The 144179-nt window shown below is 45.5% G+C and overlaps 1 protein-coding gene across 1 annotated transcript; it reads left to right on the plus strand.

Annotated features, from left to right (window-relative positions):
• Positions 1–43379: 43379 nt before the first annotated feature.
• Positions 43380–118382, plus strand: LOC138670888 (TRAF family member-associated NF-kappa-B activator-like). Its single transcript, XM_069758637.1, has 4 exons — positions 43380–43495; positions 73553–73674; positions 76706–77238; positions 117405–118382. Exons 2-4 carry the CDS (start codon positions 73560–73562, stop codon positions 117618–117620), a joined length of 864 nt encoding a protein of 287 aa, XP_069614738.1. The 5' UTR covers positions 43380–43495; positions 73553–73559; the 3' UTR covers positions 117621–118382.
• The last annotated feature ends 25797 nt before the right edge of the window (positions 118383–144179 follow it).

Consider the following 144179-nt stretch of genomic DNA (forward strand, 5'->3'; position numbering starts at 1 on the left):
TCTGACCAAATACTTATTTTCCACCATAATATGCAAATAAAATGTTAAAAAAACAGACAATGTGATTTTCTGGATTTTTTTTTCTCAGTTTGTCTCCCATAGTTGAGGTCTACCTATGATGTAAATTACAGACGCCTCTCATCTTTTTAAGTGGTGGAACTTGCACTATTGCTGACTGACTAAATACATTTTTGCCCCACTGTATATATATAGAACTTAGTATCGCCCTTCCTCTCGCCCATTTGAGCATAAGTCTCCGTGACTACCCATGTATACCGACACAGCACACTACCTCATCATACGCCTCCACTAGGATGACTACATAGCATGATACCCATCACAGTAAAGGAACATATATATCATACATAACACTGGTGGCATACATCTATCATAATGGAAACTAATTCAAATAAGCATGTGCATATAGGACCACAGTACATAATAACGACCATGTTAAAAAATGTTACGGCCTGTCATAACTACATACATGCCTAATATATTATCACACTACATAATCAATACTACTATCAAAGATTGTGCAACAGTTTACACACATATATAATACATAAACGTTATTACCTAACATAGTTATACACTGTATTCGCCATAACATGACCCGTAACTATATCCAGAAACGCCTAACACTATATGATTAATAACAGTTGTTCTCCTTTAACAGGATTCTTCCAAATAACACGGTAGATGACTCCACTTTTATAGCACCAAGTAGCTTGACCATCATTCATGGATTCGTCATTAATATTTCCATATACATCAAAACGAAAGGTTGAGGTAAGTATATGACCGACATGCCTAGACAGATGAACATGAAATAAAAAATACTGTTAAAAACAACATACACAAAACTAAAATTCGCGCCATACATTAGATGAAGGATTTGAAGCTCACCACCTCATTCAACCCATGAGGTGCTAGGGTATTAAGCAAAATGATCCACTTGGTCTCCCTTTTCAGCAATTCTTTCTGATAGTTTCCTCCCCTTATTCCCAACTGTACCCTATCTATTCCTCTTATTCTGAATCCCCTTGGGTCACTATTATGATGGACTAGAAAATGTCTGGGGATAGTCTTCAATGTTGTGATGTCCTGAGTGGGATCCACATTTCTGATGTCCCTCACGTGCTCTAATACCCTTACTCTCAGCTGCTGTTACTATTTATAACATTAGTCTTTGTATTTAAATATATACATGTGCACTGTCATTGTTGTATGTATCTTTTTATATATTAATAAAGATTTGTTATTTCTATTTACTATTGATCGTGTTTACTTCACCATCTCTATTGGTTGTAGTTGTTCAGTTGTGGAGAGGATCGTTTTACCTAGAATTAGAGGAATGGTTTTTGGTGGTATGTATAATATTGTCTGTGTTTACAGATGCCTCTAGTACCGACTATATGGACTATAGAAAACGTGATAAGAATTGGATTTCCCAATTGGGGTCTTTATTTGGTGAACAAAGTGCAACAGAGACAGACAATAGAGATGTTAAGGATTTGAAGCTCAGCATCAAAGATTTACTCCACAAACGCACTAAGGTGTGGTGGAATAAGGCAGCACTAGAGAACTATTTACAAAGGGATATTATCCCTTAACCCCTTACCGGCATCGGACGTACTATACCGTCCGATGCCGGCTCCCCTGCTTTGATGCAGGGCTCCGCGGTGAGCCCGCACCAAAGCCGGGACATGTCAGCTGTTTTGAACAGCTGACATGTGCCCGTAATAGGCGCGGGCAGAATCGCGATCTGCCCGCACCTATTAACTAGTTAAATGCCGCTGTCAAACGCAGACAGCGGCATTTAACTACCGCTTCCGGCCGGGCGGCCGGAAATGACGTCATCGCCGACCCCCGTCACATGATCGGGGGTCGGCGATGCTTGTGAATGGTAACCATAGAGGTCCTTGAGACCTCTATGGTTACTGATTGCCCGTCGCTGTGAGCGCCACCCTGTGGTCGGCGCTCACAGCACACGTGCAATTCTGCTACATAGCAGCGATCAGCAGATCGCTGCTATGTAGCAGAGCCGATCGTGCTATGCCTGCTTCTAGCCTCTCATGGAGGCTATTGAAGCATGGCAAAAGTTTAAAAAAAAAGTTTAAAAAAATGTTAAAAAAAAATAAAAAAAACATAAAAGTTTAAATCACCCCCCTTTCGCCCCAATCAAAATAAATCAATAAAAAAAATATCAAAGCTACGCATATTTGGTATCGCCGCGCTCAGAATCGCCCGATCTATCAATTAAAAAAAAGTATTAACCTGATCGCTAAACAGCGTAGCGGGAAAAAAATTAGAAACGCCAGAATTACGTTTTTTTGGTCGCCGCGACATTGCATTAAAATGCAATAACGGGCAATCAAAAGAACGTATCTGCACCGAAATGCTATCATTAAAAACGTCATCTCGGCACGCAAAAAATAAGCCCTCAACCGACCCCAGATGATGAAAAATGGAGACGCTACGAGTATCGGAAAATGGCGCAATTTGTTTTTTGTTTTGTTTTTTAGCAAAGTTTGGAATTTTTTTCACCACTTAGATAAAAAATAACCTAGTCATGTTTGGTGTCTATGAACTCGTAATGACCTGGAGAATCATAATGGCAGGTCAGTTTTAGCATTTAGTGAACCTAGCAAAAAAGCCAAACAAAAAAACAATGTGGGATTGCACTTTTTTTGCAATTTCACCGCACTTGGAATTTTTTTCCTGTTTTCTAGTACACAACATGCTAAAACCAATGATGTCGTTCAAAAGTACAACTCGTCCCGCAAAAAATAAGCCCTCACATGGCCAAATTGACAGAAAAATAAAAAAGTTATGGCTCTGGGAAGGAGGGGAGCGAAAAACGAACACGGAAAAACGAAAAATCCCCCGGTCATGAAGGGGTTAATACCCTAGCACCTCATGGGTTGAATGAGGTGGTGAGCTTCAAATCCTTCATCTAATGTATGGCGCGAATTTTAGTTTTGTGTATGTTGTTTTTAACAGTATTTTTTATTTCATGTTCATCTGTCTAGGCATGTCGGTCATATACTTACCTCAACCTTTCGTTTTGATGTATATGGAAATATTAATGACGAATCCATGAATGATGGTCAAGCTACTTGGTGCTATAAAAGTGGAGTCATCTACCGTGTTATTTGGAAGAATCCTGTTGAAGGAGAACAACTGTTATTAATCATATAGTGTTAGGCGTTTCTGGATATAGTTACGGGTTATGTTATGGCGAATACAGTGTATAACTATGTTAGGTAATAACGTTTATGTATTATATATGTTTGTAAACTGTTGCACCATCTTTGATAGTAGTATTGATTATGTAGTGTGATAATATATTAGGCATGTATGTAGTTATGACAGGCCGTAACATTTTTTAACATGGTCGTTATTATGTACTGTGGTCCTATATGCACATGCTTATTTGAGTTAGTTTCCATTATGATAGATGTATGCCACCAGTGTTATGTATGATATATCTGTTCCTTTACTGTGATGGGTATCATGCTATGTAGTCATCCTAGTGGAGGTGTATGATGAGGTAGTGTGCTGTGTCGGTATACATGGGTAGTCACGGAGACTTATGCTCAAATGGGCGAGAGGAAGAGCGATACTAAGTTCTATATATATATATATATACCTTTTATCTATGGGTGCATATAGACCATGCCACTGTACATATTAGCTATGGTAGTCAGTTAGGTTGAGGCATGTTATCGGTTAATACCTGGCAGACGTCTTTGTGTTTACATGCAGACTAGAGCGCGACCCGCGCATGCGCTGCTGTTCGGTGAGGGTAGCGGTGCTCTGTATGGGCGTCGCGCTGCCCTGGTAACAGGCGCGGTCATATGACCGGGCTTTGTTGCCGGGTGACGCGATCCTTGAGCGCCGCGCTCGTCATCGGGCGGCAACATGCCGGGTACGCGCCGCAGCAGCTGCACACAATTGGGTCATCTTAGTTTGTATATAATAGACGCCATGCATACAGCTAGTTACCTCCTGACGAAGCTGCAGGACAGCGAAACGCGCGTCGGGGTCATCTGGGCACCGCGTATTCACCTTTCCTATGGCTGCAGGTAATGGGTATTATAGATGGTAGATGGGTCATGGGTTCGTTTTGGTACTGCCACTTTTACATACGATTTACAGGTACTAGCCTAGTGGTTGTGGTACCATATTGATTATCATTCATCTATATATTTATGGCCTATCTTTAGGAGTGTATATTAGGTCACAGTCTACCGCAGCACTATAACCATTTTGGTATCTCTTTGGATATTATGCTCTATATACATAGGTGTTTATGGGTGTTTCCAGTTTTGTATGTCTCTGTTGTTGTAGTACATAGTCCATTGACAGCAGAGTTTTAGGATTCCCATCTCTGCTGTTACTATTTATAACATTAGTCTTTGTATTTAAATATATACATGTGCACTGTCATTGTTGTATGTATCTTTTTATATGTTAATAAAGATTTGTTATTTCTGTTTACTGTTCACCATCTCTATTGGTTGTAGTTGTTCAGTTGTGGAGAGGATCGTTTTACCTAGAATTAGAGGAATGGTTTTTGGTGGGATCCTGATCAAGTGGGGGGCCCACTTGCGGGCACCGCCACTGGTACAAGCAATGGGCCCCTGGAGTGCCCCATCAGGGCAAGGGGGTACTTGGTACCAGGTCCTGCAGTTCACAGGGGGATGTCACGGTGGCTGACCCGGTCTGTGGCCCTCGGACGTCCGTATAAAATGGAAAGGTCTTTAAAGGGATAAAGTTTATGTTCGTGATGCCACCTGTGGTATTCGGTCAGGGTGCCGACGCTGCTTTAAGGGGTCCACTGGGGTGATGTTATGGCAGCTAGATGGTATACCTTCCCACAGGTGAAGTGTATCCCCAGGGCTTCCCAGTGTGTAGATGGTAGAATGGTGAGAGGTGCAGTGAAGAACGAGGACACAGGTTTGCAGTCTCTTTACCTCGTTTACTGAAGTCTTCAGCAGCCACAATCCAGGACACCAGATCACAGAGCAGGTAGAGACCGGTTGGTTTGGAGGTAAGTCCAGAGTCCCCTTGTCCAGGTGGAAATCAATAGCCTTCCATTGCGCAGTAGTGGTGTAGTCCCTTACTGAATAAGCTTCAAATAAGGTCCTCACAGATGTGGTGTCTCTCTCTCTGTCCCCCATAGTCAGATAGAACAAAACCCGTATGACTGGTGGCTTGAGGCTGTTTATAGGGGCTCTAGCACGCCCCGGCCTCTGAGGGGTGCCACCGTGCCTCCTGGGTGTAGGTGCGGACAGATAACGTGCAATTAGCTGTCCTGCCGGTCTCTGAAGTAAGGCATAGAGGTCCTTACTACCTATATTTAAGTCCTGACTAGGGGTGTCCTTCAGGCTTCAAAAACGTTAAAAGTTGCACATTGTTTCAGTAGCTTTGCGTAAACATATTGGGACTTTTCAAAGAGTTTTACGCAAGAAGCAATAGGCATGATGGTTTCAACATTCATACATGAGGGAACTACTTGGCATCAGCATAGGAAGGTAATTGAGCTTTCACCTGTGACAATTTGCTCAGCATGCTGGCAATCTGTTCAGCTGCTCCTCGTTTATTTTGGCACAGTCTATCTGGGCCATTCCCAGTGCCGCTGACACTGTTCCACACCTCAGTGTGTCTGGGATGATCTCTCACGTCTCTACTACAACAACTACCAGTGCTACATCAAGATTTCATTACTTCACAATTTTGCTAATTTAGGTCCAATGCTAAAATCTGCTGCATCACTGTGGCTTCTCTACTGCAGCTCACTACATCTTCAATACCGCTGCATACAAGATTCATCTGCCCTGTTGCACCTATGCCACTTAAGAACTGCTTATCTGGACTAGTGATGAGCAAATTTGTTCGGAAAACGATAGCCAAACATAATTTCAGCACGAATATGGCACATTCGGATTCATGATCGGAAATACAAGCAAAATTTTCTAAAATCGGAAAAAAGGTAACATTTTGTAAAAAGTGCATGAAAATATTTGCGTTGCCACAAAAGTATTTTCAGCACTTTAGCAACTATAATGGTGTTGTATCATGAGCGTTTGGCACGTTTGATGAGGGGAGGGGGTTTGCAGAGCTCAGAGATGCAGCGTTTTTGTGAACAGTAATTTGTTTTTTCCCCTGACTTTATGTGTGCACATTGCGGCTAGCCAATCAGGGCGCAGGAAACATCCACAATGTGCTGACACAACGGCTTGTGTCATTGGCTGTTGTGCACTGTTTCTATTGCGCTCCATACACGAGTATAGCATTCTAAATAATATTTTTTCACTAGCTTAATGTGAAGCAGCTGTATCCCGCTTTATCATTTAGTGCAGTGGTGGCATGAAACTGTCTGCAGACCCAAGGCACATTAAAAATTATAATTTTTCAGTTGCAAAAAGTTAGACACTTTGCCATTTTGTTGGGTTAAAATAAAGCTGTAGAGGCCTGTTCCAAAGGCCACCCAAAAATTCTTGCGTTCTTAATGTCATACAGTAGGTGACCTGATTTTAAAATAGTTTGCAGCATCTAGTGTGTTATAGAGGCCTGATCCAGAGGCCACAATTATTTTTTCTGTTCCTAGTGTCATACAGTAGGGGACCTGACTTTTAAATAGTTTGCAGCATCTAGTGTGTTATAGAGGCCTGATCCAGAGGCCACAAACATTCTTCTGTTTCCATTGTCATACAGAAAGAGACCCCATTTTCAAATAGTTTGTAGCATCTAGTGTGTTATAGAGGCCTGATCCAGAAGCCACAAAAAAATCTTCTGTTCCTAGTGTCATACAGTAGGAGTACAGTTAGGAGACCTGATTTTCAAATTGTTTGCAACATCTAGTGTGTTCTAGAGGCCTTATCCAGAGGCCACTAAAAATTAGTGTTCCTAATGTCATACAGGCCTCATTCACACTCAAACAACTCTTTCTTCTGTGACTGACATGATACAGCATGCCATAGTTCACCTTGGAATTTACTGTTGCTGAAATTCAACTGTTTGCAGAGGTGGTGCAGAGTTAAAATCTATTTTATTGTTGCAATTACTATACACATACCTGAGCAACATGACTGGCAGCTTCAAATGGCCTCTCCTCTTCCTCCACCTCAATATCACACCTAGTACAGTCCACAGAGGAGGCATCCAAATTCCCCTTTCTTCCCCCCGCATCCGAACTCTCCAACCAAAAATTGATATAGAAGGGTTAATAGTTTGCCTTTAAGTGCCTTTTGCCTTTAATTGCTAGAATTACTAGAATCTGTTGATGCAGTAGTCTTAGTGTCTCCGCTTCAAGGAGACTACACTTCTTATCATGTATGTTCTCAATAGTCACAACATGTCATTTGGTACGTGAGAGAGTAAAGGTCAGTATGACCCTGGGTGATGGTGGGGGCTACATGAATTGCATTAAGAGTTACATTTATTGTAAATGGTATAAAATATTGCTTCTTGCTCTATTACTTCAGATAAAAGTGACTTGCTTACAGAATGTGTGAGGTGTCTTTTTGTCTCCAAGCGCGCTTGTAAAATGACGGGCGTAATTCCACAATTTGGCCCTCACTGGTGATCTGTCAGCTGACATTGGGTCAGAACGAATACAGCTGCGACAGTACCACTGACTGTAAGGAACCACATACTGATGACTCTGAAGCGCTGTTCACACATTCTATGAAATGGTGATCAGAAGTGTTCTAAAAAGCTTCACAGAGTCAAGAGAAAGAAATCTGCACCAATGGCCAAAATTTTTTTAGCTTGGATCCAGGGCAGGATGAAGTAGGGTCCGAACAGCATCCTGACCCTCATCAACAGATGTTAACCCCTGGGGGGAGGTGATCCTGATGAGATTCAGATATCTGAGGATCATGCAGACTGTACTGTTCTGTCAGGGCAGAAAGAGGAGGAGGGTGACTCCAAGGGTGAGGAATGTAATAACACAGAGGATGATGACATGTTAGATCCCAGTTGGCGTGAACATAGAGGCACACAGCTGAGTAGGAAATGTGAGGAGGAAGACGAGGAGGATACTTTGTGCCATACATTGCAGAGACGTAGTGATGCAGCCACCACGAGCAATGCATCCATAGCCACAACTGTGGCTGTGACCAGCACCATCCACAGGTCTGCAGCTTGCAAGGGTGGCAAGGGTTGCCTACATGGGCCTTTTTTGACACTGCAAAGTGTAATGGCTGCAACCGAAGACGTGGCACAGCCGACGCCTCCACGTTGCCAGAGCACGATGACATGGGGCGAACGTCCCAGGTGGGAACGGAATGTGCACCCACTGGACCACAGAAGGGAAACTGGGCCTACCCAGACTAGTGAAGGGCAGCGAGCAGGGTCTGTGGCAGCTGAGCTTGTGGACAAGATGGTGGCATGCAGAACTAGATAACAATGCACAACTTCAGTCATGAAGAAACAAAGTTTACTTAAACGAAATCACAGTACATAAACAGAACATAACTATGCCAGGCTCCTGATTCCGCACATCAAGAAAGGGTACACGTCTCTGAGAAACAGACGAAAGCAGGAGGACATCACGGGTTGATTGTTGTGAATTCTGCTCTTGGGTTCCCTCCAGTGGTTGTAGGTGGGAATGCAGTTGTCTCTGAGTCACAGCACTGGCCAGGTGTATCAGCTAATTTGTCACGCCCGCGCCCAGACTGGTTGGCGCGGGCATACGGGGGTGTGGCCCCACTGGACCACAGACCAAACTTCCCTGGAAGGGGCGTAACTAAGTAGCTTCCTAGGTGTTCGCTGGAGCCTCTGATGGTGAGGTCAGACTTGTGCAATAGGAAGCTACCAGGTGCCACTCCAGGGTGATGTCTGGCTGTGGCTGCTGATCCCACTAAGGAATGGAGCGGGCACGGCTGGCACTCTGGCTGACAGGCGGGCACGGCTGGGACACAGGCAGGCAGACGGGTACAACAGAGACACTGGCGGGCAGGCGGACACGGCTGGCTCTCTGGTAGGCAGGCAGGTACGGCTGGAACATAGGAAGAACCGGTAGGGACCGGTCTGCAGGCAGGTATGAGAAACAGGTTGGAACCTGTTCAGACAGGAGGACCAAGTAACAAGTAGAAGGTGGAACTAAGAGAAGAGAAGGAAGAGCCAAGGGCAGAGCCGCAAGAGGCGGGGCCAAGGGTGGAGACGCTGGAGGCGGAGCCAATAGCGGAGATGCTGGAGGCGGAGCCAAGTGTTAGGGGTCGAGTTCCCACTTCTGCACAGGGGGAATCTCGAGTCACCTCCGCTGCGGTCTCCCATTCTTGTCCAGCCGCAGTGGAGTCTGCTCAGCAAAGACGTTGGTCCCAGCATCTTGCTCATTCTCACTCTGTTCTGAGAGTTACTGCTGCTTCTCCAGTCTCTGCCATTAAAGTCAGTGCTGGTCAGCAGCGAGCGGACTTCTCTGGGACTAAGTCCTTGTCTGCACGTACTGAGCATGCCCAGGGTAAGATCTCCCGTTGGAGATCGAGGGTCATGTGCTCAGGCTCTGCAGCACATTCCATTGGTCCTCTTGGCAGGTCTTGGAAGGGCAAAGGTGCTGTAGCCACTTCCTGTGCTGCAACTATATAAACTGCGCATGACCGCACGGCCATGCGCTAGTATTGTCTTACAATTGTTATGTGTGTATGTTGTGAGTGCAAGTCGTCCTTGGATACCCCTACCCTATTGAATGTCTGTTCGCGGAAGGTGTATGGTTGCTATCTAGCGCCCGACTTATCCTACAGCACTAATCACACATTACAGCGTCCAGTTGCTGTGACCGCCAGTACGGCGCCGTGCACTTCCACTGTGCTTTCCTTACCCAAGCCTGGGTGGTTAGTGGCGTTCGTCAGTGCGGCACCGCATGCACTCTTGTGCCTAAATACTGTTATTCAGTTTCCTTACACACCCAGTTGTGGTGTTGTGCCAGCAAGGGTCTAATCGGACTTCAATCCCAGTTGGGGTTGAGTTCGCTGACTACTTGCTCGCACTTTAGGTGCGGTACCGCGGTCCTGTGACTTAACAGGATTGCTTCTTTCACGCTGGGTGAGGTTAACCCACGCGTGTATACTTTAGTGTACCGCCATATAGTCTGCAATTGCTAGCAGCAGGTTTTCACCTGCACAGTGGACCCCGAACTGCGAACGCATCTATATCATCTGTCTTGGTGCGTTCCGCCAGTCCTAACATAATACTAGCGCCAGGGTCTGGCTAGTAAAATGGCGGACGACCAGCGTTTACAGAGGCACATCCAGCAGCTGGAGGGAAGGTTGGCGGCTCTTGAGCGTACAACCTCAGCTGTGGATGTCACTGCTGTAGCTGTGCAGGCTGCAAGTGTAGCCACAGCCAGTTTGTCCGCTGCCACCCCTGCTCCGACTTTATCCCGTCTCCCGCTTCCTGACAAGTTTGCTGGCGACAGTAAACATTGTCGCGGATTCGTGAGCCAGTGCTCTATACATCTTGAGCTCCTGGCGTCACGTTTTGCTACGGAGCGGGCGAGAGTGGGATTTATCCTATCTCACTTGTCGGGCAGGGCGTTGGAGTGGGCAACGCCACTCTGGGAGCGAGATGATCGTGTGGTACAGAGTGCTCCTCTCTTCTTGGACACTCTGAAGCAGGTCTTTTTAGGGCCTCGGGTTAACCACGACACCGCACTCCAATTGTTGTCTATTACACAGGGTACGTCCGTGGTCAGCCAGTTTGCCATCCAGTTCTGGACTCTAGCTTCAGAGTTAGAGTGGCCAGACAAAGTTCTTATTCCGGTGTTCTGGAAGGGACTGGCAGACCATGTGAAGGACGCCTTGGCCACTAGGGAGATACCGGCCACACTGGAGGAACTTATTTCTGTGTCTACCCGCATCGACCTCCGTTTTCACGAGCGGAGGTTGGAGCGGACCCAGTGTAGGCAGAGGTTTCGGCTGGCTCCAACTTTCGCCAGACCTCTGGAATCCCCTGTCTTGGCGTCAGATTCCCATGAGGCCATGGAGGTTTCTCGAGCGGGACCTAAATCTCTAGTCGCTCGAGTACCCGAGGTTTGTAATAACTGTCAACAACATGGACATTACGCCAATAAATGTCCGCGGCGGTCGGGAAATGATCGCGTCTAGTAACCATTGGGGGAGGTTCACTAGACACAGCAGCATTCTCCTCCAAACTGTCCTTTAAAGGGACAATCCTGTTAGGCTCCTCCACTCTAACAGTCGAGCTTTGTGTGGATTCAGGAGCAGAGGGAAACTTCATGTCCTCTGCTTTTGCTACACGTCATGCTATACCACTAGTCATGCTCGCCAAACCAATAACGGTTAGAGTTGTGAATGGGGCGACACTCCCACTGCAAATCACACACCAGACAGTTCCGTTCTCGCTGTCCATATCTCCTTCCCACCAGGAGATTATTTCCCTTCTTGTCCTTCCTGAGGGAATGGATGAGATTTTGCTGGGAATACCCTGGCTCCGTTTCCACTCCCCACATATTGAGTGGTCCTCAGGGAGAATATTGGGTTGGAGTAAGTCTTGTTTGGGCAGGTGTGTGAGTGAGTGTGTACAGGTCTCTACTACCGAGGTACCCGCAGATCTTTCATCACTTCCCAGGTATTATTGGTGTTATGCAGACGTGTTCTCTAAAAAGGCTGCTGAGACTCTACCGCCCCATCGCCCTTACGACTGTCCTATCGACCTCTTGCCTGGAGCCGAACCTCCTCGGGGAAGGGTATATCCCCTCTCTCTCCCTGAGATGGAGGCTATGTCTCAATACATTCAGGAGAATTTGGCAAGAGGGTTTATAAGGAAGTCAGTGTCTCCGGCAGGGGCGGGATTCTTCTTCGTGCAAAAGAAGAACGGGGAGTTACGTCCTTGCATCGATTACAGGGGTCTCAATGCTATCACTATTAAGAACAAATACCCGTTGCCCCTGATATCTGAGCTCTTTGACAGATTAAGGGGAGCTAAAATATTCACCAAATTAGATCTGCGGGGTGCCTACAATCTGATTTGCATCCGTGAGGGGGACGAGTGGAAAACGGCTTTCAATACCAGGGATGGGCACTATGAGTACCTGGTGATGCCTTTCGGGCTCTGTAATGCCCCAGCCGTTTTTCAGGACTTTGTCAACGATATCTTCCGGGATATGCTTTCTACCTCGGTCGTAGTCTATCTGGATGATATTCTCATCTTCTCTCCAGATATTGACTCCCACCGGAGAGATGTTGGCAGAGTCTTCGAACTCTTACGGGCGAATTCCTTATATGCAAAGTTGGAGAAGTGTGTGTTTGAGCAGGAGTCCTTGCCTTTCCTGGGCTATATCATCTCGGCCCAGGGATTGGCTATGGATCCTGCCAAACTACAAGCAGTGATGGACTGGCAGGAACCCCATTCTCTTAAAGCGGTGCAGCGCTTTATGGGGTTCATAAATTACTATCGCCAGTTCTTTCCCAACTTCTCAACTTTGGTAGCTCCCTTGGTATCCCTCACCAAGAAGGGAGCGAATCCCAAATCGTGGTCCGAAGGGGTCTCCAAGGCCTTCACTTCTATAAAGTCCCATTTTGCTAGCGCTCCCATCTTACATCGTCCCGATGTGGGTAAGCCATTCCTTTTGGAGGTGGATGCCTCATCCGTTGGTGCTGGAGCAGTCCTCTATCACAAGGATGCTCAGGGTCGGAAGCACCCATGCTTCTTTTCTCAAAGACCTTCACACCAGCGGAGAGAAATTACTCCATCGGAGATAGGGAGTTGCTGGCAATGAAGTTGGCCTTTTCGGAGGGGAGACATCTCTTGGAGGGTGCTTGGTTCCCATTCCAAGTTTTCACGGATCACAAGAATTTGGTCTATTTACAAACAGCCCAGCGGCTGAATTCTCGTCAGGCCAGATGGTCCTTGTTTTTCTCCCGGTTCCACTTTACCCTACATTATCTCGCCGGGGAGAAGAACATTCGTGCTGACGCTCTCTCTCGCTCCTTCGTGTCAGCTGAGGAGGAGGAGGACGAGTCTCGGCTCATTGTCCCTTCGGAGAGTCTGAGAACTGTAGCTCCGGTTTCGCTAGAGTCTGTGCCCCCGGGCAAGACTTTTGTTCCCATCAATTTGCGTCCGGAGGTTCTCTCTTGGGCTCATTCGTCCAGAGTGGGTGGACACTTTGGGGCAAAAAGGACATCTGAGTTACTGGCGAGAATGTACTGGTGGCCACATATGGTTCGTGACGTCGGAGACTACGTTCAGGCATGTGTCTCTTGTGCCAAGAATAAGTCTTCCCGACAACGGCCAGCTGGTTTGTTATACCCTCTGCCGGTGGCAGACAGGCCCTGGGAGATGGTCGGGATGGATTTTGTTGTGGGTCTGCCCAAGTCTCGTGGCTGTACCATTATTTGGGTAATCACCGACCATTTTTCTAAAATGGTGCATTTGGTGCCGCTTCCCCGGTTACCTTCTGCACGGGCCTTGGCAGCGTTGTTTGTCAAACACATCTTTCGTCTTCACGGTATGCCAGACAAAATTGTTTGCGTCTCGGTTCTGGAGAGAGCTTTGTCGTCTTCTCAGTATCGAGTTGAATCTCTCTTCGGCTTATCATCCCGAGACGAATGGGTTGGTAGAGAAAGCCAACCAGACCTTGGTCACATATCTGCGACATTTTGTTTCTGCTAAGCAGGATGACTGGGCATCTTTGCTACCGTGGGCAGAGTTTGCTCTTAATAATGCTGTCGCTGATTCCACTGGACAGACTCCATTCCTCCTTAACTATGGTCAGCATCCGCGGGTACCTGTGCCCATGCCCGTGTCTTCCGCCGATTCCAGGGTGGCAGACTGGGCTGTGGAGGCACGGGACATTTGGGATCGCACTCAGGATGCCATTCAGGCTTCCAAGGAGAGAATGAGGTCCTCCGCCGACGCACATCGGCGCCCCGCTCCAACCTTTGCTCCTGGCGACTTAGTGTGGCTCCCCGCCCGTAACATCAGGCTGCGAGTTGAGTCTACCAAGTTTGCACCTCGCTACTTAGGTCCTTTTAAGGTCTTCGAACAGGTTAATCCTGTGGTTTACCGTCTGGCCCTTCCTCCACGCCTAGGTATCACCGACACCTTTCATGTGTCCCTCCTTAAGCCCGTCTACATGTCCCGGTTTTCTGAGTCATCTACTGGGACGTCGGGTTCGTCTACGGACGATTACGAGGTGAACGCTATCTTGGGGTACAAGGTGGTTCGTGGCAAAAAATTTTATTTGGTGGACTGGAGGGGTTACGGTCCTGAGGATAGATCCTGGGAGCCTGCTGAGCATATTCGGGCTCCGTAGCTCATTGCTGCCTTTGAACGTAGCGAGGCCCAAGAAGGGGGGGTAATGTTAGGGGTCGAGTTCCCGCTTCTGCACAGGGGGAATCTCGAGCCATCTCCGCTGCGGTCTCCCATTCTTGTCCAGCCGCAGTGGAGTCTGCTCAGCAAAGACGTCGGTCCCAGCGTCTTGCTCATTCTCACTCTGTTCTGAGAGTTACTGCTGCTTCTCCAGTCTCTGCCATTAAAGTCAGTGCTGGTCAGCAGCGAGCGGACTTCTCTGGGACTAAGTCCAGTACGGCGCCGTGCACTTCCACTGTGCTTTCCTTACCCAAGCCTGGGTGGTTAGTGGCGTTCGTCAGTGCGGCACCGCATGCACTCTTGTGCCTAAATACTGTTATACAGTTTCCTTACACACCCAGTTGTGGTGTTGTGCCAGCAAGGGTCTAATCGGACTTCAATCCCAGTTGGGGTTGAGTTCGCTGACTACTTGCTCGCACTTTAGGTGCGGTACCGCGGTCCTGTGACTTAACAGGATTGCTTCTTTCACGCTGGGTGAGGTTAACCCACGCGTGTATACTTTAGTGTACCGCCATATAGTCTGCAATTGCTAGCAGCAGGTTTTCACCTGCACGGTGGACCCCGGACTGCGAACGCATATATATAATCATCTGTCTTGGTGCGTTCCGGCAGTCCTAACACCAAGAGCGGAGACGCTGGAGGCGGAGCCAAGAGCGGAGACGCTGGAGGCGGAGCCAAGAGCGGAGACGCTGGAGGCGGGGCCAAGGGCGGAGACGCTGGAGGCGGAGCCAAGAGCGGAGACGCTGGAGGCGGAGACGCTAGAGGCGGAGCCAAGAGCGGAGATGCTGGAGGCGGAGCCAAGAGCGGAGACACTAGAGGCAGAGCCAAGAGCGGAGATGCTGGAGGTGGAGCCAAGAGCGGAGATGCCTCGGAGGCGGAGCCAAGAGCGGAGACGCTGGAGGCGGAGCCAAGAGCGGAGACGCTGGAGGCGGAGCCAAGAGTGGATATGCTGGAGGCGGAGCCAAGAGCGGAGACGCTGGAGGCGGAGCCAAGAGCGGAGACGCTGGAGGTGGAGCCAAGAGCAGAGACAGAGCCAAGTGCAGAAACACAGGAGGCGGAGCCAGATAGTACCGCAAAGAGCGGAGCCAGATAGAACCGCAAAGTGCGGAGCCACAGAGCAAAGCCAGAGAGTGCGAAGCAAGGTCTGAGTGCAGAGCCACAAGAGTGCGGAGTATAAGCAGACAGAAAACACAAGGAAAGAAAGCAGAGAAGGAAGCCACAGACAAGGAGACCGAGAAAAGACAAAGTACAGACAAGGCAATAGAACAAGACACAGGGACAAAGACACAGGGACCAGGATATTCTGCCTCCTGGAGGGCGGACTACAAGATCAAGGCAATAGCACAGAGAAAAGCCTCCAGAGAGGGAGTAACTCAGAGCAAGGCCAGGCAAACTCAGCAGCTAAACACTAACTGAGCTAACACATTGCACAGGCCCAGACCACAGGGTGGAGCTGCACTATATACAGGAGGCCTCTTGGTAATTGGTCAGAAACTGATTAGACAGATGCACCTGATTCCTATAAGAACCAGAGAGTTCAGGCGCCGGCCCCCTATACACATAGCCATGAGGCATGCAGAGAGCAGAGACACAGAACATGGAGCTGGCATTAAAGAGAAAGCACATCATGGCCTGGAGCAGTGGGTAAGATGGTGTGAGAGATGTGAGGCCATGCTGTGATGCCAGCAGAGTTGTTACAGTACCCCCCCCCCTTTACGGCCCCTCTTCTTCAAGCCCGCCAGAATAACTTGTAGAAGAAGGATAGGAGCACACATAGTCCAGGCCAACATGACATCTTCAGGGTAGAATAAGGCAGGCGGGTCACCAGGAATCTCATAAAACAAAGTCTCTTGGTGCTCAACAGGGTTAGCTTCCACAATGAGTTGGACCACCTCCTTCAGGTAGACAGGTAACAGGGAATTGAATGCTGCTGTCTTCACATCTTCACCAGCCGGACACATGGAAACTGGAAGCCTTCTCATAGGATTCAACTTTTGCCCGACAGGTAGCAGAAATGTTCTTAGATATGGAACACAAGAAAAGTCATTAGAGATGAGAGTGGAGAATAACAGCTCCACCGGGTCAGAGAAAAATTGAGGTGAACAAACTTCTGTTTTGAAATCGTCACCAGCCGGCCACAAGGACGCAGAAGGTATCCACATAGGAACCATCTTCTGCCCGTTATCCAGAAGAAATCGTCCAAACGGCGGGGATGTTCCTAGGAACAGATTACAGGAATAGTCGTGGGAGATGTGTGGAGAGATAGTCACCGCCTCCCCATCTTCAGTGACGTTAGCACACCTTGACTCGACGACTAACTGTTTACTGGTATAGTCGCTGGAGATGTGTGGAGACATCGTCACCGTTTCCCCATCTTCAGTGACGTCAGCATACCTTGACTCGACGACTAGCAGACCAGCTGAAGAAGATGACATTGCTGAGTGTCTTTGACGCATGGGAACCAGACACTTCTCAAGACTGGGAAAGTTCAAACGAAGCACTTTACTGGAACTCTTGACCAGAGCGGGTGGTAGAGTCCTTGGCTCAGAATGACCCATGGGCATAACAGACAGCATACTTCTTCGTGTACAAGGCTCCAACTTGGAGCTGTAGTTGTCCTTGCAGGACTAGACTGCTCTTGAGTAGGGCTTGACCAACTTCAGACAACGCCCTTACTGGGTTCTAGAGCTGTATGACAGAGACCACACACCGACTCCGAATGGTTGTCGACTTTACCACACCAAAGCTCCCGGAAAACAGAGACACAGTCTTTGATTTTAATGGAGAGGAAGAACTCTCACCTAGGGCAGCCTCTCCTGCTGGCCCAGGGTTTTGGAGTTTTAGATCTACAGGGCAGAGACCGTCAGGATGTTCCTTGCAACCGCAGCGATACCGCGTTCCCTTCTTGCGGCTGGATTTGGGCTGCTACTTTGCCAGCCCACTTTTATCAGCCTTCTGGGGTTTTGCTTGGGTAGCTGCTGGGACAGGTAGAGGAACAGGTGGGTCTTGGACGGGCTTGGTCAGACGTGACGATTTCTTCACGGGTTTTGCCCGTCTGGACCGCCTCTCAGATCTAGATGGGGAAGACTTCACAGGAGCAGCAGGACGAGGCTTGTCAAAGACTTTACGGAAGGCCACCAGGAAGGCCCCAAGACTCATGACGATAGGATCCCCTGCTTCCCAGAGGGGACAAATCCATAATAAAGCATCTCCTGCTAGGTAGGACATGATATAGCCCACCTTAATCTGGTCAGAGGGAACACAAGCTGCATTCTGCAGGATGTAGCGCAAGCACTGTTCCAGGAAGCTTTGGCATTCCTCTGGATTCCCATAGAACCTAGGTGAGTCTGCTGGGTTGTGCTCTTCCTCATAGGCCCGAAGTTGATTGTAGAGAGCGTTTGAAATTATGATTGGGCCCGAGGTCTCCTCAATTGGAACGACACAGCGCGGAACAAATTCTTCAGCTTGCTCATACTGGTAGAGAGAAAGTTCATCATGCTCAGAGAGCGGTAGGATATGGGATACAGCGGAGGCCATGGCCTGTGCAAACTGTCACGCCCGCGCCCAGACTGGTTGGCGCGGGCATACGGGGGTGTGGCCCCACTGGACCACAGACCAAACTTCCCTGGAAGGGGCGTAACTAAGTAGCTTCCTAGGTGTTCGCTGGAGCCTCTAATGGTGAGGTCAGACTTGTGCAATAGGAAGCTACCAGGTGCCACTCCAGGGTGATGTCTGGCTGTGGCTGCTGATCCCACTAAGGAACGGAGCGGGCACGGCTGGCACTCTAGCTGACAGGCGGGCACGGCTGGGACACAGGCAGGCAGACGGGTACAACAGAGACACTGGCGGGCAGGCGGACACGGCTGGCTCTCTGGTAGGCAGGCAGGTACGGCTGGAACATAGGAAGAACCGGTAGGGACCGGTCTGCAGGCAGGTATGAGAAACAGGTTGGAACCTGTTCAGACAGGAGGACCAAGTAACAAGTAGAAGGTGGAACTAAGAGAAGAGAAGGAGAAGGCAGAGCCAAGGGTGGAGCCGCAAGAGGCGGGGCCAAGGGCGGAGACGCTGGAGGCGGAGCCAAGGGCGGAGATGCTGGAGGCGGAGCCAAGAGCAGAGATGCTGGAGGCGGAGCCAAGAGCGGAGATGCTGGAGGCAGAGCCAAGAGCGGAGACGCTGGAGGCGGAGCCAAGAGCGGAGACACTGGAGGCGGAGCCAAGAGTGGAGACACTAGAGGCGGAGCCAAGAGTGGAGACGCTGGAGGCGGAGCCAAGAGCGGAGACACTAGAGGCGGAGCCAAAAGCGGAGACGCTGGAGGCGGAGCCAAGAGCGGAGACGCCTCAGAGGCGGAGCCAAGAGTGGAGACGCTGGAGGCGGAGCCAAGAGCGGAGATGCTGGAGGCGGAGCCAGGGGCGGAGACGCTGGAGGTGGAGCCAAGAGCTGAGATGCTGGAGGTGGAGCCAAGAGCGGAGACGCTGGAGGCGGAGCCAAGAGCGGAGATGCTGGAGGCGGAACCAAAAGCGGAGACGCTGGAGGTAACGCCAAGAGCGGAGACGCTGGAGGCGGAGCCAAGAGCAGAGACGGAGCCAAGTGCAGAAACACAGGAGGCGGAGCCAGATAGTACCGCAAAGAGCGGAGCCAGATAGAACCGCACAGAGCGGAGCCACAGAGCAAAGCCAGAGAGTGCGAAGCAAGGTCTGAGTGCAGAGCCGCAAGAGTGCGGAGTGTAAGCAGACAGAAAACACAAGGAAAGAAAGCAGGGAAGGAAGCCACAGACAAGGAGACCGAGAAAAGACAAAGTACAGACAAGGCAATAGAACAAGACACAGGGACAAAGACACAGGGACCAGGATATTCTGCCTCCTGGAGGGCGGACTACAAGATCAAGGCAATAGCACAGAGAAAAGCCTCCAGAGAGGGAGTAACTCAGAGCAAGGCCAGGCAAACTCAGCAGCTAAACACTAACTGAGCTAACACATTGCACAGGCCCAGACCACAGGGTGGAGCTGCACTATATACAGGAGGCCTCTTGGTAATTGGTCAGAAACTGATTAGACAGATGCACCTGATTCCTATAAGAACCAGAGAGTTCAGGCGCCGGCCCCCTATACACATAGCCATGAGGCATGCAGAGAGCAGAGACACAGAACATGGAGCTGGCATTAAAGAGAAAGCACATCATGGCCTGGAGCAGTGGGTAAGATTGTGTGAGAGATGTGAGGCCATGCTGTGATGCCAGCAGAGTTGCTACATAATTGCTGTTCTGATTGGGATATTTAAATGTGCTGGATTCTTTAGCCCTTGCCAGTTGTCAATGTTTCTTGGGAAGTATTGGATCTCTGCCTGGCCTCACCTGCTTAGCTGCCAGTTCAGCAAAGATAAGTGTCTGTTTCTTTTTCTGAAGCACACTTGCTGTGTGCTTATTTTCAGTGCTGATCTTTTGTTTCTATTTGTCCAGCTTAGACTGTGTCAGCTGTTTTTCTCAGTCTGGTTGGATTCTCTGGAGTTGCAGTTATACTCTCCACGTCTTTAGTTAGATGGTGGAGTTTTTGTATTTTCTGCTGTGGATATTTTGGAAGGATTTTATTACTGACCGCACAGAACTCTGTCCTGTCCTTTTCTATTTAGCTAGAAGTGGCCTCCTTTGCTAAGCCTGTTTTCTGCCTGCGTGTGTCTTTTCCTCTGCAACTCACAGTCAATATTTGTGGGGGGCTGCCTATCCTTTGGGGGTCTACTCTGAGGCAAGATAGTTTTCCTATTTCCATCTTTAGGGGTATTTAGTCCTCCGGCTGTGTCGAGGTGTCTAGGTTTTGTTAGGTACACCCCACGGCTACTTCTAGTTGCGGTGATAGGATCAGGGTTTGCGGTCAGTATAAGTTACCACCTACTCCGGAGAAGGTTTTCATGCTGCTCCAAGGCCACCTGATCATAACAGTTGATGCAGTCCAGGGTCATCTGGCAAGGGCATACTAGGACGGCCTCTCTCTCAGGCCTCAGGCGTAGCACTGGCTCAGCAGGAGAACATCAGACACTGACCTCAGACAGACTTCAGATGATGGCAGGGGTCATCATGGGTTGAAGCAGTCCAGGGTTATCTGGCATGGGCATACTAGGACGGCCTCTCACTCAGGCTTCAGGTGTAGCATAGGCTCAGAAGGAGAACATCAGACACCGACCCAGGACAGAAGTCATCACAGGGTGGACCCCAGGGAACCAGCGGAACATCGGGACACAGACTGGAAATCAGGACACAGGCTGGCCATAATGCAAAGCTCTGGCAGCGCCCAACAGGAAAGAGGGAGTTTATATAGGAACTTCCCCTCAGCAATTGGCTGGGGAAAGCAACTCAGGTGCACATAACGCGTAACCTAAGCACAAACAGAAACCATTACAGCAAATTCAGCACAGGAACTGAGGCTTATTGCACCTGGCAGCAGCTGTAAGCATGGACACATGTGGAAATTCATGCACCAGCTGCAGGGGATCTTGCCACCAGTGGATAGCTTTCACAGTGGCAGCCAGGGAATGCACATGTGGATGGTCATGCAGCGGAGCAAAGACATAACAACATATGTACAGCTATGCAGTGGAGCAGAGAACTGAGCACAATCCATACAGGTAACAGACAATAGTATCCCTGCTAGTGCGGGGGAGAGGAGCAAAGGGTTAAAGCAGAGACATGCAGAGTAATGCCTGAGAAACAGGGTACAAACCCACCGACGTTACACAAAGGATGATCCAACTCACGTAATCTACCAACTTTGCAAAAAAAACTGAGTAGAGGTAAAAAGTGCAATAATTTGACTACTACATGTATGAACCTTCACATTCGCAATCAACATGTGTTACTGTGGGAATCCCACTGCGAAAAAATGCAGACCAGTGAACCACAACAACCATCAGCCACCCCATCAATCGCATCCGCTGCTTCTTCCTCCTCCTCTGTTACTGTGCCAACTATTGAGACGAAGGTCTTCAATCGCAGAACCTCTGGTTCTTTACCCACTCCAATCACTCTGACTGAGAGCCTGCCGTCAGCTATGACAGAAGAGGGCATGCCTGCTGGTTTTTTACCGATCTCAGAAAACGAGCATACCACAACTTTCTCAATCCACTATTACTTTTCTAAGACAGCAGTGCCTGCGCTACACCAGCATGTCGCAGACAACATCACCCGTTCCATTACTAAATCTCTGTCTGCCAGGGTGCATTTCACCACAAACACTGGGACGAGTAAGCATGGCCAAAGGCATTACATCTTGCTGAATGGGCACTGGATGACTCTAGTGGCTGTGGGGGCAGGCGATGCTCCACAAGTCTTGGAATACCCAAGGCTTGTTGGACAAACCTCTCCATTTAACACTTTCTCCTATGCTTCTGCCTCTTACTCTATTTCCTCTAGGGCCTCCACCTACACCCTCAACCCCTGCCTTATTGAGACACGTGTTCCAACAGTGCAGAGCGAATCCCCACCACCTCCGTACTGCGCAGCTAGGGCTCACCGCAATCAAGCAATATTAAAATTGATATGCCTTGGAGATCGCAGTCATACAACTGAAAAATTGTGGAAAGCTCTCCAGGCAGAGTTTGATCAATGGCTGTCTCCACTAAACCTGTGTCTGATAACTGTGCGAACCTGGTGGCAGCCCTATGGCGAGGTAAGCTCACATACGTGCCTTGCATGGCTCAGGTCCTTAACCTAGTGGTACAGCGTTTTCTCCACCACTATCTTGACCTGGGTGAGCTGCTCCAGAAAGCACGTAAGCTGTGTGCCCATTCACGCCGTTCACACCCCTCAGGTCATCAACTTGCATCGATACAGAGGTCTTTGTCCATGAAAGTTAACAGGTTGATATGTTATGTGCCGACACAGTGGAATTCCACTCTGCATATGTTGCAGCGACTATGGCAGCAGCAAGGAGCCCTGACACAGTGTATCATGTCGTATAGCCTGGGCCAATGCAGTATGTGCCCACTCTGCATATCACATTTGCAGAGTGGGCACAGATTAAGGGCCTCTGCACCCTTCTGCACAGTTTTAAAATGGCTACTAAGATAGTTAGCGCTAATGACGATGCCGTCATCAGCATCATTATTCCGGTCATCTGTATGCTGGAGCAGACTTTGAATAGCCTTTGGGAGGAGATGGTGGTCCCAGAAGAAAAGGAGGAATCAGAAGAGGATGCAGAAGGGATAACATTGTCTCTAAGTTCCAGACTGTCATAACACAGGCGGGTGCCAAGGGAGTGTGGATTACTGCAATCGAGAGGGCTGGTGAAAACAGACCTTCTGTTATTGAAGGTGCAAGATCTGAGGAATAAATGGAGGAGGAAGAGGTAATGGGCGAGCAACTATCAGATGAAGAGGATAATCCTCCCCTCTCTGTTGTTCATGATTGGTGGGAGGGGACGGAGGAAACGAGCCTCATTGTTACCCAGCCACCAACACAGAATGAGCTTGGACCTCATGGTAGAGCCCAACATATGAGTGTCTTCTTGTTGCACTATCGGCAACATGATCCCCGTATAGTTATGATTAGGAATACTGCTGAATACTGGATTGCCACTATGTTAGATCCACATTATAAAACCAAATTGTGCCAGACACTTGCTGCCCCGGAAAGGGACCTGCAAATGCTGGTGTATCGAAACACGCTTTTATACAAACTTAAGGCTATGTGCACACGTTCAGGATTTTTTGTGCTTTTTCGGCCATATTCCCCTGCAAAAAAGCTTAACAACGCTTAAATTAAGCATCCCATCATTTTACTGCATTCCGCAATTTTTGTGCCTATGCTGCGTTTTTTTTTCCGCGAAAAAAAAACGCATCGCAGAAAAAAACGCAGCATGTCGATTAATTTTGCAGAAAATCTGCGGATTTGCCGCTATATTATTGCATTGGAAACTTCTGAAAAAAAGCGAAAAATCAGCGAAAAAAACAGGCAAAAAACGCAAGTGGATTTCCTGCGAAAGGAGTCCGGATTTGCTCAGGAAAATTCTGCATACATTCTTGAACGTGGGCACATAGCCTTAGAGAGGTTTTACCCAAGACAGCAGTGAAGCACACAGTTTGCATCGCAGCTCTAGACTTCCAACCTCCGGCACTTCAATTTGTCGATGCCAAAACATTAGCAGTAGCAGTGGTGTAAGTGGAAGCAGCAATTTATGTGAGTCCTTTGACACTTTTTTAGACCAGCTCGTGTACCAGTACAACAGAGTCCAAGTCTTACACGTGGTGATCGAATGGAGAGGATGGTGCAGGAGTATCTAGAACTGAATATCAATAGCGTCAGGGAGGGTTTGGACCCTTTCACATTTTGGTCTTCCAAAATGGATGAGTCGCCGGAGATTGCCTCACACGCCTTTTAGGTTTTATCATGCCTGGCAGCTAGCGTTCTCTCAGAACTTGTCTTCAGCGCTGCTGCTGGTGTCCTGACTTATAAGCAGAGCAGGCTGTCCCCTGGAAGTGTAGACCACCTAACTTTCATCAAGATGAACAAGTCATGGATCTCCGAGGACTTTTGCCCCCCAATCGCAGACTGTACAGATTAGGTGATATTGCTCTCTGTGATATCTTTAATGTGGCTTCTGTGTCTACTGTAGCTGCTGCTGCTGATGTTAACATAAATTTGTTGAAATGTTAACAGTCATGGTTGCTGGGTTAGCTGTAGTGGAAGACTTGTCAGTCCCAATTATACTTTTTCTATTCTCGTGGCAGTTATTCCACTTCGGTGGTGTGAGGTCCTCATTTTTTAAAATGTGAACACTCCTGGTTGGGTATCCATCTGCTGGATTGTGTGTAGTGGAAGACCTGCCGGTCCCTATTATACTATTTCTACTGTGGTAAAATTGATGCCACTTCTGTAGTGTAAGGCCCTCATTTGTTTAAATGTGAACATTCCTGGTTGGGTGTCCATCTGCTGGATTTGGTGTAGTGGAAGACCTGTCAGTCTCTATTATACTATCTATACTGTGGTGAAATTGATGCCACTGTTGTATTGTATGCCAATAATTTTTGGAAATGTGAACACTCCTGGTTGGATCTCCTTCATGCATTTTGCCTGTAGCAGTAGGCCTCTGAGACCGTCAGGCCTACACTTCCTTCGACCAAACTACCCATGTTACTATTCTTAAACTTTTCTGACAATGGTAGTCTACAAAACTGATATTTGTGCCACTTGAGCGTGGCTCACCATGAAAGCAGGTAGAGGTTGTGGTGTCAAGCTTCCCAGCAAAGGAGGTCTACACTGATCCTTCATCCACCTCGTCTTACTGTGACGTTAAAGCTGTAAATGCTGTCCCAGACCCCGATACCTCATGCCTGGCTGATTGCTGCAATGCCATGCTACAATTTGTACGGTGGGTGAATTGAGGCCACTTTCCTGGTGTCTGTTCCTCATTTGATGTGTTATGGCAGCATTTGGGGCCGTTAAAAGGTGTTGTGCATGCATTTGTTTTTTTCCTTCCATTGGCATGAATGGTGTTCGGTTATGTTCGGCGAATATTTGATGAATTAATCTGCAAATATTGCAAATTCGGCAATTGTAATCTGAACCGAACATTGAAATTTTCACTCACCTCTAGTTAATATGTGTCACCCAGGATGCGGAGTCCTATTAAACCCACTGGAGTGCCTTGTGTTCACAGAAGGATACCTGTGAGTCACGGGGCAAAATAAAAGAAAGTGGATTGGGTCCAAGTAGTGACAGATTTTTAGGAAAACCCATTAAGGGCTTTTATTTTTAGAAGGATTTGCAGGTATGGTAGTGGGGCGAATCCTTCTCTCCACTCCAGTTTTTTTAATTTTACAGTAAATCTGTCAGTTTTGCCTTAGGTGTGCTAGTGTTGGAGTTTGCAAGCTGAAGAGCAGGTGGCTCTGTGCAACCCAGGTCTGTGTGGTGCTAACACAGAGCCAGGGTCCTCCAGGCAGTTGGCGCACCCAAAGGACACGGCAGTGACATTGTCTCCGACAACAGGTTTTGAGTTCTGGACTGTGTTTGTGGAAACCCGACTGCGATCCGAAGGACATCACTCCTATGTGTGAGTTCTGGAAATAAAGACACTGTTTATGTTTAACTTTCTGGGGTCCCTGCCTATCTGTCGTACTGCACCAGCCCTACACCTAGTATTAACCGGAAATGTGTGATTTTTCCTTTCCTCCAAGCCTCCGAACATTATATCCTCCAGAGACTTAGATGTTCTCTGCTCTTTTAGTCCCATTGTTGACCTAACCGCTCTGACCAGCCTATCCATATCCTCAGCAGTAAAGCATGGACTGCCCCCTATATCACTATCCAAGGAGGAGGAGGATGGGGATTTACTATGATATTCTCCCACGGACTGCGGAGAGACATCGGACTCCGTAGAAACCTTCTGAGCTCTCTTACTCCACTTCTTTAACCCCTTTCTGCCACTAGACTACTATTCCATCCATGTCACCCGGACCCTACTTCCCATGGACTGAATAGTACGTCATAGGCGATCGGCCGCGCTCACGGGGGGAGAGCGGTGGATCGCCGCCAGGTGACAGCTGATTATTACAGCTGACATCTGGCACTATGTGCCAGGAGCGCTCATGGACCGCCCCGGTGCATTAACCCCCGGAACACTGCGATCAAACATAATTGCAGCATTCCGGCGGCATAGGGAAGTATCTTGCAGGGAGGGGGCTCCCTGCGTGCTTCCCTGAGACCCTCGGAACAACGTGATGTGATCGCGTTGTTCAGAGGGTCTCCTACCTCCTCCCTGCAGGCCACGGATCCAAAATGGCTGCGAGGCTCCTTCCGGGTCCTGCAAGGAGGTGGCATGGAAGCGCCTGCTCAGAGCAGGTGTCGGCAAGCCAGGAGCGCTGCCTGTCAGATCGCTGTTCTGACACAGTGCTTTGCAAAGTGTCAAATCATCGATCTGACACTATAGTATGATGTCCCACCCTGGGACAAAGTAAAAGAAAACATATTTACATGTGTAAATAAACAAATTCCTAAATAATGAAAAAAAATATATTGTTCCAATAAATACATTTCTTTGTCTAAATAAAAAAAACAATAAAAGTACACATATTTAGTATCGCCGCGTCTGTAATGACCCGACCTATAAAACTGTCCCACTAGTTAACCCCTTCAGTGATCACCGTAAAAAAAAAAACAAGGCAAAAAACACTTTGTTTTCATACCGCCAAACAAAAAGTGGAATAACACGCGATCAAAAAGACGAATATAAATAAACATGGTACCGGTGAAAAAGTCATCTTGATCCGCAAAAAACGAGCCGCCATACAGCATCATCAGCAAAAAATAAAAAAGTTACAGTCCTCAGAATAAAGCGATGCAAAAATAATTATTTTTTATATAAAATATATTTTATCGTATAAAAGCGCCAAAACAGAAAAATGATATAAAAGAGGTATCACTGTAATAGTACTGACCCGAAGAATAAAAGTGCTTTATCAATTTTATCAAACGTGGAACGATATAAACGCCCCCCTCAAAAGAAATTCACGAATTGCTGGTTTTTGTTCATTACGCCTCACAAAAATCGGAATAAAAAGCTATCAAAAAATGTCACGTGCCCGAAAATGGTACCAATAAAAACGTCAACTCACATGACTCTGTGGACCAAAATATGGAAAAATTATAGGTCTCAAAATGTGGAGACCCAAAAGCTATTTTTTGCAATAAAAAGAGTCTTTTAGTGTGTAACAGCTGCCAATCATAAAAATCCGCTAAAAAACCCGCTATAAAAGTTAATCAAACCAAACTTCATCCCCCCCTTAGTTAGGGAAATATAATAAAATAAAAAAATGTATTTATTTCCATTTTCCCATTAGGGTTAGGGTTGGGGCTAAAGTTAGGGCTAGGGTTGGTGCCAAAGTAAGGGTTAGGGTTGGGGCTAAAAATAGGGGTAGGGTTGGGGCTAAAGTTAGGGTTAGGGCTAAAGTTAGGGTTTGGATTACATTTACGGTTGGGATTAGGGTTGGGATTAGGGTTTGGGGTGTGTCAGGGTTAGGGGTGTGGTTAGGGTTATGGTTGGGATTAGGGTTAGGGGTGTGTTGGCGTTAGGGGTATGGTTGGGATTAGGGTTAGGGGCATGATCGGGTTAGGGGTGTGGTTAGGGTTATCGTTAGGGTAGGAATTAGGGTTAGGGGTGTGATTGGGTTAGGCTAGGTTCAGATTGCGTCAGTGCAATCCGTTTAGCGCCTAGCGCTAGCGGATTGCGCTAACGCAATGTGTTGTAAAGGGGTCACGTTAAATGTCCCCACTCTCGCAGATCTCTGATCTGCGAGAGCGGGGAACGGACCACGGGCGCGCCTCGGACGCTGCAAGCAGCATCCGCGGCGCGCCACAAAACACCGGCACATTGCTAGCGCGTGCCGAAAATGGCACACACTAGTGATGCGCGTCCCCATTGCTGTTAATGGGCGCGCTAACAGACGCGTTGCACAGCGTTAATTTCACCGTGCAACGCTGTCCGTTAGCGCGATCCCATTAACGCAATGGGAACCTAGCCTTAGGGTTTCAGTTAGAATTCGGGGCTTTCCACTGTTTAGGCATATCGGGGCTCTCCAAACGCAACATGGCGTCCGAGCTCTGCCATGTGACCAAACAGTGGTTCCCCCCCACATATTTGGTATCAGCATACTCAGGACAAATTGGACAACAACTTTTGGGGTCCAATTTCTCCTGTTACCCTTTGTTAAAATACAAAACTGGGGGCTAAAATATAATTTTTGTGGAAAAAAAATGATTTTTTATTTTCACGGCTCTGCATTATAAACTGTAGAGAAACACTTGGGGGTTGAAAGTTTCCAATATGGGGTCACTTGTGTGGGGTTTCTACTATTTAAGTACATCAGGGGCTCTGCAAATGCAATGTGATGCCTGCAGACTGTTATGAAACGGTAATTCAGAACCACAATGGACCTTGAAGTTCAGAGCACACAAAGTGACCTGACAATAACCAAAAAACATAGGACGAGCTCTGAGACGTGGGAACTCTGCTGACCGCAATCCCTAAACCTATCACACCACAATAGAGGTAGCCGTGGATTGCGCCTAACGCTCCCTATGCAACTCGGCACAGCCTGAGAAACTAGCTAGCCCTGAAAATAGAAAAATAAGCCTACCTTGCCTCAGAGAAATTCCCCAAAGGAAAAGGCAGCCCCCCACATATAATGACTGTGAGTTAAGATGAAAATACAAACACAGAGATGAAATAGATTTAGCAAAGTGAGGCCCGACTTACTGAATAGACCGAGGATAGGAAAGATAGCTTTGCGGTCAACACAAAAACCTACAAACAACCACGCAGAGGGGCAAAAAGACCCTCCGCACCGACTAACGGTACGGAGGTGCTCCCTCTGCGTCTCAGAGCTTCCAGCAAGCAAGAAAAACCAAAATAGCAAGCTGGACAGAAAATATAGCAAACAAAAGTAACACCAGCAGAACTTAGCTTATGCTGGGCAGACAGGCCACAGGAACGATCCAGGAGGAAGCAAGACCAATACTAGAACATTGACTGGAGGCCAGGATCAAAGCACTAGGTGGAGTTAAATAGAGCAGCACCTAACGACTTAACCTCATCACCTGAGGAAGGAAACTCAGAAGCCGCAGTACCACTCACATCCACCAACGGAAGCCCATAGACAGAATCAGCCGAAGTACCACTTGTGACCACAGGAGGGAGCTCGACCACAGAATTCACAACAATACCCCCCCTTTGAGGAGGGGTCACCGAACCCTCACCAGAGCCCCCAGGCCGACCAGGATGAGCCATATGAAAGGCACGAACAAGATCGGCAGCATGGATATCAGAGGCAAAGACCCAGGAATTATCTTCCTGACCATAACCCTTCCACTTAACCAGATACTGGAGTTTCCGTCTCGAAACACGAGAATCCAAAATCTTCTCCACTATATACTCCAACTCCCCCTCCACCAAAACCAGGGCAGGAGGATCAACAGATGGAACCATAGGTGCCACGTATCTCCGCAACAATGACCTATGGAATACGTTATGGATGGAAAAAGAATCTGGAAGGGTCAAACGAAAAGACACAGGATTAAGAACCTCAGAAATCCTATACGGACCAATGAAACGAGGCTTAAACTTAGGAGAGGAAACCTTCATAGGAATATAATGAGATGACAACCAAACCAAATCCCCAACACGAAGTCGGGGACCCACACAGCGTCTGCGATTAGCGAAACGTTGAGCCTTCTCCTGGGACAAGGTCAAATTGTCCACTACATGAGTCCAAATCCGCTGCAACCTGTCCACCACAGTATCCACACCAGGACAGTCCAAAGACTCAACCTGCCCTGAAGAGAAACGAGGATGGAACCCAGAATTGCAGAAAAACGGCGAAACCAAGGTAGCCGAGCTGGCCCGATTGTTAAGGGCGAACTCAGCCAAAGGCAAAAAGGACACCCAATCATCCTGATCAGCAGAAACAAAACATCTCAGATATGTTTCCAAGGTCTGATTGGTTCGTTCAGTCTGGCCATTTGTCTGAGGATGAAAAGCCGAGGAAAAAGACAAATCAATGCCCATCCTAGCACAAAAGGCTCGCCAAAACCTCGAAACAAACTGGGAACCTCTGTCAGAAACGATGTTCTCTGGAATGCCATGTAAACGAACCACATGCTGGAAGAACAATGGCACCAAATCAGAGGAGGAAGGTAATTTAGACAAGGGTACCAAATGGATCATCTTAGAGAAGCGATGACAAACTACCCAAATGACCGACATTTTTTGAGAGACCCGAAATAAAATCCATAGAGATATGTGTCCAAGGCCTCTTCGGGACCGGCAAGGGCAAAAGCAACCCACTGGCACGAGAACAGCAGGGCTTAGCCCGAGCACAAATCCCACAGGACTGCACAAAAGAACGCACATCCCGCGACAGAGACGGCCACCAAAAGGATCTAGCCACTAAATCTCTGGTACCAAAGATTCCAGGATGACCAGCCAACACCGAACAATGAACCTCAGAGATAACTTTATTCGTCCACCTATCAGGCACAAACAGTTTCTCCGCTGGGCAACGATCAGGTTTATTAGCCTGAAATTTTTGCAGCACCCGCCGCAAATCAGGGGAGATGGCAGACACAATTACTCCCTCTTTGAGAATACCTGCCGGCTCAGGCAAACCCGGAGAGTCGGGCACAAAACTCCTAGACAGGGCATCCGCCTTCACATTTTTAGAGCCCGGAAGGTACGAAACCACAAAGTCAAAACGGGAGAAAAACAGCGACCAACGAGCCTGTCTAGGATTCAACCGTTTGGCAGACTCGAGATAAGTCAAGTTCTTGTGATCAGTCAAGACCACCACGCGATGTTTAGCTCCTTCAAGCCAATGACGCCACTCCTCAAATGCCCACTTCATGGCCAGCAACTCTCGATTTCCAACATCATAATTTCGCTCAGCAGGCGAAAACTTCCTGGAAAAGAAGGCGCATGGCTTCATCACCGAGCAATCAGAACCTCTTTGCGACAAAACAGCCCCCGCTCCAATTTCAGAAGCATCAACCTCGACCTGGAACGGAAGCGAAACATCTGGTTGACACAACACAGGGGCAGAAGAAAAACGACGCTTTAACTCTTGAAAAGCTTCCACAGCAGCAGAAGACCAATTGACCACATCAGCACCCTTCTTGGTCAAATCGGTCAACGGTTTAGCAATACTAGAAAAATTACAAATGAAGCGACGATAAAAATTAGCAAAGCCAAGGAACTTTTGCAGACTCTTCAGAGATGTCGGCTGAGTCCAATCATAAATGGCCTGGACCTTAACAGGGTCCATCTCGATAGTAGAAGGGGAAAATATGAACCCCAAAAATGAAACCTTCTGAACACCAAAGAGACACTTTGATCTCTTCACAAACAAAGAATTAGCATGCAGGACCTGGAACACCATTCTGACCTGCTTCACATGAGACTCCCAATCATCCGAGAAGACCAAAATATCATCCAAGCATACAATCAGGAATTTATCCAGGTACTCTCGGAAGATGTCATGCATAAAGGACTGAAATACTGATGGAGCATTGGCAAGTCCGAATGGCATAACCAGGCACTCAAAATGGCCCTCGGGCGTATTAAATGCAGTTTTCCATTCATCGCCCCGTTTAATACGCACAAGATTATATGCACCACGAAGATCTATCTTGGTGAACCAACTAGCCCCCTTAATCCGAGCAAACAAATCAGATAGCAGCGGCAAGGGGTACTGAAATTTGACCGTGATTTTATTTAGAAGGCGGTAATCAATACAAGGTCTCAGCGAACCATCCTTCTTGGCCACAAAAAAGAACCCTGCTCCCAATGGCGATGACGACGGGCGAATATCACCCTTCTCCAAGGATTCTTTTACGTAACTCCGCATAGCGGCGTGCTCAGGTACAGATAAATTAAACAGTCGACCCTTAGGAAACTTACTACCAGGAATCAACTCGATAGCACAATCACAATCCCTATGCGGAGGTAGGGCATTGGACTTGGGCTCATCGAATACATCCCGGTAATCAGACAAGAACTCTGGGACCTCAGAAATCAGACAAGAACTCTGGGACCTCAGAAGGGGTGGATGATGAGATAGACAGAAATGGAACATCACCATGTACCCCCTGACAACCCCAGCTGGACACAGACATAGATTTCCAATCTAATACTGGGTTATGGACTTGTAGCCATGGCAACCCCAACACGACCACATCATGCAGATTATGCAACACCAGAAAGCGAATATCCTCCTGGTGCGCAGGAGCCATGCACATGGTCAGCTGGGTCCAATACTGAGGCTTATTCTTGGCCAAAGGCGTAGCATCAATTCCTCTCAATGGAATAAGACACTGCAAGGGATCCAAGACAAACCCACAGCGCCTAGCAAACTCCAAGTCCATCAAATTCAGGGCAGCACCTGAATCCACAAATGCCATGACAGAATAGGAAGACAAAGAGCAGATCAAAGTAACGGACAAAAGAAATTTCGACTGTACCGTACCAATGGTGGCAGACTTAGCGAACCGCTTAGTGCGCTTAGGACAATCGGAGATAGCATGAGTGGAATCACCACAGTGGAAACACAGCCCATTCTGACGTCTGTGTTCCTGCCTTTCAGCTCTGGTCAAAGTCCTATCGCACTGCATAGGCTCAGGTTTATGCTCAGATAATACCGCCAAATGGTGCACAGATTTACGCTCACGCAAGCGTCGACCGATCCGAATGGCCAAAGACATAGACTCATTCAGACCAGCAGGCATAGGAAATCCCACCATGACATCCTTAAGGGCTTCAGAGAGACCCTTTCTGAAAATTGCTGCCAGCGCACATTCATTCCATTGAGTGAGTACGGACCACTTTCTAAACTTCTGACAATAAATCTCTATCTCATCCTGACCCTGACACAGAGCCAGCAAATTTTTTTCTCTGCCTGATCCACTGAATTAGGTTCATCACTACACCTGTGTCCTGAACCACCCAAATGTCTAGGGGAAAAAAAAGGCAAAACACAGTGCAAAGAAAAAAAAATGGTCTCAGAACTTCTTTTTTCCCTCTATTGAGAAGCATAGTACTTTGGGCCTCCAGTACTGTTATGAAACGGTAATTCAGAACCACAATGGACCTTGAAGTTCAGAGCACACAAAGTGACCTGACAAAAACCAAAAAACATAGGACGAGCTCTGAGACGTGGGAACTCTGCTGACCGCAATCCCTAAACCTATCACACCACACTAGAGGTAGCCGTGGATTGCGCCTAACGCTCCCTATGCAACTCGGCACAGCCTGAGAAACTAGCCAGCCCTGAAAATAGAAAAATAAGCCTACCTTGCCTCAGAGAAATTCCCCAAAGGAAAAGGCAGCCCCCCACATATAATGACTGTGAGTTAAGATGAAAATACAAACACAGAGATGAAATAGATTTAGCAAAGTGAGGCCCGACTTACTGAATAGACCGAGGATAGGAAAGATAGCTTTGCGGTCAACACAAAAACCTACAAACAACCACGCAGAGGGGCAAAAAGACCCTCCGCACCGATTAACGGTACGGAGGTGCTCCCTCTGCGTCTCAGAGCTTCCAGCAAGCAAGAAAAACCAAAATAGCAAGCTGGACAGAAAATATAGCAAACAAAAGTAACACCAGCAGAACTTAGCTTATGCTGGGCAGACAGGCCACAGGAACGATCCAGGAGGAAGCAAGACCAATACTAGAACATTGACTGGAGGCCAGGATCAAAGCACTAGGTGGAGTTAAATAGAGCAGCACCTAACGACTTAACCTCATCACCTGAGTGTTATGTTTGCTAATGACAGGTGTTATGAAGGCAATCCAGAAACACAGTGTGCTTAGCGATCAGAGCGCACACAGTGATCTGACAAATACCCAAAAATACAAGAACGAGCTCTGAGACGTGGAAACTCTGTAGACTGCACACCTGATCCTATCCTAAACACAACTAAAAGCGGCTGTGGATTGCGCCTAACAACTACCTAGGCAACTCGGCACAGCCTAAGAAACTAGCTAGCCTGAAGATAGAAAAATAGGCCTGACTTGCCCCAGAGAAATTCCCCAAAGGAAAAGGCAGCCCCCCACATATAATGACTGTGAGTAAGATGAAAAGACAAAACGTAGGGATGAAATAGATTCAGCAAAGTGGGGCCCGATATTCTAGGACAGAGCGAGGACAGTAAAGTGAACTTTGCAGTCTACAAAAAACCCTAAAGCAAAACCACGCAAAGGGGGCAAAAAAAAAAACCCACCGTGCCGAACTAACGGCACGGCGGTACACCCTTTGCGTCTCAGAGCTTCCAGCAAAACAAAAGACAAGCTGGACAGAAAAAAAAACAACAAAAAAGCAAAAAGCACTTAGCTATACAGAGCAGCAGGTCACAGGAACAATCAGGAGAAGCTCAGATCCAACACTGAAACATTGACAAGGAGCCAGGATAGCAGCATCAGGTGGAGTTAAGTAATGAAGCAGTTAACGAGCTCACCAGAACACCTGAGGGAGGAAGCTCAGAAGCTGCAGTACCACTTGTGACCACAGGAGTGAATTCAGCCACAGAATTCACAACAGTACCCCCCCTTGAGGAGGGGTCACCGAACCCTCACCAGAGCCCCCAGGCCGACCAGGATGAGCCGCATGAAAGGCACGAACAAGATCGGAAGCATGAACATCAGAGGCAAAAACCCAGGAATTATCTTCCTGAGCATAACCCTTCCATTTAACCAGATACTGGAGTTTCCGTCTAGAAACACGAGAATCCAAAATCTTCTCCACAATATACTCCAATTCCCCCTCCACCAAAACCGGGGCAGGAGGCTCAACAGATGGAACCATAGGTGCCACGTATCTCCGCAACAACGACCTATGGAATACATTATGTATGGAAAAGGAGTCTGGGAGGGTCAAACGAAAAGACACAGGATTGAGAACCTCAGAAATCCTATACGGACCAATAAAACGAGGTTTAAATTTAGGAGAGGAAACCTTCATAGGAATATGACGAGAAGATAACCAAACCAGATCCCCAACACGAAGTCGGGGACCCACACGGCGTCTGCGATTAGCGAAAAGTTGAGCTTTCTCCTGGGACAAGATCAAATTGTCCACTACCTGAGTCCAGATCAGCTGCAACCTATCCACCACAGAATCCACACCAGGACAGTCCGAAGACTCAACCTGTCCTGAAGAGAAACGAGGATGGAACCCAGAATTGCAAAAAAATGGAGAAACCAAGGTAGTCGAGCTGGCCCGATTATTAAGGGCGAACTCAGCCAACGGCAAAAAGGACACCCAATCATCCTGGTCTGCAGAAACAAAACATCTCAGATATGTTTCCAAGGTCTGATTGGTTCGTTCGGTCTGGCCATTAGTCTGAGGATGGAAAGCCGAGGAAAAGGATAGGTCAATGCCCATCCTACCACAAAAGGCTCGCCAAAACCTTGAAACAAACTGGGAACCTCTGTCAGAAAAAATATTCTCAGGAATGCCATGCAACCGAACCACATGCTGAAAGAACAAAGGTACCAAATCAGAGGAGGAAGGCAATTTAGCCAAGGGCACCAGATGGACCATTTTAGAAAAGCGATCACAGACCACCCAAATGACTGACATCTTTTGAGAAACGGGAAGGTCAGAAATGAAATCCATCGAAATATGTGTCCAAGGCCTCTTTGGGACCGGCAAGGGCAAAAGCAACCCACTGGCACGAGAACAGCAGGGCTTAGCCCTAGCACAAATCCCACAGGACTGCACAAAAGTACGTACATCCCGTGACAGAGATGGCCACCAGAAGGATCTAGCCACTAACTCTCTGGTACCAAAGATTCCAGGATGACCAGCCAACACCGAACAATGAAGTTCAGAGATAAGTTTATTAGTCCACCTATCAGGGACGAACAGTTTCTCTGCTGGACAACGATCAGGTTTATTCGCCTGAAATTTTTGCAGCACCCGCCGCAAATCAGGGGAGATGGCAGACACAATGACTCCTTCCTTGAGGATACCCGCTGGCTCAGATAAACCCGGAGAGTCGGGCACAAAACTCCTAGACAGAGCATCCGCCTTCACATTTTTAGAGCCCGGAAGGTACGAAATCACAAAGTCGAAGCGGGCAAAAAATAACGACCAACGGGCCTGTCTAGGATTCAAGCGCTTGGCAGACTCGAGATAAGTCAAGTTCTTATGATCAGTCAATACCACCACGCGATGCTTAGCTCCTTCAAGCCAATGACGCCACTCCTCGAATGCCCACTTCATGGCCAGCAACTCTCGATTGCCCACATCATAATTACGCTCAGCGGGCGAAAACTTCCTGGAAAAGAAAGCACATGGTTTCATCACTGAGCAATCAGAACCTCTCTGTGACAAAACCGCCCCTGCTCCAATCTCAGAAGCATCAACCTCGACCTGGAACGGAAGAGAAACATCTGGCTGACACAACACAGGGGCAGAACAAAAACGACGCTTCAACTCCTGAAAAGCTTCCACAGCAGCAGAAGACCAATTAACCAAATCAGCACCCTTCTTGGTCAAATCGGTCAATGGTTTGGCAATGCTAGAAAAATTACAGATGAAGCGACGATAAAAATTAGCAAAGCCCAGGAACTTTTGCAGACTTTTCAGAGATGTCGGCTGAATCCAATCCTGGATGGCTTGGACCTTAACTGGATCCATCTCGATAGTAGAAGGGGTAAAGATGAACCCCAAAAATGAAACTTTCTGCACACCGAAGAGACACTTTGATCCCTTCACAAACAAAGAGTTAGCACGCAGGACCTGAAAAACCATTCTGACCTGCTTCACATGAGACTCCCAATCATCTGAGAAGATCAAAATGTCATCCAAGTAAACAATCAGGAATTTATCCAGATACTCACGGAAGATGTCATGCATAAAAGACTGAAACACAGATGGAGCATTGGCAAGTCCGAACGGCATCACTAGATACTCAAAATGACCCTCGGGCGTATTGAATGCAGTTTTCCATTCATCTCCTTGCCTGATTCTCACCAGATTATACGCACCACGAAGATCTATCTTAGTGAACCAACTAGCCCCCTTAATCCGAGCAAACAAGTCAGATAACAATGGCAAGGGATACTGAAATTTAACAGTGATCTTATTAAGAAGGCGGTAATCAATACACGGTCTCAGCGAACCATCCTTCTTGGCTACAAAGAAGAACCCTGCTCCCAGTGGTGATGACGATGGGCGAATATGTCCCTTCTCCAGGGATTCCTTCACATAACTGCGCATAGCGGCGTGTTCGGGCACGGATAAATTAAATAATCGACCTTTAGGGAATTTACTACCAGGAATCAAATTGATAGCACAATCACAATCCCTATGCGGAGGTAGAGCATCGGACTTGGGCTCTTCAAATACATCCTGATAATCAGACAAGAACTCTGGGACCTCAGAAGGGGTGGATGACGAAATCGACAAAAATGGAACATCACCATGTACCCCCTGACAACCCCAGCTGGATACCGACATGGAATTCCAATCCAATACTTTATTATGGGTTTGTAGCCATGGCAACCCCAACACGACCACATCATGCAGATTATGCAACACCAGAAAGCGAATAACTTCCTGATGTGCAGGAGCCATGCACATGGTCAGCTGGGCCCAGTATTGAGGTTTATTCTTGGCCAAAGGTGTAGCATCAATTCCTCTCAATGGAATAGGACACCGCAAAGGCTCCAAGAAAAACCCACAACGTTTAGCATAATCCAAATCCATCAGATTCAGGGCAGCGCCCGAATCCACAAACGCCATGACAGAAAACGACGACAAAGAGCATATAAAGGTAATGGACAGGAGGAATTTGGACTGTACAGTACCAATGACGGCAGACCTAGCGGACCGCTTAGTGCGCTTAGGACAATCAGAAATAGCATGAGTGGAATCACCACAGTAGAAACACAGACCATTCAGACGTCTGTATTCCTGCCGTTCAACTCTAGTCATAGTCCTATCGCACTGCATAGGCTCAGGTTTAACCTCAGGCAGTACCGCCAAATGGTGCACAGATTTACGCTCGCGCAAGCGTCGACCGATCTGAATGGCCAAAGACAAAGACTCATTCAAACCAGCAGGCATAGGAAATCCCACCATGACATCCTTAAGAGCCTCAGAGAGACCCTTTCTGAACAAAGCTGCCAGCGCAGATTCATTCCACTGAGTGAGTACTGACCATTTCCTAAATTTCTGACAATATACTTCTAGATCATCCTGACCCTGGCACAAAGCCAGCAAATTTTTCTCAGCCTGATCCACTGAATTAGGCTCATTGTACAGCAATCCGAGCGCCAGGAAAAACGCATCGACACTACTCAATGCAGGGTCTCCTGGCGCAAGAGAAAATGCCCAGTCTTGAGGGTCGCCGCGCAAAAAAGAAATAATAATCAAAACCTGTTGAATAGGATTACCAGAAGAATGAGGTTTCAAGGCCAGAAATAGCTTACAATTATTTTTGAAACTTAGAAACTTAGTTCTATCTCCAAAAAACAAATCAGGAATAGGAATTCTTGGTTCTAACATAGATTTCTGATCAATAGTATCTTGAATTTTTTGTACTTTTATAACGAGATTATCCATTGAAGAGCACAGACCCTGAATATCCATGTCCACACCTGTGTCCAGAATCACCCAAATGTCTAGGGGAAAAAAAAAAAAGTGAACACAGAGCAGAAAAAAAAAAAAAAAAATGATGTCAGAACTTTTTTTTTCCCTCTATTGAGAATCATTAGTTTTGGCTCCTTGTACTGTTATGTTTGCTAATGACAGGTGTTATGAAGGCAATCCAGAAACACTGTGCTTAGCGATCAGAGCGCACACAGTGATCTGACAAATACCCAAAAATACAAGAACGAGCTCTGAGACGTGGAAACTCTGTAGACTGCACACCTGATCCTATCCTAAACACAACTAAAAGCGGCTGTGGATTGCGCCTAACAACTACCTAGGCAACTCGGCACAGCCTAAGAAACTAGCTAGCCTGAAGATAGAAAAATAGGCCTGACTTGCCCCAGAGAAATTCCCCAAAGGAAAAGGCAGCCCCCCACATATAATGACTGTGAGTAAGATGAAAAGACAAAACGTAGGGATGAAATAGATTCAGCAAAGTGGGGCCCGATATTCTAGGACAGAGCGAGGACAGTAAAGCGAACTTTGCAGTCTACAAAAAACCCTAAAGCAAAACCACGCAAAGGGGGCAAAAAAAAAAACCCACCGTGCCGAACTAACGGCACGGCGGTACACCCTTTGCGTCTCAGAGCTTCCAGCAAAACAAAAGACAAGCTGGACAGAAAAAAAAACAACAAAAAAGCAAAAAGCACTTAGCTATACAGAGCAGCAGGTCACAGGAACAATCAGGAGAAGCTCAGATCCAACACTGAAACATTGACAAGGAGCCAGGATAGCAGCATCAGGCGGAGTTAAGTAATGAAGCAGTTAACGAGCTCACCAGAACACCTGAGGGAGGAAGCTCAGAAGCTGCAGTACCACTTGTGACCACAGGAGTGAATTCAGCCACAGAATTCACAACACCTGAGGAAGGAAACTCAGAAGCCGCAGTACCACTCACATCCACCAACGGAAGCCCATAGACAGAATCAGCCGAAGTACCACTTGTGACCACAGGAGGGAGCTCGACCACAGAATTCACAACAGCAGACCATTCCATCTAAGTCTGCATTCCAAATGGCGCTCCTTCCCTTCCGAGCTCTCCCATGCGCCCAAACAGTGGTTTACCCCCACATATGGGGTATCAGCGTACTCAGGACAAATTGCACAACTTTTGGGGTCCAATTTCTTCTGTTACCCTTGGGAAAATAAAAAATTGGGGGCGAAAAATCATTTTTGTGAAATGAAAAAACATGATTTTTTATTTTTACAGCTCTACACTATAAACTTCTGTGAAGCACTTGGTGGGTCAAAGTGCTCACCACACATCTAGATAAGTTCCTTAGGGGGTCTACTTTCCAAAATGGTGTCACTTGTGGGGGGTTTCAATGTTTAGGCACATCAAAGGCTCTCCAAACGCAACATGGCGTCCCATCTCAATTCCAGTCAATTTTGCATTGAAAAGTCAAATGGCGCTCCTTCCCTTCCGAGCTCTGTCATGCGCCCAAACAGTGGTTTACCCCCACATATGGGGTATCGGTGTACTCAGGACAAATTGTACAAAAACTTTTTGGGGTCCATTTTCTCCTGTTACCATTGGTAAAATAAAACAAATTGGAGCTGGAGTAAATTTTTTGTGAAAAAAAAGTTAAAAGTTCATTTTTTTTTAAACATTCCAAAAATTCCTGTGAAATACCTGAAGGGTTAATAAACTTCTTGAATGTGGTTTTGAGCACCTTGAGGGGTGCAGTTTTTAGAACGGTGTCTCACTTGGGTATTTTCTATCATATAGACCCCTCAAATTGACTTCAAATGAGATGTGGTCCCTAAAAAAAATGGTGTTGTAAAAATGAGAAATTGCTGGTCAACTTTTAACCCTTATAACTCCCTAACAAAAAAAAAATTTGGTTCCAAAATTGTGCTGATGTAAAGTAGACATGTGGGAAATGTTATTTTTTAAGTATTTGTGTGACATATCTCTGTGATTTAATTGCATAAAAATTCAAAGTTGGAAAATTGCAAAATTTTCTAAATTTTCATCAAATTTCCATTTTTTTCACAAATAAGCGCAGGTAGTATCAAAGAAATTTTACCACTATCATGAAGTACAATATGTCACGAGAAAACATTGTCAGAATCACTGGGATCCGTTGAAGCGTTCCAGAGTTATAACCTCATATAGGGACAGTGTCAGAATTGTAAAAATTGGCCTGGTCATTTATGTGCAAACCACCCTTGGGGTAAAGGGGTTAAAAAAGTTTACATTCACGTAGATCACTCACAACCCGCTGTCACATCAAGGGTACTGGATTCAGAGGCTGATCAGGGGTACATGCGACTTCCCTTCTGGATACCGAGGAGTCCTGTGATCTTCCACTCCTTTTACTGGGTTGGCTGCCACTTCTGCCACTTGAGCGGCTGCTCCCTTTAGCATACCCGTTCTGGTGAATGGGCACCAGTAGTGGTGAATGCTGCTGCTGCTGCAGCTGATGCTCCTGTCTTCTTAAGTTATCCATGATGGAGTGAGCTTTTAGACATAAGCTCCTTCTTGTGGTCATTCCTTCCTTTTATGTGGGATCCACAACGCTTCTCTTCTGATCCGCCTCCTCCGGACCCCAAAAAACCTCCTCCACACTGCCCTCACCAGGACATGCTGAATCTCCACATATCCCGGCGGGCATTCTCGCCCAGGGTGCCACCATCCTGCTTTTGGCTCAGCCACTCTGACAACACCCGGGCATTCCCTTTCCCAGTGTGCCATGCCCGTGACGCCAATGGAGCTCACTAACGGAAGTCTTATTCATTATGGAGACTGCGGCCAGAAGATGGAGGATGGAGCACGGCGGATTCAGACATGCAAAGCATAATGTCTGTGCTGTCCGTACTTACACTAAGGCCCTACCTGGACCAGTGGATGGCGCTCCCATCGCATGAAGGCCAGCCACACGCATACCACCTGCTCTTCCAGTACTGGGACAGGAGTGGATATGTGCAAGAAAATAGCAAACTCTTCAACCCGCCTGGGTTTCAGCATGAGGGTAACTGTTCAGGACAGGAAACCAACTGAAACAGGGGACAGGTACCACAATTTTATCTCAGTAGTTTTCTTGTCCTGGCTGGGCGGATCCCTCTCTCAGGTATGCTGTCATAGGCGAAGGGAAAACAAAGCTTTAAAAGCTGAACGGGACAGTGGGGACAGACCTGTCTGATGATGTCCTCTAATGACTTCCCTCCAAGTTCTCTCCAGTTGATTGATAGGTCTCTACCATGTGTTTACATAGGGTGAGACCTGTCCTGTCAATCAACTGGAGCAGACTAAAAAGAATTCAACAGGACCACATCACACAAGTCTGCTGATACACACAAACCACTCAATGAGACACGGCTGCCTTTTACTACTATTCTCTCTGAAATGCTGCAGTGTTTCAGAGTAAAACAAACACTGTACCTGGCTGCAATTCCTCAGCAATGCTCCAATTGATGTTGCACAAGCTCCCAGCAGCATGAATGTAATGGCAGGATATCTTTATCATTTGAATTAATCTCCGATACATTTGTAATGTTTTCTAGAGCGCTCTACTGTGCCTGAATGTAAACTGAACAAATGTCATTTATGACAGCAAACTGTTATTGAGGTACAGAAATACTCAGGTAAGAATAAAGGATTTCTGCCCCTTGGCAGAGCACTGTCACCAGTTTCGTTTAAGATGATAGGGAAAACCACTGCATTTCATCCTCTGACAGTTTACACTGGCTAGTGGACTTGCCATTCATGTTGTCAACTCTTCCTGGTTCTAATATCTAACATTCTACCTTATCAGAAGAAGGTATGAGAGAATCCAGGGGCATAACGATCGTGGTTACAGAGGGTATAACTGTGACAGTGCACGTGCAGGAGGGGGGCCCACTGACACCATTACCTATTTCAGCACATTCAGATGAAAATTAGTGCAGCACAGAGACCCGGCAGCTCCCTACACTGCAATACAAGCTGCCCGACAATCAGAAACCGGCAGCTGGCTCTGGCTTGCCCGTCACGGTGGTGCATGGCAGTGAATTCATGTGCTGCACATTGTGGGCATGCTTAAGTTAACTGCCGACTATGGAACAAGGCTCCACACATCAAAGCAAAGGACGGTAAGAAGAGCAGCAGGGTACATTATACCAGGAAGAGGCCCAGGATGGGGAACATTTTACCAGGAAGAGGCCCAGGCTAAGGTACATTATATCAGAATAGGTCTCAGGAATGGGGATATTTTTACTGGAAGGGTTGGGAATATTACACCAGAAAGGGGCTCAGGATAGGGGACGTTATTACTGGAAGGGGTCCAGAATTGGAGAGATTATACCAGGAAGGGCCCAGGATGGGGAACATTACATCAGGAAGGGATTCAATATTGTGGAAATTATACAAGGAAGAGGCCCATTATAGGGAACATTATTACAGGAAGGAGCCAAGTATGGGGGAAATTATAACAGCGAGGGGCCAGAATTGGGGACATTATTACAAGGTGGGGGGCATTATTACATGGGGGTGAGTGCAAAACTTGTATGTCTTTATAGGCTCTAGAATCCTATAAGGGCCCATACATCTGATCATCATGCAGCTGGTAGCTCAGGTCCAACATTTTGCACTGGGGCCCATCAGACTCTAGTTATGTCACTAAGTGAATCCATTACAAAAGTCAATGTTATCAAGAAAGTTTTCATGTTTCCTGTTTTTGTGGGGGTTGCAGGTTTCATTTTCAGTGTAATGAAGCTGGGAATTTCCCCTTAGAGAAGCAGACAGCTCTCAAAACAGGTTCTATCGCAACAGCAGATTTACAGCAAGCAAAGGGTGACGTATAGCTGCATTGTAAGGGAGAAACCTAAAATCTCCTCACATTCATTTTACTGCAAGTGTCTTCTTCATTTGGCTGCTCCTGGACACAACTATACATGGAATCTCATCATAATTGCTTCTTGGAGCATTTTTACAGGGTCAGTCAAAACTGAAAAATTAGAAGTTTTGGGATCTTGATGGTAAGTGTGAGAAATCCATATTTTTCTAGATTTGAGGTTCTCCACTTATGTTATCTGTAACACAGTTGTAGTGGTTTAGGGGTCACTTTCAGTGGGAATGGATTGTAGCACGGTGTATGATCTTGATCAAGTATTTCATCTTAGTAGGAGGTTACTTGGCTGATAGGAAAATGCTGATGGTTTACATGAAATAAGTAATGTGTAGTACTCCAGATATGGCCAACTTGCTACCTACATATATATGCTCTATAGTGATACCATTTAGATTGTTCCTTTCAATAAAATTTGTACCCTAGCTACAGTTTGCTATAAAAAGAGAGAAAAAAAAACAAGCCGCAGTGTACTCTCCTTCCCAGGAACACCGATGGGTATCCACTCTTGGTGACTGGCATTGGATGTCGCAATGGATTGTATACGGCACTCATAAAGTCATTGGAATAGGTGCTCAAGTAGGGTATCCAGCCCAATATCAATATAAGTAAAAAACTTGGCACTCAAAATGTATCGTGTTGAAAAAAGGTTCCAATTTATTTTGCATTCAGTGATTAAAATGTTTTGGGTCTAGGTATAGACCTTCATCAGAAACTGTATGCTGCTTGTTTAGGGAACCAGGTATCCTAGCACAGGGAAAGTTACCAGTGCCGTGGGTCTGATAAATAGACCGGGTAAATGTAGTCCGGTGTAGCCGTTAGGGTTAATAGGATAGCCTGTTATATATTCTGATTTCTGCTTTATGAATAAATCATGTGTCCTGGCGCAGGGTCCATGGCATTGGCATGATACATTTTGAGTACCAAGTTTTTTACTTATATTGGCATTGGGTGTGGTTCTGACTCCACCTTGACAGCCAATCAGTAAGCTCAGTGGCTTTAGTGGGGCGCTCCTGTGTAAACAGAATGCCCCACTCAGAGGTGCTGAGTTCATTGATTGGTTGTTATGCATTTGAAGAATTGTAGACCTGGGAAAGGTGAATATAGCATGTTTTTTTCTTTATAGCAAATGGGGAGACATTTAATTGAAAGGTGACAAACATTTTAATACCTGGGCGATTTTTTTATCTTTGCGCTTTTGTTTTTTCCACCCCACTTCCAAAAGCAATAATTTTTTTATTCTTCTTTTTACATAGCTATTAGAGTACTTGATTTTTGTGTGACAATATCCTGAGCCAGCTCCATATTGTGATGGCGATCACCAGTGGATTCACCATTATTGCAAAAATTAATTTCACTGACTGCTGTAGAATGAAATTAGAAAATGTCATGGATTTACAAAATACAAAAATCATCTCTCATTACCTAAAATAAACTTTTAATTATACAACTGTAAGCTCCCATATAGAATTATACGCCATTGTCATAGATAAAAGGGCCATTTTGCTACCTAATTATTCAATTCAGCATTCATTTATTAGCCAGTGGAACAAAGAGCATTTCTGACATGGACGTACAGTATCATGTCCATGAATTAAACAGACAGCCCAAAAATTTCATTGGGAGCTGTGTAATGCCTAATTTCTCCTGTGGGAGCGCACGGATTACACGGACCCATTAAAGTCAATGGGTCCGTGTAAAACACGTACCGCACATGGATGCTGTCCGTGTACCGTGCAAGAGACAGCGCTACAGTAAGCGCTGTCCCCCCCACGTGGTGCTGAAGCCGCCATTCATATCTTCACTCCAGCAGCGTTCGCTGGAGAGAAGATATGAAAAATCCTTTTTTTTTTTTCGTGTTTAAAATAAAGATCCCTGTCTCCACCCCCCTCCCACCCCCTGGTGACTGTATGACTGTAATGGGCGACACCACGTGACCGCTCACACAGGAGAAGGTGCGGCAAGGACAGGACGCTGCGAGGGAGCCGGGTGAGTATTTTATTAACAGCGGGCGGGCGCACAGGGGGTGGGAGGGGGGTGGGGACAGAGATCTTTATTTTAAACGGAAAAAAAAAAGGATTTTTCATATCTTCTCTCCAGCGAACACTGCTGGAGTGAAGATATGAATGGCGGCTTCAGCACCAGATGCAGGGGACAGCGCTTATCTCTAGCGCTGTCTCCTGCATGCTCCGTGTGGCACACTGATGTGCCACATAAATGCACGGACACACGGACAAAGATAATTCCGGTACCGATTTTTCCGGTACCGGAATTATCTGGACATGTGAGACTGGCCTTAGTCATGACATGCACATGAAACGCATAGAAGTTTTAAGCCATGCTTTCTACGTGAAGTTTTAGGCCATGTTCACACAGTGCGTTTTTTACCGCGGAACCGCGGCGGTTTTGCCGCTGCGGTTCCGCAGCTGTTTTCCATGCAGGGTACAGTACACTGTACCCTATGGAAAACAGGACACACTGTGCACATGGTCCGGAAATTGTAAAAAAAAAGACGCGCTGAATAGCTCCCGGAAAAAAGAAGGAGCATGTCAATTCTTTTTCCGGAGCCGCAGCGGTTCTGCACCCATAGACCTCCATTGTGAGGTCCAAACCGCAGTAAAACCCGCAGATCAAAAATATATCTGCGGGTTTTACTGCGGTTTGATGTGCAGAACCGCTGCAGCAGGAAGTGCGGGGAGCGGGCGGAAGTGCGTGGGCGGAGTGTGGCTGCCCCCCCCGTGTTCCGATCCCACCCCCCCGTGCTCCGATGCCTCCCCCCAGTGCTCCGATGCCCCCCCCCAGTGCTCTGATGCCCCCCCCGTGCCCTAATCTCCCCCCCTTATACTCACCCGGCGTCCCGGTGTCCGTCCGGCCGTCTTCTCCCTGGGCGCCGCCATCTTGCAAAATGGCGGGCGCATGCGCAGTGCGCCCGCCGAATCTGCCGGCCGGCAGATTCGTTCCAAAGTGCATTTTGATCACTGAGATATAACCTATCTCAGTGATCAAAATAAAAAAATAGTAAATGACGCCCCCCCCCCCCTTTGTCACCCCCATAGGTAGGGACAATAAAAAAAATAAAGAATTTTTTTTTTTTTTTTTTCACTAAGGTTAGAATAGGGGTAGGGTTAGGGTTAGGGGTAGGGTTAGGGTTAGGGGTAGGGTTAGGGGTAGGGTTAGGGTTAGGGTTAGGGGTAGGGTTAGGGGTAGGGTTAGGGGTAGGGTTAGGGGTAGGGTTAGGGTTAGGGGTAGGGTTAGGGGTAGGGGTAGGGTTAGGGTATTTTCAGCCATTTTAACCCTAAAAAAATTCCTAGAAAACACACAGACTCTGGCTAGAAAACTGCATCAAAAAAACGCATCAAAAAACGCATCAAAAAACGCATCAAAAACGGACCAAAAAAGGACCAAAAAAAGGACCTGCGTTTTCTGCCAAGAGCTGCAGTTTTTTAAAAAACAGTCAGGAAAAAAAAAGGATGGAAATCCTGAACGTGTGAACATACCCTTAATCTTTGTCATCCAATCTACCGAATACTTATTCACTAATAATGTCAGTATTTTACATCAGTATCTGTAAGCCAAAACCAGGAGTGGGTGATAAATACAGAAGTGGTGATGACGTGTTTCTATTATACTTTTCCTCTGATTGTTCCACTCCTGGTTTTGACTTACACATACTGATGTAAAATACTGACCAAATACTGAACATGTGCATGTGGCCTTAGCCAGTATGCAGTGCTCAGGATGAACCATATAAATGGAGAACAATATCCAAAGATGAACCAAAAACGTTTGTGTGGAAAATATTAAACTTTTATGTTGGCCAAGTTTTAAAACTAAATTTCTTCTTTAATAGTATATGAGAATTCATTTTATTTATTTTTTTTAACTTGTTTTTTTTTCGGAATGTTTTTTTGCATTAAAGCTTTTGGAATATTTCAGATTACTTCCTCTTTACCTCCCTACCTGGAAGCTCTTACACATATTTACCATCCCTTATCTGAAGAGGAACTGACACAGCAGCAATAAACAATTCTACAGTAACATAAAATCTGCTGCACTGAGTATATGAAGAAATGAAAAAATTACATAAAGAGAAAACTACCCAAAAATTTCAACCAAGAAGCTTTCTGATTTAGGTCAAATGTAAATCAAACTTGAGCAGTTTTGTGAGTACTTTGCTTTATATCTGTAATGACCCTGGGTTACATGAAATCATGTTATATACTGTTGCCATGGCTGGATGATAGGTAAGTTCACAAGCATCAGATCCAAAAGAATAGCAAAAATTGTATATATAAATCGCGATACTGTTAAATAAATATCGGTAAAGCAACAGATCCACAAGAATTATCGGCAAATTTGCATTTTATGTCCGTGCAGAAGATCGCAGTACTTCAGAGCCTCCCTTGGTGGTTCCCTTGCTGTTCTCTGTGTTATCCAGCCTCCTGCAATGTTGTTTTTTCCATGTGACCTTTGTGGCCTTTGATTTTAAGCATTGTAACATATACTTGCATATTTTTCTAAAATAATCAGCAGCAAAATTTACAATAGTTGAAAACTATTAAACCAAATCCATGCTCAATTGATATACGAAATTACATACTCTTGATTTAAAAATCTGTACCTTAGCATGGAAATCCTGGCACTACATGGATGGAATTTGTTCAAATCTCATCTACTTGGCAGCTATTATATTCTGCTGTGGATTTTCTGGTAAAAAAAAAATCTGGATGGAAAATCTAACAGTGGTTCTGCCAGTTGTGAACAAGCCTTATCATTAGGGCTCCTGTCCCAGGCCTGGTTGTCCCACTGACTAAGGCCGGTTTCACACGTCAGTGTCTCAGGTCAATGGGTCCGTGTAAAACACGTACCGCACACGGACGTTGTCCGTGTGCAGTCCGTGTGCCATGCAGGAGACAGCGCTACAGTAAGCGCTGTCCCCCCCCACTGGTGCTGAAGCCGCGATTCATATCTTCCCTGCAGCAGCGTTTGCTGCAGAGAAGATATGAATAATAGTGTTTAAAATAAAGATCTAAAGACCCATAGGTGTGGAGCCGCATATTCATTACTGTAATCGGCAGCCCCACGTGACCGCATACAGGAGAAGATGCGGCCAGAACAGGAAGCAGCGACAGCCAACGAGGGAGCTTGGTGAGTATTTTCAGAACAGCGGGGGGACGCACAAGGGGTGGGAGGGCGGGGGGCACATAGATCTTTATTTTAAACACTATTATTCATATCTTCTCTGCAGCAAACGCTGCTGCAGGGAAGATATGAATCGCGGCTTCAGCACCAGATGCTGGTACGCATGGTACCCAGCACGGTGCATGTGGTACCCAGTGGGCACAAGGGCGGCACACGTGTGCCGCACGTGTGCCACACTGATGTGCCACAGAAATGTAGGGGCACACGGACACAGATAATTCCGGTACCGATTTTTTCCGGTACTGGAATTATCTGGACGTGTGAAACTGGCCTAAGTAAGGAGGCTAGGTTGTGGCTTTGTTCTTTATCCCTACCCCTCCACAAGCTTAATTTTATCCACATACTTAGGATGAAGTGGAAAGTGATAACCGGTACTAATGGATAAAGGAGACCTCTAAAATTTCTGTCCAAATGTTTTGCCCTTTTCCCATTTTTTATAGCTATATTTTTGAGTAAAATGTAAGTTGTTCTTTTATTCTATAAACTACTGACAACATGTCTCCGAATTTCCGAGCAATAAATTTTGTTTTTTTTTTCTGAAAAGGAGAAGTGGTCAAAATTTAAAAAAATACCCAGTGCTTTCAGACCTCAAATAATGCAAAGAAAACAAGCTCATAATATATATAGTTATTAAGGTTGAAGGAAGACTATATGTCCATCTAGTTCAACCCATAGCCTAACCTAACATGCCCTAACATGTTGATCCAGAGGAAGGCAAAAAAAAACCCATGTGGCAAAGAGTAAGCTCCACATTGGGGAAAAAAATTCCTTCCCGACTCCACATACGGCAATCAGACTAGTTCCCTGGATCAACGCCCTATCAAGGAATCTAGTGTATATACCCTGTAACATTATACTTTTCCAGAAAGGTATCCAGTCCCCTCTTAAATTTAAGTAATGAATCACTCATTACAACATCGTACGGCAGAGAGTTCCATAGTCTCACTGCTCTTACAGTAAAGAATCCGCGTCTGTTATTATGCTTAAACCTTTTTTCCTCCAAACGCAGAGGATGCCCCCTTGTCCCTGTTTCAGGTCTATGATTAAAAAGATCATCAGAAAGGTCTTTGTACTGTCCCCTCATATATTTATACATTAAAATAAGATCACCCCTTAGTCTTCGTTTTTCCAAACTAAATAGCCCCAAGTGTAATAACCTATCTTGGTATTGCAGACCCCCCAGTCCTCTAATAACCTTGGTCGCTCTTCTCTGCACCCGCTCCAGTTCAGCTATGTCTTTCTTAAACACCGGAGACCAGAACTGTGCACAGTATTCTAAGTGTGGTCGAACTAGTAACTTGTATAGAGGTAAAATTATATTCTCCTCATGAGCATCTATGCCTCTTTTAATGCATCCCATTATTTTATTTGCCTTTGTAGCAGCTGCCTGACACTGGCCCCTGAATATGAGTTTGTCATCCACCCATACACCCAGGTCTTTTTCATTGACGGTTTTGCCCAGAGTTTTAGAATTAAGCACATAATTATACATCTTATTACTTCTACCCAAGTGCATGACCTTACATTTATCCCCATTAAAGCTCATTTGCCATTTATCAGCCCAAGCTTCTAGTTTACATAAATCATCCTGTAATATAAAATTGTCCTCCTCTGTATTGATTACCCTGCAGACTTTAGTGTCATCTGCAAATATTGAAATTCTACTCTGAATGCCCCCTACAAGGTCATTAATAAATATGTTAAAAAGAAGAGGGCCCAATACGGACCCCTGTGGTACCCCACTGCTAACCGCTACCCAGTCCGAGTGTGCTCCATTAATAACCACCCTTTGTTTCCTATCCCTGAGCCAGCTCTCAACCCACTTGCACATATTTTCCCCTATTCCCATTATTCTCATTTTATGTATCAACCTTTTGTGTGGCACCGTATCAAAAGCTTTTGAAAAGTCCATATACACTACATCCACTGGGTTCCCTTGGTCCAATCCGGAACTTACCTCTTCATAGAAACTGATCAAATTAGTCTGACATGAACGGTCCCTAGTAAACCCGTGCTGATACTGGGTCATGAGGTTATTCCTCTTCAGATACTCCAGTATAGCATCCCTTAGAATGCCCTCCAGGATTTTACCCACAGTAGAGGTTAAACTTACTGGCCTATAATTTCCGAGTTCAGTTTTTGTTCCCTTTTTGAATATTGGCACCACATTTGCTATACGCCAGTCCTGTGGCACAGACCCTGTTATTATGGAGTCTTTAAAGATTAAAAATAATGGTCTATCAATGACTGTACTTAATTCCTGTAGTACTCGAGGGTGTATCCCATCCGGGCCCGGAGATTTGTCAATTTTAGTGATTTGTAGACGCCGCCGCACTTCCTGCTGGGTTAAGCAGGTGACATTTAATTGGGAATTTTTATCACTAGTCATTTTGTCTGCCATGGGATTTACTTGTGTAAATACTGATGAAAAAAAGTCATTTAGCATATTGGCTTTTTCCTCATCCTCATCCACCATCTCACCCAGACTATTTTTAAGGGGGCCAACACTATCATTTTTTAGTTTCTTACTATTTATGTAGTTAAAGAATATTTTAGGATTATTTTTACTCTCTCTGGCAATGAGTCTCTCTGTCTCAATCTTTGCTGCCTTGATTTGCTTTTTACAGAATTTATTTAATTTTCTGTATTTATTTAATGCCTCCTCACTACCTACTTCCTTTAATTCTCTAAATGCTTTCTTTTTGTCACTTATTGCGCCCCTTACAGCTCTATTTAGCCATATTGGTTTAGAAACAACAATACTAATATTTTAACTCAGGAAGAATTCAGAAATCAACATTTTGTGGAAAAACCATGATTTTTAGTCACAGCTTTCATGCGTCTTGGCATGCTTTCCACCAGTCTTTCACACTGCTTCTGGCACAAAAATTTAAGCAGCTTGTAATGCCCACATGCCGTGATAATGTATAGTGGACTCACTAGACCACTGATGGTGCAGTGGCTGCTGTACAACCGATACTCCAAAGACAGGAGAGTGGATCTCATAAACCAAAAGATATTTATTAACAAGGTTAAACAAAAAGGGAAAAGGTGACAGAGGGAAGGAACCTCTGGATCACGCACTGTAACACATAGTGGAGCACCGAGCAAGGTGTACCCCTATACAGGGATTCCCTCGTCACAATACCAGGTGGCCTGAATGCCGCAAATCCAGGACCAGGGGATGACCCATATTGACAGACTAGAAACACTGTGGAATTCTTGGCTCTGCTGGTGGAATCCCGGAAGCTCCATGAAATCCCAGAAAGGCTGAACCCGCCGGTAGCAGTATCTTCAGGGTTCCATGAGGAGAGGCTAAGTCAGCTTGGAGTGGGAACCGGAGTGACCAGAGGGATCCAGGATAGGAATCACCAGAAGTGGATTCTGTGAAAATAGAGACGTCCGTATAGTGCAGAGCGTGGCCTGAAGCTGAGGCAACAATCCCAGAGAATGAACACGCTGCCCAGGCACCACGCTTAAGGGGAGGATGCCTTTTATGCACAGAGCATCACAGCACAGACAGCCCTATTAGAGAACTGGTGCCTTGCAGTTTTAAGTATGTGCAGGAAGCGAGCATTTCCGGGAGGCCTGCCAAGAGGATGCAGGTTCTTGGCAGAGAAAGGAGCCACTAATCGACTGGAGCCACAGGCAGGGTGAATAGTACCAGTGGAGCTGCGTGATAGGTGCCGGTCTCCCTGCGCAGTAGAGACAGGGCCTGCGGCTGAGGACATGACAGTTCTTCTTTGTTTGATGGCTTGTGACTATCCATCATCCTCTTGATTACATTCAAGAGGTTTTCAATGGGGTTCAGGTCTGGAGATTGGGCTGCCCGTGACAGGGTTTTGATGTGGTGGTCTCTTAATATTTGACAGAGCTGTATATTTTAAAATGGCATTTACTAGAAACTAAGCTTAAAGGAGTTGTCCAGTGAAGATATACTGAATTACCACCTATCTACTGGATGGGTCATAACTTATAGATCATTAGGGGTCTGACTTCAGGGATCCACACTGATCAGGAGAATGGGGCACTTTTTCAACTTATCCTTATTTGAATGGATCAGGAGTGTACATGTCCGAAAATCATTACGTTCATTTTCCATGGGTCTGCTTAGCGCTCCACTCTGCTTTTTTTGGTGGTTGGGCTGTAAAATAGCAGGAAACGCAGGATGCAGTAACGGTCTGAGACAGAGCAAGAGATAATGGATTTATAACGGGCGATACTCCACACAGGGAGATAATGGATTAAGCAAGGGGGTGTTGAAAATGAGGAACAGAAAGGAACAGCAATTAATGAAACAAACTTATCAGTCTTTTGATCTCCTGGCTGTTGAAGCTTGCAATCCCACGGTGGCGCCCGCACACGTGGCATGTGAAGTCTATGGCGTGGTCCTGAAGATGTTAAGGATCCGGCTCCTGACGTAGGCCGCATATCCAGCTTGTCCTAGGCAGGGTCCTGTGTTCACGGTTCATCCTGTGTGAAGTGGCACAGTCTGTGGCACCGCCAGAGTGTGACTCAGTTCGGAATTGTAAGTGGAGAAGAACCTACCTGGCTCTGTATGGATCACCGACTCAGTCTTAGAAGGGGTTACTCATTCAGTCTTAGGCCGCATGCTAGCGGCAATTAGCAGGACGGTGCGGGTCAGCTTCTCAGTCACGGGAAGAAGTGGGCACACAGCCAACTGCTGCTCACAGACCGTCTGCGCAAAGGCTGGGGGAATACCGCGCGAGCCTGCGCAATCACACCTCACACAGAGGAGAGCACCAACCTTCCCCTGCCACGCGCTCTTCCTTCACGCTAAGTGACCCGCTTTCCCGTGCACAGCCCCTTTTATGTCTGATATGCCCCCTGCTGTTAAGGTCAGAGGTCCGTCAGGGCCAGAAAGCTCTCCCCCCGAGAACAATGGTGACAGCCCAGACAGTTCCGGGACCGGCACCAGAGAGGTACCCCCGGTCCAGTCCATCTTCCTACACCCCCCCCCTCTCCTTTTGCATGCCATTTCACGGGCGAGAGTTCTTGTAATACACGTTGACACTATTCTATCCCTTGTATGAGTCGTTGCCAAAAAAATTGGTCCTGATTGTATCGATTATGGGATATTCCGGCTGTTGTTCGTCTGGAGTGCCGTAAGTCAGAAGGAGTAGCCAAGTAGCATTGGGTGGTCGAGTCAGGCTGCATAAGTAAGGGTGGGGATGCACCTGTGTTGTGAATTCTGTGGCTGAATTCACTCCTGTGGTCACAAGTGGTACTGCAGCTTCTGAGCTTCCTCCCTCAGGTGTTCTGGTGAGCTCGTTAACTGCTTCATTACTTAACTCCGCCTGATGCTGCTATCCTTGCTCTTTGTCAATGTTTCAGTGTTGGATCTGAGCTTCTCCTGATTGTTCCTGTGACCTGCTGCTCTGTATAGCTAAGTGCTTTTTGCTTTTTTGTTGCTTTTTTTCTGTCCAGCTTGTCTTTTGTTTTGCTGGAAGCTCTGAGACGCAAAGGGTGTACCGCCGTGCCGTTAGTTCGGCACGGTGGGTTTTTTTTGCCCCCTTTGCGTGGTTTTGCTTTAGGGTTTTTTGTAGACTGCAAAGTTCGCTTTACTGTCCTCGCTCTGTCCTAGAATATCGGGCCCCACTTTGCTGAATCTATTTCATCCCTACGTTTTGTCTTTTCATCTTACTCACAGTCATTATATGTGGGGGGCTGCCTTTTCCTTTGGGGAATTTCTCTGGGGCAAGTCAGGCCTATTTTTCTATCTTCAGGCTAGCTAGTTTCTTAGGCTGTGCCGAGTTGCCTAGGTAGTTGTTAGGCGCAATCCACAGCCGCTTTTAGTTGTGTTTAGGATAGGATCAGGTGTGCAGTCTACAGAGTTTCCACGTCTCAGAGCTCGTTCTTGTATTTTTGGGTATTTGTCAGATCACTGTGTGCGCTCTGATCGCTAAGCACACTGTGTTTCTGGATTGCCTTCATAACACCTGTCATTAGCAAACATAACAGTACAAGGAGCCCAACTAATGATTCTCAATAGAGGGAAAGAAAAAGTTCTGACATCATTTTTTTTTTTTTTTCTGCTCTGTGTTCACTTTTTTTTTTCCCCTAGACATTTGGGTGATTCTGGACACAGGTGTGGACATGGATATTCAGGGTCTGTGCTCTTCAATGGATAATCTCGTTATAAATGTACAAAAAATTCAAGATACTATTGATCAGAAATCTATGTTAGAACCAAGAATTCCTATTCCTGATTTTTTTTGTGGAGATAGAACTAAGTTTCTAAGTTTCAAAAATAATTGTAAGCTATTTCTGGCCTTGAAACCTCATTCTTCTGGTAATCCTATTCAACAGGTTTTGATTATTATTTCTTTTTTGCGCGGCGACCCTCAAGACTGGGCATTTTCTCTTGCGCCAGGAGACCCTGCATTGAGTAGTGTCGATGCGTTTTTCCTGGCGCTCGGATTGCTGTACGATGAGCCTAATTCAGTGGATCAGGCTGAGAAAAATTTGCTGGCTTTGTGCCAGGGTCAGGATGATATAGAAGTATATTGTCAGAAATTTAGGAAATGGTCAGTACTCACTCAGTGGAATGAATCTGCGCTGGCAGCTTTGTTCAGAAAGGGTCTCTCTGAGGCTCTTAAGGATGTCATGGTGGGATTTCCTATGCCTGCTGGTTTGAATGAGTCTTTGTCTTTGGCCATTCAGATCAGTCGACGCTTGCGCGAGCGTAAATCTGTGCACCATTTGGCGGTACTGCCTGAGGTTAAACCTGAGCCTATGCAGTGCGATAGGACTATGACTAGAGTTGAACGGCAGGAATACAGACGTCTGAATGGTCTGTGTTTCTACTGTGGTGATTCCACTCATGCTATTTCTGATTGTCCTAAGCGCACTAAGCGGTCCGCTAGGTCTGCCGTCATTGGTACTGTACAGTCCAAATTCCTTCTGTCCATTACCTTGATATGCTCTTTGTCGTCGTTTTCTGTCATGGCGTTTGTGGATTCGGGCGCTGCCCTGAATCTGATGGATTTGGATTATGCTAAACGTTGTGGGTTATTCTTGGAGCCTTTGCGGTGTCCTATTCCATTGAGAGGAATTGATGCTACACCTTTGGCCAAGAATAAACCTCAATACTGGGCCCAGCTGACCATGTGCATGGCTCCTGCACATCAGGAAGTTATTCGCTTTCTGGTGTTGCATAATCTGCATGATGTGGTCGTGTTGGGGTTGCCATGGCTACAAACCCATAATCCAGTATTGGATTGGAATTCCATGTCGGTATCCAGCTGGGGGTGTCAGGGGGTACATGGTGATGTTCCATTTTTGTCGATTTCGTCATCCACCCCTTCTGAGGTCCCAGAGTTCTTGTCTGATTATCAGGATGTATTTGAAGAGCCCAAGTCCGATGCTCTACCTCCGCATAGGGATTGTGATTGTGCTATCAATTTGATTCCTGGTAGTAAATTCCCTAAAGGTCGATTATTTAATTTATCCGTGCCCGAACACGCCGCTATGCGCAGTTATGTGAAGGAATCCCTGGAGAAGGGACATATTCGCCCATCGTCATCACCACTGGGAGCAGGGTTCTTCTTTGTAGCCAAGAAGGATGGTTCGCTGAGACCGTGTATTGATTACCGCCTTCTTAATAAGATCACTGTTAAATTTCAGTATCCCTTGCCATTGTTATCTGACTTGTTTGCTCGGATTAAGGGGGCTAGTTGGTTCACTAAGATAGATCTTCGTGGTGCGTATAATCTGGTGAGAATCAGGCAAGGAGATGAATGGAAAACTGCATTCAATACGCCCGAGGGTCATTTTGAGTATCTAGTGATGCCGTTCGGACTTGCCAATGCTCCATCTGTGTTTTAGTCTTTTATGCATGACATCTTCCGTGAGTATCTGGATAAATTCCTGATTGTTTACTTGGATGACATTTTGATCTTCTCAGATGATTGGGACTCTCATGTGAAGCAGGTCAGAATGGTTTTTCAGGTCCTGCGTGCTAACTCTTTGTTTGTGAAGGGATCAAAGTGTCTCTTCGGTGTGCAGAAAGTTTCATTTTTGAGGTTCATCTTTACCCCTTCTACTATCGAGATGGATCCAGTTAAGGTCCAAGCCATCCAGGATTGGATTCAGCCGACATCTCTGAAAAGTCTGCAAAAGTTCCTGGGCTTTGCTAATTTTTATCGTCGCTTCATCTGTAATTTTTCTAGCATTGCCAAACCATTGACCGATTTGACCAAGAAGGGTGCTGATTTGGTTAATTGGTCTTCTGCTGCTGTGGAAGCTTTTCAGGAGTTGAAGCGTCGTTTTTGTTCTGCCCCTGTGTTGTGTCAGCCAGATGTTTCTCTTCCGTTCCAGGTCGAGGTTGATGCTTCTGAGATTGGAGCAGGGGCGGTTTTGTCACAGAGAGGTTCTGATTGCTCAGTGATGAAACCATGTGCTTTCTTTTCCAGGAAGTTTTCGCCCGCTGAGCGTAATTATGATGTGGGCAATCGAGAGTTGCTGGCCATGAAGTGGGCATTCGAGGAGTGGCGTCATTGGCTTGAAGGAGCTAAGCATCGCGTGGTGGTATTGACTGATCATAAGAACTTGACTTATCTCGAGTCTGCCAAGCGCTTGAATCCTAGACAGGCCCGTTGGTCGTTATTTTTTGCCCGCTTCGACTTTGTGATTTCGTACCTTCCGGGCTCTAAAAATGTGAAGGCGGATGCTCTGTCTAGGAGTTTTGTGCCCAACTCTCCGGGTTTATCTGAGCCAGCGGGTATCCTCAAGGAAGGAGTCATTGTGTCTGCCATCTCCCCTGATTTGCGGCGGGTGCTGCAAAAATTTCAGGCGAATAAACCTGATCGTTGTCCAGCAGAGTAACTGTTCGTCCCTGATAGGTGGACTAATAAACTTATCTCTGAACTTCATTGTTCGGTGTTGGCTGGTCATCCTGGAATCTTTGGTACCAGAGAGTTAGTGGCTAGATCCTTCTGGTGGCCATCTCTGTCACGGGATGTACGTACTTTTGTGCAGTCCTGTGGGATTTGTGCTAGGGCTAAGCCCTGCTGTTCTCGTGCCAGTGGGTTGCTTTTGCCCTTGCCGGTCCCAAAGAGGCCTTGGACACATATTTCGATGGATTTCATTTCTGACCTTCCCGTTTCTCAAAAGATGTCAGTCATTTGGGTAGTCTGTGATCGCTTTTCTAAAATGGTCCATCTGGTGCCCTTGGCTAAATTGCCTTCCTCCTCTGATTTGGTACCTTTGTTCTTTCAGCATGTGGTTCGGTTGCATGGCATTCCTGAGAATATTGTTTCTGACAGAGGTTCCCAGTTTGTTTCAAGGTTTTGGCGAGCCTTTTGTGGTAGGATGGGCATTGACCTATCCTTTTCCTCGGCTTTCCATCCTCAGACTAATGGCCAGACCGAACGAACCAATCAGACCTTGGAAACATATCTGAGATGTTTTGTTTCTGCAGACCAGGATGATTGGGTGTCCTTTTTGCCGTTGGCTGAGTTCGCCCTTAATAATCGGGCCAGCTCGGCTACCTTGGTTTCTCCATTTTTTTGCAATTCTGGGTTCCATCCTCGTTTCTCTTCAGGACAGGTTGAGTCTTCGGACTGTCCTGGTGTGGATTCTGTGGTGGATAGGTTGCAGCAGATCTGGACTCAGGTAGTGGACAATTTGATCTTGTCCCAGGAGAAAGCTCAACTTTTCGCTAATCGCAGACGCCGTGTGGGTCCCCGACTTCGTGTTGGGGATCTGGTTTGGTTATCTTCTCGTCATATTCCTATGAAGGTTTCCTCTCCTAAATTTAAACCTCGTATTATTGGTCCGTATAGGATTTCTGAGGTTCTCAATCCTGTGTCTTTTCGTTTGACCCTCCCAGACTCCTTTTCCATACATAATGTATTCCATAGGTCGTTGTTGCGGAGATACGTGGCACCTATGGTTCCATCTGTTGAGCCTCCTGCCCCGGTTTTGGTGGAGGGGGAATTGGAGTATATTGTGGAGAAGATTTTGGATTCTCGTGTTTCTAGACGGAAACTCCAGTATCTGGTTAAATGGAAGGGTTATGCTCAGGAAGATAATTCCTGGGTTTTTGCCTCTGATGTTCATGCTTCCGATCTTGTTCGTGCCTTTCATGCGGCTCATCCTGGTCGGCCTGGGGGCTCTGGTGAGGGTTCGGTGACCCCTCCTCAAGGGGGGGGTACTGTTGTGAATTCTGTGGCTGAATTCACTCCTGTGGTCACAAGTGGTACTGCAGCTTCTGAGCTTCCTCCCTCAGGTGTTCTGGTGAGCTCGTTAACTGCTTCATTACTTAACTCCGCCTGATGCTGCTATCCTTGCTCCTTGTCAATGTTTCAGTGTTGGATCTGAGCTTCTCCTGATTGTTCCTGTGACCTGCTGCTCTGTATAGCTAAGTGCTTTTTGCTTTTTTGTTGCTTTTTTTCTGTCCAGCTTGTCTTGTGTTTTGCTGGAAGCTCTGAGACGCAAAGGGTGTACCGCCGTGCCGTTAGTTCGGCACGGTGGGTTTTTTTTGCCCCCTTTGCGTGGTTTTGCTTTAGGGTTTTTTGTAGACTGCAAAGTTCGCTTTACTGTCCTCGCTCTGTCCTAGAATATCGGGCCCCACTTTGCTGAATCTATTTCATCCCTACGTTTTGTCTTTTCATCTTACTCACAGTCATTATATGTGGGGGGCTGCCTTTTCCTTTGGGGAATTTCTCTGGGGCAAGTCAGGCCTATTTTTCTATCTTCAGGCTAGCTAGTTTCTTAGGCTGTGCCGAGTTGCCTAGGTAGTTGTTAGGCGCAATCCACAGCCGCTTTTAGTTGTGTTTAGGATAGGATCAGGTGTGCAGTCTACAGAGTTTCCACGTCTCAGAGCTCGTTCTTGTATTTTTGGGTATTTGTCAGATCACTGTGTGCGCTCTGATCGCTAAGCACACTGTGTTTCTGGATTGCCTTCATAACACCTCTCATTAGCAAACATAACACACCTGCTTCCCTAGGACAGGTATTTCAGGATTTTCAGGCTCTTGTCTCTCCCTCAAATCTTTAGGCGGCTGTACAGGGTATTCTTCCTTTTCATAATCTACTATAATCAGCGGTGGTGCCTCAGGAGCATCTTGCTTCTCCTCCATGTGATCAGGATCTTTTGACAGACAGGGTTGTAGCATATTCCGGTGAACTATTCAAGTGGAAACGTTCTCTTTTCGTTCAGGCTGAATCTTGAAGATGGGCCCTTCGGAGTTAATTCTCTGTTTTACCCGATACAGGTTCTTTTCCCAACGATTTTCCAGTTTATCTCGAGGACGTTTATCTTGAACTAAGACGGTCCCCAGCTTGGAGAGCTGTCCCTCGCAGAGGAGCTATTTCTGAATGTTCCAGTTCTTGCAATCTGGTCCGCACCAGTCGATGTAGCGTAGAGTCTGCAGGCGTTGATGATATTCTGGATCTAGGTGGATACACCTGTCCACAGGTAACATAGTAACATAGTAACATAGTTAGTAAGGCCGAAAAAAGACTTTTGTCCATCCAGTTCAGCCTATATTCCATCATAATAAATCCCCAGATCTACGTCCTTCTACAGAAACTAATAATTGTATGATACAATATTGTTCTGCTCCAGGAAGACATCCAGGCCTCTCTTGAACCCCTCGACTGAGTTCGCCATCACCACCTCCTCAGGCAAGCAATTCCAGATTCTCACTGCCCTAACAGTAAAGAATCCTCTTCTATGTTGGTGGAAAAACCTTCTCTCCTCCAGACGCAAAGAATGCCCCCTTGTGCCCGTCACCTTCCTTGGTATAAACAGATCCTCAGCAAGATATTTGTATTGTCCCCTTATATACTTATACATGGTTATTAGATCGCCCCTCAGTCGTCTTTTTTCTAGACTAAATAATCCTAATTTCGCTAATCTATCTGGGTATTGTAGATCTCCCATCCCCTTTATTAATTTTGTTGCCCTCCTTTGTACTCTCTCTAGTTCCATTATATCCTTCCTGAGCACCGGTGCCCAAAATTGGACACAGTACTCCATGTGCGGTCTAACTAGGGATTTGTACAGAGGCAGTATAATGCTCTCATCATGTGTATCCAGACCTGGGTAGTCCTCCTCTGGATCTAGTTCCAGCTCGGTAATCTCTTTCCCTGGGTGGCAACACAGCAGAGTACCGGACAGGACTCTTTCTGCTCACATGGGTAATTCACTCTTTTGATTGTTCTGTTGTTACATTGGGTGCATGTGTTGATCTTTTGTATACGGATACCACTAGTAGACTTGTAATAAGATCACCACATGCCCTACACAATGCAGCCCATGTATAGCTAGCACTCTATTTCTGATGAGCTGTCATCATATATACCATTCTAATATTACTAACTGGGCCCTGTCCTATATACCTGGTTGACACAAATGTGCCTTAGGATATAGTTACTGTGCACCTGATACCAGTGATTATTATTGATTTATTTGTATTTTTGTTCAAATTTACTTAATAAAATATTACCTTTTTACTATACTTTGTGGCTAGTGTTGACTCATAGTTCTCCATTTCCTGAACAGCAGAGTATATGGAGTATAACCGGTGGTTCGGTGGCTTCGGTTGTTGTATACCCACACTAGCTCAGCTACGAACTCAGTCCATGGGGCCTTTCAGTCTTCCTCCAGTGTTCTCAACATCTGGATTAGGGTACGGTTGAACCATTCACAAGTCCCATTTCCCTGAGGGTGGTAAGGCGTTGTGCGAGATTTATTGATTTGGTACAGACGGTGTAGCTCTTCCATCACTTTTCCAAGAACACAGGCACCCTGATCTGAGTGGATTCACTTCGGACAGCTGTACACTTGAATGAAATTTATACGATGACAAACTTCGCAAAGTGGTCCGTCATTACCAGGCAATGGTCATATCCTTGATAAGCCGGCCTAATAGTCAGATAGTCTATCATCAGCACTTCCAGAGGGGCATAATTCACGATGGTTTGTGTGGGAGCCCTTTGTTCTGGAGGTTTCGCTAACTCGCAACTTTGGCATAGCTTGCAGGTCTCTTTCACTACGGCCTTCAGCCATGGATGATAAACTAATCTTTGCAGCCACTGAAAAGTTTTCTATTGGTCGAAGTGAGCTCCTCCTTCATGTGCCTTTGTGGCCACCTTGAATAACAGCAAATAAGTGGCCACCTTGGATAATTTCTGGAATTACCACTTGCCAGGTGACACCCAGTTCCCGCTGAAGCTGGACCAAGCCAGGTCAAATACTAGACTGTAGCGCAATACAAAAAGAATAAGCAAACTCATGATCAGAGACAAGCCAGGGAGTCAGTAACGGTCAGAAGTGGATAAGCCAAAAGATAAAAGACAGAAGCAGGTCAGGATACAAGCCAAGTCAAAACCAAGAAGTCAGCACAACAAAGGGAAAGATGGAGTCAAGACGGGAACAGGGGAAAACAGAGGCACAGTTTCAGACAGCAAATGCAGCAGGACAAATCAGAGCAATCAGAGTCAGCTACAGCAGCACTAGGCAAAAATTATAACTGACATCGCTTGCAGGAAGCAGCAGCAATAATTAGCCAACCTGAACCAAGACAGAGGCTGGGAAAGGTTAACTCTTGACATGACCAGACCAGGAAAAACGAAAAGCAGGTCTCAAAACCCGGTCTGGATCATGACAGTACCCTCCTTCCAAGGGGGCCCCAAGACCCCCAGGTATCCCAGGATACTGTGCATGAAACACCTGAACCAATCGATCGGCATAAACCCATCATGCTAGGACCCAGGATCAATCCTCAGGACCGTAACCCCTCCAATGGACCAAATACTGCAGCGAACTGCAGACCATGCGCTAATCCACAATCTGTTCCACCTCATACTCCATCTGCCCATCCACACAAACCAGAGGCGGAGGGGATGGAGACCCATCAGAGGAAGGTACAAATGGCTTTAGGAGAGTCTTATGGAACACATTGGGGATCCGAAGCAACGGACTTGGATGTAAGTGAGAGGCAACTGGATTGACAACCTCAATTACCTCATAAGGACCTATAAACCTGGCACCTACCTTAGCGGAAGGATCTTTCAGCTGAATGTTCTTGGTAGGCAACCAAACTTTATCTCTCACTAGGAATATGGGTCCTGTAGATTGTCACTTATCTGCAAACCGTTTATGTTTGCCTTGAGCTTTCCCAATGTTCCTCTGGACTTCTCTTCATACCTCCCTCAGCCGCTGAATGGCCGAATCTGCACCTGGACTCCCTGAGTCCATCCTGTATAACTCACCAAAATGGGGGTGAAAGCCATAATTAAAAAAAGAGCGGAGATGTGCCTATGGACTGATTAATACAACTATTAAAGGCAAACTCAGCCACTGGTAACAAAGAACATCAATCATCCTGCTGGGACGTGGCAAGACACCGCTAAATTTGTTCAAGAAACTGATTGGTCCTCTCCATCTGACCATTGGTTTCAGGATGATAGACTGAGGAGAAGGCCAAAGTATTAACTAACCTTTTAAAAAAAAAAATCCAAAATTTGGACACAAATTGTACCACCCTATCTGAAACCACATTCAAAGGCACACCATGCAATCGCACCACGTGCGCAACATAAAACCTAGAAAGTGTTTCATCATTAGGCAGTCCCGCCAAAAGTACAAAATACGCCTGTTTACGGAATCTATCCACCAACACCCAGAACAGTTTTGTCATTGGAAGGAGGGAGATCAGTGATAAAGTCCATGAACAAATGAGTCCAAGGTCTATCCGGAATTGGCAATAGCACCAATTCCCCAGCAGGTTATGAGAGCTTTTAGCATGGGCACAAGTATCACAGGAAGATATGAACACGGTGACATCAGAAGCTATAGAGGTCCACCAAAACAGTCTAGCAATAGCTCTACGAGTGGCCGAGTTTCCAGGATGCCCACTAAGAGCAGAATCTTGGAACTCCTGGAGCACCCTCAACCGGTACTGAGCAAGGCAAAGAGTTTGCTGTCAGGCAAAGATGGAGGAGCATGAGACGAATCTCCCACTCCAATTCTGAGGACATCACTGTCACGAACACCCCATGCTGAGGAATGGAGGAAGGAGGTTCAGGAGGTGATATCGGATCCAAACTGCCAGATAGGGCATTCGCCTTGACATTCATGGAACCAGACCGAAAGGTGATAGAAAAATTTAAGCATGGAAAAAATGCGACCACCTCGCCTCTCTGGGAGTCAAATGTTTGGCTGACTCATTATAAGGCAGATTCTTGTGGTCCGTAATCACCGTCAACCGATGAACAACCCCCTCCAAAAAGTGCCTTTATTCTTCAAAGGCCAACTTGATAGCTAAAAGCTCCTGATTCCCAACATTGTAATTTCTCTCAGCAGGAGAGAATTTTTTCGAGAAGAAGGCACAGGGCCTCAGGTTAGTCAAAGTGTCAGGTCCTTGGGATAACACCGTCCCCACCCCCACCTCCGAAGCATCCACCTCAATGATGAACGGTTCAGACAGATAAGGCTGGACCAAAACAGGGGCAGACATAAAGCAGTTCTTTAATAAAGCAAACGCCTCCACACCCGGAGCTGACCAGTTTTTGAGATCAGCCCCTTTACGAGTCAGATCAGTGAGGGGCTTGACCACCTGTGAAAACCTCTTAATGAATTTCCTATAATAGCTTGCAAACCCCAGAAAACGTTGAAGACCCTTTAAGTCTCTGGGTTGCATCCAATCCACAATGGCCCATACCTTCCCAGGGGACATACGAAACCCCTTGTCAGACAGAATGAACCCCAGAAAGAACAATTCTTGGACAAAAAAATGTGCATTTTTTAGGTTTGGCAAAGAGCGAGTTTTCCCCGTAACCTCTGGAGAACAGCGCGTAGATGAGCCATGTGAACTTGTTTGCTAGATGAAAACACAAGGATATCATCTAAATATACCACCATAAAGCGCCCAATAAAATCAGAAAATACATGGTTGATAAAATTCTGAAAAACAGCTGGCACATTAGTGAGACCAAAAATTCTCAAATAACCCTTCAGAAGTGAGAAATGCAGTTTTCCACTCATCCCCCTCCTGAATACGGATTAGATTATATGCTCCCCTGAGGTCTGATTTAGAAAACCATTTGGCCCTCGACAACTAAATGTACAAATCAGGGATGAGCTGAAGGGGATAGGTATTTCTCACTGTGATCTTATATAATTCCCAAAAATCGAAGCATGGGGCAGACCACCATCTTTTTTCTTTACAAAAAAGAATCCAGCTGCCAAAGGAGAAACAGAGGGACAGATGTGGCCTTTACGTAGGCTTTCAGAAATACATTACTTCATAGCGGTTCGCTCTGGGCCAGAGAGATTGTACAAATGGGCCTTGGGCAGTTTAGCACCAGGAACCAGATTAATAGTACAGTCAAAAGGACGGTGTGGTGGTAAGACCTGAGCCTCCTTTTCGGAAAAAAACATCTTCAAAATCCTTCAGGTACTCTGGAATACCTTCCAGATTAACGGATGATACAAGTACTGTAGTACGGCAATTTTTGACACAATTAGGACCCCATTTGACAATGTCCAGAGATTCCCAATCTATCACAAGGTTATGTAACTGTAACCAGAGGAACCCCAACACCAGTCCCGTAGGCAGGTTGTCCAGAACAAAACATGACATACATTCCTGGTGCAAGGAACCTACTTTAAGGAGAAACTCCTCCGAGACAAATTTAATGGCATTCTTAGCCAGTGGTGTTTTGTCAATGGCAATAATATGAATAGGAGTCTCCAGCCTAACTGTCCCTAACTTACACTTGGTCACCACAGAGTCAATAAAGTTCATGGATGACCATCAGTCAACGAAGGCAGAAGTGGGCGTGAAGCAACTCCCACAACTAAGTTCCACTTCAAACAATACTTTAGAGAATGAGGAAAAAGGTATCTGGAAGTTTGGGTAACCTCCTTGACAATCACTCATACTCAGCCGCTTGTTATTCAGTGGGCAGGAACACTCCTTTTTCCAATGTCCGGGATCTCAGCAGTAAAAACACAGCTTTCCTTCACATCGCCGTCTCCTCTCTTTCTCCTTGAGGTTGGTGGCCCCCACCTCCATAGGTTCAGACAGTGGCAAAACAATGGGATTAGTGAGGAGCAACGGAATCTCTCGCTGTGTAACACCTCTCTCCAAAAGCCTCTGATCCATAAGGATAGCCAGAGCGTCCTTCAGGTGATCCGACAGTCCTCTTCTGAACTGACATCTCAGCGCACAGTCATCCCAGGACACTTCAGTGGACCATCAACGGAAATCAGAACTATACTATTCAGCCGAGAGCTTACCCTGAAAGAGACTCATGTTTGTGTCCTCTGCGACTCTCGCCCGGTCAGGCTCATCAAAAATAAGTCCTAGAGCCTCAAAGAAACTGTCCACAGACATACATTCATGGTCAGCAGCAGGTAAAGAGAAGCCCACGATTGAGGTCCCTCCCGAAGTAAGGAAATGATTATCACTAGTGTTGAGCATTCCGATACCGCAAGTATTGGGTATCGGCCGATACTTGCGGTATCGGAATTCCGATACCGAGATTCGATACTTTTGTGGTATCGGGTATCGGTATCGGATCAATAGGGATGTGTAAAATAAAGAATTAAAATAAAAAATATTGATATGCTCACCTCTCCGGCGGCCCCTGGACATCACGCTGGTAACCGGCCGGCTTCTTTGTTTAAAATGAGCGCGTTTAGGACCTGCGAATGACGTCGCGGCTTCTGATTGGTCGCGTGCTGCTCATGTGACCGCCACGCGACCAATCAGAAGCCGCGACGTCATTCTCATTCACTAAACTCCTAATTCTAGGAATTAAGGACCTGCGAATGACGTCACGGCTTCTGATTGGTCGCGTGGCGGTCACATGAGCGGCACGTGACCAATCAGAAGCCGCGACGTCATTCGCAGGTCCTTAATTCCTAGAATTAGGAGTTTTGTGAATGAGAATGACGTCGCGGCTTCTGATTGGTCGCGTGCCGGTCACATGGGCGGCACGCGACCAATCAGAAGCCGCGACGTCATTCGCAGGTCCTGAAGGCGCTCATTTTAAACAAAGAAGCTGGCCGGTTACCAGCGTGATGTCCAGGGGCCGCCGGAGAGGTGAATATATCAATATTTTTTATTTTAATTCTTTATTTTACACATCCCTATGGATCCCAGGGCCTGAAGGAGAGTTTCCTCTCCTTCAGACCCTGGGAACCATGAGAATACCTTCCGATACTTGATGTCCCATTGACTTGTATTGGTATCGGATATCGGTATCGGCGATATCCGACATTTTTCGGGTATCGGCCGATACTATCCGATACCGATACTTTCAAGTATCGGACGGTATCGCTCAACACTAATTATCACCACTCGCTGACTCTCATCTCCGGAAGATCAGGCTCTAAGAGAAAACAATAGCTTGCAACTGTCCTTAAACATATGGAATCTCTCCTTTTCCCCGGAGAAGGTATCTGGGAGCCTGACCGTAGGTTCAAGAGAGTGCAATGAGACATCAACAGTGTCAGAGTACTTACAGACAGACTGGGAAGAAGATCTCTGCAAAGATTTTACCATGTCAGAAAGCTCTCTTTGCAGGTGGTTATGAGACGTGGCCAAGGCCCTATGTTCCACAGACAGATCCTGCATCATTTGTGTCAAACTAGTCATTTGATCTGCCAAGGTATGGAGCGGAAACATAGAAAGCAGAGCAGAAAAAAAAACTGTCTATTTCTGGTCAGTTATAATATCATGCTGCTGCAATGCCGGTAGGTGCAGGCTCCACTAGATGGCAGTAGAGTGGAAGCAGGACTGCACCTCTAGAGAACTGGCCTGCAGTGCACTAATGAGGCTACCACAGGTGGCAGCAGATTAGTCAAACAAGCCAGGTAAAATCCTAGGCTTTAGCGCAGTACCAAAGGAATAAGAAAACTCACGGTCAGAGACAAGCCAGGGAGTCAGTAACGATCAGGAGCAGATAAGCCAAAAGACAGAAGCAGGTCAAGATACAAACCAAGTCAAAACCAGGGAGTCAGCACATTAAAGGGAAACACGGAGTTAAGATGGGAATAGGAAAAAATCAGATACACGGGTTCAGACAGCAAAGTGCAGGACAAATCAGAGCAATCAGAGTCAGCTACAGCAACGCTAGGCAAAAACTATAACTGACATTGCCTACAGGAAGCAGCAGTGATAAATAGCCAACCTGAACCCAGACAGAGGCTGAGAAAGGTTAACTCTTGACATGACCAGACCGGGAAAAAGGGAAAACAGGACTCAAAACCTGATCTGGATCATGACAGTTTCTCACCACAAATCTTACTCCAATTTGAGAATGGAGTATGATTTCTGGTGTAAGGTATGCCACAGCTTGTTATGAATTAGATGAGCTGTGACATCACACCCCAGCCCTGCCCCTGCTTCACCCATTTTTGTGAAGCTAGGCGAAACTGTTGTGAAAATGCCAAAAGACTATACATTTTTGTGTAGCTCTGTATGTGTAAAAATTATGGCATAATTGCTTTAATGAATTGGTTCCAATGTATGTAACCTTACTTGCTTTTTATATAATTTTATGGTCAGTTACAGTGGGGGAAATACGTATTTGATCCCTTGCCGATTTTGTAAGTTTATCTACTGACATAGACATGAACAGTTTATAATTTTAAGGATAGGTTAATTTTACCATTGAGAGATAGAATATGAAAAATAAAATCCAGAAAATCACATCTGGGCTGGAGTGGAGGACTTCGGCTGCAACCATTTCTGGACCAAATGCAACAAGTCAAACATGAACCCTTCGGGCTCTGACAGATATAGTGACCCCTGAGGATGCCAATAACTTCATTTTCAACTTGGCATATTCCTGGGCATCCAGTAATGTCAAATCATAATAGGCTTTCTGGGGCTCACCAGTCAAATAGGGGGCTAGTACTTCTGCCCACTGCTCTGGTGGTAACTTCACACTCTCCGCCACCCGCTCGAACACAGTGAAAAATGCCTCTATATCATCCCCTGGGGACATCTTTTGCATGACTTGTCTTACCACTTTCCGGAGGCAGGAGTCATCACCTTGATGTGGGGGAGGAGCGGTTTCTCTGCTGTGGACATCTTCCGCCAGGAGTTCCTTCTGCCTTTGTTGTTGTTGAATTTGCTGTATTAGGAGTTTATTAGTCTCCTGCTGTACCTGGTGCTTCTGGTGTTGGTTCAGGATCAGGTGCTTGAGTAACTCCTCCATTTTGTCCGACCGTTATTCCATCCCTGTAGACATCACCCAGGACATACGGTTTATCCACCGCTGCTACACGTGTTACTGGAATGTTGCCAGCATCCGAAACCACTTGTGGAAGGTCGGCTCACTTAGCTGCTCCTCAAGGTAGACACAGGCACAGGTGTGGTTAAAATCTCTGAGTGGTTTATTGCATCATAAACCAAAAACCCAAACTGGTAACATAAAAACAGCCTGTCTGGCTCAAAAAAAAGTAAATACTTCATGCAACGTCCTGCCCAGTACTTCTGGGACAACACATATGGCAGCTCTCGCAGGAGCTAGCAGTCTGGAGGCTTCCTTCTTCCACACTACACACAGATAGAGAAAAAAAAACTAGCTGGAAATTTATCTTTCTCCAGCCATACCCTGAAGGTGGAGGTATAGTGGATAGGCGTCCTGCCCATCTCTGACCTACCCACAATAAAAGCCATGCCCATAAGGTGACTAGATTGCTCTCAGCGCATATCATGCTGGAGAAACACTTATGACGTTTACATCACACAGGAAAGCAACTTTTGTGACACATATCTCCACCTCATGTACGACACCAGTGACTCTGTCACAATCATTATTGACAGAAATGATGGAGAGGCAAAATTGTCATATGCTATGTAAAAAGAACCAGCAAGACTGTCACCAAATCAGCAAAAGTGCAGTCACAGTTTCACTTGGCGCAAGCAGGCCGGGACTATTTTTCTCCTAGCTTCCAGAGATGGAAAGGGGACTCTGGCAGATCCCTTCCCAGGCCCACTGTCACCTCGCAGCTGGCGTCTGGGGACGCGGCCGGTGCCTTGTCAAGAACCAGGTGGTTACCTCTGCAAGAAACCTTGGGAGTGAAGCACAAAGAGACAAGAGGAAGAACCCTAAGGAAAACACTGAAAAGATAGCTACCAATGTTGCCAGCAACACTCACTTCCACAGCACATACAGTCATGGCCAAAAGTATTGACACCCCTGCAATTCTGTCAGACAATACTCATTTTCTTCCTGAAGTGATTGAGATGAGTTGAGATGCGAACTTGGCTTCAGGAAAATGGCCGCGCGGCATACCGCGGCCATTTTCCTGAAGCCCCGGGCAGCAGAGGACTCCATATGTGCACGCGCGGCCTCAGGAAGATGGCCGCCCCCACAGATCACCAGGGAAATAGCGCCGATCGCGCGTTTTTTCTTCTCCTGCCCAGTGGATTCAGAAGATGGGCATGCGCAAACCACTACGCCACCAACGGAAAGATATGCAAGATCTGGGGGAAGAACCAGCGATGTCGCCACGCCCATCTGACCTGACCAGCCTGATTGACAGGCGAAAACGGCGACTTTGGTAAGGTATTTCGGCAGCTTAGGGGTGGAATCAGGGTACACAAAATACACTATAGTAACACACAGCTCAGGCCCTATTTAACAGTAGTTTTATCTCGTACTGAAAAACCGGGGTGACAGGTTCCCTTTAAATGAAAAAACACAAAAGAGAATGAAGCAAAAAGCAAAACATTGATCATTTCACTCAAAACTCCAAAAATGGGCCAGACAAAAGTATTGGCACCCTCAGCCTAATAATTGGTTGCACAACCTTTAGCCAAAATAATTGCGACCAACCACTTCCGGTAACCATCAATAAGTTTCTTACAATGCTCTGCTGGAATTTTAGACCATTCTTCTTTGGCAAACTGCTCCAGGTCCCTGATATTTGAAGGGTGCCTTCTCCAAACTGCCATTTTTAGATCTCTCCACAGGTGTTCTTTGGGATTCAGGTCTGGACTCATTGTTGGCCACCTTAGAAGTCTCCAGTGCTTTCTCTCAAACCATTTTCTACTGCTTTTTGAAGTGTGTTTTGGGTCATTGTCCTGCTGGAAGACCCATGACCTCTGAGGGAGACCCAGCTTTCTCACACTGGGCCCTACATTATGCTGCAAAATTTGTTGGTAGTCTTCAGACTTCATAATGTCATGCACACGGTCAAGCAGTCCAGTGGCAGAGGCAACAAAGCAACCCCAAAACATCAGAGAACCTCCACCATGTTTGACTGTAGGGACCGTGTTCTTTTCTTTGAATGCCTCTTTTTTTTCTCCTGTAAACTCTATGTTGATGCCTTTGCCCAAAAAGCTCTACTTTTGTCTCATCTGACCAGAGAACATTCTTCCAAAACGTTTTAGGCTTTTTCAGGTAAGTTTTGGCAAACTCCAGCCTGGCTTTTTTATGTCTCGGGGTAAGAAGTGGGGTCTTCCTGGGTCTCCTACCATACAGTTGCTTTTCATTCAGACGCCGACGGATAGTACGGGTTGACACTGTTGTACCCTTGGACTGCAGGGCAGCTTTAACTTGTTTGGATGTTAGTCGAGGTTCTTTATCCAACATCCGCACAATCTTGCGTTGAAATCTCTTGTAAATTTTTCTTTTCCGTCCACATCTAGGGAGGTTAGCCACAGTGCCATGGGCTTTAAACTTCTTGATGACACTGCGCACGGTAGACACAGGAACATTCAGGTCTTTGGAGATGGACTTGTAGCCTTGAGATTGCTCATGCTTCCTCACAATTTAGTTTCTCAAGTCCTCAGACAGTTCTTTGGTCTTCTTTCTTTTCTCCATGCTCAATGTGATACACACAAGGACACAGGACAAAGGTTGAGTCAACTTTAATCCATGTCAACTGGCTGCAAGTGTAATTTAGTTATTGCCAACACCTGTTAGGTGCCACAGGTAAGTTACAGGTGCTGTTAATTACACAAATTAGAGAAGCATCACATGATTTATCGAACAGTGACAATATTTTTGTCCACCCCCTTTTTTATGCTTGGTCTGGAATTATATCCAATTTGGCTTTAGGACAATTCTTTTTGTGTTTATTCATTTAAGACAAATTAAATGAAGATAATAATACCAAATAATTTGTGCTTGCAATTGGATCGCCCCCAAGTAAGGGCAATGGGGTACTCTGTACCAGGTCCTTCAGTTCCCTCAGCTGGGTTGTCATGGTGGCCCGACCCGGACCGTGGCCCTATGAGGGGCGCCCAATAAAAGGGTAGAGTTTGTAGATAACGGTAGTGTTCGTGACGCCACCTGTGGTATTCGGTCAGGGTGACCGATGCTGCTTAGGGGTCCGCTTGGGTGATGGAATGGCAGCTAGATGGTATACCTTCCCACAGGTGAAGTATATCCCCAGGGCTTCCCAGAAGTGTAAATGTTGATGGTGGATGGTGCAAGGTGCGGTGAATAACGAGGACACAATGGGTGCAGTCTCTTTACCTTTACTGAAGACTTCAGCATCCACAGTCCAGGGTCCTGGATGACAGGGTAGGCAGAGTCCAGCCGGTCTGATGGCAATTCCAGAGTCCCCCTATCCAGGTGGAAATCAGTAGCCTTCCCCTTGTGCACAGTAACGTAGTAGGTCCCTACTTGCATTAGCTCCCATAGGGTCCTCACTCTTGTTACTCTTCTCTCTGTCCCCCAGATGGATAGGACAAACCCGTATGACGGTGGTGGCCTGAGGCTATTTTATAGGGACCCTAGCGTCGCCCCTCCTCCACATTGCCACCTTGTCTGCTTAGGTTCTTAGGTCGGGCAGCTAACTTGGAATCGACTGTCCTGCCGGTCTCTGAAGTAACGTGTAGAGTCTATTACTCCCTCGGTGTTCAGGCTACCGGATCTGCGCTCAGTGGGAGGCAGCCTGCCTCTAGCTGGTCTCCCACTGGTGTTTTACTCCTGTTGCTACAACTTCTGTGCTCACTCACTACGGCACACTTCCTTTCTTGTCCTTTCTTAGGAGGCTGCCGCATGGGTTGCAGGTGCAGCTCCGTGTCCTTCTTCCTTCCTGGGCCAAGCCCAGTCTGCTCCTCTCCTCCTCCTGGCTCCTTCTCCTACTGCCCTCCGTCTGCAACTGTCTAACTTCCTAACCAAACCCCCAGTTTTACCCAAGTGTGAGGAGTAGCCTAATAGATAGAACCTTTTGCTCCCCCTGGTGGCCGGCGTGTGAAGTGTGTGTGTGGCTGTGATACCTGGCAGGGTGAACTCCTTTGGTGCCATCAGACGTAACATTGCTCCCCCTGGTGGAAGAACGACATTACAGCAACGACCAGGACTCTGGGGCGCTGCACAATCATTTTCAGGAAGAAACTGAGAATTATCTGACAGAATTGCAGGGGTGTCAATACTTTTGGCCATGACTGTAGGAACTGTAATAAACAGCAAAGGCCTGAGCAGGGAGCAGGGTTACATAGCCCACCTGATGCTGAAGGAAATGACCAGGTGATGAATACCTCCCAATTATCCCCAGGTAACCACTCTCTGCTAACTTACACAACAGAATGGACACAATCCCACCACTGCCTAGTACCAGCCACAGCAGTGTCCTGTGTTGCCTGGCAATTGGGGAACGCAGCATGCCATGTTCCCCAGGGCAGAGAAATCCATGGAAGATACGGCGTCCCACATTCCCACACATCCAACTACTCCAGAATGCAACGCTCTAAGAGATTGGAGGGGTTTTCATAAATGCTTGGTAGCTCTGCTTCCATGGTCAGGACAATGGCATTGCTTGCGACTGGAGCAGCGTAGCAGTGGACCCGAACCATTCCCAGGTGGTGCACGGAACAATTCCTAACAAAAATGCAGAAAGCTGCTCCTTGACATCTTAAGAATACTTTTGATAACATTACTGTACAATTGTTAGAAAAACATTCCCTCCTGAAAGTAGACCAGTAAGGAGCATTTCTCAAAACAGTATTTGGTTAAAAGTTGTTTTCCTTGTTTTTAGGTAATATATGATGGAAGATGCTTTTTTACAACTGTACCAAGAATTCAAAAAGTTGCAAATTATATGCTCCAAACAGGCTGAACTTCTCCAAAAGTTGCTTTCAAAAAAAGGTGACACTAATGGTAAGACAGATATCTTCAAGAGAAGTGGTGTTGTTTTTACTGAAGGAGGTGGTTGTGCTTCCTGTAAACTGTGATATTTTGTGACATGGACATTTCTCTGTCAATTTACTCCCATTTGTTGCATTTGCCTTGTAGCACACACCATGAGTGCAGTCTTTATGGAAAGGAAGAAAGTGTATTTCTAATATGGCTGACCAAGTGAAGTTTTAAAACGTGTTAGAAAAATAGCTTTTAAATAAATACATTTTTAAATAAAATATCTGACACATTATTTTTATTATGTATACCCCAATATTTTGTGGTACAGTGTTAGCCAGAAAAAAATGTTGCAATTCCAAGCATCCTTGGAATTATGCCTTAGGCTGGTTTCACATTTGCGTTTTTTGCCGCTGCGTTTTAGCGCAAAAAAACGCATGCGTTTTTTCCCTATACTTAATTCCCTATACTTAACATTAAAAACGCATGTGTTTTTTTTGCATGCGTTTTGCCACGTTTGACGACGCATGCGTCGTTTCTATGCTTGCGTTTTGTTGCGGAAATGCAACATGTAGTAATTTCTAGAGCCTTTTTTTGCGGCAAAAAAACGTATTGCTGTCTATGTAAACGCATGCGTTTTTAAGCACATGCATTTGCTTGCGTTTTTAAACGCATGCGTTTCAATAGAAAAAAACAAGAATACACACTGATAAGCGACCTCCCACCATAAAGGTGATAAAGGGATCCAAACCCTAACCCTAACCCTAACTCTAACCCTAGGGATCCTAACCCTAACCCTAACCCTACCCCTAACCCTAACCCTAGGGATCCTAACCCTAACCCTAACCCTAGGGATCCTAACCCTAACCCTAGGGATCCTAACCCTAACCCTAACCCTAGGGATCCTAACCCTAACCCTAGCTATTTCTGTTTATAGTGGGTTTTCTAGTTGATTTTGATGATTGGCAGCTGTCACACACTTCTCATCATGCGTTTCAAAATTGCAAACGCAGGAAAAAACGCATGTAAACGCGTCAAAACGCCGTGTTTTTTTACCACATGCAAAAACGCATGCGTCTAAAAAATGCAGCGTTTGCACACATTTACATGCGTTTTTTTCACCACTTGCATTTGCGTTTTAAACGCTGCGTTTTTAAACGCAAATGTGAAACTAGCCTTAGAAAAAAAAATTTGCTCTGAAGTCTACAACTCTTTGCACTGAGTATGTTCTATGAAAAACTAAAATTGGCTAGGATATAAAAAAAATTCTAGCATCCCCTATCCACAAGACAGTTATTAAACGTCCCTTGGGGGCCACACTACTGGGACTTAAGGCGAACCTGTCAGCAGTTTTCACTGTTATAAGATACAGCCACCGCATTTCAGGGCTTATCTACAGCTTTCTATAATGCTGTAAATAGGCCCCCGGTCTGACCTGCAAGATAAGAAAAATAAGCTTTATTATACTCACCCGTGGGGCGATCCGGTCCGATGGGTGTCGCAGGTGCGGGTCCAGTGCCTCCCATCTTCTTGCGCCGCCACCTTCCTGCTTGATTCTTGGCTCCCCGGCTGCGCAGATGTACTTATCTGCCATGTTGAGGGCAGAGTAAATTACTGCAGTGCACAGGCGCTGGACCTCTCTGACCTTTCCCGACGCCTGAGCACTGCAGTCCTTTGCTCTGCCCTCAACAGGGCAGATAAGTACACCTGCACAGGAGCGCAATGCCGGGGAGCCACGAAGGAAGGTGGCTGCGCAAGAAGATGGGAGGCGCCGGACCTGGACTTGCAACACCCATCAGACCAGATCGCACCGGAAACCCCCGGATAAGTATAATAAAACTTATTTTTCTTATCTTGCAGGTCGGACCATTCTTTGCGTCTGGAGGAGAGAAGGTTTTTCCACCAACATAGAAGAGGATTCTTTACTGTTAGGGCAGTGAGAATCTGGAATTGCTTGCCTGAGGAGGTGGTGATGGCGAACTCAGTCGAGGGGTTCAAGAGAGGCCTGGATGTCTTCCTGGAGCAGAACAATATTGTATCATACAATTATTAGGTTCTGTAGAAGGACGTAGATCTGGGTATTTATTATGATGGAATATAGGCTGAACTGGATGGACAAATGTCTTTTTTCGGCCTTACTAACTATGTTACTATGTTACTATGTATGTTACCAGGGGCTTATCTACAGCACTATAGAGTGCTCTAGATAAGCCCTGAAAGGCGGTGGCCGCATCTTATAACAGCGAAAAACTGCTGACAGGTTCCCTTTAATCACGAGTTTTAGACTTAATTTTTTATTTAAAAAATCCACTTTTTCCCCAAACATTTTACTTGTTTGATGACATACCATTCTTGCATGTCACAAGGGTTACATGTCCCACTAACTAGCTGCCGCTATGTCTCAGGAGTGATACCTGAGTCCCAGTCTAACTACATAGTCACAATTTTAACTACTACAACACATCATGCAATAGTACTTGTACTACTGCAGCTCTAGACCATCCACCAGACACAGAGACTATCAAAATATGCAACTTTTCCTGATAAACAGTGGTGAGCTGATGAATTTTGTTTTTCTATAATAGTCCTCATACCCTACAGCAGTGTTCCCCAAGTTTGGTCCTCAAGAGCCACCAACAGGTCGTGTTTTCCGTATTTCCTTAATATGGCCCAGGTGATGGAATTAGTACCTGTCTAGATGATGAAATTATCACCTGAGCAATACTAAGGCAATCCTGAAAACATGACCCGTTGGTGGCTCTTGAGGACCGAACTTGGGGAACACTGCCCTACAGCAATATCTACTGTGTCGACATCCTGGGCCAAGTCTGCCTGATATGCCCCATTAGGTCATTGTTCTTTTCCCTTACTGTGTATAAAAAAAAATTCAATATGGTTTAAGTGAATTTGACACTATCACATGACAAATGCTAAGTTATTATAACAGAAGTAGCCGGGGCTTTAGCACTACATAGTATTATTTAATGTTCGGTGCTTGAACTACTTACTACCTTAACAACCTATACTAAGGGTAACATCATGTTTCATATTGCAGAAATGCCTGTTTCAAAACCAATTCAGTGCACCGACACAGGGGGTGACGCTTGCTCTGAAAGTCCGTTCTTCAGGTTGAAAATTAAAGAAGACCAGTGTGTCGAAGCCTCCAAGAGAAAGGCCAACGGTGTGCTTGTGCCTTCAGATCCAAAAGAACGTTCCAGTCTACTGTTGGACTTAGATGTGCGGTTTCCACCATGTGAGGACCAATACAATTTCCTGGCCAGTGCCACGGATAAACAAGAGGCAACTGTTGGTATACCATGTCCAGATATCACCTTGGATAAAAAAGGAGTAACTTCTAACTATGCTTTATTTATCCAAAATTACACTCCAAAATTTTTAGCTATGGACAATGTGGGAGATAAAATTGCCCCTGCAAAATTATATCTTGACTTTTTGACTAGAGATCATAATTTTAGCTTATCAAACATGTATGAAGAAGATTTAAGTTTCCTGCATTCAAATGACATACCGCCTGAAGCATTCTTGGAACAACATAAGAATTGTAATGGAGTGCGAGGACCAGCCCAGGTATGGAAATCATTTCCTACTGCGTACCATAAAGTGATAGACTTCTCAGATATCCTGAGAATTTTTATTTTAATAAATACTTGAATACGCTAATAAGCTATGAAATAGTAATGCATCTTTTCTCTATGTTGTGCCAATCTTCTGCTATTTCATTTGGAAATGCGTGAATACATTTAAAAATGTGGAATATCATTACATTTAGGGTAAGTGCAGATGGCCCGATTTTCTGTCTGAGTGCAATCCGACAAAAAATCAGATGTCACTCGGGACAACGTTATTCTATAAGGCCGCAGAAATGTCCGATTTTTCCCTCGGACTGAGACGGAAAAAGGAAAAAATCTCAGCATGTCCGAGTTTGATCCGATATTTGAGTCGCATTCGGCCATTCAAGTCAATGAGTGCAAAGAAATTATCTGACTGCACTCAGATGACATCTGCAATTTCCAATTTCCACACACTGACACAATGGAGAATATGGAGAAATTTTGTTCTCCATCTTTTTCTCATCCAAGAGAATTGGATCACACTATGCTGACACTCTGATCACAAATTGATTAGAGTGCCGTTTGCTTAATTGGCCTGATTCTTTAGGATGAGAGTATATACGGCAGTCTGACCCTAGCCTAAATGATAGCATGTGTCTAGATATTCAAAACCTAGGATAAACACAATGAGCAAATACCCTGCAGTAAATAAATAAATAACTAGTAGCAGTACATGAAAACATAGGCTAAATATAATGGAGGCAACCTGTGTGGGCCCAAGACTCCCGGGGGGCCCATGGCCAGATTGCTTCATTGCAGTGTTTTGTGTGCCACCATCAGTTACACTTATCTCCAGGGAGGGAGCTTTTCTGAAGCTCTAAGGCTGCTTTCACACATCAGGTTTTTCGCCGGATGCCAGTTCCGGCGTCGCGCCGCATCACCGGATCCGTTTTTTTCTAAAGAAACCGGATGACAACCGGTTGAGCCGGATCCGTTTTTCAGCCGGATCAGGTGTCCGGATCCGGCGAAAAACCGGATCCGGCTCATCCGGTTGCCATCCGGTTCGTCCGGTTTTCTTTCCTTTTTTTACGGATCCGGCTTTAAAAAACGCCCCCTGAAAGGCTAATAAGGTGATTGGCCAGCTGAAAACTATATATATACAGTGCTCTTAACATCTGTGACGGGTTGGAGAGGAGCAAGATACAGAGCAAGATGGACGGCATTATTGCAAAGATTCTGCAGAACAACGTGGATTTCATTACAGAGGTGAATCGATTGAAAGCAATTGTTATTGAGAAAGAGGAAGAGAGACAGCGTGTCATGCGTCTGCGACGACGCCATTTGTGGATCCACCCCATCACGGCACAGAGAATGACCCGGGGAGTCTTTTCCACTTTGTATATGGAGCTTCGAGGTGACCCTGACAAGTTTTTCAGCTATGTTCGGATGAAAGCGGAGAACTTTGATATATTGGTGGACCGGGTTGAACATCTGATAAGAAGGAGTGATACCTATTGCCGATTCTCCATTACCCCGGCTGAGCATCTGATGGTCACTCTTCGGTAAGCATTATTTTTGAATCAACTCTTGTAGGGCACTTTGATATTTTGAATTTGCAGTAATTTCTGCCTTCCTTTTCTTCACAGATTCCAAGCAACTGGTGAATCCCTGTCTTCACTACATTTTCAATTCAGACTGGGCATTTCAACCATATCAGGAATAGTGAGGCACACTTGCCGTGCACTGTGGGACTCTCTGCATGAAGAATACATTCCACATCCCACAATGCAGTCATGGTTGGAAGTAGCTGACAGATTCCTGGAAGTGTGCCAGTTTCCCAATTGCTTGGGTGCGGTGGACGGGAAACACATCCGTATCGTGAAACCGGCTGGTTCTGGATCTCAGTATTTCAACTACAAGAAGTACTTTTCCATCGTGCTGATGGCCATCACCGATGCGGATTACAATTTTGTAGCGGTGGACATTGGGGCGTATGGCCGTTCTAATGATTCACAAATTTTCAAACTGTCTTCTATGGGGCGGCATTTATATGGACAAACCTTTCAATTTCCCCCCCCCCCCCAAGACCACTGCCTCAAACCTCTGAGCCACCAATGCCATTTGTATGTGTTGGGGATGAAGCGTTTCAGCTTTCAGAGCATCTTTTGAAACCCTACTCCAGCCGTGGTTTAACCAATACTAAAAGTATTTTCAACTACAGACTCACACGTGCAAGAAGAATGGTGGAGTGTGCGTTTGGGATCCTAACCGCCAAATGGAGAGTTCTCTTGACATCCATTAACTTGAAGACAGACACTGTGGATGAGGTTGTGAAAGCGTGTGTTGTCCTACACAATTATGTTATATCCAAGGAACAGCTTTCCATTGAGGACCACTCTGCCGAAACCACCTTGATGGATTATAGCAACCAGACATACAGAAGTTCTGCCACAGTTTCCAGAATACGGGATCACTTTGCAGAATATTTTATTTCACCCCAAGGAAGAATACACTGGCAGGATGAGAGAGTTTAAACATTTTGTATGTACCTAGTAATAACTGTAACCTTTACCCATGTTGTGTACCTGTTTGGTTTTTACCTTTTACCCATGTTGTGTACCAGTTTGGTTTTTACCTTTTACCCATGTTGCGTACCTGTTTGGGTTTACCTTTTAGCAATGTTGGGTACCTGTTTGATTTTATTTTTGAACCAAGATGTGCATCTGTTTGGGTTGTACCCAAAGTACTGCTGTTACCAATAAACCTTGTTTAACAAAAGTGTTATTTGTCCCTAATGAATAAATATAAGAGAGTTTTCAACCAAAAAGTTTTATTAACATAATTAAACAACAACAACAAAAAAAAGTAAGTAAAGGTTTTCATACGTCGGGGTGGAGATACTGTCGGAGGGACTGTCAGATAGGGACACTTCGACAGTGGGAGTGTGGAGAGAGGAATGTGTTGGTGGTGGAGAATGTTCTATGGTTAGGGGTGAAGGAGTGGAGAAAGCTATTGAGCGGGTGGACAAGAAAGTGGGATTGGGGTTAGAAATTTGGTAGGATGGAGGGGTGTAGGTAATGTTTTGTGAGGATTGGGAGGCAGAAGGAGTGATGTGTGTAGAAGATGTTTGGGAAGAGGGTGATAGGCTGTTGGAAGTGGGCAGGGAGAGGAGGCGAGGATGAAGTAGATGGGAAGTTGTATGGGTCGGGATCATCATATGGGTGGAAAGGGGCACGGGCGGGAGGCTGGTAGTGTGGCTGGTGGGAAGGGTCACGTGCGGGAGGCTGGTAGTGTGGATGGTGGAAAGGGGCACGGGGCTGGTAGTGTGGCTGGTGGGAAGGGGCACGGGAACGCTGAAAGTGTTGTGGCTGTTGGGACGGGGCACGATGTGGATGATGGTGAGGTGGGCGGGATGGGGCACGGTCAGTTTGGCGATACATGTCAGGAGGATGGTACTGGCTGTAGTGATGGACAGTGGAGGAAGGGGGGGCAGTTGGAGGATGGTTGGAAAGACTATCTGCTCTAGAGGCAATGAGCGCTAGAGTGGACTGGCAGGATTCCATTACTTGCATCTGCTGGGAAGTAGATAGCGTCTCCATTTGCTCAAGCACCGACTGAAAAAAAGTGTTGTTCGGTGACTCTGAATGCATCATTACCAGAAGTGTATGCATCTCGAGCATACTTTTATTTATGAAATTGAATCCTGCAGCCATTTGCTTGGACAAAACTTTCAGACAGTTCTGGAACGATGCGTTCGTGCTGCAGGGGAAACTGCACCCAGCAGCAATGGAGCTGGACTAGACACCGGGTAACTAACATGAACACCAACGAGACCTTCCACATGTGACAGAGTGATCAGGTAAAGCAAAAGGACCTATGATCATGTGACAGAGTGGGAGGCGGTCAGGGGGCGGAGCCAGACACTGGGAAAACAGAGAAGGGTCAAGCATAAAAGAATAGTGAAACAAACAGAGGTCTTAGCCAGGAGATTACAAGATACTAACAGGGAGAGTCATAGAATAGTCAGAAGCCAAGCCAGAAGTCAGTAATCCAAGAAAATGAATAAAGCAGGTGACAGCAAAACACAAAGCAAGCCAGCACACACTTCAGAGGTCAAGCATACAGACTGCAGAAAAACCTATAGCTGACAAGGATACCAGGTTAGGAGCGAGTATAAATAGCCCTCCCATCTTGAAAGAGAGGCTAAGAACATTAACCCTGAGAGTACAAGACATATCCTTGTCCTAACCATGACATCTTTGTTGAGTAACTCACGGCTTGCAAATAACTTGAGAAAAGCTGGTAGCTCTTGAAATCTGAGAGGATGATTTGGGTGCACGTCGCTGTGGTGGGGTCTCGGTGAGCTATTGTTATAAAATACATTATCGTCGCTAGTTACCATTGGCATCTTCTTTCTTGAAAGCAGTTGATATGTAGTAAGGATTTACAGGCTTTGGTGCAGGTCACACCAATGGTAGTAGGTAGACAGAATTACCTTCATTCCTAATGTGGGGCGATTGGTACATGGGAGTCGATGACTGAATGGGAAGATTTTGTTGCGGATAATCGGCAAGGTTTGGTCTCGCTCTTGGAGCTGAATATAGGAAATTGTCTTGAAGGCATACTGTAGCACATACAGTAATCTGAAGTGTGTCACGAGATATCATGATGATGACTAAGTTTAGGTCCTGTTCTTAGGCTGGAATTTTCCCTAGTGCAGTGTGCTCCTTCTTCTAAAGCCTGTGCCTCAGCTTCTGCTGCCAATTCCTTGTCTACAGCAGGTTTTGGACGGTCAGCTTCTAGATGTGCTTGTACCTTCTTTAGTTTCGACTCCTTTTCAGTGAAGGCGGCTTCTGCCTTTGCCTTGGTGGTGCTGCTTCCTTGAAGATGTTGAGCTTACTTGGGAGTATGTTGCTTATTCTTCATATCCTCCATCTGGCATCTGTATGCGGCTTGACTGCTCGCTGATAGAAGCCAGTGTCTGTGCTTCAACCCATTTCTATAGTAGTTGTTAAAACTGTTCTAAAACCCTCACTCTGTTCCGGGAGAATGAGTTAACAGACAGCAAAACTCTTTCCCATCGATGCATTGAGATAGATGCAGGGGGTCCTTCTACAACTTTTATTGATAGGATCAGTGTAAATCTAGAAGAAACCAGAAAAATGAAAGTACTCTGTACAAAGCATACAGCATATTTGAGGTACAGTTGTGCTCAAAAGTTTACATACCACAGCAGAATTTTTGCTTTCCTGGCCTTTTCTCAGAGGATATGAACGATAACACCAAAACTTTTTCTCCACTCATGGTTAGTGGTTGGGTGAAGCCATTTATTGTCAAACTACTGTGTTTTCTCTTTCTAAATCATAATGACAACCCAAAAGATCCAAATGACCCTGATGAAAAGTTAACATGCCCCATTGCGCCCCTCTAACATCAGTGACAGCTTGAAGTCTTTTGTGGTAGTTGTGGATGAGGTTCTTTATTTTCTCAGATGTTAAATTCTGCCGGGGTATGTAAACTCTTGAGCATAACTGTACATAGTATTACGTATGGAACAGGACACACACAACGTAATTACATAACATGGCGAATGACGGAGATAGCTATAAAGGCAGAAGAAACTGTTCAATAAGACATCATGAAGAACAGAGCACCTGCGACAGACAAGATGGAGAGTGCTAACAAGGGAATATAGAAATAGAAAATCTGGAGAGCAAATTCTGCAGAGCGCAAATAGCGTCTTAACTGGTAAAAACATGGGGTGCAGAGGGGAGAGGTACGCTCACCTTGTTTTGTTTCAACTAAGCAACATGTAAAAAGCATGGATCAGCTTCTGTATGACACGGGTCCAGAGATCGAGGATAATGGTGGAACAGGGTTTATGTGTCAAAATCTGCGCTGCTGATAAAGATGAATGGCGGACGATATTCTTCAAAGCTTTATTTCAAACAGAAGGCTGCACACTTGGGCCTTCAGTTCTTGTTCCGACCTTGAGGAGATTCTATTTTTCAGGGCACACGGGAAACCAGGTGGCGCTCATTTATACAGTGCTTTTTTTTCCTTATATTTTTCCCCTCCCACATTATGTGTTAAAATATATAATATAAAATACACTCCTTGTAAGGGAACTCAGTCCAACAGACCCCATCCCTGCTCACAGATCTGTTTTTTCAGATGCTTTATGCACGGAGCCAGTAGGCAACTCAATGTGTACGTTCCTGGTGACCTGATGCCGTTTACACATTCTTACCATTGATCAAAACATAAGTGGCTTGAGTGGCTGCTGCCCTAATGACACAGTCTTGGTAACTTCAGGTCATTTGAACATGAGTTTGTATCTTGGGTGAGATGTTTCTCCAAGACAAATACACATGTTTTGATAAAGGAGTTATTTATTCAGCAATCATTTTTATACATTGTTATATAAATACTTGTTTTCATATTTTTATTTCTCTGGATGGTCTTTTTATTCGTAGATTTGCTACATACATGGCCCGTTTATTTGTATTGTATTTAATTATTGTTTGTGATATTTTTTCCTTATGAATTTTGACTTGTCTTGTGCCCGGTATGGCGTTTTTTCATATGAGAGAGAGAGAGAAAGAAAGGGCAAAAAATGAGACCGTATATAAAAACATGCAGATCTGACAATCCACTTGTAAAGTTTTGTCCTGAGGAAGAGGTCCTGCATGACCTCGAAACGTGTTGACTATTAACCTGTTTGAAATAAAGTTTTCAAGAATATAGTCCGCCATTCATCTTTATCAGCAGCGCAGATTTGGACACATATGCCCTGTTCCAACAAGGCAACATAATAACTCACCAACTGTGCTATGCTGAGGTAAGCAACCAGAAGGGCTTAAAATCTATAGAGACAATTTGCAGCTTCCAAGGTGAGGAAAAATAGAAAAAAAAAGATATTTCCAGCTCCTGGAAAAATTTCTTTGAACTTTATTCCATCATAGATTAAAAAATATCATCCTGATGCAAAGCAGAAATGCAGAAAGTGAAGCGTTTCCAAAGGATGCAACCGTTCTTTGTCAAAGCTAGCTCATAAAGAGCACAGCATCCACCTTAAATACATGTGTAGACAATTAGCATATCAAAAACAGGTGGTGAAAAAATGGAAATTCTGCAAAGACATTTTTAGTGCAAAGTTTAAAAATGCAGGGAAAAAAAATGTTTACATTTTTTTTTAAGACATTTTTTTTTCTTTTTCTTCTTCATACAAAAGGTTTTTGATGATAACTTCTTGTGCCTTCCTTTTCATCCATTGTCATTCTGTATGGCTAGTGTCTAGTAGCACCCCCTTTTGAAAGTGTCACAGCTTGGAAATGCTTTTTGTAGCTAGCGAAGAGTCTTTCAATTTTTGTTTGAGGAATTTTCATCCTTTCTTCCTTAGAAAATGTCTCCACTTCTGTGAGATTCCTGCGTCGTCTTGCATGTACTGCTATTTTAAGGTCTAGCCACAGATGATCAATGATGTTCAGATCAAGGGACTGTGAGGGCTATTGCAAAACATTCAGATTGCACCTTTTGAGGTAGTCTATTGTGAATTTTGATGTGTGTTTAGGATCATTATTCATTTGTAGACGCCATCCTCTTCAATTTCAGCTTATTTTACAGATGGTGTTATATTTGCATCAAGAATTTGTTAAAATGTCATTGAAACCAATCTTCCCTCTACCCGTGAAAAGTTTCTCGTGCCATTGGCTGCAACACAACCCGAAAGCATGAATGTTTCAGCCCCATGCTTAATAGTTGGCAAGATGTTATTTTCCTGAAATTCTGTGTCTTTTTTAGTCCACATATACCTTTGATCATTGTGGCTAAAGAGTTCTATTTTAAATACATGATTTGTGTTGTGAATTCTGCTCTTGGGCTCCCTCCGGTGGTTATGAGTGGTAGTGCTGCTGTCTTTGGATCGCAGCATTTATCAGGTGTGTCCACTTGGACAAATTGCAATTTGGACTGGGCTATTTAGTCTTGCTTGATCCTTTAGTCAGTGCCAGTTGTCCATTGTTTTTGGAGGATTCACATCTCTGACTGGTCTCTCCTGTTTGCTGTTCTTTTCATCAAAGATAAGTTCTGGCTTTGTTTTTGCTGTCCACATGCTATGGGCCTTATAGTTCTGTGCATTTTCATGTATTGTCTTGTCCAGCTTTGTCTGTGTTAGGATTTTTTGCAGCCAAGCTGTATCTCTGGAGATGCAGATATACCCTCCATGTCTTTAGTCAGATGTGGAGTTTTGTATTTTCTGTGGTGGATATTTTCTAGCGTTTTAATACTGACCGCATAGTTCTCTGTCCTATTCTTTCTTTTTAGCTAGAAAGGCCTCCTTTGCTTATCCTGATTTCAGTCTGCGTATGTCATTTCCCTCTCCTCTCACAGTCAATATTTGTGGGGGGCTGTCTATCCTTTGGGGATTTTCTCTGAGGCAAGATAGTTTTCCCGTTTCTATCTTTAGGGGAAGTTAGTCCTTAGGCTGTGTCGAGGTGTCTAGGGAATGTTAGGTACATCCCACGGCTACTTCTAGTTGCGGTGCTAAGTTCAGGGTCTGCGGTCAGTACAGGTACCACCTTCTCCAGAGTATGTCACATGCTGCTCCTAGGCCACCAGATCATAACAGATTTGTTTCCAAAATGAATCTGTCACGCCATTAACGGCATGCCGCAGCAGCAGGGCGCAGGAGCGCCGCTCATCCAGCACCCTCCATTCACGTCACTACAAGCCTCAGGAGTGCTGCCCGCACGGGTCATCCAGCTATACACAGGCCCACTACGGATGTCACAGCCTCTGTGTGCCACTATCGCTTTGCATTACAAAACAACATATTCCCAGCCTGTTCCAGGTTAAGCGACAGCTTATATACCAAGGGACTTGCCCTCCTACCCTATGCCTGCCACCTACATATGTATCCTAGCGTGCATCAAGTAACCCCATGAATAAGGCCCGGGAGGGTCGAAACGTTGGGTTTCTATCTGCACTTTTTGTTTCCTTTCTGTGGCAACCTGTTTTGTGAACACAATAAACTTGTTATATATTTGCATCATACCAGCTTCAAGTGTGCGGTAATTTTTGATATAGCACCAGGAATAAGACGTATGGCGCAATCATAAGGACGGTGCGGAGGTAGCTCTTGACTGTTCTCCTCAGAGAATACATCCTCAAAATCTGAGATGAACTCTGGCAGAACCTGAGAACTCAACCCGGCCAGCCAAGTGCCCAAGCAATGTTCCTGACAAAACTCACTCCATCTAGTAACCTCCCGAGTCTGCCAGTCTAATACCGGGTTGTGTAACGTGAGCCATGGTAAACCGAGAACTACAGGCGACGGCAAACCCCCCAACACATAACAATCTATTGACTCGGAGTGCAACGCCCCTATTTGTAGGCTCACCCCACAGACGATCTGAGTGAAAGTCCCCTGGCTCAAAGGTGCAGAATCAATAGCAATTATAGGTATGGGTCTAGACAATTCTTGAGTTTTAAACCCATGTGCCTGAACAAACCCAGCATCAATTAAATTAAACCCTGCCCCAGAGTCCAGGAAGGCAGAGATATTGAGCCTACTTTCACCAAGACGAATCTCGGCTGGTAAGAAAAATTGTGGCTTACCTATGGAGGAAACTAGTACACCCGAGCTGCCAACCTCCCCGCAACTGGTGCTCAATAGTTTTCCGGCGGTTGTCTTCTAGAAGGACACACATTCACAAAATGACCAATTCTGCCACAAAAAATGCACCTCCCTTACGCCATACTACTGCAGCCCCCTTAGAATGAGAAGCGCCACCCAACTGCATAAGTTCTCCTAGAGACTCAGGTACTGAGTCTGAGTAACCCTTGAATAGCGGTGATTCATTAAGTCTCTGGCGCAGGCACGGATTGCAAGAGACATAGCTGCCTCCAGTGTGATTGGTGTCTCCTGTAGGGCAAAGGCAACTTTTATCTTATCAGAAAGTCCCTGATAAAATTGACTGCGGAGTGCAGGGTTATTTCATATTGTGTCAGTAGCCCATCTCCAAAACTCAGAGCAGTACTCTACTGGCTGGTCTCCCTGTACAAGATGGCGTATTGTGGACTCAGCGAGAAAGACACGGTCAGGATCATCATACACTTGACCTAAGGCTCGAAAAAACTCCTCCACAGTCCATAACGGCACAGCGTCAGTGGGAAGTGAAAAAGCCCAGGCCTGGGGATTACCGTGTAGGAGTGATACTATAATTCCAACCCTCTGATCCTCTGAACCTGAAGTGTGAGGATGCAACCTAAAGTATAATTTACAGGCCTCCCTGAATGTAACAAATATGTCACGCCCCCCAGAGAACCTGTCAGGTAATGCAATCTTAGGCTCCAGCGAAGCTTGTGGAGGTATAGCAACCCCTGCAGTGGCCACTGGAGTGCGCTGTACTACCGCCGAGCGGAGGTCAGCCACCTCTAGACTGAGTTGCTGCAATTGTCCAGCTAAAAATACAAAGCTGTCCAAAAACATACTAATGCTAAATATATAGGAACCTCCAGCAAGGAAGGTTTATCCATCAAAGCATTAAATATAGGGGTGTGTTAACCTATCATAATCTAACAACCGGGTACCAAGTACCCAAACACACCACTCTCACAAAAGGTGTTTAGAAAAATTAACAAATTTTATTATTAAAAACACAGAAAATATCAAAATGTCGTACTCATTAAGAGGAAAGGATGAGTATCCAAGTACATAGCACAAAAAAGTGATACAGGAAATAGTATACAGGCTTCTGGGATCATATAGTCTGTGTCATAGCATATGGGCACCCCAAATATATAAGCCCTAGTCTAGATAGACCTAAAGTGCATAGTGCCAAGTTCCCAGTCCAGTTTAACTCATATAGAATGCCTGACACATACCCATGTGGTGAGCCCGTCTTTAGTATCACAGACGTCCCGACGTACGTTTCGCGTCTTCCGCTTTCTCAAGGGAGAAAAAGATAATTGTTCATGTCATGTCTGCATAGTTGCTGGCTTATATGGTATCCCCACTCACCTATTGCCCAATAGTGTGTCGCGCATGGCGCCGCCGCCCCCGGGTCTCAGGTGCATCTAATGCCGGCACTCAGCTTCAGCGTGCAGGGAGGAAATCCCCCGTGACGTCATATCTGCACGCCGGAGTTAAAAGAGGCCTTCAAAAAGATGTTGGATCCCGAAGTGTGGTGCACATGTGCGTCGCCATTTTGTTGAAGTCCAACTATCCCACACACCATCCTCTAATGCGCAAGTGCGCAGCCCTTTCTCTTGATGGATTAAGGTGGTGCAGAGATCCCGCCCTGACCTGTGCATACTAATGAGAAGGATCGCATATCTCCCTACGCTTTCCCTATGTTGATGTTTAGATCATTTAGATGTCCAAATTGCTCAAAAAATACAAGCAGTGATATATCACACAGTGATCAAGGGGCATTCAGGGGAAAAAAAAAAACAAAGCGAGAAAGATCATATATAATCAAAATAAACAAACACAGATTTATAGCCTCCAGGTTAATTCGGGGGATTCTTCAAACATATAGTGCAACCAAGTCGGCTTTCATGTGATCTTCAGAGGTTGTCAGTGAGTGCAGGATCTTAATCATCATAAGGGAACCATATCTCAAGCCATAGCAAAGTATGAGGTTTCATATAACTGGATTACTAAAATAAAAAAATACAACAATAAAACACATTTACTAAAGACACAACAGAATTAAAAACAAGCAGGGATTACAGATACGTGGCCAAGCTCAATTTCTCGTTTAAGCCACTAGGGGACATAGTGCCAAGCTCCACGATCCATCTGGTTTCGGCCTGTGCTAGCATCAGCTTCAGATTTCCACCTCTTATGCCCCCATGTATTCTATCGACTCCCTTCACTTTAAGGCCACGTGGGTCAGAGTTGTGGTATAGCCAGAAGTGTTTGGGCAGGGTCTTCAACAGCAAAAGGTCCTCCACCTCCTTTGCCGCCAGTATGTCCCTGACGTGCTCCCTTACCCTAATGCGCAGTTCCCTGGAAGTTAGGCCAATATAGACCTTAGAACAGGGACACTGCGCAAAATAAATCACATATGAAGTGGTACAGGAAATGTAATGGTTAATAGTGTATTCCCGAGTACCATCCATATTTGTAAAGGTTTTAGCCCTTATGATGTTATGCAAATTGCACGCCAAACAATTCCCGCAGGTGAAACATCCCCACCTTTGTTTTGAATTGCCAAGGGGACTTTTCTGGGGAACCACATAGTGGCTCTTCACCAGTTGATCCTTGAGACTTTTGCTTCTTCTAGCCATGATAAATGGTCTTGTGGAAATTTCTTTCCTCAAGATCAGATCAGTTTGGAGGGGCCAATGTTTAGTGAGAATCTGGCAAATAGTGTTCCACTGGCAATTAAAAGTAGAGATAATTCTCATTTGGGGGTCACTCTTATCCTTTACTTTACCACAGCTACCGAGTAGGCCTTGTCGTGGGGTATATTTAACCCGATGGTATCCCTGTTTGATATACCTTCGACTATAGCCTCTCTCCAATTGTCCAGCTAAAGCAGCAATGGGGTCCATATTGGACCAAGAAAATTTTTATGGTCAGTGATATTGTCACGCCGTTAACAGCGATAAAGGGGCAGCATGGCGTACTGGGACCTGCACCTGTCCCTGCCACTATAATGGCTTTCCCTTATCTCAGGGGTACCTATAATGGTTAGGAGGCCTGAGCCGCCAGCGTATCCCTGTCTCCTGTGCAGGCCCTATCAGTGGCCCCCTCTCCCCCCCAAGGGAGGTAGACTGCACCAGTGTATAAATATGACAATTAAACAGGGTATGCAGACTAGGTAACTAAAATCTCAAACTCACCAAATGCTCACACAACCACAGAGGAAACACAGAGAAGGGAAGAGAAGGAAAAAACAAGGAAGGAAAACAGGTTTAACATGCAACCAAAACAGCAGACAACAATCTCTGTAGATAAACCTCCAAGCTGCAAACACCACTGCTCCTTCCCACTTCAAGACAGGCAGCAGAACTGATCACTGACAGCAGTTGTAGTCAAAGCTGAGTCTATATAGGAGCGGAGATTACACAAACCAAATCAGCTGAGAGACCAAGCTCTCAGTAACTTCAGTAACCAGGTTTAACTCCTGCCCTGCTGGCACAAGACAGCCAGGTCAGAATTCAGGAGAAGAGCTTCTGTTCATCGTGTGTGAACGAGGCCCAGAGCGCTGCAGTTCTCTGTAACCTCTCTGTCGCGGTAGCCACGTGACAGAATCGCTATTGTTTAAATGTTGTATATTTGTGAGGCTAAATTTTAAGGTGAGGACGCAGGAGAGGTTTTCTTCTAATGACTCTTCCACGAAGGCCATATTTGTGCTGGTGTCTCTGAACAGTAGAACAATGCACCACAACTCCAAAGTCTGTAAAATCTTTCTGAAGGTCTTTTGCAATACGATGAGCAGCTCTCACTGAAATTTCGAACTGAGGAAAAGGCAACTTGAAATCACTTTGCTATCTTCTCATAGCCTTCTCCTGCTTTGTCGGTCTCAAACATTTTCATTTTCAGAGTTCTAGGCAGCTGCTTAGAAAAACACAAGGATGCTGTTTTTTGACACAATGTTAGAGGATGATAGGTTTTTATTAAGCTGGGAAATATGCATCACCTTGCCTTTACTAATGATAATAGTGAACAAGCCATAACCCAAACAGGCTAAATAAGGTCTGAAACCTTGGTCAAAGTTATCTGAGCACACAAATCTCCAAGGGTGCCCAAACTTTTGCATTGGATCGGGAACATTTTCCTTTTTGTAAATTTGAAAATGTAAAAAACTACAATATAAATATATTTTTGCCTAAAAGACAAAGGAAATGTGTCTTCTTTAACATTAAATGAAACAGATAAGGCAGCACTCTGTAGCGCTATAGCATGCTATAGCGCTACAGAGTGCTGCCTTATCTGTTTCATTGAATATGAATTGGCGACTCTAGGTAATCACCTGTTCAGACTTATGATTTATGTTTGGATGTGACGGTCAGTTTTTTTTTATATTTGTATGTAGCACTTCTCCCTTTAGCCTTAGGTGTTTTAACCCCTTAATCCCATATGGCGTACTATCCCATCGAGGAGACCTGGGACTTAATTCCCAGTGACGGGATAGTATGTCATATGCAATCGGCCGCGCTCACGGGGGAACACGGCCGATCGCGGCCGGGTGTCAGCTGACTATCATGGACTGCCCCGGGCACATTAACCCCCAGAACGCTGCAATCAAACATGATCGCAGCATTCCGGGGGCATAAGAAAGCATCGCACAGGGAAGAGGCTCCCTGCGGGCTTCCCTGAGACCCTCGGAACAAGGCGATGTGCTCACCTTGTACCGAGCATCTCCTTCCTGCAGACCCCGGATCCAAAATGGCCGCGGGGCTACTTCCGGGTCCAGCAGGGAGGTGGCTTACAAGCACCTGCTCAGAGCAGGTGCCTGTAAGCCTGGAGCAGTGCACGTCAGATCGCTGATCTGACACAGTGCTCTGCAAAGTGTTAGATCAGCGATCTGTCACTATATAGTGACTAGCTATTGAACCCGTTCTATGCCCAGGTGGCGAGCATTTATATTGGTATATGGCCTCCATCCTGGTATGTGTTGCTTCCATCCTGCGCCCCCATCCTGTCATTTGCTGCTCTCATCCTGCGCCCCCATCCTGTCATGTGCTGCTCCCATCCTGCGCCACCGTTCTGTAATTTGCTGCTCCCATCCATATGCCCCATACGCTGCTCCATAAAGGTTGATGGCCCCATAAGATGCTCCATAGTACATGCCTCGTATCCTGCTCCATTATGGTTGATGGCCCCCATAAGATGCTCCATAGTATATGCCCCGTATGCTGCTCCATTATGGTTGATGGCCCCCATAAGATGCTCCATAGTATATGCCCCGTATTCTGCTCCATTATGGTTGATGGCCCCCATAAGATGCTCCATAGTACATGCCTCGTATGCTGCTCCATTATGGTTGATGGCCCCCATAAGATGCTCCATAGTATATGCCCCGTATGCTGCTCCATTATGGTTGATGGCCCCATAGGATGCTCCATAGTATATGCCCCGTATGCTGCTCCATTATGGTTGATGGCCCCCATAAGATGCTCGATAGTATATGCCCCGTATACTGCTCCATTATGGTTGATGGCCCCATAGGATGCTCCATAGTATATGCCCCGTATGCTGCTCCATTATGGTTGATGGCCCCCATAAGATGCTCCATAGTACATGCCTCGTATGCTGCTCCATTATGGTTGATGGCCCCCATAAGATGCTCCATAGTATATGCCCCGTATGCTGCTCCATTATGGTTGATGGCCCCATAGGATGCTCCATAGTATATGCCCCGTATGCTGCTCCATTATGGTTGATGGCCCCCATAAGATGCTCGATAGTATATGCCCCGTATACTGCTCCATTATGGTTGATGGCCCCATAGGATGCTCCATAGTATATGCCCCGTATGCTGCTCCATTATGGTTGATGGCCCCCATAAGATGCTCCATAGTATATGCCCCATAGTATATGCCCCGTATGCTGCTCCATTATGGTTGATGGCCCCCATAAGATGCTCCAGAGTATATGCCCCGTATACTGCTCCATAAATGTTGATGGCCCCCTTAAGATGCTCCATTGTATTGTATGCCCCGTATACTGCTCCATAAATGTTGATGGCCCCCATAAGATGCTCCATTGTATTATATGCCCCGTATGCTGCTGCGATATATATAAAAAAAAATAACATACTCACCTATTGTCGCTGGGCGCCGAGTGCTCGGGGGCCTGAGCAGGCGGGGTCACCGGCGCGCTGTGGGGGTCAGGCCCCCGACACTTGCTATATTCACCTGGCTCTGATCCAGCGCTGCGTGCCGCTTCTTCCGGGTCCTTTGGCTGTGACTGTTCAGTCGGAGGGCGGCGCGCATTAAGCGCGTCATCGCGCCCTCTGGACTGTGAACGTCACAGGCAGAGGACCCGGAGGACAGAGCAGCGGGCAGCGCTGGAACGGGACAGGTGAATATAGCATACTCACCCTCCTGGCACGTCCCTGCTTCTCCGTTGGAGATCGTGGTGTGCGTTCAGTGCTTACGCATACCGCGATCTCCTGGGAGCGTCACTCTGTGGGGTCCAGACTCCGCCGGCGCTTGTGCTTGCGCAGTCTATAAAGGCTTCGGACAGAGTGACGCTCCCAGCGTTATATTATAGATGTCCCCCCCCTGGGACAATGTGATAATGTAAAAAAAAAAATATTTAAATGTGTAAAAAAGAAAAAAAATAATAATTCCTAAATAAAGAAAAACTAAATATTCCCATAAGTACATTTCTTTATCTACAGTTAAGTCCATATATATTTGGACAGAGACAACATTTTTCTAATTTTGGTTATAGACATTACCACAATGAATTTTAAACCAAACAATTCAGATGCAGTTGAAATTCAGACTTTCAACTTTCATTTGAGGGTATCCAGATTCAAATTGGATGAAGGGTTTAGGAGTTTCAGCTTCTTAACATGTGCCACCCTGTTTTTAAAGGGACGAAAAGTAATTGGACAATTGACTCCAAGGCTATTTCATGGACAGGTGTGGGCAATCCCTTCGTTATGTCATTCTCAATTAAGCAGATAAAAGGCCTGGAGTTGATTTGAGGTGTGGTGCTTGCATTTGGAAGGTTTTGCTGTGAAGTAAACATGTGGTCAAAGGAGCTCTCCATGCAGGTGGAGGAAGCCATCCTTAAGCTGCGAAAACAAAAAAAAACCGTCCGAGAAATTGCTACAATATTAGGAGTGGCAAAATCTACAGTTTGGTACATCCTGAGAAAGAAAGAAAGCACTGGTGAACTAATCAATGCAAAAAGACCTGGGCGCTCACGGAAGACAACAGTGGTGGATGATCGCAGAATTATCTCCATGGTGAAGAGAAACCCCTTCACAACAGCCGACCAAGTAAACAACACTCTCCAGGAGGTAGGCGTATCAATATCCAAATCTACCATAAAGAGAAGACTGCATGAAAGTAAATACAGAGGGTTCACTGCGCGGTGCAAGCCGCTCATAAGCATCAAGAATAAAAAGGCTAGACTGGACTTTGCTAAAAAAAACATCTAAAAAAGCCAGCAGAGTTCTGGAAGAACATTCTTTGGACAGATGAAACCAAGATCAACCTCTACCAGAATGATGGAAAGAGAAAAGTATGGTGAAGGCGTGGTACAGCTCATGATCCAAAGCATACCACATCATCTGTAAAACACGGCGGAGGCAGTGTGATGGCTTGGGCATGCATGGCTGCCAGTGGCACTGGGTCACTAGTGTTTATTGATGATGTGACACAGGACAGAAGCAGCCGAATGAATTCTGAGGTATTCAGAGCCATACTGTATGCTCAGATCCAGCCAAATGCAGCCAAACTGATTGGTCGTCGTTTCATACTACAGATGGACAATGACCCAAAACATAAAGCCAAAGCAACCCAGGAGTTTATTAACCCCTTAGCGACCGCCGATACGCCTTTTAACGGCGGCCGCTAAGGGTACTTAAACCACAGCGCCGTTAATTAACGGCGCTGTGGAAAAAGTCCATAGCGCCCCCCAGAGGCCGATTTTCTCTGGGGTCTCGGCTGCCGAGGGTAGCCGAGACCCCAGAGAACATGATTCGGGGGGTTTTTAACCCACCCCGCATTTGCGATCGCCGGTAATTAACCGTTTACCGGCGATCGCAAAAAAAAAAAAAACCAATCTCTTTTTAATTTCTCTGTCCTCCGATGTGATCGCACATCGGAGGACAGAGAAAAGGGGTCCCAGGTGGCCCCCCAATACTCACCTAGCTCCCCCGATGCTCCTCGTGTCTCCCGGTTGGGGGCCGCCATCTTCAAAATGGCGGGCGCATGCGCAGTGCGCCCGCCGGCCGGCACCGGGAGAATCTTTGGGGTCTCAGCTGCCGGGGGTAGCCGAGACCCCAAAGAGCATGATCGGGGTCGGTATTACAGACCCCTGTTTTGCGATCGCCGGTAATTAACTGTTTACCGGCGACCGCAAAAAAAAAAAAAAGTAAAGTGTAATTCTCTGTCCTCTGATGTGATCGCACATCAGAGGACAGAGAAATAGGGGGATTCGGGGACCCTAGCATACTCACCTAGGTCCCTGGATCCTCTTGCTGCTCCTCCTGGCCGCCGGCAGCAGAACATGGCGGACGCATGCCCAGTGCGCCCGCCATCTGTCTCCATCTGCCGGCCGGCAGGAGAACAGCAGTTGGGGCTAAAATTAGGGTTAGGGGTAGGGTTAGGGGTAGGGTTAGGGGTAGGGGTAGGGTTAGGGGTAGGGTTAGGGGTAGGGTTAGGGGTAGGGTTAGGGGTAGGGGTAGGGTTAGGGTTAGGGGTAGGGTTAGGGGTAGGGTTAGGGATAGGGCTAGGGTTGGGGCTAAATTTAGGGTTAGGGTTGGGGCTAAATTTAGGGTTAGGGTTGGGGCTAAACTTGGGGTTAGGCTTCTTTCACACTTACGTCGGTACGGGGCCGTCGCAATGCGTCGGCCCGACATACCGACGAACGTTGTGAAAATTGTGCACAACGTGGGCAGCAGCTGTAGTTTTTCAACACATCTGCTGCCCAATCTATGTCCTGGGGAGGAGGGGGCGGAGTTACGGCCACGCATGCGCGGTCAGAAATGGCGGATGCGACGTACAAAAAAACGTTTCATTGAACGTTTTTTTGTGCCGACGCTCCGCCAAAACACAACTGATCCAGTGCACGACGGACGCGACGTGTGGCCATCCGTCACGATCCGTCGGCAATACAAGTCTATGGGCAAAAAACGCATCCTGCGAGCACATTTGCAGGATCCGTTTCTTGTCTAAAACGACGGATTGCGACGGAATGCCAAACGACGCAATTGTGAAAGTAGCCCTAGGGCTAGGGTTAGGGTTGGGGCTAAAGTTAGGGCTAGGGTTGGGGCTAAACTTAGGGTTAGAGCTGGGATTAGGGTTAGGGTTTGGATTAGGGTTGGTATTAGGGTTAGGGTTGGCATTAGGGTTACGCTTGGGATTAGAGTTAGGTTTGGGATTAGGGTTAAGGTTAGGGTTGTGATTAGGGGTGTATTGGGATTAGGGTTAGGTTTGAGGTTAGGGTTGAGATTAGGATTAGGGGTGTGTTGGATTTAGGGTTTTGATTAGGGTTATGGTTATGGTTGACATTAGGGTTGTTTTGGGGTAAGGGTTGTGATTATGGTTAGGGTTAGTGATTAGGATTATGGATGAGGTTGGGATTAGGGTTAGGGGTGTGTTGGGGTTAGGGTTGGAGCTAGAATTGGGGGGTTTCCACTGTTTAGGTACATCAGGGGGTCTCCAAACACGACAGCCAATTTTGCGCTCAAAAAGTCAAATGGTGCTCCCTCCCTTCTGAGCTCTGCCGTGCGCCCAAACAGTGGGTTACCCCCACATATGGGGCATCAGCGTACTCGGGATAAATTGGACAACAACTTCTGGGGTCCAATTTCTCTTGTTACCCTTGTGAAAATAAAAACTTGGGGGCTACAAAATCTTTTTTGTGAAAAAAAAATATTTTTTATTTTCACGACTCTGCATTCTAAACTTCTGTGAAGCACTTGGGCATTCAAAGTTCTCACCACACATCTAGATAAGTTCCTTGGGGGGTCTAGTTTCCAAAATGGGGTCACTTGTGGGGGGTTACTACAGTTTAGGTACATCAGGGGCTCTGCAATCGCAACATAATGCCCACAGACCATTCTATCAAAGTCTGCATTCCAAAAAGGCGCTCCTTCCCTTCCGAGCTCTGCCGTGCGCCCAAACAGTGGTTTACCCTCACATATGGCGTATCAGCGTACTCGGGATAAATTGGACAACAACTACTGCAGTCCAATTTCTCCTGTTACCCTTGTGAAAATAAAAACTTGGGGGCTACAATATCTTTTTTGTGGAAAAAAAATATTTTTTATTTTCACGACTCTGCATTCTAAACTTCTGTGAAGCACTTGGGCATTCAAAGTTCTCACCACACATCTAGATAAGTTCCTTGGGGGGTCTAGTTTCCAAAATGGGGTCACTTGTGGAGGGTTTCTACTGGTTAGGTACATCAGGGGCTCTGCAAACGCAACATAATACCCGCAGACCATTCTATCAAAGTCTGCATTCCAAAACGGCGCTCCTTCCTTCCGAGCTCTGCCGTGCGCCCAAACAGTGGTTTACCCCCACATATGGGGTACCAGCATACTCAGGACAAATTGGACAACAACTTTTGGGGTCCAATTTCTCTTGTTACCCTTGTGAAAATAAAAATTTGGTGGCTAAAAAATCTTTTTTGTGGAAAAAAAAAATATTTTTTATTTTCACGGCTCTGCATTATAAACTTCTGTGAAGCACTTGGGCATTCAAGGTTCTCACCACACATCTAGATAAGTTCCATGGGGGGTCTAGTTTCCAAAATGGGGTCACTTGTGGGGGATTTCTACTGTTTAGGCACATCAGGGGCTCTCCAAACGCGACATGGCGTCCGATCTCAATTCCAGCCAATTCTACATTGAAAAAGTAAAACGGCACTCTTTCTCTTCCAAGCTCTGCGGTGCGCCCAAACAGTGGTTTACCCCCACATATTGGGTATCGACGTACTCAGGAGAAATTGCACAACAACTTTAGTGGTCTAATTTCTCCTGTTACCCTTGTGAAAATAAAAATTTGTGGGCAAAAAGATCATTTTTGTAGAAAAAATGCAATTTTTTTTTTCACGGCTCTACGTTATAAACTTCTGTGAAGCACATGGGGGTTCAAAGTGGTCGCCACACATCTAGATAAGTTCCTTAAGGGGTCTAGTTTCCAAAATGGTGTCACTTGTGGGAGGTTTCCACTGTTTAGGCACATCAGGGGCTCTCCAAACGCGACATGGCGTCCAATCTCAATTCCAGCCAATTCTACATTGAAAAAGTAAAACGGCACTCCCTCCCTTCTGAGCTCTGCCGTGCGCCCTAACAGTTGTTTACCCCCACATATTGGGTATCGACGTACTCAGGAGAAATTGCACAACAACTTTTGTGGTCTAATTTCTCCTGTTACCCTTGTGAAAATAAAAATTTGTGGGCAAAAAGATCATTTTTGTAGAAAAAATGCGATTTTTTTTTTTCACGGCTCTACATTATAAACTTCTGTGAAGCACATGGGGGATCAAAGTGCTCGCCACACATCTAGATAAGTTCCTTAAGGGGTCTAGTTTCCAAAATGGTGTCACTTGTGGGGGGTTTCCACTGTTTAGGCACATCAGGGGCTCTCCAAACGCGACATGGCGTCCAATCTCAATTCCAGCCAATTCAACATTGAAAAAGTAAAACGGCGCTCCTTCACTTCCAAGCTCTGCGGTGCGCCCAAACAGTGGTTTACCCTCACATATGGGGTATCGACGTATTCAGGAGAAATCGCACAACAACTTTTGTGGTCTAATTTCTCCTGTTACCCTTGTGAAAATAAGAATTTGTGGGCGAAAAGATCATTTTTGTGTAAACAAAAGCGATTTTTTATTTTCACGGCTCTACGTTATAAACTTCTGTGAAGCACTTGGGGGTTCAAAGTGCTCACCACACATCTAGATAAGTTCCTTAAGGGGTCTAGTTTCCAAAATGGTGTCACTTGTGGGGAGTTTCCACTGTTTAGGCACATCAGGGGCTCTCTAAACGTGACATGGCGTCCGATCTCAATTCCAGCCAATTCTGCATTGAAAAAGTCAAACGGCGCTCCTTCACTTCTAAGTTCTGCGGTGCGCCCTAACAGTGGTTTACCCCCACATATGGGGTATTGGCGTATTCAGGAGAAATTGCATAACAACATTTATGGTTACATTTCTGTTTTTACACTTGTGAAAATAAAAAAAATGGTTCTGAATTAAGATGTTTGCAAAAAAAAGTTAAATGTTCATTTTTTCCTTCCACATTGTTTCAGTTCCTGTGAAGCACGTAAAGGGTTAATAAACTTCTTGAATGTGGTTTTGAGAACCTTGAAGGGTGTAGTTTTTAGAATGGTGTCACACTTCATTATTTTCTATCATATAGACCCCTCAAAATGACTTCAAATGTGATGTGGTCCGTAAAAAAAAATGGTGTTGTAAAAATGAGAAATTGCTGGTCAACTTTTAACCCTTATAACTCCCTAACAAAAAAAAATTTTGTTTCCAAAATTGTGCTGATGTAAAGTAGACATGTGGGAAATGTTATTTATTAACTATTTTTCATGACATATCTCTCTGATTTAAGGGCATAAAAATACAAAGTTTGAAAATTGCAAAATTTTAAAAATTTTCGCCATATTTCCGTTTTTTTCATAAATAATCGCAAGAAATATCGAAGAAATGTTACCACTAACATGAAGTACAATATGTCACGAAAAAACAATCTCAGAATCAGCGGGATCCGTTGAAGCGTTCCAGAGTTATAACCTCATAAAGTGACAGTGGTCAGAATTGCAAAAATTGGCCTGGTCATTAAGTACCAAATTGGCTCTGTCACTAAGGGGTTAAAGCAAAGAAGTGGAATATTCTTGAATGGCCAATTCAGTCACCTGATCTCAACCCAATTGAGCATGCATTTCACTTGTTAAAGACTAAACTACAGACAGAAAGGCCCACAAACAAACAGCAACTGAAAACCACCGCAGTGAAGGCCTGGCAGAGCATCGAAAAAGGAGGAAACACAGTGTCTGGTGATGTCCATGAGTTCAAGACTTCAGGCAGTCATTTCCAACAAAGGGTTTTCAACCAAGTACTGAAAATGAGCATTTTATTTAAAATTATTGAATCTGTCCAATTACTTTTGGTCCCTTTAAAAACAGGGTGGCACATGTTAAGGAGCTGAAACTCCTAAACCCTTCATCCAATTTGAATGTGGATACCCTCAAATGAAAGCTGAAAGTCTGAACTTCAACTGCATCTGAATTGTTTTGTTTAAAATTCATTGTGGTAATGTCTATAACCAAAATTAGAAAAATGTTGTCTCTGTCCAAATATATATGGACTTAACTGTAAATAAAAAACAATAAAAGTGCACATATTTAGTATCGCCGCGTCCGTAACGACCCTACCTATAAAACTGTCCCACTAGTTAACCCCTTCAGTGAACACCGTAAAAAAAACGAGGCAAAAAAGCATTAAGCTACTTACTGGTAGCGGCATTTCTCGGAGGCCCATGACAGCACGACGAGAGAGGGGATCCGCCCATTAGGAACAGGAAACCTACAGATACAAAAGGGCGGTACCTCTCCCTTGCCTCAGTTGTATTTCAGAGTCTTGAGAGGACTACCGCGGTTAGTGGCACAAAAAATATACACTATATACAAATTATATACAGATTATATACAAATCTCCAGCTATATATTTGGAACTGGTATCATGTGTGAGATATATACATCTATAGGAAGTGCAACCCCCACGTGAATAGGGAGGGAACTAAGGGTGCTGTCATGGGCCTCCGAGAAATGCCGCTACCAGTAAGTAGCTTAATGCTTTACTCGGACTCCCATGACAGCACGACGAGAGAATTACAGAGATGTAAGGTACCTTAGGGAGGGACTATGGCTTGTAGCACCCTTAACCCGAATGTGAGATCAGAGGAAGCCCCCAAATCCAACCTATAGTGCTTAAAGAAGGTGGACGGAGATGACCATGTGGCCGCCTTACATATCTGGTCGATTGATACTCCAGATTTTTCCGCCCAGGATGTAGCCATGGCCCTGGTGGAATGCGCCCTCAGATTCTGCGGAGCCGGACCCCCACCTGCAGTATAAGCCAAAGAGATAGCCTCCCTAATCCACTTTGCTAGTGTGTATTTTGATACCCTGAGTCCCTTTCTAGGATTTTGGAAAGATAAAAATAATGCATCATCTTTCTTCCATGTGTCGGTAACAGAGATGTATTCTAGCAGGCATCTCCTAACGTCTAATGTATGGAGTAGTTCTTCCTTAGGGTTAGCAGGATTAGGGAGGAAGGATGGTAAAATTATCTCTTGTGATCTGTGAAACCGTGATGATACTTTTGGTAAATAGGCTGGGTCCGGTCAGAGGATTACTCTGTCTGGTAGAAACTCTGTATAAGGGGATACCCTGGAGAGAGCTTGTATATTATCCTATTCTACGGGCAGATGTAATTGCTACCAGAAAAGCTGTCTTAAGGGATAGGGCCTTAATTGAAGCTGATTGTAAAGGTTCAAATGGCTCTTTAGTCAATGCTGATAGGTCTAAGTTGAGATCCCAAGGCATAGATCTATCTTTCTGAATGGGTCTAGATCTACTGGATGCCTTAACGAACCTTGAGATCCAGTAATTATTGGCGATGTTACAGGAGAATAGAGCCCCTAGGGCCGAGACCTGTACCTTTAGAGTACTAGTGGATAGACCTAGCTCTAAGCCTTTTTGCAGGAATTCTAAAATTTGTTTTACAGGTATTCCTTCTTCTAAATTGAAATCAGAAGAGGCCAGAAACTTTCGCCAGGTCCTGGCGTAGATCGTTGTGGTTATTTGTTTCCAACTTTTCATAAGGGTTTCAATCAAACTCGGGGAGAACCCTTTGTTTTTCAGTAACGCCCTTTCAAAATCCATGCCGTTAAATGAAGGTTCTTTACTTGCGGATGACTGATCGGACCCTGGTAGAGCAAATCCGGAATCTCCGGAAGCACCCAGGGATCCTCCACTGACATGATCCTGAGCCAAGTGAACCAGGCCCTTCTGGGCCAGAATGGGGCAATCAATATAACCCTGGCTCGATCTTCTCTTATCTTCCTGACTACTAAGGGTAATAGGCCTAGTGGAGGAAATGCATATGCCAGCTGAAAATCCCAATTGATCAGAAAAGCGTCTACGGCTAGAGGATTCTCCCTGGGATTTAGGGAACAGAATTTTGTTGTCTTCCGGTTGTCCCTGGTAGCAAATAGATCTACATCTGGATGTCCCCATTTGTGGACAATCTGATCGAACACACGATTGTTTAGGGACCACTCCCCTTGCTTCAAGGTGTTGCGGCTTAGAAAGTCCACTTTGACATTTTCCTTTCCTCTTATGTGTAGAGCGGATAGGGATAAAAAGTGATTCTCTGCTGTCTGGAACAGACGATCCGCCACTCTCATCAGTGACTCGGAATGAGTTCCACCCTGATGATTTATGTACGCGACCGTCACCCGGTTGTCCGATAGGATCTTGACATGATGACCCTGCAGATATGAGAGGAATTTTTTCACTGAAAGCTCTACTGCCATTAACTCTTTCTGGTTGGAGGAGGCTGATATTAGGGGAGGGGGCCATAGACCCTGAACCATCATGTCATCCATGTGTGCTCCCCAACCCGCAGGGCTAGCATCAGTTGTTACCACACGTGTTACCTGAGACACCCAGGGAACCCCCGCCGATAAATTTTCACTGACTAGCCACCACTTAAGAGATGTGAGTGCTTTTGGACCTAAAGTAACCTGACTCTGCAGGGACCCCTGTAAGATTTTGTCATTAACCAGCACCTCAGATTGTAATGGTCTGGTGTGGAATTGGGCCCAACGGACAGCGGGAATGCAAGAGGTTAAGGAACCCAATAGTGACATAGCCTGTCTAAGGGTCATGGATGGTTTGTCAATTGCCTTAGACACCTGTTGCTGGATATGTAATGATTTGTCGGGTGGAAGACAACACTGTTGGGATTCTGAGTTTAATGACAGTCCTAAGAATCTTTGTATTTTTTGAGGCTGTAAACGAGATTTCTCATAATTTATGATCCACCCCAGACGCTCCAGTCTGGATGTGGCTGTTTCTAGCTGGGACAGGCAATGGTCTGCTGAGCTCCCTACTATAAGGAAGTCATCCAAGTAGGGAATGATCAGGATGTCGGACTCTCGTAAGTGCGCCATGACCTCGGCCACTAGTTTTGTGTACACCCTAGGAGCTGCTGATAAGCCAAAGGGGAGAGCTCTGAACTGGAAATGGCGAATGCTACCCTCCATTGACACCGCTACTCTCAGGAACTTCTGGAAATCTTCATGTATTGGAACATGATAGTATGCATCTTTAAGATCTACAACTACCATGAAACAGTGATTAAACAATATCTTTATTGCTGAATTAATCGTTTCCATTTTGAAGGATTCATTAACCAGGAACTCATTAAGACACTTTAGATTAATGATCGTTCTAAATGAGCCATCCGGCTTCTTGATCAGAAAAAGAGGAGAATAAAATCCCCTTCCTTTTTCTGAATCTGGAATTTCCACCAATACATTCTTGGCGCATAAGTTCATGACTTCAGCCTCTAGGGCTGCTTGCTCCAGGGGGGAGGAACGATAAGGGGTTAATTTGAATTTATCCCGAGGCCAATGATTGAAGTCTAGCTTTAGACCTTTAGTAACAATGCCTCTGACCCATCTACTGTTCGTTATGTCAAGCCATGCTGAGGAGAATGCTGACAGTCTACCCCCCACAGGGATTGCTAGTCATTGGTCTGGTTTTTTCTGATCCTTTGAGGAACGGCGAAACATATATCCCGTACCTCTACCGCGTCTGTCTTCCCATCTGAAACTCTCTCTAGTGGGAGAGGACCCGCGTTTCTTCCCACGACCAAATCTTCTTCGACTGAAGGGTCGGCGGTAGGATGCCGAGTACAGGCTTGGAAACTTCTTTTTATCATCGCCTGCCTTTTCCAGCAACTCATCCAGCGTTGGACCAAAGAGATACTGTCCTTCGCACGGAATGGCGCAGAGCTTAGTTCTGGACTGGATGTCACCTGACCAGCACTTTAACCATAGGGCCCTGCGAGCCGCGTTAGATAGACCTGCCGCTCTGGCCGCCATCCTGACAGAGTCCACAAAAGCATCCGATAAGAAGGCTGCAGCATTTTGAATTGTCGGAAGCATTTTCAGAATAGAATCTCTGGATGCCCCATCCTTCAGCTGAGACTCTAATTGATCAAGCCAGACCATTAATGACCTGGCTGTGCACGTTGCGGCCACTGCTGGTCTGAGGGATCCAGCCGCCATCTCCCAGGTACCTTTTAGAAAGATATCCGCCTTTCTGTCTAGGGGATCTTTGAGGGACCCCATATCCTCAAAGGGTAATGAGGCTTTCTTTGACGCCTTTGCTACTGCCGCGTCCAAACTCGGAGCTTTATCCCATGTCTCCACCACCGGATCATCAAAGGGATACCTGCGCTTTAAAGCCGGCGGTAAGGCCCCCTTTTTTTCCGGTTTCTTCCATTCTCGGAGTATCAATTCTTGGATCTTCTCATTTACCGGAAAAGATCTATGTTTCTTACGATCTAAGCCACTAAACATTAACTCCTGTTTTGAGGGCTGTGATTTGGGTTCCTCTATACCCATCGTGCCTCTAACTGATTTGACTACCTTGTCAATCTTATCCAAGGGTAGACAAAATCGTCCAGACTCCTCATCTGATGAAGAGGAGAAAGGACTAGAGAGATAGATACTTTCTTCTCTTTCCTCTTCTGACGAATTAGAGTCCAGAGGGGTCCTATGCTTCGGGCCTTCCACTTGGGATAGGGATCGTAATGACTCCCTTACTTCTAGCCGGATCATTTCTTTTAAATTTGCCGTACTCACGGACTCTTCTGCTACCTGGGGGAGGACAATATAGGTGATAACCACTATCTGACCTAAGGTCACTTCCACCCAACCACTCCTGTAGACCTCACCGTCTGTTGTATACAGGGGGCACATAACTTTTTAGTACAAGAGTCGGGTAAGGGGACTCCACAGAGGGCACACTCCTTATGCTTGGATTTTTCCGTACTTTTCTTCCCCTGGAAAGATAAAGTATAAGGGGCCCGCGTCACAGAGTGAACTTTCACGTAGGTCACTTACCCGTGCGCCCAAGTCAAGTACCGGAATCCGAGGGGGTTCTTTCCTAGTCGAAGCTCTGGATCCCTGTTCGGATGAGCTTTTTCGACTGGGTTGGTCGCCTCTATCCTTTTTGGGCTTCAGACGCATCTCATCTGACAGCTGCTGCTGCTGCTGCTGCTCACCACCACTCTCCATGACGGATTACGACCAAAAGCAGGGTTCTGCCCTTGTAACCTGCTTATATCCCCTTTGGATCCGGTCAGCAGATAGGCCAGCGCTATCCCTATTGGTTCTGGACACAGCAAGGAGGGCAGAGGGCTGTTGGACGAACCGGCGTTCAGATGCGATGGGCGCCGCCATCTTGGATCGCCTGCGCATGCGCAGACGTCCGGTGACCCGGAAGCGGCTACCAAACTCCGCCCCCCCACATCACCGCACCCGGAAACGCTCCAGCACATGCTGAGAGCGGTGCAGGACGCCGGGGGCGGATCGGCAGCGCTCCGGAGCTCCCCACACATCCGAGCCCGGCACCCGCAGCCATGCCGCACCGCTGCACCACCAATGAGAATACTTACCTGCGCCGACGCTGATGGATGCAGGAAATCCTCCGGACTCCGCTCCCTGCTGCGAACGCCACTGCCGTGAAGTCCAGCAAGGACCACCGTGGCGTCTCCAGGGATCTCCGCACCGGCCGAGGTAGGAGACCCCCCCGCTACCGTAATCGGCCGGCCGGCCTGGGCCTTCTGTCTGTAGGCGCCCGTCCCCTCAGGAACAGGAAACCAACTGAGGCAAGGGAGAGGTACCGCCCTTTTGTATCCATAGGTTTCCTGTTCCTAATGGGCGGATCCCCTTTCTCGTCGTGCTGTCATGGGAGTCCGAGTAAAGAACACTTTATTATCATACCGCCGAATAAAAAGTGAAATAACACTAGATCAAAAAGACGGATATTAATAACCATGGTACCGCTGAAAACGTCATCTTCTCCCGCAAAAAAAGAGCCACCATACAGTGCATCATCAGGGAAAAAATAAAAAAGTTATAGTCCTCAGAATAAAGCGGTGCAAAAATAATTATTTTTTTCTATAAAATAGTTTTTATTGTATAAAAGTGCCAAAACATTAAAAAATGATATAAATAAGGTATCGCTGTAATCGTACTGACCCGAAGAACAAAACTGCTTTATCAGTTTTACCGAACGTGGAACGGTATAAACGCACTCCACAAAAGAAATTAATGAATAGCTGGTTTTTGGTCATTCTGCCTCACAAAAATCGGAATAAAAAGCGATCAAAAAATGTCACGTGCCCAAAAATGTTAGCAATAGAAACGATCTCAATTCCAGCCAATTCTGCGTTGAAAAAGTAAAACAGTGCACTTTCCCTTCCGAGCTCTCCCATGCACCCAAACAGGGGTTTAACCCAATATATGGGGTATCAGCGTACTCAGGACGAATTGGACAACAACTTATGGGGTCCAATTTCTCTTTTTACCCTTGGGAAAATAAAAATTTGGGGGGCTAAACAAACATTTTTGTGGGGAAAAAAAGATTTTTTTATTTTCAAGGCTCTGTGTTATAAACTGTAGTGAAACACTTGGGGGTACAAACTTCTCACAACACATCTAAATAAGTCCCTTGGGGGGTCTAGCTTCCAATATGGGGTCACTTGTTGGGGTTTCTACTGTCTAGGTACATCAGGGGCTCTGCAACATGGTGTCCCATCTCAATTCAAGTCAATTTTGCATTGAAAAGTCCAGCGGCGCTCCTTCCCTTCCGAGCTCTGCCATGCGCCCAAACAGTGGTTTACCCCCACATATGGGGTATCAGCATACTCAGGACAAATTGCAGAACAACTTTTGGGGTACAATTTCTTCTGGTACCCTTGGGAAAATAAAAAATTGTGGGCAAAAATTTCATTTTTGTTCATATTTTTTATATTTACGGCTCTACTGTTATGGTCTGGTGATTAAGGAGCGACATGCGACTAGCTCTGAGCAGGTGGTAACTATACTGACCGCAGTCCCTAAGCTCGACACAACACTAGAAGTAGCCGTGGAATGCTCCTAACTCTGCCTAGGCATCTCGTCACAGTCTAAGAGCTAACTACCCCTAAAGATAGAAGCAGGAAAACTATCTTGCCTCAGAGAAAATCCCCAAAGGATAGATTAGCCCCCACAAGTAATGACTGTGAGAGGAGAAGGAAATGACATACGTAGTATGAAACAAGATTAAGCACAGGAGGCCACTTCTAGCTAGATAGAAATAGTACAGGACAGAACGCTGTGCAGTCAGTAATAAAAACTAGAAAAAGTCCACCGCAGAGGAATGCAAAAATCTCCACACCTGACTAAAGGTGTAGAGGGCAAACTCTGCTGCCCAGAGCTTCCAGCCTAGCTGAATAGATCCATACTGATAAGCTGGACAAATGAACAAAACATAGAAAGTGCTGAACAACAAAGTCCACAACAAGTGAACTGCAAAAGGACAAGCAAGGACTTAGCTTTTGCTGAACTGGTCAGAGTGTCAGGAAAATCCTAAGAGCAATGACTCCAGGCAGGAACAATAGACAACTGGCATTGAATGAGGGATAAGGCCAGACTAATATAGCCGAGCCAGAAAGACGATCAGTGAAAACAGCTGCTGAAGCTAAATCCAAGAAGCAGCCATACCATTCAAAACCACAGGAGGGAGCCCAAGAGCAGAACTCGCAAAAATGCTACTTACAACCACCGGAGGGAGGCCAAAAGCGGAATTCACAACACTCTACATTATAAACTTCTGTGAAGCACTTGGTGGGTCAAAATGCTCAGCACACATCTAGATAAGTTCCTTAGGGGTCTACTTTCCAAATTGGTGTCATTTGGTGGGGGTTTCAATGTTTAGGCACATCAATGGCTCTCCAAACGCAACATGGCGTCCCATCTCAATTCCTGTCAATTTTGCATTGAAAAGTCAAATGGCGCTCCTTACCTTCCGAGCTCTGCCATGCGCCCAAACAGTGGTTTACCTGTTATGACCTGGTGGTCAGGATAATAATGGACCTGGTGGTTAAGAGCACACGGAATGACCTGAGCTCTGGGACGTGGGAACTCTGCTGACCGCAATCCCTAATCCTATCATGCACACTAGAAATAGCCGTGGATTGCTCCTAACGCTCCCTATGCAACTCGGCACAGCCTAAGGAACTAGCTAGCCCTGAAGATAGAAAAATAAAGCCTACCTTGCCTCAGAGAAATTCCCCAAAGGAAAAGGCAGCCCCCCACATATAATGACTGTGAGTAAAGATGAAAATACAAACACAGAGATTAAATAGATTTAGCAAAGTGAGGCCCGACTAACTGAACAGACTGAGGATAGGAAAGGTTGCTTTGCGGTCAGCACAAAAACCTACAAAAAGACCACGCAGAGGGCGCAAAAAGACCCTCCGCACCGACCCACGGTGCAGAGGCGCTCCCTCTGCGTCCCAGAGCTTACAGCAAGCAAGACAACAATAAAAATAGCAAGCTGGACAGAAAAATAGCAAACCAAAGAAAAACAAGCAGGAACTAAACTTCTGCTGGGAAGACAGGTCACAAGAACGATCCAGGAGTGAACTAGACCAATACTGGAACATTGACAGGTGGCATGGAGCAAAGATCCAAGTGGAGCTAAATAGAGCAGCCAGCTAACGAATTAACCTCGTCACCTGTGGAAGGAAACTCAGAAACACCCACCAGGGGAAGTCCATGGACAGAACCAGCCGAAGTACCATTCATGACCACAGGAGGAGCCCGACAACAGAATTCACAACATTTACCCCACATATGGGGTATGAGCATACTCAGGACAAATTGCACAACAACTTTTGGGGTCCAATTTCTTCTCTTACCCTTGGGAAAATTAAAAATTGGGGACGAAAAGATCATTTTTGTGAAAAAATATGATTTTTTATTTTTACGGCTCTGCATTATAAACTTCTGTGAAGCACTTGGTGGGTCAAAGTGCTCACCACACATCTAAATAAGTTCCTTAGGGGGTCTACTTTCCAAAATGGTGTCACTTGTGGGGGGTTTCAATGTTTAGGCACATCAGTGGCTCTCCAAACGCAACATGGTGTCCCATCTCAATTCCTGTCAATTTTGCATTGAAAAGTCAAACGGCGCTCCTTCCCTTCCGAGCTCTGCCATGCGCCCAAACAGTGGTTTACCCCCCACATATGGGGTATCAGCGTACTCAGGACAAATTGCACAACAACTTTTGGGGTCCAATTTCTCCTGTTACCCTTGGTAAAATAAAACAAATTGGAGCTGAATTAAATGTTTTGTGAAAAAAAGTTAAATGTTAATTTTTTTTAAACATTCCAAATATTCCTGTGAAACACCTGAAGGGTTAATAAACTTCTTGAATGTGGTTTTCTGCACCTTGGGGGGGGTGCAGTTTTTAGAATAGTGTCACACTTGGTTATTTTCTATCAGATAGACCCCTCAAAATGACTTCAAATGTGATGTGGTCCCTAAAACAAAAAGGTTTTGTAAAAATGAGAAATTGCTGGTCAACTTTTAACCCTTATAACTCCCTAAAAAAAATTTGTTTCCAAAATTGTGCTGATGTAAAGTGGACATATGGGAAATGTTACTTATTAAGCATTTTGTGTGAAATATCTCTGTGATTTAAGGGCATAAAAATTCAAAGTTGGAAAATTGCGAAAAAAATTTCGCCAAATTTCCGTTTTTTTCACAAATAAATGCAGGTAATATTGAAGAAATGTTACCACTGTCATGAAGCCCAATATGTCACAAGAAAACATTGTCAAAATCACCGGGATCGGTTGAAGCGTTCCAGAGTTATTACTTCATAAAGGGACAGTGGTCAGAATTGTAAAAATTGGCCCGGTCATTAACGTGCAAACCACCCTTGGGGCTTAAGGGGTTAATTTCAGCAGGATTCTACCCCTCCACAGAGATATAGACTTCAGTCCAAGAGAGGATTCACATTAGGATATTAGGTTCCCAGAGATATGTAGACTGTCTAAAATAGGATTGGCATTAGGTCCTGGCAACGAAAAATTGCCTTAACGTGGCTGCCAGGTACACATGAATTGGCCAATTTATGCGCTAAGCATTCTCAATTTTTCATATTTCTAGTTCAGTAATGCAATTCAATTTTCATATTTTATATTTGCATGCTATAGCACTACAGAGTGATGCCTTATCTGTTTCATTGTATATGAGTTGGCGACTCAAGGTAAGCCCCTGTTCAGATCTGATTTATGTTTGGATGTGACAGTAAGTTGGTTTTTTATATTCTTTAACTTTAGGCCTTTTAAAGATAATTTCATCTTCAACTTGCATAATTTTTACAATAACAGTAATTTTGACCAAGAATGTCCAAACTTTTACATGCCACTGTAATATACTGCAATGCATCAGAGTAAAAATAAGCTGAAGTCCCATAGAGAGACTAAGTAAAAAAAAAAAAAGTAACAATATTTAAGAAAAATAACCAAATAAAGAAGAATTTATCTTTCAAAATATTATACCAATAAGTACACAAGATTTGCAAGGAGAACCAGAGTCAAATGTGCTAAAAATTATTACAAAATTTTATTTTTACACAAAATTACAATCAAAGTAAATTAATAATAGTATATGAATATTAAAGGTACATATGAGAATCAGTGATTTGATCCCTAGGTAAAAAGGCCGGAGAATAGGTCAGGACGTAAGTTGCAAATGAACCAGATGAGAATTCTTCTAGCGTTATAAGTTCATATGATAATGAAAGACATATCAATAAAATTGCCCCTAAACTAAATTGATGCACTATGTTGCCTAAGGATAACATGTATACTGTGTCCATCTAATGGGACCGTAGGCTAATGTCTATCAATGATTGTTAGATAACATATATTACAAAAGCAGTAAATTAAAAAGGTATTCATTAGTAATGAGCAAGTATGCTCGTTACTCGAGTTTCTCCGAGCATGCTCGGATGGTCTCTTGTTTGTTAGGCAATCCCCACATATATTCAAGCTGTCTAGCAGCCACAAATCATGCAGCTGCATCGACATAAACGAAATCTCTGAACACGCTGAAATACTCAAAGACCTCCGAGAAACTCGAGTAACGAGCATAGTCGCTCATCACTAGTATTCACCCATTGTGTCTGTCCTGTCTGGACTGCGGCCACATTCCCCAATGTGAGTTTTGTGTCGATGTTGCTTCCTGATGTAAAAAAATTAAAAAGTACACTTATTTGGTATAGCCACCTTCAAAACGACCCAACCTATAAAACTATCACACCAATTAAACCCTTCAGTGAACAGTGAAAAAGTTAAATGGAAATAACAATGGTTTAGCTGAAAATGTCACCTTGTCCTGCATAAAACAAACTGCCATACAGCTCAGTCAGCAGAGAAATAAAAAAGTTATAGCTCTCAGAATATAGCGTTACAAAAACAATTATTTTTTATATAAAATAGTTTTCATTGTGTAAAAACTAGTAATGATCGAGCACTAAAATGATTGCGTGCTTGGTACTCGACTAGAGCAGGTCGGACGCTCGAACAGTCGACTAAAGTAACAAGAATAAGGGAAGTCAATGGGAAACTCAAGCATTTTTCCAGAAAACCCTAAATGGAGGGCTGGGGGGTCAGGAAGATCGCTGAAATGGATGGAAACAGCACTCAAATGGAATGTGAACAGCATGGAGAAGACTCCTGGATGCATTTGACTGCCAGGTCGCTGTTGGGAACAATGTTGTCAGAGTATTACTCCACTTTTACGGACTGACAATAGAACATACAGAACCAAAGATAAAATCCATTTTACAGGAGAAAATTTTAGGAAACATTATTTCCTGTGTAATGACTTGTACATAGCGCAAAATTAAAAAGAGAGAAAAAAAGCCTCCTCCACCCCTTGATAGTCAGACCATCTCTCACCATATTTCCCCGTCAACTATGACTACAGTAGATCACCTAGTAAAGGAGGAAGCAAAACCACACCTAGCAGTAGTCACCAATAAATTTAATTTTAAAATTTTACTACCTTACCTTGGCATAGAGTGTGTGTGACATGGTTTTTCTGAAGGGGTGATTTTGAAATTTGCAAAGCTTATGCTGAAAATGCAAGAACTGCCAAATATTAGAAGGAAGATGGACTCCCTTACACACTGTGTTAGACATAAAGGAGAGCCTCATACACATTCTGTTAAAATTGTTAGGTAGTAGGACTCCTAGACTCATAAAGCCTACACAATAAGAAAAGGGCTGCCTAAAATTAGAATGAGAGACTCCAATGTACCCTGGAAGACAAAAAATTTGGAATGAGTGCTGCATAACGACCCTCTAAAAATTTGGAGAGAGTGACATATAATGACCTTCTAAAATTTTGGAGAGTGACTATAATGACCCTCGAAAAATTGAGAGAGTGTGAAACTTAATGACCCTCACAAAATTGGGTGAAAGTAAGGCATAATTACTAGAGTTGAGCCTATTTGTTGGGCTCTCCAAGCATGTGTTGGGCCTGTCACACAGCCGCGGCACATGCAGCTGCGGCGGCAGACAGCTGATCAGCCGGTGCGCTCCAGGAAGCCAGGTTTCCTATGCAACTAGTCGGCAAGTGCTATAGCTTGCCAACTAAGGAGGGAGCCGATCATGTTCGCTCAACTCTAATAATTACCCTTTAAAAATTTGGAGAGCGTAACGCATAATGACATTAAACAAATTTGGAGAGAGTGACTCATAATGACCCGCTAAAATTTTGGAGAGAGTGACTTAAAATTACCCTCTAAAAATTTAGAGATACTAACTTATAATGACCCTCTAAAAATTTGGAGTGAAGGCCCCACGATGACCCTATATTTGAATTGGATTTATGTTCCGCTGCTGTCATCCGGGGGGGGTTGAGAAATGTGGGCCAATCCAGGCCTTGTTCATTTTGAGTGAGTGCATGATGACCCTATAAAGATTTTGACTCAAGGCCGCCTGATGGCCCTATGTTTTAATTGGCTTTGTGTTCCTCTGTCATATGGTGGGGTTAAGAAGTCTGGGCCAATCCAGGCCTTGCTGATTTTGAGTGAGGGCCTCATGACAACCCTATAAATATTTTGAGTGAAGGCCGCCTGATGACCCTCTAAAGATTTTGAGTGAGAGCCACCTAAGTGCGCCAATATTCTATATGTAATCGGGAAATACTTTTCCGAAACAGGTGAAAGCTCAGAAGGGAAGCAGAGCCATATTGTAGTGCAAATTTGGCTGTTAAGATTTGCGGGTGCCATGACCCATTGGAAGAGCCCCTGAGGTGCCAGTACAGCAGAACCCCCTCATAAGTGATCCCATTTTACAAACTACACCTCTCAATGAATTCATCTAATGGTGCAGTGATTATATTGACACCACGAGTGTGTCACATAATTTTGTACCATTGGTCAATGAAGAAAAAATTATTTTTACCACAAAAATGTTATTTTAGCTCCAAATTTTACATTTTCACATAGGCTAATGGGTAAAAATGGCACCAAAATTTGTCACACAATTTCTGCTGAATGTGGCAATACCCCATATGTGTCTACACAGTACTGCTTAGTCACACAGCGAGACTCAGCAGGGAGGGATGGAGCCCTATTTGACTCTTGGAGAACAAGTTATCCTAGAATAGTTTGTGGACTCTATATTCAGAACCCTTAAGTGCCAGAAGAGCAATGTCCTCTATCAAGTGACTCCATTTTGGAAATTATACCCCTCTTGCAATTTTTCTACAGATATAGTGACAATTTTGACTCCATGGGTGTTTTCCAGAAACATGGAGCAGTGGATGTTGCCGAGTGAAAATTGCAAATCTACCAATAGTGCCCAATACATTGTAGTGCCGGTACATTATGCCCAACTCGTGCTTCAGGGAACATGCATTGTAAATTAATCGGGCTCTGATCACTACAGAAATGCCATACATGTAGACACTAGATGTGGTTTAGTCCCCCTGTGGGGCTCAGAAGGGGGAGATTTGAATTTGGGAGTGCAGAATTCTCTGGATTTCTTTTTTGGGGAGGAACCATAGCACTCTTCCAGAGCCTTTGTCCTACCAGTAAAATATAAGCCCCCTACATTTCCATTGACAGGCGACAGACCTGAGTGGAGGCTTGCTTTTTTTGTGGTTTGACTTGAAGCTTTTATTAAGAACATTTTACATAACATTTTGAATCACATTTATCCTGTGCAGTGTCTGCAAATTGAGATTCTGGTTTTGGCTTTTATACTTAGTCATGTGACAAGGCTCGTTAAAGGGTCTATATTGACTTCTAGGATTGCTACTTCCGATAGGCGGCACTAGAGTTCTAGTCCTCTTCCTCTCTGAAGAGACAATTTGCTTTGGTACAAGAATAATATACAGCAGATGTGGGCAAAGTGCCGGCCATATCGGGCCCTCTGACTGTCTCAGTCTGGCCCGCAGACCGAGACAGCAGTGGGGCTAGAAACCAGAGGCCCATGGGCCGCACCGTGCCCGCCTGCTCGCTGTCTCAATCTGCGCTGTCTTCATTGGTGGAGGAGGGGCCTCCGGCCAATTCCTCCACCAATCAGCGTTTGAAACAGTTGACGTGATGACATCACGTACGTCAGCTGTGTACTGCGGAGAGTCAGCGCACTGGAGGCAGGAAGAGAGAAGCAGAGGGCCGGGGAACGGGATGCTGGGGAATGGGCCGGAGGTGAGTATGTGGTAGTTTTGGTTTTTTTCATGTGTATGGGATGTTTGGGTGAGCATGGGAACGCTATGGGGGTGACATGCTGCATATGGTGCTGCAAATGGAGGTGACATGCTGCACATGGTACTGCATATGGGGGTGACATGCTGCTCATGGGGTGACATGTTGCACATGATGCTGCATATGGGGGTGACATTCTGCATATCGGGGTGACATGGTGCACATGGTGCTGCATATGGGGGTGACATGGTGCACATGGTGCTGCACAGGAGGGGTCACATGCTGCTGCATATGGGGGCGACATGCTGCACATTGTGATGCATATGGGGGCAACATGCTTCACATGGGGGTGTCATGCAGCATATGGTGAGGCTACGGGGCAATATGCTGCACACGGGGAGGCTATGGGGGCATCATGCTGCACATGGGGAAGCTATGGGGGGCCTCAAGCAATATATGGGGAGGCTATGGGGGCCTCATGCAGTGTGCATAGGGAGGCTGTGTGGGGCTCATGCAGTTTATATAGGGAGGCTGTGTGGGGCTCACGCCTCATATAGGGAGGTTTGGGGCTCATACTGCATATGGGGGAGGCTGTGTGGGCTCATGCCGCATATGGTGGAGGCTGTGTGGGACTCATGCCGCATGTGAGGGGCTCATATGATATACAGAAGGGGCTGTACTCGGGTTCAAACTATATATATGGGTATGTCAGCATACTTATACTGCTCAATATTAAGTGATATAATTAATATTAATATAATTATCAATAATATAATAATTATAATATATCAACATTAATATTGAGTAGAAGTAATTTCAGCATATTGGTTCGGCCCTCCACAACAGTCACGGTCTCTCATGTGGCACCTCGGGAAAATTAATTGCCCTCCCTGGTATACAGGGATTTATGATATATGATGATACTGTATATGGTCATTATATAATCCTTGATTTGCTTTGAATATGTCTTATCTTATAAAGCCCAAATGTTTACAATGTTTACTATGAACATATGGGACAAGCATCAACATCTGTGAAAGGATTATTACAATATGTGACTCAAGGGTCAAAATGCAGCTTAGTGTTGGTGATTCTCTTTAAACGAGTGGGTACGTGTTGCTGACTGAGGATAAGTCATTACATATTCTCTATTCACACAGTATACAGGAAAATGACCGATTTTGGGATTTAGGTTTGTTTAATGGATTAAAGAAGAGCGAGGTGATTACGTTATAAACTGTAGATCCATTACTGTACGTTATAGGATAAAAGACAAAAGTTTCTCCAGTATTCTGTATGCTTTATAAAAAATTGAGTTGAACTTGTCTTCCATTAATCACTACATCACAAAAAATTGAATAATCTAATGCTTTGATTCTATTTCCTCTCTTGTGGTAACGGATTGTATCTCACTGTCTACAAAAGGTCTTTACGGTGGTATCCAAAACTGATGACTGGAGTTAAATATCGAAATTTGATTTGAACAAAATTACTAACTTTGGGTGATGAGTGGAGGTGAGATTCTATGCACATCAAATAAATTTTATGCAAATTGAATCCCCCGGGAAAGGATTAAAAAAGGTTATGCTCACCTGTCTTTGGCCCTCTCCATACCAGTTTCTAAACTGAAGCTGTCAGCTCAGTCCTCTCATTGGCTCCTCTTAGGTCTTCTCCTTCTTTTGGGTGTATCACTGCTGACTGGACCCGCACGGTCTTCTCAATGACAAATATTAAGGACCTATCCACAGATACTCCACTGCACAATGTACTGAGCTGTTCCAGTTTCTGTGTGCTGTGACCCCACAAAATTGGTGGAGAAGCTGCAGCACAGATTAATTGGCATAGCTCTATACATTATGTAATTTGTGTCTGAGGTACATTATTTCTCCCTCATCAAGTATCTGCAGTACCATTCAGGGCCACAATACAAGGTAAGGACCAATGGAAGTGCCGGGGGTCAGACCCCTACTGCACTTACAGTTTTGAAAATTCCTAAGTACAGGTCATTAACATAAAAGTTCTGGAAAATCCTTTGGACTTGTTAATTTGGTCTCATATCTATTATGCTGAGCTTGGAATAAAAAGACATAGTAATAATACTTCATCAACTTGGATAGCAGATGGGCTAATAGAAAAAGCTATCATATTACTTTAGATTAAAAGACGCACTTTTTTCCCTCCATGTTTGGGAGGAAAACGGTGGTGCATCATATAATCTGAAGGTATCTTATCTGGGGGGTGGCAGCGGTGGAGCTGGGTCACAGGAGCCAGGGTCACTGATTCAGTAGGTCGGCGGCAGGAGGCGTGGGAAGATGCTGCGGGTCCTGTCCTCTCAGAAGATGTATGGGAGAGGGGACCTCGGCTCACCGGCACCAACATCTTCTAAGAGAATGGGGCAAGCAGCATTGCCCCACTTTTGTTGCTGCCGCTGACTTCCTGAAGCAGCAACCACAAAATATGCTACTTTCTTAACCAAATATGCTGGAATACTGTCTGTTTTTTTTTTTTTTTTTACATAGACACAGTAGATTAGATAGGTAGATGTTATTTGAGGGAACGATTATATTGCTTCTTAACATATTTTCATTTAAATGCAAGGAAGGAAAATGTAAATTTACATTTAGATCTCCAATATTTATGTCAGTCTTGTTCTGTTTCTTGCAGTCATCATGGAGTCCAGGCTGTCTGTCAGAAGACTGTCCTTTTGGCCAATGTGTCAATGTCAGCTCAGATGTTGGACTGAGCTCCCAGATATGCGAGTTCTGCCATGCAGTTTTTCCAGCAGGAGCAGCAACTGAAGGAGAATTTCTTGGACACCTTGCTGGGCACATGGAAAGTTCGTCATTAGACCATTCACAAGGAGAAGGACAAGGGTCCTGAAGTTTAACACGTAGCAGAAATACTTATTTTTCTAATCATCAAAACTCTTTATGTTGTAAGAGAAAATAATCCATTTTGAGTATGTAGTATCCTTTTTGTCTTGTATCTAGTGATGGGCGAATCTGTCATGGACGTGGTTTGTGGAACCACTGTGCCACGGACTGCGGAGAGCTTGGAGGGGCGTGACTAAGCGAGCACCAGAGTGCAGCAGGGACTGGTATGCAACCTTACACAACATAAACTGCAAAACAGGAAGGTTGCTCAGGCATGTCCCCAGTGGGGAGGAAGCAATATATACATAACTAGATTGTGGCCCGATTCTAACGCATCGGGTATTCTAGAATATGCATGTCCCAGTAGTATATGGACAATGATGATTCCAGAATTCGCGGCAGACTGTGCCCATCGCTGATTGGTCGAGGCAACCTTTATGACATCATCGTCGCCATGGCAACCATTATGACATCTACGTCGATACTGTGCCCGTCGCTGAATCAGAAACGTGAGATGTCTACGTCCTTTATGACATCATCGTCGCTGTGCTCGTTGCTGATTGGTCGAGGCCTGGTGGCCTCGACCAATCAGAGACGCGGGATTTCTACGTCCTTTATGACATCATCGTCGCTGTGCCCGTTGCTGATTGGTCGAGGCCTTGTGGCCTCGACCAATCAGAGAGGCGAGATTTCCAGGACAGACAGACAGACAGAAAGACAGACAGACGGAAAAACCCTTAGACAATTATATATATACTAGATTGTGGCCCGATTCTAACGCATCGGGTATTCTAGAATATGCATGTCCCTGTAGTATATGGACAATGATGATTCCAGAATTCGCGGCAGACTGTGCCCGTCACTGATTGGTCGAGGCAACCTTTATGACATCATCGTCGCCATGGCAACCATTATGACATCATCGTCGCTGTGCCCGTTGCTGATTGGTCGAAGCCTGGCGGCCTCGACCAATCAGAGACGCGGGATTTCCAGGACAGACAGACAGACAGACAGACAGACGGAAAAACCCTTAGACAATTATATATATAGATATAGATATAATGTATATGTATGTATTTATATGTATGTATGTGTCTCACTGATATATATATATATATATATATATATATATATGTGTGTGTGTATCAGTGAGACACATACATATATAGACTGTATATATATACACTAGATTGTGGCCCGATTCTAACGCATCGGGTATTCTAGAATATGCATGTCCCTGTAATATATGGACAATGATGATTCCAGAATTCGCGGCAGACTGTGCCCGTCGCTGATTGGTCGAGGCAACCTTTATGACATCATCGTCGCCATGGCAACCATTATGACATCATCGTCGCTGTGCCCGTTGCTGATTGGTCGAGGCCGCAAGGCCTCGACCAATCAGAGACGCGGGATGTGTACGTCCTTTATGACATCATCGTCGCTGTGCCCGTCGCTGATTGGTCGAGGCCTGGCGGCCTCGACCAATCAGAGACGCGGGATTTCTACGTCGATGCTGTGCCGGTCTCTGATTGGTCGAGACCTGGCGGCCTCGACCAATCAGAGAGCCGGGATTTCCAGGACAGACAGACAGACAGAAAGACAGACAGACAGACGGAAAAACCCTTAGACAATTATATATATAGATGTCCCACAGCAATTGGCTGGGGAGGAAATTGCAAGTGCACGCGTCGGCCCTGTAAGAGGGCAGGAGAGCGTACACGCTTGTCCTAAGGATATGGCTGGAGGTACGGCTGGAAGCATGCAGAGCATGGGGAAGGGAAGAACTGACTGCAGCACGGGTGAGTGAAGAGACACGCCGAAGACACTGCTTGTCAGAGTAGGGATCCGGCGTGGTGCTAACAGAACCCCTGGATGTTTCCGTCTGGCAGATTTGGCCAATCAGTTATTAAAAAAAAGTTTGGTTCAGGTACGAGAACAGTACCAGAACCTGAACCCAGACCACATTCAGATGAAAGGAGGACCCGAACATCCTTTGTTTGTCACACCTTCATCTGCATGACGGCACAGCAAATACTGCCTCCGATTGGCAGTGAGATCATTACCACCGGTCAGAGAGCTGCAGTCTGCTGTCAGATGACAGCGTGAGCCAGCAGCTGTGACCAGAGGTAAAAAGAGTTTACCTTAGTCATAGAGGCGTCGGCTGATGAGAGAGTACTACTCCCATGAGCCTACACCTGCTGCTGCTAATTACAGTGAGAGCAGGAGCAGTTAATGGGAGTATTCATCAGTTGGCGCCTGCACTATACACTAATTTTTTTTTTTTAAATGGCGTGGGACCTTTCTATTTTTAATAATTAGCACGGCAAAACTGACAGCTGCAGGCTGCAGTTGTCAGTTTTATCATGGCTGGTTATCAAGAATAGAGTGGTCCCAATGCTGTTTTTTGACAAGCAGCCAAGCTAAAGCAGACAGCTTGGGGCTGGTATTCTCTGGCTGGTAAGGGGCCATAGATATTGGCTCCCAGACTAAAAATATCAGCCCCCGACAATTCTGGCACTTAGCTGGCTCTTCCCACTTGCCATGTGCCAAGCCCAGCCATTTGTAATGGAGAGGCGTATTGTCAATAATAAACACCCAGAATAAATTATATTATTTGAAAAATATACACACTGTTTTAAAAATTCATTTAAAAATAACAAACACAATTATACTCACATTAAGTCTAGAGCGCCCGCTAGGACTGTGGGGTACTCGGTACTGGGCCAGTTCTTAAAGGGATGTGTCACAGTGGTAGTAACCCGGTCCTTGGCCATAGGCATCCAATAAAAGGGGCATTGACGGAAATGGGAATAAAGTCTAATGTAGTAGAGTTTGTGATGCCAAGTTGGAGCACGTGCCAGGACCGTGGGGTACTTGGAACCGGGCCGCTTCTTAAAGAGATGTGTCACGACAGCAATGACCTGGTCCATGGCCCTGGACGTCAAATAAAAGGGGATGAATGGAAGTGGAAATAAAGTCTAATGTAGTAGTGGTCATGACACCACCTGTGGTACTTGGCTATGGATGGCCGACGCTGCTTAAAGGGGTCCACTGGGGAGGATGGTACTATGGCAGGGGTGGTATAGCTCCCCACAGGTAGAGCTTAATCCCCAGAGCCGTCGGTGCAGTTGGTAAGGATGAAAGATGTGAAGTGCAGGAAAGAATTAGAGGACACAGGGTTGCAGTCTCTTTACCTTTTACTGGTGAAGTTCAGGTACAGGTTACAGGTGATCTTTGGAATTCGGGCAGCCTGGAAGTGATTCGGAATCCCGCTAGCCAGGTGGGGTTTGAAGCCTTCCTTTCTGCACTGTATTCTCTGTCCCTTGCTGCCTGAGGCTTCACACAAGGTCCTCTCTGTGTCTGTTCTCCCAATCCATATGGCTGACAACCTGAGCCTGTCTTGGGCACTGCCTTCTCAATGGCAGCCCCAGGCTCCTGACCTGCTGTGTTGCCTGCGAATGTAATTGTGGTCAGGAGACTTGGAATCTCTTGCCCGCCAGTTTCTGCTGTGGGGCATACAGTTCCCACACAACCTCGGACTCCTGGCGTCCGGTTTCTTGCGCTTAATCCTGGAGGGAGCCCACTCGCAGCTCCACTCCAGTTTCTCTCCCCTCCTGTTGCTCCTTCTCCCCTCACTGTCTCCTACAATCTGACTGCTAACTCCACCTCCAGCCAGAATATATAGGGAAGCTACCCTGAAACCGGGTCTAGAGCTCCGGAGTCAGAACAGTGTTGCATGTAAGTTTTACCTGTTAAGGGGATCCTTCTCGCTTCCAGGCATGGCATCACCCTCCTCGTGAGGAAGGCAATACAACTGTAACAACAGGATTCCTGGGGTGTCACACATCAATTCCATTGAAGCCCTGTTCTCCGGTAAAAAAGCAAAAATAAAAAACAACACTATCTCTCACTTGTCTGTCATTCTGATAATTGGATTTCAACCTGGGCAGTGCCAAGATGTGACTGTCCAGGCTGAAAACCAGGGGAGAAAGAGCTGCTGGGAGCGCAGCGTCATTGACTAGCGGTGACATCATCGAGGTCACCACAGGTCACTGAGGCTGCATTCCCAGCTCACTTCTTGAAGAAGTCCATGTTCGGGATCTGTGCCTGAACAGTAGATGTTCGTTATACAACCCCTGGCAAAAAATTATGGAATCATCGGCCTTGGAAGATGTTCACTCAGTTGTTTAATTTTGTAGAAAAAAGGCAGCTCACAGACATGGCACAAAATTAATGTCATTTCAAATGGCAACTTTCTGGCTTTAAGAAACACTAAAAGAAATCAAGAACAAAAAATGTGGTAGTCAGTATTGGTTACTTTTTTTAACCAAGCATAGGGAAAAAAATTGTGGAATCACTCAATTCTGAGGAAAAAATTATGGAATCACGAAAAACAAACAAAAAAACACCACTGGCTTTTATAACAGCTTGCAGTCTCTGTGGCATGGACTTAATGAGTGTCACACAGTACTCTTCATCAATGTGTCTCCAACTTTCTTTGATTGCTGTTGCCAGATCAGCTTTGCAGGTTGGAGCCTTGTCATGGACCATTTTCTTCAACTTCCACCAAAGATTTTCTCTTGGATTTAGATCCGGACTATTTGCAGGCCATAACATTGACCTTATGTGTCTTTTTTCAAGGAATGTTTTCACAGTTTTTGTTCTATGGCAGGATGCATTATCATCTTGAAAAATGATTTCATCATCCCCAAACATCCTTTCAATTGATGGGATAAGAAAAGTGTCCAAAATATCAACATAAACTTGTGCATTTATTGAAGATGTAATGATAGCTATTTCCTCAGTACCTTTACCTGACATGCAGCCCATATCATCAATGACTGTGGAAATTTGCATGTTCTCTTCAGGCAGTCATCTTTATAAATCTCATTGGAACGGCACCAAACAAAAGTTCCAGCATCATCACCTTGCCCAATGCAGATTCGTGATTCATCACTGAATATGACCTTCATCCAGTCATCCACAGTCCGCGATTGCTTTTCCTTAGCCCATTGTAACCTTGTTTTTTCTGTTTAGGTGTTAATGATGGCTAATAGTTAATGGTGGGTTTCGCTTAGCTTTTCTGTATGTAAATCCCATTTCCTTTAGGCGGTTTCTTACAGTTCGTTGACTCCAGTTTCCACCCATTCGTTCCTCATTTGTTTTGTAGTGCATTTCGTGTTTTGGAGACAAATTGCTTTAAGTTGGCGCTTTGATGTCTTCCTTGGTCTACCAGTATGTTTGCCTTTAACAATCTTCCTATGTTGTTTGTATTTGGTCCAGATTTTAGATACAGATGACTGTGAACAACCAACACCTTTTGCAACATTGCATGATGATTTACCCTCTTTTAAGAGTTTGATAATCCTCTCCTTTGTTTCAATTGACATCTCTCGTGTTGGAGCCATGATTCGTGTCAGTCCACTTGGTGCAACAGCTCTCCAAGGTGTGATCACTGCTTTTTAGATGCAGACTAACGAGCAGATCTAATTTGATGCAGGTGTTATTTTTGGGTATGAAAATTTACAGGGTGATTCCATAATTTTTTCCTCAGAATTGAGTGATTCCATAATTTTTCTCCTATGCTTAGTTAAAAAAAATGCCGGTGATTCCATAACTTTTGCCAGGGGTTGTAGATCCCGAACTTTACTGTTCAGGATCCCTAATCTCTTCTTGTAACTGCTATGTAAGGATGATCAAATAAAACTGATGGGTGGGGAAGTTTCACATTTGTATTCACTCCCCTAAAGTTCCTATTATTCAGAGGGAACTTTTCTTTTGTCTGTGATCCTATTTAAAGTGCCTACATGCTAATAAACCAGAATTCCTGAGTACATCATACAAGGCTGTGCTGCATTAATTTACCGAGCACATGTAAAACAAATATTATTAATTTGGAAATAGAAAGGTATAGAAGAGAGTGTATTTCACTCACAGAATTTGGTGCCGAAAGTCCTGGGACCAGACATGTATTATATCATCCATCATCCGGATCGTGAGTGAGACTGGACCCTCCTCCAGTAAAAGTGAATTGTAAAGCTGCAGCATCAGGTAAGAAGTTTATTCTAGCGAATTAAAAATTGGTCCGATTTTGATGCAGGAGAGTCGGAAGAGTCATTGTCATGCGAGTGTCATGTGTTTTTTTGTGCAAGTACAATCGGATTTTTCACACCTAGCACCCGATTTACATCCGAATGCAGTGCGATTGCTATCAGACTGCAATGCGATTTTAACACGAGCATTTGCATAGAGAAATTCTTTAAGTCATTTACACATCATTTTCAAACTAAATATTCATCAAAACATACATATATATATATATATAATAGATGGTTCGATTAAAAGCCGGCAAATGATCTGCCGCATAGAGTATAGAATAGAATAAGTTAGAATAGAATAGATATACAGTACAGACCAAAAGTTTGGACACCTTCTCATTTAAAGGCTTTTCTGTATTTTCATGACTATGAAAATTGTACATAAAAAAAGAAAGAAGAGCAGCATCCATCTTTCTTTTTTCATGTACGTTTTTGTCCGATTGGATCCTTGGACTTTGGAGCGTGCATCCCCTATCTGAGTGCTGATGGTTGACTTCTTTGCACATTTATGAAAATTGTACATTCACACTGAAGGCATCAAAACTATGAATTAACACATGTGGAATTATATACTTAACAAAAAAGTGTGAAACAACTGAAATTATGTCTTATATTCTAGGTTCTTCAAAGTAGCCACCTTTTGCTTTGATGACTGCTTTGCACACTCTTGGCATTCTCTTGATGAGCTTCAAGAGGAAGTCACCCGAAATGGTTTTCACTTCACTGGTGTGCCCTGTCAGGTTTAATAAGTGGGATTTCTTGCCTTATAACTAGTGTTGAGCATTCCGATACCGCAAGTATCGGGTATCGGCCGATACTTGCGGTATCGGAATTCCGATACCGAGTTCCGATACTTTTGTGGTATCGGGAATCGGTATCGGATCCATATTAATGTGTAAAATAAAGAATTAAAATTAAAATATTGATATACTTACCTCTCCGGAGGCCCCTGGACATCGCCGCTGGTAACCGGCAGCCTTCTGTGCTTAAAATGCGCGCGTTTAGGGACTTCCATGACGTCACGGCTTCTGATTGGTCGCGTGCCGCTCATGTGACCGCCTCGCGACCAATCAGAAGCCGCGACGTCATTCTCAGGTCCTAAACTCCTCATTCTAGGAATTTAGGACCTGCGAATGACGTCGCGGCTTCTGATTGGTCGCGTGGTGGTCACATGAGCGGCACGCGACCAATCAGAAGCCGCGACGTCATTCTCAGGTCCTAAACGCGCTCATTTTAAGCAAAGAAGGCTGCCGGTTACCAGCGGTGATGTCCAGGGGCCTCCGGAGAGGTAATTATATCAATATTTTTTATTTTAATTCTTTATTTTACACATTAATATGGATCCCAGGGCCTGAAGGAGAGTTTCCTCTCCTTCAGACCCTGGGAACCATCAGGATACCTTCCGATACTTGATGTCCCATTGACTTGTATTGGTATCGGGTATCGGCCAATACTATCCGATACCGATACTTTCAAGTATCGGACGGTATCGCTCAACACTACTAATAACAGATGCTGGGACCATCAGTTGTATTGTGCAGAAGTCTGGTGGATACACAGCTGATAGTCCTACTGAGTAGACTGTTAGAGTTTGTATTACGGCAAGAAAAAAGAAGCTAAGCAAGTTGAACTGTATACACATAGAATAGGTGTGTGTGTATATATATCCTATATAATAATCGCCAGTTGGGAATTCCGGCCTCTGTCCTCGAATCCCATAAGGCACAGCGGCAGTGTCACTTGATCATGTTGTTCCAAGGGTCTCCTCCCTGCAGGCCCCCGAAGCCAAGATGGCCGCGGGGTCCTTCCGGGTCCTGCAGGGAGGTGGCTTGTCAGTGCCTGCTGAGAGCAGCCTCCTGCACTGCCTGTCAGATCGCTGATCTGACACAGTGCTGTGCAAAGTGTCAGATCAGCAATCTGACAATATATTGTGATTCCGCACCCTGGGACAATGTAAAAAAGTAAAAAAAAAAAAAATTAACATGTGTAAAAATATTTTTTAAGAAATTCCTAAATAAAGTAAAAAAAAGATATTGTTCCAATACATACATTCTTTATGTAAATAAAAAAAAAAAAAAAAAAGTACACATATTAAGGTTGATAACGACCCGACCTATAAAACTGTCCCACTAGTGAACACCGTAAAAAAATATATTAAAAACTAGGCAAAAAACAATGCTTTATCATCATACCGCTGAACAAAAAGTGGAATAACACGCGATCAAAAAGACGGATAGAAATAAACAGTACTGCTGAAAACGTCATCTTGTCTCGCAAAAAGCGAGCTGCCATACAGCGTCATCAGCAAATAAAATAAAAAAGTTATAGTCCTCAGAATAAAGCGATGCAAAATAATTATTTTTTATATAAAATAGTTTTTATTGTATAAAAGCGCCAAAACACTAAAAAATTATAAAAATGAGGTATCGCTGTAATCGGACTAACCCGAAGAATAAAACTGCTTTACTAATTTTACCACACGCGGAACAGTATAAACGCCCCCCCCCAAAAAAAGAAATTCATGAATTGCTGGTTATTGTTCATCCTGCCTCGTACTAAAAAGCCAACAAAAAAAGTCATGTGCCCGAAAATGGTACCAATAAAAACATCAACATGTCCTGCAAAAAACAAGACCTTACATGACTCTGTGGGCCAAAATATGGAACAATTATAGCTCTCAAAATGTGGTGATGCAAAAACTATTTTTTGCAATAAAAAGCATTATTTAGTGTGTGACAGCTGCCAAACAAAAACCCTCTATAAAAACCCGCTAGAAATAGTAAATCAAACCCCCCCCCCCCTTCATCACTCCCTTAGTTAGGGAAAAATAATAAAACTTAAAAATTGAATTTATTTCTATTTTCCCATTAGGGTAAAGCTTCTGTTACACATACCATTGTTTTGCGGCTCGTTTTTGTGGGGCTGCAAAAATGGGCCGCAATAATTTCACAGTACGCCATGCGCCGTATAGCCGTGAGGACCATATTTATGGCCGTGAAAAAAGATTGAGCCTGCTTGAACTTTTTCCCGGCTTACTGACACGGCCCCCATCAAAAATCAATGGGGCCACAAAAACAATGGAAGTTTGTTTTTGCCGACTTCTGGTTTTGCGGAACGCTGTTTTTTTTCCCAATACTATTTCCATAGTATTGCAGACCCGAAAAATGGCGATCCGCAAGTTTTTTGCAGTCCGTTATTGCGGCAGACCATGAAAATTGTGGCGATAGGGCCCACAAAAAAGGCCCGCAATAACAGGCCGCAAAAAACCCAGTATGTGTAAGAGAAGCCTTAGGATTAGAGTTAAAGTTAGGGTTGGGGCTAAAGTTAGGGTTAGGGTTGGGGCTACAGATGGGGATAGGGTTTGGATTACATTTACGTTAGAATTATAGTTGGGATTAGGGTTAGGGGTGTGTCAGGGTTAGTGGTGTGGTTAGGGCTATGGTTAGGGTTGGGATTAGGATTAGGGGTGTGTTGGGGTTAGGGTTGTGGTTAGGGTTGGGATTAGAGTTAGGGCGTGTTCGGGTTAGGGGTGTCTTTAGGGTTATGGATAGGGTTGGGATTAGGGTTAGAGGTGTGTTCAGATTAGGGTTGGAGTTAGAATTGGGGGGTTTCCACTGTTTAGGTACATCAGGGGCTCTGTAAATGCAACATGACGCCCGCAGACCATTCCATCTAAGTCTGCATTCCAAACGGCGCTCCTTCCCTTCCGAGCTCTGCCGAAAGCCCAAACGGTGGTTCCCCACATATGGGTCATCAGCGTACTCAGGACAAATTGGACAACAAATTTTGGGGTCCAATTTCTCCTGTTACCCTTGGGAAAATACAAAACTGGAGCCTAAAAAATCAGATTTGTGGAAAAAAAAGATTTTTTATTTTCTGCGTTATAAACTGTAGTGAAACACTTGGGGGTTCAAAGTTCTAACAACACATCTAGATAAGTTCCTTGGGGGATCTAGTTTCCAATATGGGGTCACTTCTTGGGGGTTTCTACTATTTAGGAACATCAAGGGCTCTGCAAATGCAACGTGATGCCAGCAGACCATTCCATGTAAATCTGCATTCCAAAACGGCGCTCCTTCCTTTCCGAACTCTGCTATGCGCCCAAACAGTGGTTTACCCCCACATATGGGGTGTCAGTGTATTCAGGACAAACTGCACAACAAGGTTTGGGGTCCAATTTCTTCTGTTACCCTTGGGAAAATTAAAAATTGGGGGCAAAAAATAATGTTTGTGAAAAAAATATGATTTTTTATTTTTACGGCTCTACTCTACATAAATTTCTGTGAAGCACTTGGGGGGTCAAAGTGCTCACCACACATCTAGATAAGTTCGTTAGGGGGTCTGCTTTCCAAAATGGTGTCACCTGTGGGGTGTTTCCACTGCTCAGGCACATTAGGGGCTCTCCAAACGCGACATGGCGTCCTCTCTCAATTCCAGCCAATTTTGCATGGAAAAGTCAAACGGCGCTCCTTCCCTTCCGAGCTTTGCCATGCGCCCAAACAGTGGTTTACCCCCACATATGGAATATCTGCATACTCATGACAAATTGTACAACAACATTTAGGGTCAAATTTCTCCTGTTACCCTTGGTAAAATAAAACAAATTGGATCTGAATTAAATTTTTTGTGAAAAAAAAGTTAAATGTTAATTTTTTTTAAACATTCCAAAAATTCCTGTGAAGCACCTGAAGGGTTAATAAAGTTCTTGAATGTGGTTTTGAGCACCTTGAGGGGTCCAGTTTTTAGAATGGTGTCACTTTTGGGTATTTTCTATCACATAGACCCCTCAAAGTGACTTCAAATGTGATGTGGTCCCTAAAAAAAATGGTGTTGTAAAAATGAGAAATCGCTTGTCAAATTTTAACCCTTATAACTCCCTAACAAAAAAAATGTTGGTTCCAAAATTGTGCTGATGTAAAGTAGACATGTGGGAAATGTTACTTATTAAGTATTTTGTGTGACATATCTCTATGATTTTTTAAGGGCATGAAAATTCAAAGTTTGAAAATTGAGAAAATTTTAAAATTTTCCCCAAATTTCCGTTTTTTTCACAAATAAACCCAAGTCATATCAAAGAAGTTTTACCACTATCATGAAGTACAATATGTCAAGAGAAAACAGTGTCAGAATCACCGGAATGCATGCAAGCATTCCAGAGTTATAACCTCATAATTGAAAAATTGGCCCGGTCATGAACATGCAAACCACCCTTAAGCTGTTAAGTGTTTCCTTATTTTTTGAGCAGTGTATATATATATATATACTAGATGGTGGTCTGATTCTAACGCATCGGGTATTCTAGAATATGCATGTCCACGTAGTATATTGCACACCACGTACTATATTGCCCAGCCACGTAGTATATTGCCCAGCCACGTAGTATATTGTCCAGACACGTAGTATATTGCCCAGTCACGTAGTATATTGCCCAGTCACGTAGTATATTGCTCAGTCACGTAGTATATTGCTCAGTCACGTAGTATATTGCCCAGCCACGTAGTATATTGCCCAGCCACGTAGTATATTGCCCAGCCACGTAGTATATTGCCCAGTCACGTAGTATATTGCCCAGCCACGTAGTATATTGCCCAGCCACGTAGTATATTGCCCAGCCACGTAGTATATTGCCCAGCCACGTAGTATATTGCCCAGTCACGTAGTATATTGCCCAGTCACGTAGTATATTGCCCAGTCACGTAGTATATTGCCAAGCAACGTAGTATATTGCCCAGCGACGTAGTATATTGCCCAGTCATGTAGTATATTGCACAGCGACGTAGTATACAGCACAAACACGTATATTGCACAGCCCACGTAGTATATTGCCCAGTCACGTAGTAGATTGGCCAGCGACGTAGTATATTGCACAGCGACGTAGTATACAGCAGAGAGCCACGTAGTATACAGCACAGACATGTAGTATATTGTCCAGTCACGTATTATATTTCCCAGTCATGTAGCATATTGCCCAGCTACGTAGTATACAGCACAGAGCCACGTAGTATATAACACTGCTCACGCAGTATATAACAGTGGCCGCGTGATATATAGCACAGCCCACGGAGTATATCACACAGCCCACATAGTATATATCACTGCCTATGTAGTATACAGCACAGAGCCACGCGGTATGTAACACAGCCCACGTAGTATACAGCAGTGTGGGCACCATATTCCTGTTAAAAAAATAATTAAAATAAAAAATAGTTATATACTCACCCTCCGGCGGGATCCACCGAAGCTTCGGCGATACGCGCACGGCTGCCGCCATTTTACGTTCCCAGGATGCATTACGAAATTACCCAGATGACTTAGCGGTCTTGCAAGACCGCTAAGCATTCTCGGTAATTTCGCAATGCATCTATGGGAACGGAAGATGGGGAGGTCGCGCGGCTCAGCGGACAACAGAGGGTGAGTATAGCAGGTTTTTTGTTTTTTTATTATTTTTAATGTTACATTTTTTTACTATTGACGCTGCATAGGCAGTATCAATAGTAAAAACTTGGTTACACAGGGTTAATAGCGGCGGTAACGGAGTGAGTTACCCGCGGCATAACGCAGTCCTTTACCGCCGGCATTAACCCTGTGTGAGCGGTGACCGGAGGGGTGTATGCGGGCGCCGGGCACTGGGCACTGACTGCGGGGAGGAGGGAGAGGCCATTTTTTTCCAGACTGTGCCCGTCGCTGATTGGTCGTGGCTGTTTTGCCGTGACCAATCAGCGACATGGATTTCCATGACAGACAGAGGCCGCGACCAATGAATATCCGTGACAGACAGAAGGACAGACAGACAGACAGAAAGACGGAAGTGACCCTTAGACAATTATATAGTAGATATATATATATACTAGATGGTGGCCCGATTGTAACGCATCGGGTATTCTAGAATATGTATGTATATAGCAGCCACATAGTATATAGGAGCCATGTAGTATATAGCATACAAATAGTACGTGGCCTGTGCTATATAGTATGTGGCTGCTATATACATACATATTGTAGAATAGCCGATGCGTTGTATATAACGCAGCCCACGCAGCATCTAACACAGGCCACGTAGTATATAGCAGCCATGTAGTATATAGTACTGCCCACGTAGTATATAGCAGCCATGTAGTATATAGTACTGTCCACGTAGTATATAGCAGCCATGTAGTAAATAGTACTGTCTACATAGTATATAGCAGCCATGTGGTATATAGTACTGCCCACGTAGTATATAGCAGCCATGTAGTATATAGTACTGTCCACATAGTATATAGCAGCCATGTAGTATATAGTACTACCCATGTAGTATATAGCAGCCATGTGGTATATAGTACTGTCCACGTAGTATATAGCATCCATGTACTATACAGTACTGCCCACGTAGTATATAGCAGCCATGTGGTATATAGTACTGCCCACGTAGTATATAGCAGCCATGTAGTATATTGTACTGTCCACATAGTATATAGCAGCCATGTAGTATATAGTACTGCCCACGTAGTATATAGCAGCCATGTAGTATATAGTACTACCCACGTAGTATATAGCAGCCATGTAGTATATAGTACTGTCCACGTAGTATATAGCAGCCATGTAGTATATAGTACTGCCCACGTAGTATATAGCAGCCATGTAATATATAGTACTGCCCACTTAGTATATAGCAGCAATGTAGCTCACGCAGTATTTAGCAGTGTGGACACATATCCTTGTTAAAAAAAAAGAATTAAAATAAAAAATAGTTACATACTCACCCCCTGGGATCCAACGGCGCTGTGGCGATGGGCGCATGGCTGCCGCCATCTTCCGTTCCCAGGATGCATTGCGAAATTACCTAGACGACTTAGCGGTCTCTCGAGACCGCTAAGTCTTCTGGGTAATTTCGCAATGCATCTCTGGGACCGGAAGCTGGCGGAAGGTGCGAGCGCATCGTCGGACTACGGAGGGTGAGTATAGTAGGTTTTTTTATTATTATTATTTTTAACATTAGATTTTTTTACTATTGACGCTGCATAGGCAGCATCAATAGTAAAATGTTGGGGACACACAGGGTTAATAGCAGCGGTAACGGAGTGCGTAACCCGCGGCATAACGCGGTCCGTCACCGCTGGCATTAACCCTGTGTGAGCGGTCCCAGAGTCGGCTGGGCGCGACCAATCAGGGAGGCGGGATTTAAATCCCGCGCCAATATCGCTGATTGGTCGCGCCGGCTGGGCACGACCAATCAGGGAAGCGGGATTTAAATCCCATGGCAATGTCGCTGATTGGTCGCGCCGGCTGGACTGCGCTCGTCGCTGATTGGTCGTGGCTGTTTTGCCGCGACCAATCAGTGACTTGGGATTTCCGTGACAGACAGAAGGACAGACAAACAGAAAGACGGAAGTAACCCTTAGACAATTATATTATAGATATATGTGTCACTGACATATATATATATATATATATATATATATATATATACATATATATGTATATATGTATGCATATATATATATATGTATATACTAGCTCTTGAACCCATTCTACGCCCGGGTGGCGAGCATTTATATTGGTATATGGTCTCCATCCTGTCATGTGCTGCTCCATCCTGCGTCCCCATCCTGTCATGTGCTGCTCCATCCTGCGTACCCATCCTGTCATGGGCTGCTCCATCCTGCGTCCCCATCCTGTCATGTGCTGCTCCATCCTGCGTCACCATCCTGTCATGTGCTGCTCCATCCTGCGTCCCCATCCTGTCATGTGCTGCTCCATCCTGCGTCCCATCCTGTCATGTGCTGCTCCATCCTGCGTCCCCATCCTGTCATGAGCTGCTCCATCCTGCGTCCCCATCCTGTCATGAGCTGCTCCATCCTGCGTCCCCATTCTGTCATGTGCTGCTCCCATCCTGCACCCCCATTCTGACATGCGCTGCTCCCATCTTGCGCCTCCATTCTGACATGTGCTGCACCCATCCTGCGCCTCCATTCTGACATGTGCTGCACCCATCCTGCGCCCCCATCCTGTCATATGCTGCTCCCATCCTGTGCCCCCGTTCTGTCATGTGCTGCTCCCATCCTGCGCCCCCGTTCTGTCATGTGCTGCTGCCATCCTGCACCCCATTCTGTCATGTGCTGCTGCCATCCTGCACCCCCGTTCTGTCATGTGCTCCCATCCTGCGCCCCCATTCTGTCATGTGCTGCTCCCATCCTGCGCCCCCGTTTTGTCATGTGCTCCCATCCTGTGCCCCCGTTCTATGCCCCATACGCTGCTCCATAAAGGTCTATGGCCCCCATAACATGCTCCATAGTATATGCCCCCGTACACTGCTCCATTATGGTTGATGGCCCCATAAGATGCTCCATAGGATTATATGCCCCGTGTGCTGCTGCGATATATAAAAAAAAATACTATACTCACCTATCGTCGCTGGGCGCCGAGTGCTGGGGGGCCTGAGCAGGCGGGGACACCGGCGCGCTGTGGGGGTCAGGTGCCGGACTCGCCGCTGCTCAGGCCCCCCAGCACTTGCTATATTCACCTGTCTGTCCCGTTCCAGCGCTGCGTGCCGCTCCGTGTTCCGGCTCTTCTGGCTGTGACTGTTCAGTCAGAGGGCGGCGCGCATTAAGCGCGTCATCGCGCCCTCTAAACTGTGAACGTCACAGGCAGAGGACCCGGGAGACGGAGCCGCACACAGCGCTGGAACGGGGGACAGGTGAATATACTTACCCTCCTGGCGCGTCCCTGCCTCTCCGGTGACTTACGCATACCGCGATCTCCTGGGAGCGTCACTCTGTGGGGTCCAGAGTGCGCCAGCGCTTGCGCAGTCTATAAAGGCTTCGGACAGAGTGACGCTCCCAGCGTTATATTATATATATATATATATATATATATATATATATATATAATATAACGCTCCCAGCGTTATATTATATATATATATATATATATATATATACAGTGGGGCAAAAAAGTATTTAGTCAGTCAAGTTCCACCACTTAAAAAGATGAGAGGCGTCTGTAATTTACATCATAGGTAGACCTCAACTATGGGAGACAAACTGAGAAAAAAAAATCCAGAAAATCACATTTTCTGTTTTTTTAACATTTTTTTTGCATATTATGGTGGAAAATAAGTATTTGGTCAGAAACAAACAATCAAGATTTCTGGCTCTCACAGACCTGTAACTTCTTCTTTAAGAGTCTCCTCTTTCCTCCACTCATTACCTGTAGTAATGGCACCTGTTTAAACTTGTTATCAGTATAAAAAGACACCTGTGCACACCCTCAAACAGTCTGACTCCAAACTCCACTATGGTGAAGACCAAAGAGCTGTGAAAGGACACCATAAACAAAATTGTAGCCCTGCACCAGGCTGGGAAGACTGAATCTGCAATAGCCAACCAGCTTGGAGTGAAGAAATCAACAGTGGGAGCAATAATTAGAAAATGGAAGACATACAAGACCACTGATAATCTCCCTCGATCTGGGGCTCCACGCAAAATCCCACCCCGTGGGGTCAGAATGATTACAAGAACGGTGAGCAGAAATCCCAGAACCACGCGGGGGGACCTAGTGAATGAACTGCAGAGAGCTGGGACCAATGTAACAAGGCCTACCATAAGTAACACACTACGCCACCATGGACTCAGATCCTGCAGTGCCAGACGTGTCCCACTGCTTAAGCCAGTACATGTCCGGGCCCGTCTGAAGTTTGCTAGAGAGCATTTGGATGATCCAGAGGAGTTTTGGGAGAATGTCCTATGGTCTGATGAAACCAAACTGGAACTGTTTGGTAGAAACACAACTTGTCGTGTTTGGAGGAAAAAGAATACTGAGTTGCATCCATCAAACACCATACCTACTGTAAAGCATGGTGGTGGAAACATCATGCTTTGGGGCTGTTTCTCTGCAAAGGGGCCAGGACGACTGATCCGGGTACATGAAAGAATGAATGGGGCCATGTATCGTGAGATTTTGAGTGCAAACCTCCTTCCATCAGCAAGGGCATTGAAGATGAAACGTGGCTGGGTCTTTCAACATGACAATGATCCAAAGCACACCGCAAGGGCAACGAAGGAGTGGCTTCGTAAGAAGCATTTCAAGGTCCTGGAGTGGCCTAGCCAGTCTCCAGATCTCAACCCTATAGAAAACCTTTGGAGGGAGTTGAAAGTCCGTGTTGCCAAGCGAAAAGCCAAAAACATCACTGCTCTAGAGGAGATCTGCATGGAGGAATGGGCCAACATACCAACAACAGTGTGTGGCAACCTTGTGAAGACTTACAGAAAACGTTTGACCTCTGTCATTGCCAACAAAGGATATATTACAAAGTATTGAGATGAAATTTTGTTTCTGACCAAATACTTATTTTCCACCATAATATGCAAATAAAATGTTAAAAAAACAGACAATGTGATTTTCTGGATTTTTTTTTTCTCAGTTTGTCTCCCATAGTTGAGGTCTACCTATGATGTAAATTACAGACGCCTCTCATCTTTTTAAGTGGTGGAACTTGCACTATTGCTGACTGACTAAATACTTTTTTGCCCCACTGTATATATAATATAACGCTGGGAGCGTCACTCTGTCCGAAGCCTTTATAGACTGCGCAAGCGCTGGCGCAGTCTGTATACATATACAGATCTGGAAAAAATGAACAGACTACCACATCAAAACCCTGTCATGGGCAGCCCAATCTCCGGACCTGAACTCCATTGAAAACATCTAGAATGTAATCAAGAGGATGATGGATAGTCACAAGCCATCAAACAAAGAAGAACTGCTTACATTTTTGCACCAGGAGCAGTGTGAAAGACTGGTGGAAAGCATGCCAAGACGCATGAAAGCTGTGATTAAAAATCATGGTTATTCCACAAAATATTGATTTCTGAACTCTTCCTGAGTATTAGTTTTGTTGTTTCTAAATGATTATGAACTTGTTTTCTTTGTATTATTTGCAGTCTGAAAGTACTGGGTTTTTTTTGTGACCATTTTTCTTTGTCAGAAAAAAAATTGGAATGCTTGGAATTTCGGAGACATGTTGTCAGAAGTTTATAGAATAAAAAAAACAATTTACATTTTACTCAAAAATATACCTATAAAGAGAAAAATCAGACAAACTGAACATTTGCGGTGGTCTCTTAATTTTTTTCCAGAGCTGCATATACACCTATTCTATGTGTATAAATCTATTCTATCTATTCTATTCTGTACTGTATATATATATATATATATATATATATATATATATATATATATATACAGTACAGACCAAAAGTTTGGACACACCTTTTAAAGATTTTTCTGCATTTTCATGACTATGAAAATTGTACATTCACACTGAAACGATCAAATCTATGATTTAACACATGTGGAGTTATACACTTAATAAAAAAGTGTGAAACAAGTGAAAATATGTCTTATATTCTAGGTTCTTCAAAGTAGCCACCTTTTGCTTTGATGACTGCTTTGCACACTCTTGGCATTCTTTTGATGAACTTCAAGAGGTAGTCACCAGGAATGGTTTTCACTTCACAGGTGTGCCCAGTCAGGTTTAATAAGTGGGATTTCTTGCCTTATAAATGTTGTTGGGACCATCAGTTGTGTTGTGCAGAAGTCTGGTGGATACACAGCTGGTAGTCCTACTGAATAGACTGTTAGAATCTGTATTATGGCAAGAAAAAAGCAGCTAAGTAAAGAAAAATGAGTGGCCGTCATTCCTTTAAGAAATGAAGGTCAGTCGGTCTGAAAAATTGGGAAAACTTTGAACTTTAAAGTGTCCCCAAGTGCAGTGGCAAAAACCATCAAGCGCTACAAAGAAACTGGCTCCCATGAGGACCGCCCCAGGAAAGGAAGACCAAGAGTCACCTCTGCTTCTGAGGATAAGTTTATCCGAGTCACCAGCCTCAGAAATTGCAGGTTAACAGCAGCTCAGATTAGAGACCAGGTCAATGCCACACAGAGTTCTAGCAGCAGACACATCTCTACAACAACTGTTAAGAGGAGACTTTGTGCAGCAGGCCTTCATGGTAAAATAGCTGCTAGGAAACCACTGCTAAGGACAGGCAACAAGCAGAAGAGACTTGTTTGGGCTAAAGAACACAAGGAATGGACATTAGACCAGTGGAAATCTGTGCTTTGGTCTGATGAGTCCAAATTTGAGATCTTTGGTTCCAACCACCGTGTCTTTGTGCGATGCAGAAAAAGTGAACGGATGGACTCTACATGACTGGTTCCCACCGTGAAGCATGGAGGAGGAGGTGTGATGGTGTGGGGGTGCTTTGCTGGTGACACTGTTGGGGATTTATTCAAAATTGAAGGCATACTGAACCAGAATGGCTACCACAGCATCTTGCAGCGGCATGCTATTCCATCCGGTTTGCGTTTAGTTGGACCATCATTTATTTTTTAACAGGATGTTCTGTCCCCACATGAGGCGAATGAAGGTGTCGCAGACTAATAAGAGTTGTGAGAGAGATAATCGTACCTTCGCATTTCCTCGATATGAGGCAGACAGGACCAATGCTGCTCAGCGTCCAGAGAGATGATGCACTCCAGGGATTGTGTAATCCAGACTTGTTTATTTTGTTGATCTGGACATACAGCGTATAACTGGTAATACAGAACTTCTCCAGAAATGCAGGGTAGACAGGGTACAATAAGATGTAGTACCAAGTGTGTCTGCAAGTGTGAGCAGCATGAGAGAGTGGTCGAAAGACTGATGCCTTCCTAAGCCCAGTTCAAAAGCACGTCCTCTCACAACAGAAAGTAAACTGGAAATGGCTGCCAGAGGAAGAGAAGATTTGACCCCTGAACCGGATGTAAGACATGCCCACAAGAAATACATGAAAAACAAGCTGCCATACAGAAAAAGGCCATTGGGTGGCAGCAGAGTAAAATATAACAACATACATGGAAACTGAGGAATATACATGGAACAGCACACTCCCCGTCTGAAATTCCGAAAGGGATTTCACTATATCAATGTCCTTAAAAAGTCCAACAACCTAGAAAATGAAACCAAACATGCATGTAATGCAATAATAACTTTAAACAAGACATTAAGTCAGTTCCTGAGATAATCCAATGGAAAACCCATCTTCGGATCAGAGAAGCCGCACTAGGCCAAACTATCTCTGACCCACTGTAATCCAATGGGTAAAGTACTAGTGCAGTGTTCTGTTCATAGTTTATCCTACCGGAATGTCCTCGATTGGTAGTACCAGTACGAGCTCGTGGATTGGCCTCTGAAATGTCTTAGGTTCACCTTTCCTAAGGACTTTCAGCTCCACCTTCCGGACCTTACCGTCTTCACTAGGGAAAGTCTTTTTAATGATTCCCATAGGCCAGTCAATCCTTTGAGCTTGTTGTTCCTTCATTAACACAATATCTCCTTCCTTCAAGTTCGGTTTACTCTGTCGCCATTTTCTTCTTCCTTGCAGAACCACAAGATACTCCTTTCTCCATCGGTTCCAGAAGTAATTGGCGAGGTACTGTACGCGTTTCCACTGCTTCTGGTAGGAGTTTGCGTGAGTAAACTCTCCACTGACTGTTAGCGGGTTCCCGATCTTTTGGGTAAGAAGAGTAGCCGGCGTAAGAATAGTTGGCGTTTCAGGATCCATTGACACTGGGACAAGGGGTCTTGAGTTGATTATGGCAGAAACTTCAGCCAGAAGAGTAACCAAGGTCTCATGCGTAAGTCTTGAAGAGTTTCTGTCCATAAGCATAGAGTTCAAGATGTTGCGTGAGATTCCGATCATCCTTTCCCAGGAACCTCCCATGTGAGAACTATGCGGAGGATTGAAGATCCAGGTGCAACCTCTTTCTGCCAGTTGATCCTGAATTGGCTTGATGTCAATATCCAGCTCTCGACATGCACCGATGAAGTTGCTTCCGCGGTCGGACCTTAACTGTTTCACTGGTCCTCTGATCGCTAGAAACCGCCGAAGGGCGTTAATCAGGCTGGATGTGTCCATAGATTCTATCACTTCTATGTGAACGGCACGGACACTCATGCAAGTGAATAGTACGGCCCAACGTTTGCTGTTGGCATGACCTCCACGAGTCCTGCGTGCAGATACCATCCATGGCCCAAAGACGTCTAGGCCAACGTAGGTAAAAGGCGGTTCGGTGCTCAGTCTGTCAAAGGGTAGGTCAGCCATTTGTTGATGTACCTGTTTTCCTCTAGTTTTGCGACATTGCACACAGCGATGTATTGATCCCGCTACACGTCTTTTCATGCCTATGATCCAAAGTCCCGCAGACCGTATCTTGCCCTCTGTGATCTGCCTGCCTTGGTGTTCAGTTTTTTCATGAAAGTGCCGAATCAGTAGATCGGTGATGTGATGTCTACTGGGAATGATGCAAGGATGTTGCTCTGAAAACTCTAGCTTGGCTCGACTTAATCGACCTCCGACTCTCAGCAAACCGAAGCTGTCCATTAGTGGATTCAAATGGGCAATGGGGCTTTTCGGAGGGATCTGCTGTTTGTGGTATAAGCATTCCCATTCGGTACTGAATACACTCTGCTGGACATAAAGTATTATAAGAGACTCACAGTGAGAAATGTCCTCAGCAGAGAGTGGTTTTTGACAGACGTGCCAACCATGACAGTCTTTGTCTCCATGTGAATTGTGATAAGATCTCGCAATGTGGACTAACCTTGCAATAGTCCTGACGAGTTTCATCCAATTGGAGAAGCGTTCGAAGCGCTGACAACCGAGGGTGGAGGTTGGTTTTGCATTCGTGGCCAGAGCACTGACCTCGGAGCGGACTTCTGGATCATCGTCCGGATCCTGGATGCTGAAGAGTTCCTGAACACATTCACTTCCCTTCTGTTCCAGCAGAAACTTTGGACCTGAAAGCCAAGAAGAGTTAGCAAAGGAATTTATAGACATAGGTCTAGTGGCATGGTCGGCTGGATTAGGTTCAGATGGGATATAGTGCCACTGTTCAGGTTTGGAAGACCTTCTTATTCTCTCAATGCGGTTACTGACGTACACGTAGAAGCGCCTTGTTTGGTTGTAGATGTAACCTAAGACAACTTTACTGTCACTGTAGTATTGTACGTCATCTATGTGAGTGTCCAGCTCATGCTGAATAAAGTCTGCGAGTTCTACTGCAAGCACAGCCCCACAGAGTTCCAGCCTGGGAATAGTGTGGTCAGGCTTCGGAGCCAACTTAGCTTTGCCGAAAACGAACCCAACATGATCTTGATTGTCAGATCCCGTTACCTTCAGGTAGACAACAGCTGCAATGGCCTCCGTGGATGCATCCGAGAACACATGGAGTTCCGTCCTGGTGCTAGCAGCAAGTGAGATTCCAGCGTAGCATCTCGGTATATGGATTTTATCCAAGGCACACAAAGACTGCTTCCAGGTTTCCCATTTTGGTTCCTTATCAGGAGGTAGAGGGGTATCCCAGTCCTTGACAGTTTCGGACAGCTGTCTCAGAAGGGATTTACCTTGTATGGTAATTGGTGCTACGAATCCCAGTGGGTCATACAGGCTATTTACCACTGACAGGACACCACGTTTAGTGAATGGTTTGTCTGCACAGTTGATTTGGAATCCGAAGGTGTCGGCTGACAGGTTCCACCTCAGGCCTAAGCTTCTCTGCACAGGCGGACGGTCTGGTCCCAGGTCTATGTCCTTGAATCCAGGTGCGTGGTCACTTGACTCAAAGGCTCTCATAACAGCTGGGCTGTTTGAGGCAATTTTGTGCAGTCTAAGCTTAGCTCGGTACAGCATATGTTGGGTCCTTTTGAGTAGGTCGATTGCAGCTTCTTCTGTAGGTAGAGATTTTAGTCCATCATCTACGTAGAAGTCTTTCTCTACAAAGTCTCTGGCGTCTGTTCCATACTCAGACTCTCCTTCTTGTGCGGTTCTCCGCAGGCCATATGTTGCCACAGCGGGTGAAGGGCTGTTCCCGAATACGTGCACCCGCATGCGATACTCCACCATCTCTTTGCTGGGGTCATTGTCCTTGTACCACAGGAACCTGAGGAAATTCCTGTGGTCCTCTCGGACTATGAAACAGTGGAACATCTGTTCAATGTCGGCGGTGATGGCAATGGGCTCTTTCCTGAACCTCATCAACACTCCTACTAGGTTGTTTGTCAGATTAGGACCTGTGAGGAGGACATCATTGAGAGATACGCCTTGATGTTTGGCGCTTGAATCAAAGACAACTCTAATTTGTTTAGGTTTCTTCGGGTGATATACTCCAAATGAGGGTAGGTACCAGCACTCCTCGTTTTCCTTTAAGGGAGACGCTGGCTCCGCATGGTTGTTATGGAATATTTTGCCCATAAAGGTGACAATGTGTTCTTTCATCTCCGGTTTATTGCTTAGCGTGCGCTGGAGAGAGTTAAATCTGGACAAGGCTTGTTCACGATTGTTCGGGAGCCTTACCCTGGTAGCTCGGAAGGGTAAGGGGAAAACCCAGTGATTGGTTTCGTCCTTAAGGAACTCATTGTCCATTATCCTGACAAATTCCTTGTCTTCCATAGATGGGGCTACTTTGTTGTCATCCTTAGTGGTATGAAACACCAATTTTCCCAAGTCGTCTGCATAGGGAGAAGGGATAACATCAGGCAGCTGTACAGAATCTGGAAGCTTTTCCTTCACCTCATAGTGATGAGGACATGGTTTGCAGAAGGTAGTGCGCCCGTCTCGGCGTACGTACGTCTTAAAGGAATGGACTCCTGTTTGGTCCAAGCATACATTTCCTATGACTACCCACCCCAAGTCAAGTCTCTGGGCGTAGGGGGCGTAGTCAGGACCATTACACTGTTGGCGGACCTTATGTATCCTCAAATTGTCTCTGCCGAGCAGAAGTAGGATTTCAGCATCTGTGTCCAAAGGTGGGATAACGCTGGCTAGGTGCCTTAAGTGTGGTTGGTGGAAAGCAGCTTCCGGGGTAGGGATCTCATCCCTTTGGTCTGGTATTTGATCGCATTCAATTAGCGTAGGTAGGGGTATTTCTACGTCTTCATTGACAGGAGAAGCAATGAAACCTTGTGCTCTTCTGCCGCTAGTCTCTATGCGCCCCGAGCAAGTATTCAGAGTGTAGGGTGTTGCTGGTCCCTTGATTCTAAAGGCTTCAAAGAACTTAGGTCCAGCTAGGGATCGATTGCTCTGATCGTCAATGATGGCATACATTTTTACAGCCTTCTCTGGTTGCCCTTCTGGATAGACTCTGATTAGGCATATCCTGGCACAGCATTTAGCACTTTGATTCTCCCCACATACCTCTGAGCATGAGCAGGACACAGCTGTGGTTGACTTGGCGTGATTCTGTGGCTCCCCGCCATGGTTTGTAGCGGGACTAGAGGTAACTGCAACTGCTGTTTCGCCGGTGACTGAGCCTGGGTGCAAGGCTGATGGGTGTCTGTCGCTATGACACTCTTCACACTTAATGGCAGATTTACAGTCCTTGGCCATGTGTTCTGATGAAGCGCAGCATTTGAAACATATCCCAAGTTCGCTGAGGATTTTCTTGCGCTCCTGCATGGTTTTGGACCTGAAGCCTCTACATTTGTTCAGTGAGTGTGGTCTTTTGTGAATGGGACACTCACGATTGAAAGACTTATCCCGATGGAATAGTGTACTGCTTGTCGGCAGGTACTGCAGGCGATGGCAGGTTAGTCTTTCTGACGCTTACACTGTTCCTTGAGTCCTTGCGTCTATGTGCGACGCTTTCATACCTTGATGAAGGTGTTGCTGGAGCTGCAGTGTTAGACTCCAGGAAGTCGAGGCTAGGGTCGTTCCTCATTTGGGCTTGTTCGTCAATGAACTTGCAGAACTGAATGAACGGAGGAAAGGTGACGTCATGTGACCTTTTATACCTGGAGACACACACTGCCCACTTCTCTTGCAGACTATGTGGCAGCTTTGAGACGATTGGGTTCACCCCATGGGCAGTGTCCAGGTAGCACAGTCCTGACAGACGAGGGTCTCTTTTAGCAAGTTCCAGCTCCATAAGCAGATCACTTAAGTCCAGAAGCTTGTGGGCTTCCTTAAGGTTGATCCTTGGAACGTTCTGCAGTCTCTTGAATAGGGACTTTTCTATGGCTTCAGCGCTGCCGTAGGTTCTTTCGAGTCTCTGCCAGGCAGCAGCGAGACCTGCTTCAGCTTGCCCCACATAGACGGTCCTAAGACTCTTGATACGGTTTGTGGATTCAGGACCCAACCATTTTACCATGAGGTCGAGCTCCTGCTCCGCGGATAGGTTGAGATCAGCAATGGCGGCCTTGAAGGTTGCTTTCCAGGTTCTTTAGTTCTCTGCACAGTCGTCGATTTTTGAGAGGCTAGTGCTGATTAGCTCCCTGCTCACCATGAACCTGGCAAACTCGGACATGTCTGATCCTTCACTCCTTGTTACCATATTAGCTTGTGGTGCCCCTCGGGCGTATAAGCCGTGTGGCGTGGAAGGGTGAATTGTTCCCGGGTAGCCAGGGATTCAAGCTTCAGGAGGCTAATTTGCATATTCCAGGTGCCTTCTGGGAGAAGCGAAGTCTCCCTAAGCTAGAAGATCGTTGGGTACAGCCGGGACCAGCTGCTTCGAAAGCATCACCAAACCAGGGATTCAAGCTTCAGGAGGCTAATTTGCATATTCCAGGTGCCTTCTGGGAGAAGCGAAGTCTCCCTAAGCTAGAAGATCGTTGGGTACAGCCGGGACCAGCTGCTTCGAAAGCATCACCAAACCAGGGATTCAAGCTTCAGGAGGCTAATTTGCATATTCCAGGTGCCTTCTGGGAGAAGCGAAGTCTCCCTAAGCTAGAAGATCGTTGGGTACAGCCGGGACCAGCTGCTTCGAAAGCATCACCAAACCAGGGATTCAAGCTTCAGGAGGCTAATTTGCATATTCCAGGTGCCTTCTGGGAGAAGCGAAGTCTCCCTAAGCTAGAAGATCGTTGGGTACAGCCGGGACCAGCTGCTTCGAAAGCATCACCAAACCAGGGATTCAAGCTTCAGGAGGCTAATTTGCATATTCCAGGTGCCTTCTGGGAGAAGCGAAGTCTCCCTAAGCTAGAAGATCGTTGGGTACAGCCGGGACCAGCTGCTTCGAAAGCATCACCAAACCGCGCGCCTTACGGCGCGCAAATTTTTGCCTGTAGGACATTATTGCAAGAGAGCTTGGCTGAGTAGATTACACAAGAAGGAAAACACACAGCAAGTCAGCAGGATCTAGGAGCAACATGGCAGATGTGACAACCTACATGGTGAGCTGCAGCATGTGCTACATGTTCACAGATCGACCAGAAGAAGAATCCAATTTCACCTGTCAGAAGTGTAGACTAGTGGCCCTTTTAGAAGAAAAGGTGCGGGGTCTGGAAGAAAGAATAGCAACTTTGAAACTCATCAAAGAGAATGAAGACTTTCTAGACAGAACAGAAGCATCTCTACTGGTCACAGAAGGTGCAAAAAGTGTCAGAGAACCTCCAAAAGCAGATGAGTGGAAGCATGTGACCAAAAGAAGCAAGAAGACCATGGAGAAATCAC

Source organism: Ranitomeya imitator, chromosome 3, assembly GCF_032444005.1.
Source record: "Ranitomeya imitator isolate aRanImi1 chromosome 3, aRanImi1.pri, whole genome shotgun sequence".
NCBI classification, from domain to species: Eukaryota; Metazoa; Chordata; class Amphibia; order Anura; family Dendrobatidae; genus Ranitomeya; species Ranitomeya imitator.

Coding starts and splice junctions, on each gene's coding strand:
- LOC138670888 (XM_069758637.1), top strand. CDS start 73,560: ATGATGGAAGATGCTTTTTTACAACTGTACCAAGAATTCAAAAAGTTG. Junction 73,675..76,705: donor AAAAAAAGGTGACACTAATG/GTAAGACAGATA, acceptor TTCATATTGCAG/AAATGCCTGTTTCAAAACCA. Junction 77,239..117,404: donor GAGTGCGAGGACCAGCCCAG/GTATGGAAATCA, acceptor TGTTTCTTGCAG/TCATCATGGAGTCCAGGCTG.